Source organism: Hyalella azteca, unplaced genomic scaffold (assembly GCF_000764305.2).
Source record: "Hyalella azteca isolate HAZT.00-mixed unplaced genomic scaffold, Hazt_2.0.2 contig16646, whole genome shotgun sequence".
NCBI classification, from domain to species: domain Eukaryota; kingdom Metazoa; phylum Arthropoda; class Malacostraca; order Amphipoda; family Hyalellidae; genus Hyalella; species Hyalella azteca.
The window spans coordinates 56,165-200,343 of NW_025946460.1; the positions used below are offsets into that span (position 1 = coordinate 56,165).

The window sequence follows — 144,179 nt, forward strand, 5'->3', positions numbered from 1 at the left end:
CAAGATGAAATAAGAGAACGTCAGCTGTGTAGACAAAAAGATAAAATATCAGACATATGAATGATGAATGGGATAGAAAAACCCTTTTTTATTTCAGCTTGCACATTTTATTTATTTATTTTGGACGTAAAATAAAAATGAGAAATTAATATACTGAAATAATTAAGAAGTTTTGCTAACACTAAAATCCAGTTATGACGCTTAAGCTATAGAACTAGTAGGTTTTATTAACGTAAAGTTTAACTGTCCATAGTAGGGTAACATGGGGCAAACGGACCACTGCGGGTCACGGGCCCATAGCGGGTTTCTCGCTAAGTATGGCAGATATTGGTCCGTGTTCTCTACCGCCGGTCGACAGTTTCACTGGGATGAAGTGTACGGATTTACGTTTTGCTAAGAGTTTGCGTTATTAAGTTATTTGTGAATAACTGTTTTAGCCCAAATAAATTTTTTTTTGCTGCTAAATAAAACTATTTTCGATTACTGTAAATGAAGCTTTTGAAATTACTGTGAATTATATTTTGAAAGTAATATTTATAGGGATAATTTTGAGTTCAAGTTTAGACTATTAGCTTATACAATAAAATGTTGACACGATATAAATTGAAATGATACCTAGTGGGGCAACGGGCCCACGCGTGTCACGGGGCAAAGCGCCCATGGTGAAGTCTTGTGTTATACATCATTAGATTTGTCTCAATGACCTTTTCAAAACTATGACTAGCTTTTTGAATTACAAATTACGCTTCATATTGCATGAATTTTTGATTTGCCGCCTCAAGGCAGCAGGTTTAGTTTCTAGTTATGCGTATTTGACCCCTTATCGAGTTTTTGACTCGTGCCTTGCCAAAAGTTGATTTCAGCCAACACCAATGAGTCAAAAGTTGATGAGTTTTTATGGTGTTGGCTGAAATCACGATTAAGTACGAATTCTTTGCACATAATATCTGGATTATGGACGAAGCTGGAACGAATTTTTTTCTGATCAACTAAATATATTTTTTCTAGTCAAGGATACATTTTTTCATGTCAAGGACGAATTTTTTATCGCAAGGATATATTTTTCAAGTCGACGATATATACATTTTTATGTCAATGAAATATTTTTTTCACGTCAGTGATAGATTTTTTAAGCCAGGAGTATATTTTTTTCAAGTTGAGGATATGATTTTTTAAGTTGTTAATAAATGAAGGAATGTCATATTTTTCATTACATTTTTCTTATTTTTAACTGTTAAGTGTTATTTTATTATTTTTAAACGAAAAATATGCAATTGTGGTAAAGGGACCATGGGTGGGCGCCTTGCCCCAAGCCCATGGGCCCATTGCCCCAGAGGTGGGGCAATGGGCTCATTTTGACACTTTTTACAAAATAGTGTTTCCTTCAAAATTGAATAACTCTATGGGCGTCTAATTCACATCATACATTCCTAATTAGTTGTACCTTTAAACATAACAAAGAACCACCTCGTATCAATTAAAACTTCATAAAAAATTTAGTTTAAAAAATATAACTCAGTACTCACTGCAGTGAGTGACAGAGAGCGCATTTTCTCGTCGACGAAAACTTGAGGTCACGACAGACGGACGGACAGACGGACAGACAGACGGACATGGCGAGCACAATAGTGCATTTTCTCCTTAAATGAGAAAATGCGCTAAAAAGGGGGGGCCCGCTGCTCCATGTTACCCAACTGTGATTTTTCTATACAATATATTAAAATAGAATGATGTCACCCATCAGGAGTATCAGCATTGGCTACATGCTGCTGAACACTCCTATGTATCATATTCGCCCTTATACCATCACCATTACTGTCTTGAGGTCACTCATCGGAAGAGTTAGAATCACTGTCAAGTACTTGACTTGTGTTATACTGCACACACCATGGCCCTGACCACATGCTGGTGAACATTTCAATATCCCGTTTCCGACAGGCAGACCTCCTGGTTAAACAATCTGTTGAAACGTCCTCAAACTATGAAACTGAGCTGCTGCTGATGTAGGTGGAAGCACCTGGGGGCCTAAAAATGCTTTGCTAACAACAACTTTTCTGTGAAAGTTATTGAACCGAAGTTTGTCCAGAGACTCTCCGGTAGCACCCTTGTACAGAAAGACTAGAGCAATCTCTCCAGCTACAAACTGTACCCTGGATTTCACCTTCAGACCCCACTCATCTTCTCTCTCAGACCCCAGGATTGAGCTTTGAACACTGTATTCCCTGAACGGTGTCAGCACTAAGTCTTTCTTCTTACCACCATATCTGTCCCCTGTCCCGCAATAGATACAGTTACTTTTGAAATCAAAGCCGGTTCCAGTAGATCTCAGTTGGCGTGCTCCGTCTTCAGAAGACTCATTTGCTCTTTTTCTGTTCTGGGCTTCAATACTGAATGACCTACAATGGCCCTTGCGACATTGTGTGTGTACTTTTTGTCCAGGCATTACAGTTGTTACAACTTTTCTTCTTTCACTGGCTTTCTGGATACCTTTACAACCCTTGGGTGTTAGTGTTGCACATTCTCCACCTTCTAGGACAGGCCTGCTACAAAGGGCGCATTATAATAATAATAATAAATAATAGCGGTTTCAGCGTTTATTAGGCCGTAGGCCTGTCGCCGATTCTTAACATCGCAGGACATTCACAGCATTTTGCGGTCTCGAACTCGCAACTCACTGCTACAATTTTGCTGTGCTTAACCGCCCGGCCTCCTCGCCGATTCCGACCAGAAACTGGCGCACAGAGCTGGGATCGAACCCGCGCCTCTCTGCGCCAATCTTGGTACTCTGAACTTTACCCACTGGGCCACCCTTTCTTGCTGGTCATGTTCTAAAAACTTACACCAGAGGGTCTAGACAATGCTGCCCTCTTACTACAATTAACACACCATTTATGATATAGACACACACACTCACCGTGCATCACACACACACACTCCAGGTGCTTGCCTGTATATATCATAGGCATTATTCCACATGCCTATATAATCACAATTTTTCACATTATGGGTGACTGTTTATACAAATACTAGATTGCTACCACCTTGGTTGAATTTTAGTTATTATTAGAGAATACCCCCTACATGAAAACATACATACAGTCACAAAAATAACTGTTGGTCATATTTTAAAAATGTGTTATTGGGCTTGTATTACCATTCGGCGGCCATTTTTTTAAATTTTAAATTTGACACCCTTCCACTACTTGCATTTGAGAGGATTTTTGGTATGTTGTTTCTATTGCCCTTCTGGAGCATTGGTGAAAAAATCATTTCTTTTGCAATTTGTTCCGGGTCAAACCTTATTTTTCCTGGACTACAAGTTCTGCGCTATTCAAGCCTGCTCGCGAAGAAATCAAACAGATGCTAGCCGATGGAATTATTCGCCCTAGCCGCAGTGAATGGGGTTCTCCCCTGCATATGGTCCCCAAGAAAGATAATTCCTAGAGGCCAGTGGGTGACTATCGTGCGCTCAACAAGATAACTAAGCCTGATACCTACACCTTACCTTTCTTCACAGATTTCACAGCTGAACTTAACGGTAAGAAAGTGCGCGCGTGCATAGACATTAAATCTGCCTTCCTACAGGCACCAATTCACCCTGATGACATTCCAAACACTAGTGTAGTCACGCTGTTTGGTTCCTACGAGATTCTAAAGATGAATTTTGGCCTCTGCTCTGCTAGTCAAACATTTCAGCGTTTCCTGGATGAAGCTCTTCGCAACTTATCAGTGCCACTGAAAGGAAAAGGATCTCGTCCAGTAACCATCTTCAATTGGGGTGACAAAAGTGACAAAAAAGGTGACAAAAGCTGCCCGGGCAACTATCGCCCTGTCAGTTTGACAAGTGTCGTTTGCAAGGTATTGGAATCTGTTATGAGGGATCGATTGATAGATCATTTGACTGCTAATAATCTTCTATCAGACTATCAACATGGCTTTATTGCCGGGAGATCCTGCACCACTAACCTCTTGTCGACTCTGAACAAATGGACCCGCCTGCTGGACGAAAGGGAGCCAGTAGATGCAGTGTACCTCGATTTTGCCAAGGCATTTGACAGTGTCCCTCATGAGCGGTTGTTGCGTAAATTGAAGTCTTTGGGAATTGAGAGTAATGTACTCAAATGGATCAGAGATTTTCTAGTAGGGAGGCGACAACGTGTCAGTATTAATGGGTCCGTATCAGACTGGGCTTCAGTGCGCAGCGGCGTGCCACAAGGAAGCGTTCAATCTTCAAAAACAGACTAGACGAAGCTATGCAGCTATCTCAATCAATCGTCAGCTATAGAAAGATCGGGTTCCAAAGGCCGGATCAATTGTGAATCAAGTCACGAAAAGTTCAAGAATCGGCAACAGGCCATGGGCCTATTTCTTCAACGCCGACACTTCTATTCTATTCTATATCGACGACATCCTGGTAGCATCAGACGACGACGAACAGCATCTAGAGACATGCTTGCCTTATTCACGCGTCTCACTCACCACGGCCTGAAAATCAACCAGCTGAAATAAAGAAGGAAAATAAAAAACAAGTTTATTTGAATTACTTCTTTTACTAAAAAATTGCACATGAACATCAAGTCTATCTGTACTAAGGTTGGACTCGCTACGTATGCATCATATATAACCTATCAAAGTATCTATCTAATTCTAATATCTTCTGAATGGATTCCAAAAAAGACAAAACAAAGTATATATGAGATTTTTAAATTTAGCTTTTATTTCCCTATATAACTTTCATCAATGAGAACGGCTGTTAGTCTCTTTCTGACACTCATTTATATACACTGACTCGCAGTAAGATGAAGGGTCCAGCGTCTAGTTTGGAGACCATACGCGCGGCGCGGCACTGCGCTGCTTGAAGCGTCAGCTTGCGCCGTCCGCGTGAACAACTGAACATTTTTTAGTCTGGCCGTAGCCGTAGGTCTTCGTCACTCTTCGCCAGAACCTAAGTATGCTCGCTCAGAAGCAGGCAGTCCCGCGTCCCGCTGCACCTACTCTACCCTAACCTCTCACACAACTTCTGGCTCACAACCTTCTTGCAGCCAAGGACTGGCTCTACCTTGAACCTTCTCACATATGAACCGCACAATTATCCTCTTCACCACCAAGTCTACACAGACGGCTCTGTAAGTGACTACTAATCAGGATTTGGAATCTTTAACCCCCTCATTCAAAATCAAAGCCAGACTACCACCCGCCATTTGACCATTTCAGAGTTTTTAGCAGAGCGGTATGCAATATACTTCGCAATAAAATTTGCTGCTAAAAAAACAGGCAAATTTGCAATATATACCGAATCCCTTGCTTGCATCGCCGGCCTCCGATCAGCCCACCCTTCCAGACATCCCTTGGTGCCTTGGATACGGAATTTGCTTGTGGATACAACACCGAACAAATTACCTTGGAGTGGGTCCCTAGACACGTTGGAATAAAAAGCAATGAAGCTGCTGACAGGCTTTCCCGTGCCTCTCTGGAGCTCACCCAAATCATCCAGATGTTCAGGCTAGGCTAGGAGAGTACCTATTAACCTCATAACATAGCAATGTCGGCGCTGAATAGTAGGCCTGATGTGGCCTGCCACCACTTTTCAACATCTCCCCCACTCCAGTGCTCAATATGTCAGAGCCATCTAACCCTCGACTACCTCTTCATCAGTTTCCCGGTGCTGTCTCCTAAAAGCGACCAGCTGAAATCTGCATGCTATTGCCTCTCGGTCCCTTACTGGCACTGCCTGCCTTAGCTTACGGCTCCTGAATTCCCTGCTGGACTGCAAGTACCGCCAAGCTACCAACATGCTCAGCAACATTTAACGCATCCTGAAGATTGTGGATTGGGGGCGCCAATACCCAAGAAAGTGACGCGCCTCATCTTAACCAAGTAACCAAGAAGAAGTATATGAACAGCCTTTTTAACTTTCTGCAGTCAATAAGGTTAGGTTAGGTCCACTCAGGCTGATTACGGGTGGAACAAAGTTTTTATTTGTGTTGGTTAGGTCGGAAGAGGTTTGGACAGATGCAATATGGCCATGCTCACCTTTAGGAAGGTTAAGTTGTGGCTAATGTCGTACGGCATTATGGTTCTAAAGCCCCTCTCACACAGGGCGGGAAATCCCGTCGGCGTGAAAAAAACCGAAGTGGGATTTCCCGCCGAACATCAGCGGACTTACAAAATGTGCACTGCTATTCACACACGACGGATTTTCACGCGGCGTGAAATTTCACGCCTGACGACCGCGTGTCAAGCTAAAACTGCGGCGGGATTTCCCGCGACAGTTTAGCTTCCAATGGTATTCAGTGTAATTTTTCACACGGGGCGGTTTTTCACGCCGCTACCTAGTGTGGTACAGACAGTGGGTCGGCCAAAGTGTGTGAGCGTTAAAGTTTTTTAATAACAGGCACGGCGTCTCTCATCTGCGTGCTGTTGTGGCTTATTTGACTTGCACACAAGACAATAATTCATCAAAACTTTCGGCAGAAATTCGACAATAATTGAATAATTTTACTTAAATTTTCCGAATGGTGTGGCAAATTCACCTTCTTGTGGCCTTAATTTTACTATATTGTGAACCCAGCACCTCCTTTTCTTTCTTTGCTGTCTTTTATGCAGCAAATATATAAGGAGAGCCTTCTTTTCTTTGCTATGAGCAGCCATTTATAGATATAGTCAAAAACTGAGGACCATTTTTACGGAGAACAGCGCTGCAAGTCTGATAGATTCCAGCGTGAAAAACCGCCTCGTGTGAATGAAGGCGCGGGAAATCCCGCGGCGTTTTTTTCACGCCGGTGGGATTTCCCGCCCTGTGTGAAAGCGGCCTTAGGCCCCTTTCACACAGGGCGTGAAACACCGCAGCGGGATTTTCCGCCGAACCTCAGCGGACATACGAAATGTGCACTGTTAATTCACACACGACGGCTTTTCACGCGGCGTGAAATTTCACGCCTGACGACCGCGTGTGTCAAGCTAAAAGTGCGGCGGGATTTCCCGCGACAGTTTAGCTTGCAATGGGATTCAATGTAATCTTTCACACGGGGCGGTTTTTCACGCCGCTAACTAGTGTGGTACAGACAGTGGGTCGGCGAGGGTGTGTGTGAGAGTTAAAGCCAGTTTTCAATAGCACGGCGTCTCTCATCTGCATGCTGTTGTGGGTTAATTTGCCTTGCACACAAGACAATAATTCATCTAAACTTTCGGCAGACATTCGAAAATAATTGGAGAATTTTACTTCATCTTCTCTTAATTTTCAGAATAGAGTGGCAAATTCACCTTCTTGTGGCCTTAATTTTACTATATTGTGAACCCAGCACCTCCTTTTATTTCTTTGCTGCTTTTTATGCAGCAAATATAAAAGGATAGCTTTCTTTTCTTTGCTATTCATAGATATAGTTCACAAAAACTGAGGACCACTTTTACGGAAAACAGCGCTGCAAAGCTGATAGATTCCAGCGTGAAAAACCGCCTCGTGTGAAAGATAGCGCGAGAAATCCCGCGGCGGTTTTTTTCACGCCGGCGGGATTTCACGCCCTGTGTGAAAGAGGCTTTACGGAGAACAGCGCTGCAAGACTGACAGATTCCACCGTGAAAAACCGCCTCGTGTTAATGATAGCGCGGGGAATCCCGCGGCGGTTTTTTCACGCCGGCGGGATTGCCCGCCCTGTGTGAAAGGGGTTTAAGCGGTTGACTTCATAGGCTGCTATGCCCATTAGTGTTTTTACACGCCAAGAGGAAAATGAATTAATTGTGAAGTTTGGCAAGATTGCCTCAGGCATGAGCCCCTTTAAGCATGCTCGCTCTTAAGTAAGCAGTTCCGCATCCGGTAGCAACTATTTCAGCCTAACCTCTTCTGGCTGGCCAAAATAATCACTACCTTTTGCTCACAGCCTTCTTGCAACAAAATTAATAACTGGCTTTACCAGCTCACTTATACCGCATTTTTACCTTTCAGCAGCCAATGAGGTAAGGTTAGGTCCGCTCAGGCTTCTCTAGGGCGGAGAAATGTTGTAACGTGTGTAGGTTGGCCAGAAGAAGTAAGGCTGGAGTAGGTTTGTTCAGATGCAATATAACCATGCTTACCTTTGGCATGTTTAAGTAGTGTCTATGGACATCGGGCGCTACAGTTTTGAGCAGTTGACTTCGAAGACTGCTAATCGCTATGCCCTCTCAATGCCTTTTTACTCAAGGAACGGAATATGAACCTAGTGTGAAGTTCAGATAAGCTGGCCTTCGGCATTCGCCCTTTTTTTACTTACATCCAATATTGATTGATTACGTTTTTCAAGTCCTCGAAATGCTCACGAAATATTTCAACAAAAATTTATTAAATGTTATTGTCACATTCCATATTATTTGACCGAGCAAGCTTAATTCAACTGTTTCTATCGAAGCACTCATAGGTACAGATGAGAAAAGACAATAGAAGCCAGCTGAAAGTATTGCCACTAATACTCTGAAAAATTTCCCACGTGCTAGCACCTATTAAGCTTTCTTCGACCAGCTGGCGAGTAGAGTGGTTGATACGATACCCGTTGTCAAAGGGGCGTTTGCGGAGAAGGCACCAGCGGCCTAGCCCGAGGCATGCTTCCTAAAACGTTCGAGTGGCGATTTATTTCGAACGTTGCCTGAAGAATCGATTAAATTAAGAAAGTATTTGATCTGGGGCATAAATTTGAGTAATTGATTTGAAACACCCTGACCATGAAACCATGTAAGACAGCAACCCTGACCCGCAATTTCACGGAATCAAATTTAGGTCTGAAACTCGCGTCAAACGCCGGCACCAGAGTGTCGATGGGGTACTGGCAAGGAAAAAGCATTTGCTTTTGGGAAAAAATGTCGTTCTGGCTGTTGAAATAATTTTTACTTATAGTACCAAAATAATAATTTCAGAAGTTCAAATTCTCATTGAAAGTACTGAGTATAGAAAAATCAGTCGCTGAACAATGCATCGCATTCCGCGATTTCGGACCGAATTTCGTCGTCGTAGAAAAATGATCACTGTTCAGTCAGTTCAGACAGTTCAGTGATTTTAGTCTAATGTTTAAAATTAATTAGTCGTTTTCAGAACATATATTGGATTTGACAATGAGCCGAAGCAATGATGAAGCCAGAACTTTAGTTCTGGGAAAAATTTCATTTTGTTGACGCAAATTTTTGGTCTTTACAAATTAACAATTACGTCTGTGACTCTGTGTTTACTGTTTAAGTTGAGTTTTTAACCACTCCAATTACTTCTTTTTGTCTTTATAAGGGTAACTAGCAAAAAAAGACAGGACTTCGAAAGCTGCAAATTACTCCGCCTACAAATTGAAATTTAGATAGCTAGGTAAGTGAGTAAAGTAAACAACAGTTGATGTTTGATATACCTAATAAAAACAGTAAGCCAATTAGCAAACACTTACACTAGGTTGACTTTGATTGTCATACCGTCATGCTGGCATTTGCATTTTGCCTATGGTTGGCTCTGGGCAGCTGGGCTTCTGGCCTCGGACCTCCCACTGGGTAGGTACTACTGGGTGGGGTGACTGTGACTGTGAGGACAGAGGAGTGAGAGGACCCAGAGTCCCAGACTGGGACAGCCAGATTGTCTCAGTCTGTCTGGGTCGGAGGGTCCTGAAATGAATCTGACAACTGACGCTGACTGAATTATGAATAGTGTCAGTCACTCACTAGGTATTCAGAATTCAGTCAGCTTCAGTTGACTATTATTCACTTTTATTTAATAAGTCACTATTATAGTCACAGTGACTGTTCTGTATGATATTCACTATATTGTAGGGTAAACGCGGTATATTCCGACACTTTAAGGACGCATCGAAAAATGAAAAACTATAAAAAAAACCGTATGCGTTACGTAAGTTCTGTTGCCTTCACATGACTCTCAAAACACTTCACTACGCGTCAGCATTAATATAAAGGAAAAACTAGAGAAGTGACGGAATTACCTACGATGTCGGAATATACCGCGTTTACCCTAACTTGTCAAATGAAATGTCAGTTGTCACCATAGTGACAAACCTCAAACCAGAGATTTTTTAGAATCGGTTCATTTTCAATGTTCTCATTTACTCAAGATTTGTACCAATATCTTATGTATAATAATGCTGGTGACTGGTGAGTACTGAGTGGTAGTGGTATGAGTCATAGTGGTATCCATGAATACTTTACTGGTGACTGGTCTACTTAGAGGCTAGCCTGGAAAACAACTACCAGTAGGGTCATGAGTGCCCACTGCCCACAACTAGAGCTTTCCTGCCAGTTTTGGGACTGCAAAATTTTATTCATAAGTAAGGAAATTCCAATATTGCTGCCTATAAGACTCAAATTGAACAAGAAAGAGAATCTAAAAACATCTACTTTGATTACTTTACAACTACCGTATTCTTGTCACTAAAGTAAATAACTACTTCCAAATGTTAAATTTTGTTATAACTTGGGTCTGGGGTAAAAGTTGCTCTTTAGAATTAGATTCAATACTACTTTGGACTTGGGAGTTTTCAGAATATTTCTGAAATTTTATCTATTTGTATAAAAATGGAGTTGGATATGCAAAAATACACTTCTAGTTACGAATATTATTAATTTGTATATTTGTTTAATGATATTTCAATTTTTGTATAAAGCTTTGAACGATCTGTGTGTGTCCAATTCAAGTTGTGTCGGAATTAGTTTTCATGTGTCGAAATCCAACATCTCAACTTAATCATCTATTAATTTATTTACGACTTGAAATCAGCGAATACAAGTATACTTGAACGTAGTGTGGATAAAAAGTGTGGATATGAAGAAACATAGGATGATAGCATTAATATGGTATTAAATGCTAATTTTGTTAAAAACTTTGATATATGAATTTTTAAATTGTGAATTTTAATTTCAAATTATGTCCTTCAAAGCTATCAAGTTGCCTTTTTAATTCAAATTCTTTGTATATTTCAGAATGGATGGGAGCAGTGAAGGTGATGGAACAAGCAGCATCACTTCCAAAGCAACCTCTCATGATCCAGATGCCTTCAAGCCATGGGTCAAGGAGAAGGTACTTGGCACTGGTGGCTTTGGCACTGTCACTCTCTGGAAGAATGAAAATTCTGGTGAAACAGTTGGTAAGATACCATATTAATTATACGGTTTATACCATAACCCAAACTTTTCCAATTTTAAAATTTGAAGAAAATTTTATATTTTTTGAAAGGGTTGTAGAGTATCCATGATCCATTCACTGGATCTATGGTAGAATTGAAATCAGAATAAAATAAAATTTTTAATCTGACTCATTTATTTTGGCATGTTTTTAGTATGTATTGAAATTTTATCTTATAAACTCCTAAAAATTACTGTTATTTTAATCCAATAATGTCTGCAAAAATTGAACCCAATCTATGTTTAATCACAATATGAATGAGAAGTGAAATAACTTTATAATGTCTTGGGTTAGCTGGGCAGTGTTTTTATGTCTTATGGCATGTGCTCTCCAAAAATAATTGCCTTTCTTTTTGATGTTCTGTCATGGTTCTCAAAATATCTTCATATAAAATATCTTCTTATACCTTTATCAAAGACCTGTAATAAAACCAGTTTAATTTGATTCTGACTGTTTCATAATATTTCATTGTAATGGTAACTTTGATGCTAAATTTATTTATTTGAAATCTTGATCATATTGTCTTGTCTCTTTAAAATAATTTTTGTAGTAAATTTATCTGATACCAGCTCTGAAGAAGTGTCGCTGGGGCAACACTGGCAGTCCTGCATCCCCCGAGACACTTCTGAGCCCTGAACACAAGGAACGATGGCAGAAGGAGGTGCAGATCATGCTCAGGCTTGAGCATCCATGTGTTGTGTCCTGTTTCCCTGTAAGTTTTATGGTTAATTTAGGATTTTCTCATATTTTCAGTGATCAAATGTAGATGAAATTATATGGGCATTCATTATTAGTGTGCATGATGTTGTGGCTTATAACTGTTTTGGTTTCTAGGACCTTCAATAATACATTTGGCATTTTTTATCTAATTGTCTTCTAATATTCAAGTTGAATGAAAATGTATAAAATAATATTAAAACAGCCTTTAAAAATTCATCAATTATTTTTAATAAGCAGGATAAAACACAGAATTTGCTCAAATACGGTAATATAATTTGATTGCATATTTCTTTATTTGTTTTTCTAATGAATTTATTTATTTTTCAGGTGCCAAGTGAGCTGGAGGGTGGACCTGGTGACCTGCCCATATTGTGTATGGAGTACTGCAGTGGTGGAGACCTCAGGAAGGCAAGTTCAAAATTGTTGTTCCTGTTGTTTGTTGCGTCTTTGTCAACGTATGCCAGGATTGAGCTTGGGTGTCTCTTGGCAAATTGCAGCCAAAAAAATTTCAAGTTGTAAAAAAATAATGGAAGAAAGAGGCAACAATGGTGAACGCCCATTGAGTGTTTGGGAGAACAGAGGTATTCAGAGCAATAGAGTGAAAGCAGAGTGCAAGCTGCTGGCCGGAGTGCCCACTGCCATTTAACTCAACCTAAAACATTAGCCAGAAAGTCTTACTTTGGCTCGAGCCAGGTTACCAAATTCAACTGCTTCGTATCGCTTCTTGTGTACATTTATTTTTTAAAATGGCAGATGTAGCATAACCCACTTCAAGTCATATTGCGAATTCAAAACATGTTGGATATCAATCCTAGTGTTTTGCATGGAAAGTTACAAAGAATGTCCATTTGTTCATTAAATTCAAAAGACACACATTGACTGTAAAATATGTATAATTTTATACTATTAATAACCTAATATCTTGGATTTCAGATTGATAATTTAAATTTGTTTTGAGCAGCTGTTGAACCGACCAGAGAACTGCTGTGGTTTGCGTGAAGTCGTTGTTAGGAGTTGTCTCAAGGACCTGACTGAAGCAGTGGCATATCTGCATTCCCAGCGCATCATACACAGAGATCTTAAGCCTGAAAACATCGTTCTTCAGGAGAATGAAGGACAGGTTAGGCTTGCTTGTATATTCTTCATATTTGAAAATTAATATGAAGCTTTCGATTTGATATTTTTTCTTCAGTTTAAAGTTCTTTTTACAAAGTATTATATGCTTGTGCATATTTTTTGTTGCCTAATCTTGCCAGTTGTGCTGATTCATTCATTCATACATCCTAGGATTTTTTTTAACTGTCAACAAAGTTTGACTCAGAGATGCTTTCACCGTTGAAAATATGACAATTCTTTCTATTTTTACAACACTTCTCTTTAACTTCACTTCTTGTTTGTCTGTCTGTCTGTCTGCTACAAATCTTGTAATCAAAATTTAACACACTTCTACTTATCCTATCGATCTGAAATTTTGCACACTTGCGTAAAGTTGGAGACAATGCATGAATCAGATGTCAAAATAAATGATTTTAAAAATTAAAAAAAAAATTTCAATATTGAAAAAATTGAAAAAAAATAATTTTGTCAGTTACAAATCTTTTAACTAACTGATATTTGACACACTTTTACCTGTCTAATTGATCTGAAATTTTGCACACTTGTGTGAAGTCAGAGGCAATGCATGAATCAATTAATAGAATAAATAATTTTGAAAAAATTATATATTAAAAAAATTGAAAAATTAATTTTTTTAATATTCGAAAATTAAATGAGAAATTCATTGTACATCTGTAAGATTGGGACATTGGATTCTTTGGAAGTGTTGTCTTTAAAAAGTAATTTTTAAACGTATGTTATTTCATTTACTCTTCAAATTTTGGCTAAATATATTTGCAATTCAAACTATGAAGTTCCATGATTGTTTTGTGCTGCTTCAGTGTGCCAATCCTAGCTTATCCGTCAATGGTTGCTAATCATTCGCATAAAGATTGTGGAACAAGTTCTAGTCATTATTATTACTTGTATTCAGAGTAATATAGTCTTGTTTACTAAAGATATATATTTTTTTTACCTAAGTAAGCCAATGAAATTTATTGAAATAGATCACGTTTCTGGTCTGGCGTAAGTGTTATGGATGAGACACAGGATGAAGTATGTACGCACAGGGCTAATTTTGACCGAGGTTTGATTGCCTAGGTTGTCTGCAAATTTAAGGAATATGAAGCTCTTTCTGATATAAAAATCGACTCATTTACAGACACGCTACAAGCTTATTGATCTCGGTTACGCCAAGGAACTGGAGTACACAAGCGTGTGTACGTCCTTTGTGGGAACCCTGCAGTACCTTGCTCCTGAGCTTTTCCTCAGCAAGAGGCAAGTCTTACTAACCTAACAGATGAGAATGCCATTCTCAACACGATTATTCAACTAACTGATGAGATATATGACACTCAATTAACGCTGTTACTTACTAGTCATGCAACAGTTAGCCCTGTTACTTGCTGAACAGATGTACCGTATCACATAACACTACTTAAATTTCATAATTATTTTACTGTTTCAAATTTCCTGGAAAAAATAATTTAGTGTGAGTTTCAATTACTTTTTTATTTACGTTTCTGATATGTAAGGGGATCATGTATGTAAAAAAAAGCTTTTTTATTTACGAACGGATCATTTTGCAACTTGGTTCACCTACATTGAATAGAAATCCAAGTTTTTTTCGTTTGTGTATATAAAAAAATGTGAAATTTATAGAAAACTACAAAAAGGGGGCTACTGTGAAAATTGATCTCCTTATTCATTTAACGTGCTACAAAATCGAAAAACATATCTTTCAATTTGTAAAGACCATATCTAGCGATCACTAGATCACTTCTTCAAATTTGTTATTCTATTTTTTGGTGGTTTTCTGATTTTTTTTTCTATTTTGGCCCCTCCTTCATTTTTTCATTATATATAATCCAAAGATATGAAAAAAGTTACTGGATGATCGCTATATTAGGTCTTTACAAATTGAATGGTGTATCTGTCAATGCTGTAGCCTAAAAATCATAGAAGGCGATAGATTTTTACGATGAAAATTCCAATTTTTCAGGAGAGCCAAAAAACTGAAATTTGTGGTCATTGAAGGTACAAGTTTTATTTGCGCTTCGTCTGCTGTCGTTGTTGCGGGAGAGCTATCAACATATATAGGCTATCCGCTACCTGTGGGCGCGATAGTGTTTAAAACTAAAAAACTTGGATACTTATAGGGTGCCAAAAACCTCTGATAACTTGAATGGAATTATTGTGTTCTAAAAACCAAGTAGGCACCAAACGATTAGGACCAAACGCCCACCTGTAATACACGACTTAGTTCCACACAAGTAAACCCTATTGCCAACTCGATAATTTTTAGCGCCCTCTCAGTTGTTCCTCCTACAACGTCAAAATTGCTCTCCATGCTCGGGCCGGTGAATGTTCGACCTCCACAGCGAAGCCGGGAGAACAGACGTCCCTGGAGTCCCTTCGTCAACTCTTATCGCTTATGTTAGAGCTCCGTGTTGGCGTCCGGTTCTCTCTCGCAGTCATTGGCTACCTCTTGACAGTTCTACACGTTTTCACGACAAACTTTTCACTGTCACCAAGTCTTGTATCCAACTGTGAGCAGGAAACATTCTTTTCACAAATCCCCCGCTACAGCAGGAAGGTCGGGAAAATCTTCGACGGGAACAAGTAAAAAAAGTGAGGTAACGACGGTGCCCACTTCCACCTGGAATGATCACCATATATACAAGAAATTACAAGTTAAATTTTGACCTTCCACAGTAAGAAAACTAATGGGGGTCTTAGCCAGATATATCCAAACAATTTCAAGTTAGGAAAACGACAACTTGACCACATTCACATCTCCACTGTTTATATCGAGCAAACTATTGTTAGATATAACCAGTGTTCCGCGGCCCGATATCTCTCGGCAATCCAACAGCGTGAACTAAAAGTCAACCGTAGAAATTGCATCCTACTAGTACAAGTTAACACGCTTACCGGCCACTCTGAGTGAGGTCAACAAGAAATGAATTAAGTGCTGTGAATTAAGAGACGAAGAACGGCAATTCTTCCCGAATAAAATCACGAGACGCTTTTCAGCGAGCACCCAACCGCCATCATTATAAAGGACCCGGAGTGAATGCAACGCACTCTACTCGTTACGAGCGTGAATTTGGACAACCAAAAGACGGACGAATAGCGCAGCTACATTGTGAACAAACAAATGAGCGCACAAACACGGCTTTGGGCTCTTTAAATGCGCTGTTTTTGGACCTTTAAACCGAGCCTAAAACCTGGAAAGTCAAAATTTTTTGTTTTTAACGTACATGCTCTCCTTAATCTATCAAATATATAAATCATATATTATATCAGTTAATAAATATTATTATCTTGATTATTATACGGGGGATTACGAAATTAAAGTATTAGATGTTGAATTGAGGAGCCTGAAATGGTTCTCAGAAATGAATATCATGTGTATTAATAATATGATAGTCAATTATTGAATTTTCTCCTGTTACTACACTGAACTTGATTGAGCAGGTACTCGTGCACCGTGGACTACTGGTCGCTGGGGCTGGTGGTGCATGAGATCGTCACAGGCGTGCGGCCCTTCCTGCCCAACATGTCGCCTGTCGAGTGGTCAGTGCCAGCTTGTCGCCTGTCGAGTGGTTAGTGCCAACATGTCGCCTGTCGAGTGGTCACTGCCAACATGTCGCCTGTCGAGTGGTCAGTGCCAACATGTCGCCTGTCGAGTGGTCAGTGCCAGCATGTCGCCTGTCGAGAGGTCAGTGCCAACATGTCGCCTGTCGAGTGGTCAGTGCCAACATGTCGAGTTGTCAGTGCCAACATGTCGCCACTAGAGTGGACAGTGCCGGCATGTCGCCTGTAGAATAATTAGTTCTTAATGTCTTGCTTGCTTGAAGACGTACACGTTGACGGTATGGAAATGCTTCATGCGAGTGTGCGAGCTTTTGTACGTAGGCGATGTTAAGATCTTCTGATCACTTGCTTCTTGTTGCATGGCGGGGCAGCAAATGAAAGGTTCTCTGGCTTGCAGTTCTGTATTCATTATTCAAATAAAAATCGAGAAGATCAGAAAAAAACGGTAACATGAATAAGATAACTACTGAAGGAAGTATGTAGTTGATGCCTTTATAGGCTTATGAGGTTCACCGGCGATAAAAGGCTGCTTATAATTCTAATAAACAAGAATATTATAAATTAGCGCTAATAAAACAAGGAAGTCATTAACTAAAGACAACATATTTGACCAACTCTGCCTTGTTCTCTTTTCTTCTGTCCACTTTTTGGTCAGTTCCTAAATTATTCTTGGTTCGCTCAATGTATAACGTGATCAGTTGTACCAGACTCCACGTTGGTCTCTCAGTAGAATAATATTGTTAAGGTAGAAAACTCATGATATTAATGTAATTGTAGCCCTTTAAGGCTTGCTTCATACCATACTGCCAGGCATATGCCAGTCACGGTCCATCCACACTTCAGTTTTGACAAAAATCTGGTACACTCGACAAAAAAAAAGTTGGCAACGCCGCAGTCACGTCCCGGTCGAAATATCTTTTGCCTTGATAGTGGCTGGACCTTGCCAGGTATGGCAGGTGTGAATGCTTCTATAGAAATTCATAAAAGAACATTGGATGGGACCGTGCCAGGAAGTATGATGTGAACCAAGCCTAAAGGTTTTTAAAGAATGTAATAAAAATAATGACCTTGTTGTGCAGGATGAAGAGAGTTCGTAGCAAGAAGTCATGCCACATCTGCGTGTACGAAGGCAGGAGCGGCGACATCCACTTCTCAGAGCGCATGTTCGACGAGAACCACATCTCCAAGCCGCTCAAGTCTGGCTCGTCCCATTCAAGAATTAGTGTGAAATTTCTTGTTAATTATTTTAAAGATACTGATATTATCTTAACAATAAAATTATCTGGATGCCCAGAGTTAAGCAGCTCATAACTATGCCATGTTTGTGGTCATGAACCCGGAAAACTTTTCTCTATTTTGTATAAAAATTTTCTATCAAAGAATGACGAGATGAGTTCATGTTTTTGCACAATTCCAGATTTTAAATGCTGTGTGAACCTAACCATACTCTGAACCTTATACCCTGCCTCCCTTTAAACTCCAAAGCTTATGTTGAAGTCAAGCACCAAATCTCACATAGAATAATCCTGTAGTGCTGCTTGCTTTATAATTTATTGATAGTGAATTGCCAAACTGTGAACCAGTTGTTTGACTCCAGTTATAAGCAATGTGAGCAAGGGCTGAACTTGAGATAAATATCGTAGTTGTGTCGACATTTAATTTTGTACTGTTTTTTATGAGCAGTTCTGCAGAAGCATTGTTTATTTTCTTGTGGTTCAGTTTGCAGTTATTCATGTATTCAGGAGCGGCTTGGAGGCTTGGCTGCAGCTCATGCTGGAGTGGGAGCCGGCGAGGCGTGGTCAGGTGGAGGGCGCCAAGCCTGATGACAAGAAGCAAGTGGTTGCCTTCACTCGTATGGCAGCGCTGCTCAACAAGAAGGTGATACATGTTTCATGTAATGCGCTTAAACCTGAATGTCAAAGCAAAGATTTTCATTTTTGCTGGATAAAGTAATTGTTATTTTAACCACAACATACTGATAACTAATTGTTATTTTAAGTACAACATACTGATAACTCTGTTTGAATTACTTTTATTTCGTTTTTCAAAAGATTTCTTGTTGTTATCTAAACGGGAAATTGTAAGGCATTTAGCATTGTGCTGAGAGCCTGAATGCTAGTGGTGTGTGGCGTTACTAACGTGACGTGTTGTGCAGATCATCGGCGTGTTGGTGGTGTGTGGCGTTACTAACGTAACGTGTTGTGCAGATCATCAGCGTGTTGGTGGTGTGTGGCGTCACTAACGTAACGTGTTGTGCAGATCATCGGCGTGTTGGTGGTGTGTGGCGTTACTAACGTAACGNACTGTTGCCGGACATTCATTTCAGGTTAGGACTGTTGCCGGACATTCATTTCAGGTTAGGACTGTTGCTGGACATTCATTTCAGGTTAGGACTGTTGCTGGACATTCATTTCAGGTTAGGACTGTTGCTGGACTTTCAGTTCAGGTTAGGACTGTTGCTGGACATTAACTTCAGGTCAGGACTGTTGCTGGACTTTCAGTTCAGGTTAGGACTGTTGCCGGACTGTCATTTCATTGCATGTAAAAGCTTTCTTTTATAGTAACTTTAATCGTAGGGAGGATTTTTTCGTTAGCTGGTTAATCGTACTTGCAGCAGAACAGAATCAACAGTCACCTTGTGTTCACTAGAAGAAATTTTCATGTGTATTTGCGGCGCTGAACACTTAAAAAAAAACACAGAAACATAGGCAAATATTTCATTAGGTTTTTTCTCAGAGGGCTCAGATATGGAAATTCTTATGCATAAGGAATTTAGATTCAAGGTTCATTTATTTATATTTAAACTATTACCGGTAGTTGTTTATTCATTTCCATTAACTCTCTCGTTCCTGACCATGTTTGGTAAAATCCCCACTTATTGATCGAAAGAAACACTATTTTTGTTTTTAAATTGTTGATGAATTTTCTATTTAAGCAGATTAATGATCCAAGTACAAATTTCTCTTGACTTGTTTATGCCACAGGAGGAGGATGACTGGCTGCTGTACGTGTTCAGCACTTGTGCCCTCACCCCCCAAGTTGCTCCCCACTTCCCAACCCTCGTGGAGGAGATGCTGAGGTCTCCACGTGCTCTGGTGGAGCACGCGCTGCAGCGCCGCATGTGGTGCCACTCGCTCTACTTCCTCTACAGGGAGAACAAGCTCCTCTCCGCTCTTATATCTGCTCAAAAAATCGCAATGTTAGTTAACGTTTTGAAATTATTTATCCATATCGCTCCATATTATCCATATCGCATATCCATATTTATCCATATCGCATATCCATATCGCTCAAAGTCAAAGTTTTCTTTCAAAGTCAAAAATATTTTTAATTTTAACGATTGGTAACTTTTTCTACACTGAAAGTACGCGCCTCTCTGATCTGATTTCCGCTCGAAAAGTTGCTATGTTAGTTAAATGAAAAAAATTCAAACTTTTCCTATAAATCATTTCCGTATACTCAACAATTGAAACTTTGAACATGGAAATTTCGTCAGATATCCAGAAATGGCTTTCATTTTGTTTTTACTCTATCGATGATGAGTTTAGTAGTGATGGTGGCGATGAGTTGCTACTGACAATCACGAGCAGTTGGTAATACTTGTGAAGATCAATTTCTAACGATAGGGATGATCAGTTGGTAATGATGATCATGATAATGATGAAGTGTATTGATGTTAATGACGCAGGCTGCACCTGCTGTCCCGGCACGCGGAGGTGACGCGATGCGGGCAGCGCGTCTTGAACGACATCGCCAAGCTGCAGGCGCGCCATCATCTCTTCATGGAGGCTCTTAATACCGACCTTGATCACTACACCAGCCAGTCCCCTCAGGCCCGCGTCAGTGAGTGCACCAACCAGTTCCCCCAGGCCCGCGTCAGTGAGTACACCAGCCAGTCCCCTCAGGCCCGAGTCAGTGAGTACACCAGCCAGTCCCCCCAGGCCCGCGTCAGTGAGTGCACCAACCAGTTCCCCCAGCCCCGCGTCAGTGAGTACACCAGCCAGTCCCCTCAGGCCCGAGTCAGTGAGTACACCAGCCAGTCCCCCCAGGCCCGCGTCAGTGAGTACACCAGCCAGTCCCCCCAGGCCCGAGTCAGTGAGTACACCAGCCAGTCCCCCCAGGCCCGCGTCAGTGAGTACACCAGGCAGTTCCTCAGTAGTTTAACTCTTTCTCCCACTCTAATTTATAGTCAAACATATGCTACGGTTCAATCTTCTTAATGATGATGGAGGTTGACAGAATTTTTGTTGTGTAAATGAGCAATTCCCACAGAGGTTTTAATAAAAGTTCTAATTTAGATTTTCATCCTTCTTCGGTTTCTTCATTCAAATTATCCACTTTTTTGCTTAGTTAATTACGATTTCAATCTTATTCTTGTAAAGACGAGGAAAAATCTGTTGTTTTTAGATGATTGTGCCTCTTTGAGCTGTAAACTTTGGTCGCTGTCTGATTGTCCTGTGAGAAATCAAATGCATTTAAGACATGCATGTATCTATTTAACGCGAAATAATGCGTAACCTGAAATGAATAGCTCATATTTCATGAGATATTGCACTGGATATTTTATTCCATTTCTTGCAATTGAACTCAGCGTCGGAGAAGGCGTATGGGGCGTGGCGAGGCGGAGGCGAGGCGACGCTCTCTGCCGTACACGCGGCCGTGGACAAGACGCAGCGACTGGACGCCGCCCTCACAGCCCTCAACACCAAGGTTATGGAGCTCAATGGCTCCCCCTTCTCTTGCGCCAAGACTCCTACGGATACGCTGGATACCATGTGAGAATACTTATTACTTCATGTATCGAGGGGAAGAGAATTGATCGTTAATATTTTATTTTGCTTGTTTCATTAATATTTAGTGTTTGCTGCCACACAATCACCCTTCTCCAGCGTCGAGAATACTACCGATACGCTGGATCCTATGTGAGAACAGTTGATGCGTGGTAAATTGGCCGTTTAATAAGTAATTGTATTAAAATTCTGCTTGAATCAAAACTTAATTAAGAATTTAAAATTATTGAAAAATGCAATTAAATTCAACGTATCTTCATCAAGGAAATCTTTGTTCGAAGAAGATAAGGTGAGATTATTTGACTTTTTCTTAGTTTTTAATTCTTGATGGCCGTTTTAAGCTCTATTTTACAACACTTCTCTTTAACTTCACTTCTTGTTGTTTGTTTGTCTGCTACAAATCTTATAATCGATATTTAACACACTTCTACCTGTTCAACCGATCTGATATTTTGCACACTTGCGTGAAGTCGGAGACAATGCATGAATCAATTGAGAGAATAAATAACAAAATTTAAATATTAAAAAATTATTATATATGTTTTTTAATATTCCGAAATAAAATAAGAAATTCATTGAACATGTGTAACATCAGAGACACTGGCCTCTTTAGAAGTGTTGTCTTCAAAAAGTACTTTTTAAACGCAACAATTAACCTTTTTATTAATATTATTTTCTTCCATCCAATCTACTAGGTAAAAATGTCTTGTATTTTAATATGACTTCTCATACTTGCTCGATTCATCATCTTATCCGAAGAAAATATCTTTATCACACAATTCTCACGAACTGATCATAAATTAGCTTCATCGTTTTGTTCATATATTATCCGTATCAAGTAATTATTGCTTGATTAGGATAATAGACATAAGGAGCTTGATTCATCTTAGTTGTATAATCTTGTTAAACACGCACTTGCAAGGTCTTTAATTTCGTTTGCTGTATTATCTTTACTTGAGTACTTGATAATTATACTGCCCGAGCAGCGTAAGCAGCTTGATGCATTGTTGAATTCTGTTAAACGAGAATACGTTAGGTTATTAATTGTTACCATAATGTCATTAGTAAAGATGATGTTTTTTTACTGCCCGAGCAGCTTGATGCATTGTTGAATTCTGTTAAACAAGAATATGTTAGGTTATTAATTGTTACCGTGTTGTCATTAGTAAAGATCGTGATTTATTTACTGCCCGAGCAGCGTGAGCAGCTGTGAGGAGCTGTACGTGTCACTGAGACGTCGCTCCCGCGACGAGCGCTCCCGCCCTCACGACAGCACCGCCATGTGCAAGCTCCTCCTGCAGGCGCTCAGGAAGCGTGACAGACTTTATCAGGACCTCTACACGCACATAGAGTGAGTCATGTGACACACTACCAGGACCTCTACACGCACATAGAGTGAGTCATGTGACACACTACCAGGACCTCTACACGCACATAGAGTGAGTCATGTGACACACTACCAGGACCTGTACACGCACATAGAGTGAGTCTCATTTGGGGAGTCACTTGGACTTTTCGGAATGACCGCAACTCGCATGTCTGCGGTGATCAGGTTTTGTTTAACTATGGATCTATTATCGGCGAGCGTATATTTGATGTCGAACACATTTCCTGATATTTAGTTTTTTTGTGTTAAATGTTTGAAGAAACTTGCATCAGATTGGCAAAAAAATTTCTTTATCTTTAGTTCTCCAGCTGATCTATAGAAATTTTTTTTATTGTCAGGAACATTGAAAATTTATGCGTTGAATGCGGGTTGAACTTTAGATCAGCATTTAATTTTTTGCCAATCCGACATGTATACACCACTTTTGTGCAGTTTTATATATTATAAACAATTTTATGTACCATTACCTATATAATTGTGTGGTATCTATAATATTGTATATGCATATTTTATATATCATTTGCATGTTGGCATTCGTTGACCATGTTAAGTAAAATCGCTATGCTATTTCCTTGAGTGACGGAGATGAGTCCGAATTAATTTAATTAATTAACTGAATTTTTAGACTCGCTCGAATTAACTCAAATTCTCAACACATCAGTCTATACTCTCGAGATTATTTAGAGTCAGTTTCACTTTCAGCATTGCTCATGTGACATTTTAATTAGGTACTTATAATGGTAGTGCAAAATTATAGTTAGATGACTTCTATTGATATTTAATTAAATTTTCATTATTTAGAATTGAATGCAGTTTGGTTCAAAAGTGAACTTCCGTTCAGGAAGCAGTGGAGTTGTCTGAGCGAGGTGACCGCGCTGGCTGTGCCGCTAGAGGAGCTCTTGGCTGACATCGCTCGAGCGGCCCAAACCATCAGCAGCCTGCAGCAGCACCGACAGGACGATATCTGGAAAATCATGGCCATTGTGGTTAGCTGAGCAAAAGAGAACAATATCTGTAACATAAAGGTTACACCATCAGTAAGAGATGCGGGTTAAATGACCCGCTTTGAAACTGTAGTATTCGGTTGTGGATAGCCTTATATTTTGAACTTATTTTTAGAAAGATGTATGAACCTTATGATTATTTTGCCCGCGTTTATTGAAGGTTTTTGCTAGAAAATATTCCTGAATGTACGCCTGTTGCCCGTAAATCGATTTCAAAATGTCTGTACGGATAGTGTTGTGGTAAGCAAGACATTTCCTTTACTTGTGAATAATAATAATAGATTATTTACTGAATAGGCGTCACACAGTCGAGGAAATGTAGCTGGTGCCCCTGGTGGGGACCTGCCCAGGGCGCCAGCGCCCCCGCAGCCTCTGACTAACCTGGCTCTCCTGCTGGAGCAAAGCAGCGAGCAAACCGACAACATCATCGCCGAGAACCGCGCCCTGCGATGCCAGTCAGTGATGCTTCTTACTGTGTCTTTTGTAGAAAACGTTCCTCATTATACTAAAAAGGTGTAATCCCTCCTAATAGTGTTTTAACAATAACTAGGATCGCAATAGTTTCTGGTAATTGTTTCTAGGTTTCATTTCAATTTTACTCATCCTTGTGGATGGTCGATGACCAAAAACATTCCTTATTATATTAAGAGGATGTAATTCCTTTTATAGTGTTTCGCTAGAACTAGCATCGCCCTAGTTTCTAGACATCGTCTGAAGATTTTATTTCTGACCATCCTTTTTGCAGGATGGTCGAGTTACTGTCGAGCAATATATCGTCGACCCTGGTGGTGGTGGATCCCAAGGCAGCAGCTGAGCATCCTGCATCTGATCGGCACCTGACGACCGACGGCAACTCTGTCCTCACCAAACAACAACAACGAAGTGCTACTCAAAGTAAACAAAATCCTCCTCCGCAGCCCGCAGCAGCTGCTGCTCCTGTCACCAAAACGGCTATGCTGGAGGCTCGGCGCAGTTTTCCTGTTGAGACCGCCCTGTGACCGCAATTTGTTCATTTTAGTCATGTGAATCTCGTTGCATTAACTCAGAGTGTTATAACCTGACAATGTTTTATGTTCTGTTGAATTTGTGTGTGCTAGTAAGTTGTTTTGTTTTTATTTGCTGACTTATGAGGTGCTAGAGCGAAGTACTGCTTTTAAATACTTCAGCTGTCGGTCAATAAATTTTGTCGTAACTTGAGACTATTTTAGCTACATTGCGAATGTTAATGATCTCTTTCATCATATTACTTAATTGTTAACATTCAAACCTAAAAGAATTAACCGTTTGGTTTGCATGTTTAAACCACGCAAGTGAAAATTGTAATGGGCCATTTAATTGAAAATTTTTATATTATCAAAGAGTTTATCAAAGAAGCTCACTCACTCTGACAGACTAGAGCAGGTGCTTCCTGTTGGTATGAGTAAGGTATACGTTACTTAGCAATTAAAGACGTGGTAGAATGCGACTACTCTGATATTATTATCGTTATTAGAGCTAAAAGTTACTGTTCGATATTTGTTATTGAATCTTAAACTCGTCTATTTTTACGGGTGGAAATAGAGTATAGTTATTTGTCACGACTGTCCTGTGATGACCAAGAAATAAACATCGTGCAAATAATGAGTAAGCGCATGGTCTGATGAGACAATAAAGGTTGGCTTCTTTGATACCATTTTAGGATTAATTATTCATTTTCTTTTCTCTTGGTCGTTTGGGATACTAACCTATGCGTTCACCTTCGCTCAGAAGTGACGATCATCACCTTTTTCAATTGGCCAAACTGGTATGCAAGTGCAGCTTTAGTCATTTTATGGCGGATGAGTAGGGAGTTCAGTGCACTACCTGCAAAGAAAGAGGGCCACATATCTCTTGTTTCTTATTGACCGTTCACGGTCCGATTACTTGCTTCCAATTGTACCTGCCTGTTAATGTATTGAGCTGCGTCATTTTGGGTTGATATCAATAAAAATAATACTGATTATTAATATTTGGGGCTGTGTTGTGCTGACGCCTGATCTAGCTTTACTCTGGCACGATATCCGACTCGAAAAGCTAAGCAGTTCGTCTGAACTTGTTTTGTCTGTAGTTACCGCTGGGTGTTTCATGCTAACAAACTTACTAACAATTATGAGTAAGCTACTTAAAGATCGTGTGTTCTAACTCTTCACATAAACGCTCGCTTTTTGGTAGCAAACAGGTTGTTCCATTTGGTCTAACATTCTAACAAATTGTCAGAATATTATATCAGTGCAACTTTGTATTGTTCATTACCAACGAGATATTTATTGCATATATAATTCACTTTTTTTTTGACCAGATAGACTGACAATCATTTAGTCGGCAATATAGATAAAAAATCTTCCTGTAGCGACGTTCTTTTTGTCCGACGATCTTGGTCATTCTTTTTACGTGTTGCAAAGAAGGGATATGCCGTCGACGTCTTGTTTTCAAAACTGGTTCGTTTTAAATTAATATTCACACAGATAAAACTTCAGTAATTATTGCCAATTTTCCTACGTTAAACCACCCCAATTTGCGTATTTCATTCTTTATTACAAGCATAACTTTTTCTTTTAGCCAGGGGGGTTGAATGCTCCTTGCCGGTAACTTAATTAGTTTTCGTTATAGGAAATCCCGTTTTCATTAACTTTCGTTGTGAACTGAAAGTATGTTCGTAGTTTTAAATATAATAGCTAGCAGTCACATAAGTGCCTTGAGAATTTTTTTTATTCGGTCAACTGAGATTCGGTAACTTCCGAACTAAAACATTACCAATGCTATTTGTAGCAGGCCTGATAACGCGGGTTGACGTCAGCAGACTGTGGGAGTTTAAGGCAGTGGACAGAGTGTTAAGCGCCCAATCTCGGGAAGTAATGTGTGTTCCCAACTCGAATGCCAAAAGCATATAGATATTAGCATAAGATTTTACGTGCCAAAAACGCATTTATAAGTTCCAACTATCGTAAGCTTCAAAAGTGCAGTTTGGTAAGATAATGGAACACCTCGAAGCTTGCTTCATGTACAGCGGTGAAGATCTCTTGCACTCGCAATGAAGCGTTGTACGAAACGCCCATCTAGTCAATAAATCCATCGATTATTGAAGTGCTTATGATTTCATCCTTTGACCCGAAATAAAATTTTGGTATAATAAATTACTTTATGTAGTAATGCAATAGGTGTTTGTTTGCTAGGCGTGTTCATCCCATAGTGAATTACTCGTCACCTGGAGGGTAAACGGGAAATAAAAAACTTAATTAGGCCACAGCTTTGATAAGCTCAGCGCAGTAAAACATACAAGTGAAATAACTTACTGCTAAATTGTACTATGTTACATGTTAGTCATCAAATGGACGACTCCTATTTGCAAGCAATTTTAAGGGTGATTCAAATGCCAACTATAGTTCTACGACAAATACATCACTTATTTGATATTTACAGGCAAATAAGACAAAAGCTTCACGTCAATAATACAACATACGAGGGCACAAAGGCATGCCAACGCAGAACACAAAGCCTATTCCCAGCGTATGCATCAATTTTAGATATAACGACACTTATTACCCTCATGCCTGCGAACAGATAAAAAAACTTGATTCTTGTCTCTTCTGAAATTAAATTTGGTGGAGTGGTTGCACTTGTTTGTGATCACTAACATATCACCAGTCCTCTGCTCTAATGGTCAACACTGCGGATTTCAGGGACAGAATTGTCTCGTAAAATGAACTGAATAATTAGCAGGACTGCAGGACATATCTCTTCTAATTTTGCAGTATCAAATTCGGTTTACGAATATCGAAATAAACTGACCTTCACATCGCTACAACACATTCTGACACATAAAGTAAACCAAACAAATTGATTTTTTTATACATGGAAATAACCGAACCGAATCAAACTTTTTACTGTAATGCTTGATCTGAGGAAAATATGAAGATCGGCATTTCCTGCGGAATGGCAATTTTGCCCTGATTGCTTATTGTGTCAATATCGCACAGTCTACGAACCCGAAACTCATCAACGTTCATCAAAATTCAAATCTATTGCATCATTTTCAGTTACAGGATGAGAAGTCAGCAATGCCTGTGAGAAAAACAAATAATAACGGGCCATGATAATCCTTTAGCTTTTCACTCCAAAAACGGAACTGAAAACAAATTAGTGCAGGAATAATTTATCAATAATCTACATCAAAAGACAATAAACAGCTGTAAATTAATTAAACGCCACATTTGAAGGGGGCTGAACTATAAGGTAAAATACTTACTTCCCCGTTTGGGAGAACCGGGTCGGGGTCGGGCGACCTTAAGCGACCATTGAGGTCATTTCTGCACCCGTCCGAGCCAAACCGGGCTGATGAAAGTGGCTTCTCCATCTTACCAATTCACGGTGTACGGGTAACGCCAAGTGCAAAAAGCGGAAAGTAACGCACAATTTTTTCTCATTTAAATTAGATTAACGAGCATTTCCAGTATTATTGCCTAAGTTTTTGTCGTTTTTGTCACGGTCGTTTTTGATCATCTCTCTCTTGATTTCTACTATTTTTCCCTAATGTGTGGTTGTTTTCTCACAACAGTTGTAGAGCCCGAACATCAAGTCATCAAGCGAGGGCTCATCGTCAAGTCATTTTGCGATGGCTCGGCTGCGGTAGCAACCAAATATAGCGGTTACGTCGCAAAGCTGGTTCATGAAACCTTACAAATATTCATGGTGTTTTAATTGACCGACTTGGATTTTACTAGGTTCGTATATATATATATATATATATATATATATATATATTAATCATTTTTCGATAATACTTAAAGTTGCTCATGTTCCGCCGGGCAGCTATGAAAGCCGCGCTGAGCCGGGAGGGCGCTGACCATGAAGATGAAAAATATTCGGCGATGACTCGGCAGGCAAAAACAGGTAGTACTTGACCCCAAATCACGAAGCAGCTTCCTTTCCCTCCTCCATGTAGAAGAAATGGATTCGGAAGACTCCGAGAAGAAAACGAAAACGAGCGTCGGCGAATACTCTGTCTACGGCGCACGAGGAGGCGCCTTAAACCAAGAAGAGAGAGTCAGGAACCCAAGCTACGATCCGGTGCCATCGCCGCCATGCCGCTGCCCACGTTTTCCTTGAAGGGCAAGCCCTATAGTCAACCCGTCGGCCATGACAAACCGGCGTAAAAGGTTGGCACGAGGGGAATTAAGCCCACCCAGAACTGAGCCGCAGAAGACGAAACTGACCGAAGACCGGGTCGCTGACCCAGACCATGATGAGGACTCGATTGTTCATGGAGTGAATTTGTTCAAAAATCTTTCGGCTCGACGGCAGCTTGCTGGAGATGTAAGGGGAGCATGAAACGCCCTTCCTTGGGTACCTCGCTGAAGAAGATACGAGGACTATGCTGGGGAACACCAACAATCCTCAACAGCGTGGAAATATATGTGTTAAAAGTGCAGGCGAGGCACAACATAACGACAGCCGTCGTTGCATCTGCGAGGTGAGTGATAGAAATCTTTACACATGTCGTGTCAATATGTCATGAATATATGAAGACTTTGATGACCTATATCTGTGTTTTAGGCTGATATGGCCGACGATGATGCTACGTTTTCGTTTCATTCCTTGCAGCGGAGAGAGGAAGATTAAACCGGTAAATATAAGGACAAATGCAGACGAGTTTGGACCGGCCCCAGCCTGTCATGTGACTCGTCTCAGGGAACGGCGAGTACATCTGAAGAGTCTGAGGCATCCTCGTAGTGAGGACGACGAAGGGAGTTTTTCTGTTGCACGCAGCAATGCGGTGAAAGCTGAGCCACGCAAGCGCCCACAGAAACTTGGGGGTAAGCAATGGGAGTGTATGATTCCCTCGTGCGACGGTCTTACGCACGCCCACCACATGAGCATTCAGTATATGCAGACTCGTAGCTTCACCCTTGTTATAAATAAATGTCACCGCCAACTCGAAGATATCGGGAAAAGAGAGGCTACTTATCCGCACATGCGCCCCAATAAGCTCAGCGAGGGAGCGAATGCAATTATAATTATTACCGACTAACTGATGGAACTACCTGACACCATGCCGGCTATTAAGTCAACGAAAATACTCAAAGCCTGCCTTCCCCTCACTTTAATGGTCTTGCTGCTCGACAGCATGCGCAGGGGAAGCTGTTCGGGACCAACTTTCCTCTACCAAGGAATGCAATATCCTCGAGCAGAGCGATGACCAAGTGCAGGCGAGGGCGGCCGCTGCAAGAAGCTTGGACCTAACCATGACCCGCAAGCCATCCACGTGAACGCGGATAAAGGCGGCGAGCAGGAAGGCAACAAGGAAAAGGAATCCCCCGGATGGGAAACGCTGCAACACCTTGCGAAAAATGAAACTAGGCAGAAAAGGTACGTTAACGTTCGTCAAATCTGCTTAAAAGGATTTACAACGAGAAAATTGTCAAGAACGCACGAGAGAAAATGCACAAGGAGAGCAAAGCTGCTGCCGTCTCAGACGTTCAATCGGTACTCCCCTACAAGAGGTTTGTCAAGTTCACGGTCGTTCCGATCAGCGGTCAGCAGCTGATCAAGTTCGTCCCCGAAGTTGTATTAAAGTCCATTAGGGAGGTATACACGATGAAGATATTAGCTGCTTACAATGTGAGCTTGGTGCGGCAGGAGCTATAAATCCTCGAGCCAGGTGAGGGAGTAGAGATGTTTGAAAGACGGAAGGGCGACGCCCTGGTGACCCAAGCGGCCCTTTAGTTCAATTCTCACGACTTATCACGCACTTTCCCATTTCTGCACAAAGTCATTGCAGTTTCACAAAGATCTGATTGCCATTGACAAGTCGAATAAGGATAGGTAAACTGCCAGAGTGACCTCAAATGATTTCTTGCCAGCGATTGCGTGCTACACTGTCTACACATCATCTCGATCCTGATCAAAGAGCCGCCATGGAACAATGGAATCTGTCGCGAAAGCTCAATCTGGCAATGCGGGCGTTCCGAGCGGCTGTAGGATGATCTCTCAGACCAGAGACCATGAAGCGATATCTACTGTCAGTCACTAAGTTAACCACGTATATAAATACCCTGCAGCTCGATAAAGCAAATTTAGGTAACACTTTTAACTTTAACACTTTAGGTAATAAACTTTTAAACACCGTATCAAAGATCTTGTTTCGAGGCAATGTTTTAGTGAGCCGCGCTCAAGAAACATTCACTCACAATGAGCAAATAGATGAAAGGAACGTAAAGATTTAAATAGCGCTCGACGCCATCTGCTGCATCAGACACAATGCATTCTCGAATGATTATGTCTCGCAATTGCAGGACGTTTGTAACGTATTGGATGCAGAGCAGACCGTGCCACATGCGCGGCTACCATGGCACCGCCACGCCAAACTGCTGGCAGGGTGCGAGAATCTTGCTTACTATGTTTGGAATCTGTACAGCACGACGATCATTAGAGTCGAGGATATTTTTTGCTGCAGTCTTTCTAAAACCCTGTACTGATAGAAGATGATTACGTCGTCTATAAGGTTAGACGACACAAGACCCGCTAGTCTCTGCTCAACCATAGCAGGTGGAAGGTGCCTATAAGGCTACGTCAAGTATTACAGACCGAAGATCACGTTAGACCATCAACACAAGTCAAGTTTTTTTTACAGTATTGCTGGCATGATCTGAGAAAAACAAGCTCGTCATCAGAGAAGAACAAGATCGGCTTTTAACGGAATAACAATTTTGCCCTGTTTGCTTATTTTGTCAGTATTGGACAGCCTACGACCCCAAAACTCATCAACGTTCATCAAATCTATTGCATCATTTTCAGTCACAGGATGAAAAGTCAGTAATGCCTGTGAGAAAAACAAATGATAACGGGCCATGACGATCGTTTAGCATCTTTTCTCTACAAAAAAAATAGAATTGACAACAAATATATGCAGGAATAATTGATCAATAATGTACATAAAAAATCAATTAACAGCTGTAAATCAATTAGCAGCCACATATTCTTCGTGATGTAAAGAATAAAGAAGTGGCGAAAGTCGTGTCAATCGAGCATTACGCGTTACTCAAGGCAGAACAAACCCAGGAGTTTATGCACTTTCGAAACTTAGAATATATTTAGACAACAAAGTCTGGTATTATCTCTTGAGCATTCAACTCCAGTTTGTTTATTAGTTACTTTAAGTCTCTGATTCTATTATCAGTTCCTAGGACTATCATCAGAACCAAATCATTTCCAATTCTGCATATGACAATTTTCTGTCAGCAAGCAAAGCTTGATTAGGAAGGAGGGGGTGGTGGCGGAGCAGACAGAAGGGCACCCAGGTCAACGTTGGACCCTCGTTGCTGTTGACTGTTCATGCCTGGTGGAGGAGGCCCCATGTTCTGCGGGCCATTCCAGCCCCAGCTTGGGGGAGGTCCAACAGGCCTAGGTGGAGGCACTGGGCCAGGAGGAGGACATCCCATCCCTGGAGGCCCATGCTGCATGCCAGGGGGCGGGGGAGGAGGACCTCCTTGGAGAGATTGTTGCTGCTGCCAAGGGTTCATGTGAGAGGAACCCATGGAACCTGACATGTTGTTGCCACCTGGCGGACCAGGAGGGACTTGATTCATCCAAGATGGCGGGCCACTCTGCTGCTGATTGGACTGCGAGTTTGACGACTGCGAAGTCATCATTGAAGGAGGTCCATTAGAGTTTTGTTGTTGCCACGGAGGTGGAGCCGAGCCACTGTGACCTCCGAGCACTCCAGGAGGCGGTTGGGCAAAGTTCGGACCAGCAGAATTGTTGCCTGAGCTTAGCAAAGGACGAGGTCCCTGAGCTGATGATGAACCGCCGAAGCCTGGAGACGACAGTAGAGTTCGTGGATTGTTGACGTTGGATGCGCTCGCGTTGTTGTTATGCATACCAGACCCAGGAGGTGAGGTCCAGGGATTGATGGAGTTACCAGTAGAACGAGGCATCATGGAGAGAGGTGGCGGTCCCAAGCTGAGCAGAGGACGAGGCCCACCTTGCTGGCGGTCAAACAGGGGCCTAATATTGGGAGTTGAAGGAGTTTGCGAGTTGGAGCCGGAAGAAGGAGGTGGAGGCCCTTCACCCAGTTCCGCCATAAGGCTCATGTATTCCTGATCTATCTTTTGACGGTCAACAACAGATCCACCCATGCCTCCCATATGCATGCCCTGTCCTCCGGACATTCCAGGCTTAGGTTGCCGGCAATCTTTAGAGATATGTCCAGCACCCCCACACAGAGAGCAGATAACGCCCTGAGTCATGTTGGGTTTCTCAGGGCACTGCCAACTTTTGTGGGAGCTGGCCCCGCAGTTGCTGCATCGAGGCCCGTCCGTCTCGCGCAACGTGCCGTTGAGCAGCGCCAGCTCCCGCAGCTGCATGCGGCGTAGGTCATTCTGGCCTTCAGGAACTTCTACTCCCTGCCTGATGATCTCTTTGATCTGAAACAAGGATTTGCATATTGAGGGGTAAAATGTCAAGTAAAGGCATCCTCATATTTACCGCAATAAAATAATTATGATAAGTTCATTTTTTTATTCTTTTGCGATAGTTATTTTGACTAAAATGTAAGGATTGCTTCATCTTGATCCATTGAAGTTTTAATGTACAATATATAATATTTCTACTTAGGTAACTGTCCACCCATAGGATCTTAAAACACATTAGGGATGATGTGGTACTCTAGAGAGCAAATTATGCAGGACTAAGCATAAAATAGGGTTGTCAGAGAGCTCACCTTGTCGACCGCCTTCTTGACGCTCTCCAAGTTGGTACCAGAAACAAACGCGTGCAGCGGTTCATCCTCACCAGGCATGGGCCCATCTTTGCGCCCCACCTGCAATAATCAAATACATTTGCACCACTCAAAGATTACTACAAGCAAAATAAATAGATATGCACTAGAGCAGTCAACCCTCACGCAGAGGAGACTAGTTAGGCTTGAACCAGAAAGTAGGGCAAACTGTTTGGTAAATGAGCCTATGAATTTTATAATTTTCTTTCATTGATAACAAGGTTAATACAAGCAGCTCAAAATTGTTCCTTTTCACAATTTACAATGCAAATATTTTTTTTAGGTATACGAATGTTTAGTATAAACGTAGCAAGAGTTTAACCATAAATAGAAGAGAATTAAGCTTGCCATATTCGCTTTTGCTCTGAATTCGGCAGCAATATAAGAATGACAGCACACCAAGATATATAACTAGTACTTCCTTACAATAACTTTCACCATCCAGGATATAATAGTATGAACAATGTAGGCAAATCACAGAGACATATCACACCTTTCCCTCCTTGACACTGCCTTTGCCGCGTATGATGATCTTGGCGCCAGTTTCTTTCTCCATGGATTTGAGAGTATTTCCGCGCGGCCCGATGAGCAGACCGACGAAGTTGATGTCGGGATGTTCCTCTTGCGGGATCATCACTTTGTCTGACACCTTGATGATGGGCGGCCTGAGGGCACACAAGCATACTAGAGCAACTCCAAGGTTCATACGATTACTGCTAAACCTATCAGTTCACTTATTTAAAACAAATATTAATTTCAATTCAAATGAATATACAAAAAATGTTTCAGCATCCATGCATATCAGCATTAGCATTTAAAGAGAACAATGGGTTTTTCATAATTTATAAAGCTGAAACAACACTTCTGTGACTAGTTTTTCTTGCACTTAGAATATTAAATTTCTAAAGAATAACACTTTAAGCCCATGGATTGAAGGTTGACTAAGCAGGCAAAGCCACTTACTTGTAGTCAGTGGGAGGCTTGTAGTCCGTGTTGATCTCATTCATGCGCGTGATGGCCGCGTGTCTCTCGTCCTCAAGCCTCTTGCGCGTGCGATATTCGCGAGTGTTGAGGCGCTTGCCCTCGTTGTTGTATATGGGCTCGGGAGACGGCGACCTGACACATAAAACAACAAGCGATCAAGACACCAGCCACGAGTTTAGCTAGCATGACACTGACTTATGAAGTGGTACCGTGACTTAGGGAGTGGTACCGTGACTCACGAGGTGGCACCGTGACTCACGAGGTGGCACCGTGACCCGTGACTCACGAGGCGGCACCGTGACTCACGAGGCGGCACCGTGACTCATGAGGCGGCACCGTGACTCACTTGGTCACAATAGATTTGAATATTGTAATTCTTGTCAATTTTACCATGAATTTGACTTTGATTAGTAGGAAATAATTGAAGCTAAAGACTGGTAACAGCATTTAAGATGAATTTATGATCAAAACTTAAAGTTGAATTTAGGTTTTTAAAATTTGGCAGCATGGGTATTTAATGCAACCACGTTACAAATTAGTGTATACAGTTCACGAGAATTGTACTTTACTACCTTGAATAAAGTTTAATAACAGACAATGATATCTCAAAAACTTGCAAGCAAGTCAAAAAATGCTAATAAGATTTAAAATATATGTCACTCTGAAGCAAAAAATCTCTTAAAAGTCTCCAGCTTTTTCTAGTGTGGGGTGATTAAACTAATGTACAATGGTTATGCTATTCAAAGTTTTGGAGTCGGTACCACATCATTTAGAAGGTCCTCAAAAGAACGCACATGTGTAAACAAAATTAATGTGTACACATCATGATATAAATTTCCAATCTGATTGATGTTATTATACACTCAATGTGTAACACAGTGCAATAATGAAGAACTTTCAGTTATATTTAATTTTAACCACACTGAGCTATAGAAGACGTGATCTAAGATGATGAAATCCAAAATGTAATGCTGATAATTCTTCAATCTCTGAATGAAACAAATTAGAGTTAAGTCAGATCTTGTCGCAACAAGATCAGACTACACTCCAAAGCGCATGTTGTTGATAACAATGCTGTAGATGCGGGCATAGCTGGAGAGATTCTTAATTAAAAATGAACCTACAAGAAGAGACCAACAACACAACCAATTTGAAACATGAGCGAACAAACCTAGGTTCAAAAAAATTGATGCGAATTCACCCAGACATAATCATCCTAATTTAAATCGTTAGCAAGAAGCAGCAGTTGGAGTATTCCATCTTATCAGGTACGATCATGATAGCTTCGAACAGAACAAAATAATATGACTGTATTTTGAAAAGAGGTCATCCCTCAAGGACTCAAGTTTACTGTCATAGACTCAGAACTAAGTAACTATCATGTAAATTCACTCAATTCACTCAAACCAACAATCCTAGTAGCACCCTTCTATAGACTTGATAAAATACAACAACAACAAGACCAGCTGACAACTTCGAACAACAAAGAACCAATGCCACAGCCATTAATCGCAACTCGATGTGGAAGCTGAAGGTTGAATGATATTCTGTAAGTTCCGCGTTGTGCAGAAAAAATTGATCATTAACAGGACTGATTAGTAACACATTATGATGCTGGGCAACTCTTGTACATAGCTTGGAGAACCAGAATATCATTAGGTATTACACATAGCTATTCATTACAGCATCAATTCTACAACTTTTGATTAGTGTGGACGATAATGTTTCCTGAAAATTGTTTCAAAATTATCTGCAGTCATTACACTCCACCATGTGCTTCCAGAAAATATTTTATTGCTGAAATGTTAGAAAGATGACAGTTAGATGTTCTGCAGAGCTCTTCAGTGCAGCACAGCAACTTCAAAATCTGCCATGTCACTGCTAATGCCAACTCGAACTAGCCTAACTGCTTTTATTCTACTAAAGGCAACAAATTACAATTCAATTAAAACTGAAACAGCTGCCAACCATAAGTAATGCAGATATTTCTGTAGTACTTTCAAACAAGGGACTTGAGAAATAAGTAAAAAAAAGAGATAATAATAAACAATTCTAAAATTTCTTAGAGGTTGCTTGCACTTATTGCATAGGGATAATAATAAACAATTCTAAAATTTCTTAGAGGTTGCTTGCACTTATTGCATAGGGCAAGTTACAAAAGATTATGAAGTTTGGTAAAAATCGAGTTCATATAAATTCATTGATTTTGCTGCAAATAATTTTCCTATGAATAGCTTTTAATTTGTGTTTCAAGGGAGTGTGGCAATTAACAAAACATATTTATTGAGTAAACCTTCTACCCAATGATAAATTAAAATAAAAAGTGCAGTGAATCATGGTTTTTAAAAATGATAGATAAACATGAATAAAGTACAATGCAAACAATATCAAATCCCTGTATTCAACCAATTTTCCCACCTCACGTGTGAAGTATTTTCGTAATACACGAGCTAAAGCTTTTATTCACTCAAGTTTGAGGAAGTAGGTGCTGATTGAATAATGGAATCCTTCCTTTTCCCCTCAAAATATTTTACTACTGCCAAAATTTCTGAAATCATGGTATATGAACCCCCAACAAATTAATTTAAATAGGAGACAGATGTGAAAGAACCTCTTGAATAAATTCCCTTTGAGAAAAACAAATTGAAATAAAATATTTCTGGCGCATTTGATTGACATTTAAAGGATGGGCTAACATGACTCATGTAAAAGTAACAGAAGTCAAACAACTCACAGATGCTAAGCGCTCCTAAAATCTTGACAGAAGTCAAACAACCCACAGATGTTAAGCGCTCCTAAAATCTTGATAAGGAGACTTGGCTAGATTAGACCTGACATTGATGAAGAAGTGGCAGCATTGTGATGCCCTAGTGACATCAAGAAAGGGTTGTGGTCATTATAAACTACAAGATGAGACAAACCCGTTGAGTGTGAGCCCAAGGACCCACTGCAATACTCCAACCTTTCATCAGGGTTAGCAGGGATGCCGAGGTCATTGCTGCGCAGTCTCCTGCTTATCTCTTCAATCTGCAGTTGCACTGTAATGAACGGGGTTAAGATGGGCGCAAAAGCCCAAAAATATGTCAATAACATGCCTGAAAATGACAAATTAAACAAATACTTACATTTTACATCACCTACTAGCATGTGGGAGGAAAATCTTACAATAGTCAACATTAGAAGTAGTTAAAAATTGCCCTAGAAAAAATTATCAATGTCATGGCTTAGAAATCTGTGTAAAGGCAACAAAAAGAACAGCTCATTACGTGTTTTTAGCACTCATTATAGCTGCAAGAAAGGATATCTTTGGTATAATTACACATCTTCATGATTAAATAATGTAATTATGGGGAAATAAAATTTGTTGGTCATTAAATTAGGTGCACAGTAATTCATTGATGAAACTCATTAAGGGAAAATTTTTGTTTAAACAAAAGAATAAATTTAGGCTGATTATGTATTAAAGTAAAATAGAGATCTGTACAGGTATATATTGCTGAAAAATAATGAAGATTTTCAAGTGCATTGAAAATCCAGTTACCTCAAGAGGCCGATCACAAGAAAATATTTGTATTTTAATTTCAGTGGAAAGTTGGAGAAAATTAATTCAGCATTTTTTAAACAAACTTCCAAAGCATCATTGTCATACACAAGTACAATTAGTCTAATTGGAGATAGTTATCAACATTTTGGCTTGGTAGTATCTAGTATGAACCTCTCAGTATAATCAGAAAAATCATTGAAGGAATTTTACAAAGAATGAGACATTGTCAATGAACTGTAGAGTTGGTAATGCAAGTACACTGCCACTGATTGTGCATTAGCTTAATCTTCAGCAATAGATAAGGAAGAAGTAGGACAAATACACATTGCTGTTTTGCACAAATTAAATTAAATGTCAGCAAATAGATAAAATGAATAACACATCTCCACAATTAAAATAGATTTAAGAGGAGCATAAAAACTATAATAGACTAACAATTTACATTAATATTAAAATATTGCTGCACTTGAGAAAAAAAAACAGATCATTAGGTCTTTACTGAAGACTGCTGAGCATCCAGATGAGCAGCTCACTGAATGTTCTGAACCTAATTTTGAAGAAAAACCCATTTAAACAACAATATTAATTAATCAAATAAAACTGATAGATGAACAATATTACATTCAATCTACTACTGTGAGTAACATTCAACCCCTAAAAATACTCACAAAGGTAAGCCTCCTCCTGGTCTTTAGTTAAATTTGATGGGAGGACAGTGGGCATTCCAGGAATGAAAATCTTCTCCTTCTCATCACCTTGCCATCTTGATTTTCGTTTCCTCTTCCTCTCATTGCGCTCCCGATCTGCAAGATGGAGTCTCAGTAAGATATAAAATTATTCATTCCATTGTATTCTTTGACTTTAATAATAATTTCAGAGATAGCATAAAACATTGCAATGAATTTGATATATTCCTAAATTTAAAATACAATATCATCACCTCTATACAAAGGTTACTGTGAATGGGATTTCAACATTAAAAAACCATATCGCCACCTCCCAGCTATTTATATTTGTACTTGCAGAAATTCTCTAGAGGAGATCCCATGGAATCAATGCTCTAATAGCTCTATGTTTGCTCAAATTAAAAAGTCAGTTAATATTATTTAGCTTAGCAGGCTGGATGCTGGAAAAGCATATGCGAAACAACCAATCACAGTCTGGAGATGGACATGCATCCACACAAACAGCAAAACAGGGCTGGAAAAATCCTATTTTTTTCTGTAATATTGCAGGTCTATATCTTATAATTTCAGCAAGTATGAAATCTTGCAGCTCTAATGTCATAAATTTTTGTTTGATTGAAAAAAAAGCAGTTTGTTGCAAACATATCGATTCATAAAATTTCCAACTTCCACAATCTGCAGTATATATCCTACTTCAATCAGTTTAATGCTCCTGCCTCCCACCAAAATAACATGCAAAACATGAAACAAGTCAACTCAAAATATTTCCTAGAAGATTGCGCAGTTGCGATCATGTCAGAGCAGTCAGAATAAGACTGCATTATCACTTGTTCAGTTGCTGCTTAAGTGAAGACAAATGCTAGGCCTAGTCACTGTTTTTATGGTAAAATTAGAGATGCAGGTATTGCAGGATGTCATGTTCTTTTCGGCTTTGTAAATAACAAGTTCGTGGCCAAGATATGGAATTCATGGCTCAAAGAAATGGAATCACGGCTGGCGCCTGCGGCCTGGCAGTCTAGTCTGGAAAAGTCCTATTTTTGTCTGAAATATCGCGGCTCTAATATCATATAATTTCAGTAGGTATGAAATCTCGCGGCTCAGGCAAATCCATAAAACCACGGCTCGAAAAATTCAGTCGCGGCTCGCCAAGTAGATATATTCCATACTAGCTGGCAGTGGCAAACCCATGAAGACACGGCACTAAAAATCCAGTAGCGGCTACAGGCTAGCCAAATATATTATAGTATTTAATGCAGGAGTCCATGCCTGCACTCAAAAATGACAAGTTTTATCATTTATGCACTAGTATGCAGCAAGAATTCCAGCAAGATGAGGTGTTGCCTCCTATTCCAATTTCCAAATAGGTATTTTTATCAGTTTTGGAAAATTTTAATCAATATTCCAGAAAGAATATTCTGTCCAGTTGAGTTTCCTACCTTCCCAATTTGGCATTTAGAGAAAATAAATTAAAGCAACTAAAAGTTTCAAATTAGAGCTCTGTAATAAAAAATAGGCTAATTGAGATCCCAAACTCAAAGAGAATAAACATCTACCTTTACTGCTGGGTGATGATTCTCTTTCTCTTTTGTTGATGGCCAAGGCTGCAGCTGCCTTGGCTGCGGCAGCCGCTGCAGCTCCTATGCTGCATGCTTGCAAAGCCGGAGGGGACATCACGCCACCGCCATTACTGCTGCCACCGCCCGACATATAACTGGGTTTCAATAAAGAGCTCCCAGAGGATGAAACCGACTTCTGAGAAGATCCTGTCTTAGGATGAGCCTTCCCAAGAGGCGTGCTATTAGCACCACTCATTTTGAATTCAAATAATTACTAAATAATGCTTAAAAAGATCCTCGTCTGCCACAACGACAAATCAATTTTTAGAGCACTGTTAGTAAGGTCACGACTATACTTGTATGCCACGCGGGCATCTGCAATGAAAATACCGAATAAATTTGATCATTCTGGAATTTTATATATATATAATATATAAAGAGAGACAGACGTGATGTTAGAATATAGATGAAATTTAAATTTTTCCTAACGTGTTGAAATAATTTGATAAAATTGTTTGATTCTTTGGGAATCGATGATGACCTTTGGGACGAATTTTAATAACAACATTTTCATGCATAACTTTCTTGACTAAGTTGAAAGTGACGCCATTTATTCATACAACGCTCTTACGGGCGCTATTAGAGTTTTTTGCCCGTTTCGATTTTAAGTGCGTTTTCACACATAACTTTATCAAATCGACACTGATCTTGACCTACTTAACAACGAAGCTATTTACCGACATTACGGTCCTTGGAGCGTTGTCGTGATTTTTTTTTTTTTGCTCCGCTTCGTTTTCACATAGGGCACAAAACCCAAAGCAAGGTAACATTCAACATAATGGGAAATTCCCCGCAGTGCAATTTAAATAGCTAGTCTGAACACGCTACGCTTGTTATCAGGCTGCAGTCGTGCGGGATGGCTGTCGTGCAGTCGTTCGCACCCTCCTTGACAGAAATTGAGCTCAAGTAAAGGCTAGTCTTGCTTCCTTGCAACCTTGAATGGCTATTTCGAGGCGCGCGGAACTTTGTAGCGCTCTACTGTACATTCACACTTATTGTCACTGGAAAACTATCTCCTACAGGCTACAGTATTGAAGCTTCAGCAATGAGAGTTATACCATTCGATTTGCAAATAAAAGATCTAGAGATTGGTAATAGCTTTTTTTTAAAATTTCGTTAGTTTTGAAAATAATTTGAAAAAGGAAATCGCAAATTTTTTACGAAAAATGAACCTCCCCCCCCCACCCACATAAATTCAAATTTCGAAAAAAGCTGCGAGGAATCGATAGATATGGTTCTTACGCATCGAATGATATGCGTCTCAATATTGTAGCTTGAACATCCTAGGAGATAGATTTCTAGAGTTCTTTTTGGCCGTTTTCCTAGAATTTCACGTTTTCATTTTTTTTAATTCATACGAATAAAAAATTCTTAGATTTATGTTTTACATATGTCTACCAAGTTTCAAAGTGATCCGTCCGTAAATAATAGAATCCTGGTAAAGTCAAGTGCACTGGATTGTTCCAGTACAGGAAGTAAGAGGAGGATTAGAGAAATGATCACGAAAATCTACAAGAAGTATCAGCAGCAGCAACTTCAAGAATCAGCAGCAGCGACTTAAAGTCCATTGCATCTCTGAAGAAGCAGCGGCGGCTTCATATATCAGTAGCGGCGTCTTCATGCATCAGCAGCGCCGACTTTCTGCTTTGTATACCAAGTGATCAGAGACGACCAAAACCCCAGAATCCTGGTAAAGTCGTCGAACAACATTGAAGAGAAGCTAAAACATCACATCAATGAGCGAAGCAACATCAACAGCACGAGTAACGAACGAGGAACGACGTATATTTATACGCGCCCGTGAAGAAGTTCAAGATACATCGAGCGGTGACCTCGGTCATCGAAACTTGCGCAAATAATAAAGTGAAGAAGAGGCAAGAACAATCTCAACTGTCGCGACATCTCAAGAGTCGCTGGACTGAAGTTGGGTATTCTAATAATGAAATATTCATATTAGATTTAATTAATATTGTTTGTTAACCTACAGGTAATAATAATATCTGGTTCGCGATATCATGAGTATTTTGCGAGTCATGGGAGATCAGTAACGATTCCCGAATATTTAATTTCCAAATGACCATTTAACTGATAATTTTGCTTAAACGCTCAATAGACTTGTATCTATTTTTCTTGTGCGATGTTGTATTTATAACGCGTAGCAATGTTCATGTGTGAATACACTATACACATGACGAGCGTTAATAGTCAGAGACGGATTCTTTTTTTACTTCGAGTGGCAATATGTGTACTACGGTGCTTTGGGCGGCAACGTGTGTGCCTCGGTGAGCGTGCCCAAGCTCACCGGGATGAATGTTTCCAGTCGAAGTAATTAAATTACGGACTGATAAAAAGACAAAGTCTTTCATATGCAAAATAACGGTCATTGATTCATAGTAACATGAGTCGGAAAAATGAATCCTGTGAGGTTAGAGGCCGATGTTAAATTAATAATTTAGCACGATGAGTCCCTCAAACTAAGCCAATTCTCACTAATGAACTTCATGCTGTTACAGCCTTAATTACAGGACGAAAGAATTCTGATAGATATCCGGCATTAACGCCGTTGATACTAATGAATAATGAGCTGTGAATACCAGAGATTTAATAATCCGGTTATATAAAACGATGTTGATACCCTTTTTTTTTTTAGAGTATATGCTCGCTCTTCTCAAATTATAAATGCTAGCAGTAAAACACTGACGCCACAAAATATTTTTGCATATGTTCTAACCATACGGTAGCACGTAAGCNAAGCCAATTCTCACTAATGAACTTCATGCTGTTACAGCCTTAATTACAGAATTGACGAATTCTACTAGTAATACGGCATTAACGCCGTTGATGCTAATGAATAATGAGCTGTTCTTGCCAGAGATTATCATAATCCGGTTATATAAAATGATGTTGAAATCCTTCTTGGATTTATATATACTCGCTCTTTTCAAATTAGAAAATGCTAGCAGTCAACACTGACGTCATAAATGTTTGCATGTGTTCAAACCATATGGTAGCACGTAAGCACTGTTCATGTTTTAATACATGATAGGCGGTCAGAATTTGTTACTGAGAAAGTCATCAATTGACATTGATTGACTGATATGGTGATAACGTAATGTACGTCTACCAATTTATCTAGCTTAATTTGAATTTTTTTGATGTTGATGATGTGATAATTTTTTAGAGACAAACTGTGATGTTTATTGTGAATTCAGCATGGCTAAAAACGTTGCAAGCAACGGGCTGATTTTATTTTAATGTCTATGCAAGTCTCTGAATCGTGTGACGAGATCGTACACAGTATATGCGACTTAGATACAAGGTTATCAAGTTCGCTCCTGAACAAATCGTTCATTTAATTACGATCGTCATTTCTAATCACTGAAGCTTCTAATGAACTTTAAGAATGTTCATTTATTCTATTCAATTGTTGATATGTCAAAAGCGAATGATGATTTACGTAAATACGAAATCACATAAACGCTGTCATCATTTAAATTACATCAGTATTTAATTCACGAAACGTCAATAAAAACGTGACTATTTAAAAGCTCTTGCTGTACAACGTGTACGTCAAGCTATGTGCGTGATGGACGCACTGCAGACACAGGGTTCAGAGGTGAGAGCTTGGCGCCGGAGCTTGAGCTCCGTTGTTGCGTAAACAACAGCTAGGTCCAAGAGAGCCGCAGATCAAGGCGAACACACGAGCGACTTCTTGCATTTACTCACTTGTTACCCGTTCTGAGAGAAGGTGGTCACATTATTGTATCTAATGTATTAGAATTAATATATATTAATTCCATTAATGCCAACATATTAATGTGTCATGCTACTAATTTTCTCACAGGAGTAAAAGTACATAGAATCTCTGATCCTCAAAGCGAGACTATCACGTTGAAAGCAAATATTCCGTTAAATAATATTGCACGTATTCAAAATATTGCATTGTATGCAATAGAGTGCAAAGATGTTTTCATGATTCATACTGTTAAACGTTAGTTCTTTTACCGAATATAACGAGATGTAATAAATAATAGCTTGACTACTGCACGCTATTGCGCACGCAGGAAATAAGATGTCAGTAAGACTGTTATTGAGATGACTTATAATCGTGATAAATCTAATTTCACGTTGCTCAAATTTACAGCATGTAGAGCATAAAAAATTGTGTTGTATAAATTCAAGTAATCAAGTTAAGGATTTTCTGATCAATGCTGAGATACTAACTCAGTCCAAAGCTTGATTGAAGGAAACTTGTTTTGCGATCAATGAGATATAATAACATACAATTGTTATTGTCAACTTAACGACGATTTATACGCGAGATAGAATTATTTCTTGCTTAACGATTGGGGTAATATCTGTCTCTTATACACATCTAGATGTGTATAAGAGACAGACGTTCTCACGTCCACAACATTCTCACACTTTAAAACTCGAGGACCTTTTGACCTCAGTCTGTTCATAACTTGTTATCGACTACGGATTTCAATTTCAGTGTTGCGATCAACATCCGTGCGATGTATATCAACATCAGTGCGATGTTGTAGACTTTTTTTTATCGCTCATGGTCAACGTGCTAAGCTTGTTGATGGAAAACGCCTGAGTGGTAGCACTTCAAAATTGAATAATGTTCTGTGTGTCGGGATTTATGGGAAGAAACCGATAAATCATGCTTATCTGAGTTATGACGCAGATTAGATTGAGCGAGCAGCATTCATGCTCGACTGTGTAGGGTTGTTGTGGGAACGACTTACTCGCCTGAGCGATATAGTAAGTGCCTTTTCTATTATTCAACTTTTGCTTACAGCAAAGGTCTGTGTCGAGTATTATACCGAGTATTACACCGAGTATTATACCGAGTATTGTCGAGTATATATACCGATAAAATTGATGCACGTTAAATGCACCGAACACTGATTCCGGCAGGGAAATTTGTTTTGTATTAATGTGTTATTCTAATATCTAGGTAACGCTAAATAATTAATTTCCGCCCATTATTTTTTTTGTAACTTTAATGTTCGGTTGTGCAAGGTTGATAGACAAGTGTCTTTTAAAATTCTTGTATGCAATATAATGTTCTACTCTTAACTGTCTCTACCATGTTATCTACTATTGCATTATCTGTAAAAGTAATGAGTTGATGTTATAAGACATCCATGTGGTTTCAAACGGTAGATTTAATCAATTTGATTAAACTGTAACAATTATTGTACAGCTGTCTCTTATACACATCTAGATGTGTATAAGAGACAGATGCACGTTTCCCTCAGGTTCTAATCTTTAATTCATCAAGCCAACTGGAAAAATTTGTGGAAAAGAAGATGTGAATTTGAAGAATCGATTTGAGTTTCTTGGTTAAGCCAGGCTGTCGGCGTCGAATGGCTCACAAGTTTAACGCGTTATATGACAAGACTTCAAGGCCTCATTGCAAATATATGTATGTATTCCTCGGATTCAGTTAAATTTGTGCTGTATAATGAAGTGTCATTATAGGTTAATTACTGGAGTTGAGCATCATTGTTAATTCGTTGTCTTGAGATCACAGTTTATTGTTAATTGTAATTTTGTAACTTGTTATGATTACAATACCGTGTAATAATTGTTTATTTCTATGAATCCGTATTTATCTTTGTTATTCTGAAATTATCTGAGCTCATCTTTAATTTTCTTTATTTTTCTTAACGTATTTGTATCAATTCTTAGTNAACCGGCATTGAACTTCTATTTAATATTAAGTTACTACTATGATGTCCGTTGTCATATGTAAACTCTAGTAACTGAGCCTTTTTCTTAAAAATTAGGTTTGAAATTAATGCCAAATTAATTAATGCCTAATCTAAGCACTGATGTTTAACGACGTTCAGTCTCATTGTAATTAACAATTCCGATCATTGTTAAGAAATTTGTACACATGACACTGATGCGTTGACCCATGTATTAGCTTTGCTTTATATTAATGAAGCGAGGACGCTTCTAACCGCGATGGGGGGACGTGTCAGGTTGTGATGTCATTACTGACTATTACGTCACCTTCTGTGACGTCACTACTCGTGGGTCACCGCGTATATAAGCTGAGAAAGCGCACTGTTAGTCAGTCCCAGCAGAGTCTCAGTCTTAGGCAGACAGCCTTCAGCTGCAGTCATGCAGACTCCGGCACTCAGACCAATATGTAGTGTCGTTAACTCTATCTCCCAATCTACTGCACATACTGTGCCTGATCCTGTAACTTCTATCGAGTGTATCCCATGAACCTTTCTTCAATACTTAAGCTTAGACACACGACTTGTTATTTATCCTTCCCTGGCCGATGAGTATTTAATCTGTTATTCGGACAATTTATAAATGAACCAAAACCCCTCAGGTCTATCTACGTCTAATTAGTAGATCAGACAGATCCATTCAAGGTTTTGCCTGTCAACCTCAGAACAGTGTCCCTTATAAAGTTTGACATTACTATCACACATTACTAGCCAAAACGGTTAGTCATTAACAGAGAAAATTTGAGCATGAATTTATGATCCAAAGCAGATTACGTTAAAAATATATAAATTTAACTCTCTGGCAAGCATTTATTTCAATGTTAAAATTAACGACACAAAATTGGCAGCCAAACTAACATTCGTAATTAGAGTGCACGCGGTGACTGATAACGCTGTAAGTTGATCAAGTAGTAAGCGCGTAATGAATGTTTCGTCATGACAAATGCTGAGAGCGGGTTAACAACAACAAACTTTTCTTCCTCAGACGGTACCGTCGACATATCTTCCACGAGATTTGTCGGCTCATGGTTTACCTGATTTAAAACGCGGCGTTTAAAAATTTTAAATCAGGAATTTCATCAACAACATCGCAGTTTCATGTAAACTATTAAAATAAAGATGGTGCATTTCAGGATTTTGCAATACCTAAATAGACGAAGAAAATTGTTCAAAATTCATGGTTTTGAAGAAGCAGGTTAACAAATAAAAAAAAAAAACAAATACAAAAAAATTATGTAAATGCTTTAGCGGAATAATTGAGAAATATCTACGCCAGGGTGTCTCAAGAAATGCAGTCAACAAGATAAGAGGAGCTGAACTTGGGACTTCAAACTGACTTGAGTATGGGCCCCCTCCCCCCGCGGCCCCCCTTGCGGGGCCCTATGCTTTCTCCCGCATCCCGCCTCCCCCGGACCAAGTGACGCTCTATTCACTAAACGCTGACATCGAGGCCATGAGAGCTGAACAGGTTATCACCTTCATCCGAGGTCAGGCATGCATGCTGTACCACAGCTGGGCGGGAGGAGTGAATGCAGCTTACAAGCTGCTCGGGCTGCGTTCCGACGAGTTAACAACTTAACATTGTTTCCCGCAAGAAATTTTGTCTAATAATATGCTTAATTGAATATTGAGGAACGAGTTCGCAGGTTAGTTATTACCATTGACCAATAACGTTATAATAGGCATATAAACTCTAAGCATCAAGTAGTAGAACAATAGATAAAGCATGAATAATAAAAGATAAAAAAGTCCACTTAACCAAGCGTCTCATTTAACGGCAGCAAAACTAGGCACCAAAATATCTGCACAAATAATGTAACAGTTATCACTGAAATATTTCGGGAATTGACGTTTTAAAAGGTGCACTCTTGCTCTTACTACACTCATTACTAGAATATGGTGAAATAACGTTTAAAAAGGTGAATTATTATCCGTCACATGACGCTTCGCGCGAGTCGCATTAGAGACTAACCGATACACGACTCCAACTTATATCCACCATCCATTACGGCGCCTCAATGCACACTGCAGCTGCACAGGCTGTTAGTTGTGACTTGTGAACTGAGTCCGGGACTGGGAGGAGGTGGAAATGAGTATTTAACACACAGCGCCACATTATTGCAACCAATTGCATGTTATAATGTATAGTAAAAAACATTTTTATGCTTGATATATATGTTAGTCTCATAAGATAATATCACTGTTTCTCATGATATCACCCAAATTGAGATAATTAGTAAAATTGTACTATTAATATTCCTAATTTGACGAGTACATAACTGAGCCGCCACCCTGCGTACATCTGAAGGCCCGTTTACACTAGTGGCAACGACATGCGCTTTGAGTCGTTTGCTGCAGTGCCTCACCGCGCACAACCGTTTACACTACTTATGTACTCGGTTGTTTGAGACCGCGCGCTTTGAACACTAGTTGCCACCTAGACGTCAATGACGATGGATGTCACCGAATTTGAGCTGTGGGCCATTGTTCTCGGGTGTGTTGCGGTCCGTCATTCTGCGCACTATGCCATTTGTAAACGAGAACTCAGCATAGGCATCATAATTAGAGAAGTAGCACATTCAAAAACATACAGTTTATAAAAATATAGTCTATTCTTAAATAAAAAGCTCCAATATTCGTACCGATATTACATCATCCTTTGAAATCGCTAAACGGTAATGCATAAATTGTCAGGAGTTCTAAAATCACATAAACTAAGCACGTCATGTAAAAATAACTTACTTCATTTGTATTTCGATTTTTGGACTCCTTTGACCGAACACTCCATAGACATTCATGTTCTCTATAAAGATCAATTAGGCTCTCTACTAGAGAGTGACTCCAACGAGAGTGATGTTAGTCGACATTTGGTGTGCCGGACCAGCGTACACAATCAACCTTACTAGACTACAGACATCTATCTACTAAGAATTTAAAAAAAAGAATAGTCCACAAAAATTCATATCTTTATAGAAAACGTTTTGGAGACCAGCTCCATAGTCAGTTCGTAGAATCTAGAATCATAAATTAATACATTAAAACCATAGAACGAATTGAATTTCTTTAATTGATCAATTTAGATTTTCAATTTGATTTAAAATTTTAATTCAATTTAAATTCTTAGTTAATTTGCGATTTAAGCATACAAGTGATATCAATTCTTTAATAGCTATCTACTAAGCGCCGCGCTTGTGTTGCATGAGACATGGCCCCTGTCAATCGCTAGCTCGTCAATCGGTCAAGAAGCGCATGCAGAGGCTGCAAAGCGCCTCTGCATGCGCTTTGAGGCACTTGACTCTCGTGTGTTGCCCCTAGTGTAAACGGGCCTTGAGACTGCGTACAGTCTTGATAGACTGCGATAACAAACGAATGAGAAATTCTGAGGACGATACGTGTAAATGTAATTTATAGATTTGCAAGCATAAACCAATAAATCAATGGAAAATGCAAACACATTTTTGATGCTCTTCAAGGCCAAGTCGCTACATACTCCAAGTCTGGAATACATGATGATCAATGAATGAAATTTCTTCAACAGATAAAAGTGGCTCATTTCACATCAGAGTTATGTAAACGCTGAAGAGTAGGCCTGGTGTGGCCTGCCGCCGATTCTTGTAATTTTCGTGACTAGTTCACAGGAGATCTAAAAACAGGTCCTTTGACCGGATCATTTAAAAACTGATGATAGTTTGAAATAGCTACAAGACTTCCACCGGGTTCGATATGGTGTTAGGCATTTCAAGCAGAACATATATTTCTCCATAGCTTAATCTAGTCTCTTTTCGAACGCGTTCGTACTCAGAGTCAACGAGGTAATCAGGGAGGCTGTTCCACATGTCGGTGATTCGAAGCGAGAAGTTTGTCGCGTGGATGAGTTGTAACGCAGTTTTTTAGATTATAGTCGTGGCCCCTCGTGTTGGTACTTGTTTAAAATTCTAGTAAACCTTCTGGGACTTTGTATGAACCATGAGTATACTTGTATACTCCAATGAGGTCACTACACAGAAGCCGATAACAGAGGCTTGGAACCTTCATAATCTTTAATCTTTATTCGTAAAACTTGCCCTTCTGAAGTACTTTACACTAGTCGGCATTAAAACTTTTGTGTGCCTTAAACCTTAACTGTATTGTAAACTTTTGTGTCATCGGCATTCATAGAGCACACGCGCTTGGCATTCATGGAGCACTTCTGGCAGATCTTTTATAAAAGCAACGAACAAATCAGGCCCAATGACGCTTCCTTGTGGCACTCCACTGCGTACTGTTGCCCAGTCTGATACGGTTCCGTTAATACTGACACGTTGTCGTCAACCTACTACTACAACTACTACTAGAAGTAGATAGAAAAATAAATAGGAGGCCTTGACTGATAACGTATAAGATGGTGATAAGGCATGCACGTGTAAGTCAGTTATTTATTCCTACTGTCGGGCGGGCGACCAATGTACCCAATTCTGCATGATGCATACTGATTTGACGGACGTGAGGTTAAACTTGCACTCAGAAGGACGTGAGGCCAAACAAACGCTGTCATGTATACGCACAACAAGTAGCTCAGTCGTGTATAATCACACGGCCGTGCGTTTGAATTGTCAGAATTCAGTTCAGTAATCTTCTGTAGTTGTATAATTCAAATACGATAACTATCCATTCCGCAATTATGCACAAGTTTCAAGCTATATGCATTTATCTGTTTAGGGAATCCTAACTAACTTGACCTTTCTGAAGGTAATTTTACAGAAATTTGCGTTCCGTACTGAGGGAGCGCAGCCGTAGGCCACAAATTTTACTCTTAAATAAGTCCTGGAGCTAACACCCAGCCTCACCATGCATTAACTTTACTCTGCCTCTGAACTAGAAGCCGCAGACTACGCGTGAACTCCGTAATCCAGACAAGCGACACATTGCCGAAAGATAATAGCGCCGTAGCTCTTCAGCCAATGCTTAAGCATGCTCGCTCATAAGAAGACAGTTCCCCATCCGGCTGTACCTACCCCAGCCTAACCTATTCACGCTGTCCCGGCTCACAATCTTCTTGCAGCCAATGACTGGCGCTACCCGCACACTTGGACGGCCTTTCTACCTTCTTGCAGCCAATGAGGTTAGGTTAGGTCCGCTCAGGTTTGTTTTGGGTGGAGAAAAGTTGCAGCTTGTATAGGTTAGGCCAGAGGAGGTTTGGCCAGATGCAGTATGGCCATGTTTACCTTTGGCAAGCTTATTTAGTGGCTGTGGACATCCGGCGCCATGGCTTTGAGCACTTGACTTCATAGGACTCTACTTGACTTCATGCACTCTAGCGTTCCTACCTATAGAAAATAATATGAAATAAGTGTGAAGTTTGGCAAAGATGGCCTCCGGCATGCGCCACCCGTACTAGCATGACTGGAGTAGAAGTTAATTCTGTGGTGATCTTGAACATTTGGCGAAACGACCAATAACCTGAGTCAGAATTTTTATTCTTCGTTATTTATTTAAAGCTTATTATATTTAAGTTTTATTCTTCGTTAAAATATTTTAAACTGCTATCTGGAGATATTTTTTTATTGTGGGCACTAAAATTTGTAGGTGAACTTTACTTCACCGCGCTGTCATCACGGCATCATTATGACGTAATCGTCTTTGATCAAATGAACCACTCACATAAAGGCTCTTCTATGTCTTCGAAAAGTATTTCGTTAATCGTGTGCAGAATCATAATGAACGCTATTGGTTTCAGAATAAAAATTATCTCTAATGCTGCCCTCAAGTCATTCGTCATTTGGCATGCAACATGTGAATCCAAAAACCCTTTATATTCCTGTTCACGATGAGCTCAATTGGAAAAATGTACCTTCAAAAATCAACTGTAGATTACAAGCGGAAAATGACCACGTAAATGAAATAAACTCAAGGTTTACTGTCAATTAAAAACAAAAGTAAGAAAGGATTATCCTAAGAATAAGACTTGCGAGAATAAAAAGCTACTGGGCACATGCTACTCATATAAAATAAAATGAAGCTGCAACGTAAGGCGGTTACATGAAAAGCAGCAGTGGCTCTGTCCTTGCCTTAACTTAAAATAGAATTGCAACGAAAGACAGGTGCATGGAAAGCTGCCGAGCGCATGCATAAGCCAGTCCTCTACCTTCCTCTAGCCAGTCCTCTAATATTGCATGGAAATATTGCATCCAGTCCTCTAATATCCAGTCCTCTAAGCCAGTCATCTACCTTCAATAATATTGCATGGAAAATAAATTTCATAGAAGCTGCAGAGAGCTTTTGGCACTTTCTTACCTTAAAGAAAATTGCAGTCAAAAGTAAGTCATTCATGAAATTGTCTACGCATCAGTAGATCAGATAGTTCAAAGAAAGCCTAAACTTGGATCAAATTTTTTGACCGTATTCATTAAGTTATTGAAATGTGAAATAAAAATATGAGAGAAATAATATTAACCTTCTACCGCGAGCTTAAGCTGATGGAATTTTATAGAACTACATAAAAAAAACATCATTCATCAACAAAAAAAACTAACATCACTCCAAAATAGTCTAGCAACAAAGAGGAAGATCACTCAATTAACAGCTTTAACGCTGTAAGCGCCATTCAGTCAATACTCTATCTACCAACCAAACACAATGTAAAATGTTAAGCAATTAAGACTCAACCACAATTTAAAACCCCGATGCATGCACCCAGAACCCAACCCAAAGGCACAAAAACTACCTAAGGGAAAACACAGTCCTGAAAAACATATGAATCTACGCCCAATTTGTCAACTAAACGTTTGGTGGCGAATGGAAGCGAGTGGCGACTTTAAATGCGAATCAGCGTTACTTGAGTCTCTCTTCAAAAATTAAAAAAATACTGACCGAAATTACCAACATAAAAACAAGAACATAAAACGCAATAATAAAAACCGTCAAAAAAGCATTAATAACAACATGTCAAACACAACTACGTTAAAACGAAACGCACATAGAATATTTTCACGGCAATTTACGTGAACACAGAGGTGAGGTAACGCTTGTAGAGTTCTACGTTAACGCCGGTGAGCAGAGACGCGGGGATCGAGTACGGAATCTCCTGCCTGCGGTCCAGCACCATCATGCCACGTGTGTGGCTACCCTGTAACAGCCGATCATTATTAGCAATCTCTTGTAAATAAGCATGTTTGTAAAATTTTTATTCTTATCATAACAGCCGATCATTGTTACCAGTCTCTTATCATAACAGCCGATCATTGTTACCAATCCCTTATCATAACAGCCGATCATTGTTACCAATCTCTAGTAAACAGGCGTGTATGTTCAATTTTTATTCTTATCATTACAGCCGATCATTATTACCAATCTGTAGTAAACAGGCGTGTATGTTCAATTTTTATTCTTATCATAACAGCCATCATTATTACCATTCTCTAGTAAAAAGGCATGTATGTTCAAGTTTTGTTCTTATAATTTATACAATTTAGATCGAAAAGGCATAGACATTCAATCGAAACGGTTAGTTGGCTCAATTAACGCCACTAGCTGGTTAGATCCAAGACCATTTACTAGCTAGATGATCTGCTCTCTAGATCTACACAATTCACAAGCTCTATCAAAAACATTTCGTGGTTGAATCAACTTCAGATAATTGCAAGATCAATAAGATTTGCTAGCTAGATTCATAAAGATTTCCCATGAATATAATAAAAACAATGCCTTCCTCAGATCAAAATAAATGTAGGTAGGATAAAGACCTGCAGCTCGACAGTCACGTTGCAGTCTAGGGTGGCCGTGCTCAGAGGCTTGTACGAGTGCCGGTCTGTGCAAGCAAGAAATAAACAAGTAATATCAGTAGCCAATAACAATAAAAGTCTAAATTAAAAGCGGCGCAGCACCATTATATTCTCAGCCTAAAAAAATACACAAAAATAATCTTTCCGCTCATCCGCTCCGTAATTGGACATTCTTTTAACGTTTTATAGTGACATTTAAAATAAAAATAATGCATTTACAAGAGAAATATCAAAGATGATCTTACATGACATCTTATTGTTAGTAAAGTTTAAGTTTCTTCAATTTTTAACTGAACCTATAGTTGAAAACTCAACTCAATCATAACTTCATCACAAAGAAAGAGAGAGTCATTTCATCGCGTAGATTTTGCTTTGTTCAAAAAATATAACTCAGTACTCACTGCAGTGAGTGACAGAGAGCTAATTTTCTCAAAATCGACGAAAACGTGAAGTCACGGACAGACGGACGGACCTACGGACGGACGGATGGACATGACGAGCACAATAGCGCATTTTTTCAAAATGAGAAAATGCGCTTAAGAGAAAATAAGAAAACTAATTTATTCGTCACCCTGAAGAGGCAAGAATGCGTCGCCGACGAGGGTGTCGATGAGGCGGGCGGTGGCCAGTTCATCAAAGGTCGCCCACTGTCGGTACTCTCCCTCCGTGGGGCAGCCCTTCTGCGCCAGGTTCAGGAGCTTCGCCTGGGGCGTGTCGTGGCGCCCATATTCTTCACGAAGGCTCTGTGTAAAAGCAAGAGTGAATAAATATAAAAAAATCGATTTAAGAAAGCCGAGTTACTTGCATGGTATAATGTTAGTTTGTTTCAAACGTTCAGTCCCTAAATAGAGATTATATTTCCACAAGGAATTTATTATCGGCTGAGAATACATAAAGAATTACTGATGATATCAGGACCAGATTAACGAAATAAGTTAACGATTATATTACGACGAGAGATCACAGGACCATTCAGCTGAGGTAACCATGACACAAGTCTCACCCTAAACCGTTGTCAGGCGCTACTATATTAAGCGCCACCTGAGGACAGGGATTCATTGACTAAGTGCGTGAGGGAAAGGTCATCTGTCTAGAGAACTTGTCTTGAAACGGGGTGGTAATACATGAGTGATACGATGCAGGTATAGTATAGGGTAAGACGTCGACCGTTAGATCGGAGTAGCTTGAACGCTAGTTACATTGCGGCGTGCGTTCTCGTCAGCTACTGGGGGGCTTGTCGTAGGGTACGCACACAGTGAAAGCAGGTTTGCCCGTGCGGGCAACCTGCTCCAACCTGCCACAAGAATGAACATAGGATAATAATGTAAGTGTTCACAGTGAAAACCTGTACGAATAGGCTTCTGTATTCTATGATTTCAGGCGCCAGCATGAGCAGGTAACCAGCACGCTGGCAACCTGCTCTCACTGTGTACGTACCGGCCCTTAGGTTCCCAGCCCTTTCATAGAATCACGGCTTCCGCTCACAACTGAAGGCTTGATCGCGTGATATATCACGTGATGTTAGGTCTAGTACTTAGGTCAGGTCTACTACTTGGGTCAGGTCTAGTACTTAGGTCAGGTCTAGTACTTAGGTCAGGTCTAGTACTTAGGTCAGGTCTATTACTTAGGTCAGCTCTAGTACTTTTCCATCAATCTTTACCACGTCTAGTGAACATCACGTCTCAATTATAACGAATAGAATGAGACGCCTGATTGACACCAGACACTGTGGTAAACACTGAGACTTTCTCGCCTTTAAAATTCTCAAACGCAGCAAAAAGTAGATCGGACTGGCGACCTTCTTCTTGCTGAGAATATAGAACAAATTAGTGCTGGTTTAATATCAAAAGGGACTTACGAACGGGAAGTTGACGGCCTGGATGCAAGTCTCCAGCGGCGTTATGAAAACTGGACACAGACTCCCTTCACCGTCTGTAAACGTGGACGTGTCGGACGGCAGTCCACAGCTACTGAGGACGTTCTGCGCCGCCTCCGCATCGAATAAGAAGTTAAACTCGCCACATGTGGATTTGTTGCCACGTCCTCAGGAGAAAGAAACAATCGACTTGCCATTTGAATGTGGATGTATTAATCGTCGCCAATTTATATCCAAAGAAATTGAAACGATAATTACAAGCAGTAGACACAGGATTGATATTTTTTCGACGATTGCTAAAAGCGTCTTTAATGGCATACTGATTGGAAATAGTTGGTAACGAGACTTGCAGCAAGTATGCTAATAGTTGAAGGCGACAGATTACTAAAAAGAAGTATTGATGAAGATGAAGGCTACCGGTAATTACTTTTCCTCTTATATATAAAATAGAACATATTATTTATATGTAAAGTGAAATTACTTTTAATATCAAATTAAGTACTAAATACTTTCATGATCACTTTATTTTTATTTAACAGAAGCGTGAAATGAAATGGAACATATAGAAATCAAGTAAAATCAAAGGACCACTAAATACAATTTGTATAATAACGTCTATAACACAGTAAAATATTAAATTTGTTTAGTCTTGCGTGGTCCCACATAGCAGACCAGAGGTTTGTATTAAATAAAGTTAGCAGACCTGTGGTGTTGCCGCCCATGATGTGTAGACTGGCAAGTCTGTACAGCAGACGAGGCTCCAGCATCTTGGCTACGGCCACGTTCGTCAGAGGCCCGATAGCCAGCAAATGCACTGAACCTGCAACATGTAACGAACAAATAGGGATAATAAATGGCGAAGACTGATAAAATGAATGAAGATGAATTGAGAGGAATAATAATAACTGATTCAAGCCGCATTATTCCACGAGAAAAAAACGTCTCATAATTTTCATTGCTAAGTAAGTAATGATCCCGTAACCATTTATCTGGAAAGACTGGATACCAAGTATTGTAACTCTAAAACATTCAGAGGCGCATTCAAAAACATTTACATTTATAGAAAATTAGTTTTAGATGGCAGAATTTGTTGATTTATACGCGTGCGATTAATGACCAGAGAATTCGTTGATTTAAATTATCAAAGAGTCGGACAATTGCAATTCTTCAGATGACGTTGGTAGATCGAAAGGCATATATCAGGAAGTAGTTTTAGTAGATACCTTTCAATACCAACGTCATCTGAAGAATTGTCCGACTCTTTGATAATTTATAGAAAAGTAGCAACGTGAGCTTATCGGATGCGAGACACAGCATAGCCAATGGCGAAGTTTATCTACTTGATGCAGAAGTCCAAATTCAGCAAAATGAAAAGGCTTGCTAGCACAAAATTATCTATAAGATGTAAAATTATATAACATATAAATATTAATCACCGTTCATACGAGATGGCGGTTGCGGTGGTTCGCAACATGACCTGGGAACGTGTTTGTTTTCACATGTGCGTAAACGGTACTAAGTGGTTTGGGTTTCCACATAGAGTAAATGATCAAGTGGGTAGGGTACGTGGCGTTTACTGAGGAGGTCTGGGTTCAATTTCCAGCATTGGAGGATGACTTGAAGGCAGAGCACCAGCCTAGCCATGAAGAGTGCCATCGAGAACTCGTCACATGACCAAAACATCAGAGGGCTGATCATTTCAACGAGATCGCCGCAATGTTCTACAGAAATGCTGCTCAAAGTGCGGGGAGCGATGGTTGCGAGTGAGGTGTTGAAGTATACATAAATTTAATATAACAATTGTGTTTGGGGAGTGCCAGGGGAAAGATGGAGTTGGATAATTTTTAGCGCATTTTCTCATTTATGGAAAAAATGCGCTATTGTGCTCGCCATGTCCGTCCGTCTGTCTGTCTGTTCGTCCGTGACCACGTTTTCGTTGACGAGAAAATGCGCTCTCTGTCACACACTGCAGTGAGTACTGAGTTATATTTTTTCTCTTAGTCCCTTTTTCCTAGAGGTGGAGCTCGCACAAACTGTTTTAAAGAATAAGAAGCACTGATACATCAGGCTTCTTCCAACAGCTACATCAAGTCCAACAGCTATCTCAATCAATCGTCAGTTATGGAAAGATCGGGTTCCAAAGGCCGGATCCCTTGTGAATCAAGTCACGAGAAGTACAAGAATCTGCAACAGGCCATGGGCCTATTTCTTCAGTGCCGACACTTCTATTTCTATTCTATACACACACTCACCCGGGAACGCATTAACCTCTTCAACAATTTTGAGGGCGGCCGGCATGGGATGAAGGTGTGTGTTGAGATCGGGATGGGGAAGATTGGTGTCCCCAAAGCCGTCCTTGCCGTGGTACGGCTGAGCGGACTGTTCTCCGTACGGCTGTACTAAAGGTGTACTGCAACCGCTGTGCACAGCGACCTATGTACGAACAATGCACAATGTGATCCACACGCACAGGCAGATTGAGCAGTTGCTGCAATAGTACTTATAATATATAATATAACTGATAATAACTGATGATCAAATAAGGAAGAATTTAATTGATGATAAAATAACTATAAACTATAACCTCCAGAAAATGTCTTAATTAACTTTCAAATGATTTCAACATATGCATCAATAAATGCCTTTTTGCCTTGATAACCAAATTTTAAATAGGAATTTAATTCCAAGTCCTTTAACCTAAGCGGAGAATTTAAAACAACTGTCAATGTTCTAAAACTATAAACATGCAGTCAAAGCATGATGTTTATAGTTTGAGAGTTTCATTTGGAATGGATGATTACAGTTTCACATCTTAATTGTTTCTTTACTAATATCTCCAAAACACACTGCATCAGCCGCAAGACGTTTTTGTCGAAGTCGCCTGTTATACTGGAAAAATTTCGCGATCTTTACGTTACCCTAAAATTACACGTAAAACGTCGTAAAAGACGTTTTTCTTGACGTCGTATGTAACGCCGCGTAGATTTCATGAATTTCAGGTTGAACCAATATTCAATATATACTGTATATAAGTGGGTAAGTGGGACATTAATCCTATTTAAGCACCAGACCTGGCCGAGCATGTCAACGCAGTGCAGAAGCCGCAACACGTTCTTGTTGACGTTGTGCAGAGCTGTGTTGCCGTGCACGGTCGTTATGGCTGACATGTGCAGAAGGCTTCTTTTGTTGGCTGACAACAACATCAAGATGGCGGCCGCATCATCGATACCTGCATCGGTATCGATGATCACCCGAGCAAGTTTGCTAGAAGTCATTGCTTTTAAATAATGCAAATTATAATAACTAGAGCTACCGGCAGAATTTAAGAGATGTGCTGGACGAGGTATCCGTAAAGGAAGAAAATAAAAGTGAAAGAAATCAAAATTTGAAGGGTTAAATTTATACAGCATACAATTCACTGCACTGGCAGTTCCTTTAGTCTCTCTTAAAGATCATAAAAAAATATGGAGCTTAACTACCTCAGCATCTTTCTTTGGGACCAAGTGAAGATATAGTCAGACGTATGATTTGTATACAAGACAGAGGCACAACAGGAAGCTCTGCGTGACGTAAAAGAGATTACATAGAAAGAGGAATATCAGAAAGTTCGATATATTCCATAACCGGAACACCAAATTCGTTTTGTATTAAATACGGATTTGCATTGTATTAACTTAGTGGGACGTAGCAGGTCAAGATAAATCAAAATCTATATTAAATAGGTGCAAGCGCGGCGTGTTGAACAGGCACAGTGGATACGATGGCTGGAGCTTGCAGCGCAGAAAAAAAAATGGCCTTCGGAAGCATGATGTGTGATGCAGAGAAAATTTCGTGCAGTTCGTATAGTGCTATAACTATAGTAGATATAGTTCCAAAACTATTACAAAAGGCACTGCACCACCGACTGCACCGCGGCCCCACTGCACCACCGACTGCGTCGCGGCTCCACTGCACCACCGACTGCGTCGCGGCTCCACTGCACCACCGACTGCGTCGCGGCTCCACTGCACCACCGACTGCGTCGTGGCTCCACTGCACCACCGACTGCGTCGTGGCCCCACTGCACCACCGACTGCGTCGCGGCTCCACTGCACCGCATCGTCCAGGACCGGCGCAGTTGGTATAACGCAGTCTAGATGCCTTCTGCTTCGCCCGCTAGAGCATCAGATGACCCATTACGAGAGTGGATGGAATACGTCAAATTGAAGTATGGCTTTGGGCTGTTGTCCCTAAACGAACGCGAGTGAATATAACCTGAAAGGATCTTAACCGTCTACCGCCGTACGTCACTCTCCAAGAACACAACTTTCAACTTAAATTATACGTAAAGTTCTGAGTGGTGCAACCAGAGGACGTTTGTACGCAACAGAGAACATTTTAAAGTTGTCGAACGTGGTGGCAACCATCAGTCAAGTCATTTTGCGCTCACTAGAACGGATCCTTTTTGGGTAGTAGGCTTGTGACAAAATTGCTCCGGTTACTCATGCCAGGCGGTAGAGGGTTAAGGTGAACTCAGTGCCCCAGGGAGTGCCAGTTCCCTTCGACGCATTTAGGCGCCTCCTTGAGGGTTCATAAGGTGAAAATTACCTTTTTGTCTACGGATACATTAATATCCGTCAATGCTATTCGTACCTATAGGCCTGATAATAAGAGTTACTAGTTAAAACCATTACAATTGTACCTCAAATTAGAACAATTATGTACAGTAATATGAGAGCACGAGTTGATACTATCGATGTTTCGTTTTATTTCAAGTTTATTTCGAGTATAATTTTCCAGGTCATACGGATAAGTTGAATAGGACAATCACACACAGAGCGAAAGAAATCGGATTCCAAGGCCAAAATATTTCTCAAACAGGTAAATTTGATCAATCTTATCAGTGTTTAGCTTCAACGTCTAAAAACGGCCCGTTGGCGCAAAAAATTCAGACGCGAGAAACATTAAATAATGTGACATTGAATCATACCGGACCAAAGCGAAGTCAATACATAACAAAGCTTAGGTACACGCAGTGGCATAGGTACACGTAGCGGCTCAAATACATGTAACAGCCAAGTACACTAAGTACACGTAGCGGCCAATTTTTGGTCTGTGATTGGTAGGATTAGCTTTAAAAGCTTTCCGTAAATTAACTGACAGAATTGCGAACTCGTAATTTTTTTATATTAATGAATAAGGGTAATAATAATCACGATATAGGACGAGGTCTGTATGAATTTGAACTATGAGAGCAAAAAAATTTCAAAAGTATAGGTAGTCTTAGAAATGGAACACAATATAACTTCCTTCAATTCAAAATAAAGTCAGAACGGGCAATAGATAGAATATATTGTCATGAGAGACGCATTCTTTCTTCCACGGAATTAAAAGTATGAACGTTGAATCATATCGGTACAAGAAATTTGAGAGATGTAAACATTCTACGTTAAAAAGTTTGACAACATTAAAAATTTAGATTTGAATCGTAAAATATCGGCCTTAAACATGATTCTAACCGCTTGATGGAAAGACTAAATCTCAGGCTGAACTAAGTGCAAAAAAAATCATCATTTGCCCTCGACCAGATTAAAAAGAAACGGTTTTCTAAAAGATTTAAAATAAAGACATTTTTCCGTAGTAAACGACCAAGGAGAGCTCAGTTCCTGCCAGGTTATAGTCTTCCTTCAGAAGAGACACTAAACTAGAAAAAACAGTCAAAATGAGACTGATTCAGCCATGGTTTTTCGACGTTTGATTTAAGACTTAGAGGCAACATTAAAATAAAAACTTCATATTTGAAACTGAAAATCACGAGTAGAGAAGCACTGAAACTCGTGAAACGCTCAGCGAAAACTAATAGCAAAGCAATAAAATTGCTTCACTTATCAAGACAAGATACACGGACAAGAATAGTTGTCAATACTAAACTTGTGGCGATTATACAGTGGTCGATTTCAAAGCACCATCGCAGAACAAGCTATAGGTAACGTAGGTAAAGTTCAACTATAACTAGAACTCGGAGAAAGTTTTCAAATAGAGCTGCTGTCTTGACAGAAAATAAAGTAAAAGACAGAAATTTCTGTCTGTTCAAGTGATGTTTGTAATGTGATCAGGTACTGAGGTATCAATAAAGATCTTGAGCAATCATCGCTTCAACAAGGCAGCAGTTATTACTAAAACTCATAGCAAGGAGGCTCACAATTATTTCGGATTCAGAAAGAGTTGAGGATTGTTTTCATCTCTTAGACTCGACTTTCAATTAAGTACCCAGTAAAAATATACTCCAGCGAAGCTAGTAGTTTTCAGATATGACTCATATGAATTCCTCTAGATTTAGTCTTATTAAGAAAGCGTTTCCAGATTTTTTTGCAAAAAGTTGCTTTTTAGAAATTCAGTTTGGATAAACAAAAATGCGTTACTACTTCTTCCCTTTCTTGGGCTTTTCTTTAAGCCAAGTGTAGAGCTGCTTGGAAGTGATGGTCACTCCGTACTGCGTCTGGATAAACTTCAGGACGAAAGAAACTCTGGTTGCCTCGTTCTGAACTTCACTGAGGCTGCTGAACAACTTCAGCACCGTGCTCTTCTGTTCAGTCTCCGGCAAGTTGAAGTCAGTCACTTCACGCTGAATTGTGCGTCCTTTGCGCTCGATCCACTGGTACAGGAGTTTGGACGACAGGTCGCGGTCATACTGAAGGAGCGCGTACCTGAAATTGAGCAGGACGAGAATCAATACCAAAATATAGTGTCATTTTATTCAGCATTTAGTAGGCAAGCAATAATGACATGCAGAAAACTTGAAAAATGGTTTTAAAGTTATGAAAAGCTAAAAATAATTTTGTTCAGAAGCGAACAAAACATAAACGTTTAATTCAAAGATATTTGCAGTTATTTATCTTTAGCATATGTTACATGCGGATAGAAGTGTAAGATTGATAGACCTAACAGGAAATAAACGTGAATGCAAACAATTTGTCATTACAAACTCGTACTTGCAGTTCGAGGAGAAAAATTGATCTAGAAGATAAAAAAATACAAACGGGAATCCTGCATCACAAGCGCACGGTTTTAATCACTAGATCTTCCTCAACCTCAACTGACAACATGTCAATTCTATTGTCTATCAAAATGGAGCTAAGAATATTCAATTAAGAGCTCTGTGAGGGGTATATTTTTGTCTGACTTTTCGGTGATAACTCGCCTTCAAGTCAAGCAGAATGCTTGCGTTTAGTTTTGTATCGTTTAGTGTCTTACTTGTATCATCAGGATCAGAATGCGACCGCCTGGTAGCGTTGCTAAGTGTCTTACTTGCACGAGAGTGCCACTCTAGACGTCTCTGAGTGCTGAGGGTTGAGTCTCTTAGTCTCTAGACGTCTCTGCTTAGCGTTGCTAAGTGTCTTACTTGCAAGAGAGCGCCACTCTAGACGTCTCTGAGTGCTGAGGGTTGAGTCTCTTTGAGTCTCTAGACGTCTCTGCTTAGCGTTGCTAAGTGTCTTACTTGCAAGAGAGCGCCACTCTAGACGTCTCCGAGTGCTGAGGGTTGAGATTGTCAAAGAAGTGCAGCATGTGATCCTGGTCTGCCTGAGGCCATTCATTGGCGAGGCTCTTGCGTGCTGACGCCACCATACTCTTCCGACCACGGGGCTTCTTGGCCGCGTCGGGGGCGCTGTACAATATATAAGCAAGGTTTATTCTTTAATTGAACATTGATGAATAGAGTTATGATGCATTTATTCTATAGTTCCATGTTATAATTATCATTGTAACATGGGATTTGTAACTGTAAAGTATCTTGTCAGAACAGGTAGTAATGCCAAGAATAGACAAAAAACTTGTCTGGTAAAGATTGTTGTTTGTGCAGAGCACGAACTAATAAGTTTTATGTGAGCCACAAATATAAGTTTATGTTTCGGAAAAGGTGCTCATGCAAGATTGGATTCTTGATAAATTTCTGGAATACGGCAGAAAATTACAAATAAACTTTAATTAAAAGAGGTAATGATCTGTTCAACCTATGTAGAAACAGAAATTGAAATCAACGACAAACAGAACAGAAATAAAATTAATTGCAGAACTGAATCAGAATTGAAATTATAAGAATATTATTTACAAGATTTCCAGGATGTTTTTCAATCATGAAGCTGAAGAGATTCAGCATGTCGTAAATTCTACTTAAGCGAAGAGCCTCATTTCAACACATCAACAAATACAAGTTGGACAGGTATCATCATGAAGTCTATTTGATCACTGCCATTTTTTTATGAAAAACTATGGCAATTTTTATAATTTCCATTATTTATGTTCTGCAATTCAAACTTGAAGGAACTGAGCAGCTAATTTTAATCTTAAGATCCATCAAATAAACACTTGATCAGCTTCTCTTTAATTCTGAAAAGATTTAATTTTTCATAAATTTCTTTATTTTATTCATGTTCACATGTTCCCACTGTCTCCTACTGATAGGAGCAATGGATATGTTTATTAAGTGAATTACTTGAATAATTTAATGAATATAATTGACATAAATTTCATCAGCAAAATTACACATCACGTTAATTACTCAATACACAGGTTATAATTGACAGTCATTCTTACTCATCAAAAGCCAGAGTCATGTTGGTGGGGTCCATGATGGTTTGGTCCTGGCCCTCGTCAGTTTCCATCGCCTCCTCCTGCCAAGAAATTAAATTTAGTAGTTTGGTACTGAAGCAAATTAGTAAAGCTTAACGTGACTTGACACTGCATAAAAAGTGAAAAAAAACTAGAAGAAATACGTAGATAATATTTAGTAGTTTGACACTAAACCCAATTAGTAAAGCTTAACATGACTTAACACTGAATAAAAAGTGAAAAAAACTAGAAGAAATACGTAGATGATATTTTGTAGTTTGACACTAAACCAAATTAGTAAAGCTTAACATTACTTAACACTGAATAAAAAGTGAAAAAAACTAGAAGAAATATGTAGATAATATTTTGTAGTTTGACACTAAACCAAATTAGTAAAGCTTAGCGTGACTTGACACTGCATAAATAGTGAGAAAAACTTAAATAAATCGTTCGTGAGACTGAAAGTGTAAAAGAAGCCGTTAAAATGTGTCTCTAGGACACGCCGATATAGGAACTTTGTACTGAATACTAATTATATTTTCGAGCGTATCTTGGCGAGAGGCTAAGAAATGCTATCCGTGAAACTATGCAGTAGCCAAATCTTTCCTTTATATGTTCGCGGTTAGTATCTCGGCAATCTAAGCCAAAGAGCTGAGCTTCCTTACTTTATAATTTAAGCTTCCTTTTATTAATAATAATCTTCCTTATTTTAAAATGGAACTATTTGGTTGAAATTTTGCTGGAACTCCATACTTCGCGTCAATTCATGAGGCTGTGTCATGATCTCACAAGTATCGCGATCATGTCGCTTATGTTTCTTGCAGGTAAATACTGAGTGATGTAATCGAGTGAAGTAGAAACGTATTGTGTCATACAAGACACAGCAACAACATAAAATACATCATCAAATGCTACATTTTTGCCACCATATTACGGATAGAACCAAAGTACAATAAACTCTCACGTGACGAACTTCCGCATTATCAAACTTATTTGAAGAACAAAAGAAATTTATGAGCATTGATTTCTTTCAAATGTAAATGGACTTCAATTCCAATCAATTCCCACAAAACGCACACATGAATGTTGCTACTCAGGACCAAATTTTCTAGTAGATTAAAAACAACTTATTTGCTAATTTGAGGATAACCATTAATCAAAGTTTTCTGTTGAAGCTTTGAATATCTTCTCAACTCTAATCATTGTGGTTGAAAAACAATCATCCCATTAGTGTTAAAACAAAATTCGGAGGTTTTCAATTAACTGACTTGTAACATGCAAGAAAAACAATTTATTAGATCATTGAAAATGTGAAAGCTAAAATAATTTCAAAACTTAGGTATGCAGGAAGAATTGATTTACAAGATGAGTTAATTGGCATGAGCAGGGGAATAGACGTAGTTTTAGTGAATCATTAATTTCGCAACATAGAATGGAACTATAACACAATAAAACGAAAGTGTTTCTCCACAAGGGCATCAAAATAATACAATAAATTAAGCCGGGTAAAGTTGCGGCAATACCTGAAGTGGAGGAGGGGCAGCAACAGAAGGACGGATGGACACTTCGGTCTCCAGGCTGTCATCAGCTGAAGATTCTGGTGCCTTCTTACTACGGCGACTGCTTGGCTGCGATGCCGCGACCGCGCTGTAAATAAATATATAAATGTTGCCTTATGCAATAATCATAAAATTATTTTAATTTAGTTTATACGAAGCAATTTTCTTTTGATTTGAGTATGGAATAATTCATCATGTGCACAATAGATACATCCTGCTTTTCTCTATACAACTGTACAGTCAATATAATGCAATATTTTTGATCACAACGGATCTCCATTGTATAACAAGGGTCGGATAACTCTGTCTACTTGCCGCTTAGCTGGTGCACGCCTCGTTTTCGGCTGGAGAGGAACATCGGGAACTTCCTGCTGCTGTACTTCAACTACAGGATTTGGTGGTGGCTGTTCCATTCCAGCTTCAGGAGCAATGATTTTTTTACGATAGGTCCTCTTGCCAGCAACAGGAACTTCTGGCTGACGTACTTCCGCCACAGGAATCGGAGTTGGCTGTTCGATTTCTGCTTCAGGAGCAATAGCTTTCTTACGAGTTGTCCTCTTGCCAGCACCAGAAACTTCTGGCTGACGTACTTCCACCACAGGAATCAAGGGTGGCTGTTCGATTTCAGCTTCAAGAGCATTGGCTTTCTTACGATAAGTCCTCATGCTAGCATTAGAAACTTCTGGCTGATGTACTTCCGCCACAGGAATCGGGGGTGGCTGTTCGATTTCAGCTTCAAGAGCATTGCCTTTCTTGCGAAAAGTTCTCATGCTAGCACCAGAAACTTCAGACTGACGTACTTCCACCACAGGAATCGGGGGTGGCTGTTCGATTTCAGCTTCAGACACTATCATTTTCTTGCGAGAAGTTCTCTTGCTGGGAACAGGAATTTCTGGCTGTGATACTGAAGGCTCTGAAACATTCTTGTTTGCAGCTTCGGATTTAGCAGCAGCAGTAACAACTATGGGACTAGCAACTTTAAGTTTGGTAATTCCTTGTACAACTGGGCTGGATTCGCGGGAAGAGAAAGACTCGAATTCTTCTTCCTCTTCCTCAACTTCTACTTCCATCTCAACCACCTGCTGTGGAGGTTCAGCCACAGCCACCCCACTATTACCTCCACGTCGTCCACGTTGAACAGCTAAGAACTTCTCAGACCTTAAAGAAGAACAGTCCTGAGAATCAGGAATCTTTCTTTTGGTTATGGTGGTCGTGGTGGAGGTAGTAGTGATGTTGGTGCGTGGCAGTCGTGGTTGTGGTGAAAAAACAGATGAGCGAATGATGGGCGTAGCACGGATAGGTCCTGAAAGAAAAATGAATGCAAGTTGGAGGTAAATCTTAAATATAAGAAGTGAATACCAACACAAGTTGATGAATTATTTTATCATAAATGAATATAACAAACTTTAATTATATGTTAGTGCAACTCAGCAAAAATAACCATATAATGGCACAATCGTGACTACAAATGTGATATGGTAAAGCAAAACCAAGCATATGGTGGGCACATTCTAATGCCGCTGCAAGCAATTATAGGCTTCCCACAAGTGCGACTGTCTCATGAAATATTATCGTTACTATACTATCGATATTATCGTTACTATAAACAAAACTGGATGCAACAAGATTGATTAAATGAAATCTAAGTAATGAAGAACTAACATTAATATTTAGGTATCTTATCACTTCAGTCAAAACAATGAAATATCAGACTACCTATTTGTGCACTGACCAGTAGGACGTTCATTCTCAAACTTCCAGAGGACCGCCAAAGCAAATGTGTCAGCTGAAGGATAAGCCTGCATGAGTTGACTGAAGCTGTAGTCTGAATCATATTGGAAAGCTTTTGCTGGCTTCTGGAACATGTAGTATGCATTGATGCTCTGCAGGGTGATTGTTACAAATTGCCAAAGATTGTACAGCTCTCTGCATTCATTGTCAGGCAGCACTTGCGAGTCAATCAGAGTCAGTACTTGCATGCCATGATAGCCTTGACTTTCAATACCTTGCCAGGCTTCAGCTACTTGGTCTTCATCACTGACATTGGGCATATCAGCACTACCATTTATAAATGAAAGGCCTTTCTTGAGGCCTGAGAGCACTGCAGATGTTACTGAAGAAGCAGGCTTAGGTGACTTTAGTCCTATGACTTTGATGGCAAACTGTTTGATGGGTCCTTTGTGAGAAGATAACAACATCAAGCTTGTATCACATTTTGAGGTGATTTTGACAAGCATTTCACTAAAAGAGCCACCATCAGTGAGTTGTACCATGTTACTTTTATCATAGGCAAAGCCTGGCTCTGACCTGATGCACAGCTTTTGAAATGTAGTATGCATGTTTCTGGAAACTTGAAACTCTGGAATTAGAAATTTGCAAAACATTAAAACAAATAAACATACACATCAGACCAACTCATTAGTTGGTCAGAAACAGAAACAGATTACTATTCTTCCAAAACTGTGATCCTTAGAGTAACACCACAGCTGACTAGAAATCAAGTAGCCATGTTACATCATGTGGTGACATAAAGACTAATGCCAGAGTGTAGAAGTCATGATATTGTTGCCATTAAGTTTATGTTCTTCTGTAGCTCAACTCTCTTATTTCATAATTGTTGTCAAGCCACAACTTTTTGCATTCATTCACTTTTGCCATGATTTATATCAAGTGTAATGAAATGGAAAGTTTGGTGACCATTTTACAAGTGAATTCCATACTTGCAATAGCTGATTTACAAGTAAATTACATATTTAACTTTACAAAGAGTGTGCTGCCAGAACTGACAAAATTCCTCTGCCATTCTTAATATAATTGGACTGGTTTTACATCATGCAGTCTGGCACATACCAGTAATGATCCAGTCCAATATACTTTAATGAATTTCTATACAAGCATTCACACCAGCCAAGCAAGGCACCTGCCATGCCCATGATGTGAATGCTTCTATAGAATTGCATTCAAGAATTGTGGACTGGACTGTGACTGGCATATACCTGGTAAGTGCCCAGCAGAATAGTTTGACCCTGGCCATAAGGACTTGTGCAATATTTGTTAATGCCCATGCACTGTTTACTCCCTAAGCTTCATATCCACACGCTCCATATACTTCAAATACATTCAAAGTCTCCAACTTCCACAACTACCACACACCAAGTCAGCGGTCAGCCTTTAGAATTAAATCAAGATAGTTTTGAAGTAATATTGCCAACAAAATAAATGAATTATAATTTTTATTCCCAATATTCTTTTCATATTATCGTTATCCTATTTAGCTTATATTGTGTCTTATTTTTATGACCAACCCTTGTCAGTTGTCAGGCATTGGTCAGTGGCATGATGGCATCATTCTTCAATCCATCAATAAAAATATTGAATATTTATTTCTTTACTCTGATCTACATTATACATATTTACACAAATTAATTGGGAGAGCAACAGTCATTTGTAACTAATAAATCTAAATCTCAACCCATTTAGCCACCATCTTTCCTCATCCCTGTCATCAATATATGTACCGTAAAATGGGGTTACTTTGACCGGCGGGGTAACTTTGACCACTTTTCGTTTTTTTAACAAAAACCCCCAAAACTCAAAAACGATTTGACATAGAAAAATTTTGTCAATGGCTGTTAAAGGCCTAATACTGAGGCTATGTAACACAATAGAAAGATTTGAAAAGTTTGCATATCTAATAGGTTAAAAAATTAATAATGTGACCCACAAAAAAGAGCTATTATTCAAAGCCTGTCGGAGTACCCCCTCCAATTTTTTTATTTTTTGGTAAAATAACTCCAGGTTTTGATGCATTGTAGTAGAACTCTTCTAGTTACAGTACATATGCAAAAGACAAATTTTAGGGAAGTGTCATAGTTTGCAAATGGGGGGTGCTGCCCCCCAATGGGGGAACTTTGACCACCTAATGGCAGCCGTGATGGGGTAACATTGACCGGCTTGGAAATTAAGTTAAAATTACCATAGGTACCTATATAACATATTTTATGTTTGATACACCTATTAATGTTTTTTTCTTTATGTTTCAGACTCCACAGAGTCTTATATATGGTAATTTTAACTTAATTTCCAAACCGGTCAATGTTACCCCATCACGGCTGCCATTAGGTGGTGACATTTTGCCTATTGGGGGGCGGTGCCGCTCATTTGCAAACTATGACACTTTCCTAAAATTTGTCTTTTGCATATGTAACTAGAAGAGTTCTACTACAATGCACCACAACCTGGAGTTATTTGGAGTTTATTTTACCAAAAAATAAAATTGATTTTACCACCTGGTCAAAGAAACCCCAAGAGCTGGGGTAACAAAGACCATCACTTTTTTTTTAAATTACATCAAAACTATGAGAGGCAGGAGTCAGCAATTTATGGTGAGTGAAGCTAGAGTATAGACCTGTATTTTGCATGTTTCAATTCAAGTTTAACTTATCTAGTAAAAAAATGGCATCATTTTGAAAAAAAAGTGGTCAAGGTTACCCCCATTTTACAGTACCTACTTGACTTGGACTTTCACTCTGAGGATATTAACATTTTCCCACCAGACCTAGTGTTTTGCACTTTGCAGGAATCTGACGTGCAATAGTATGACATCACCGCTGAAGAGGGCTGCAGAACATGAGCTATATTATACAGTTGAATCATTCATTCACATTGTACCTTAATGTATGTCACGTTTTATTTCATTTTGTTTGAGTGTCATGTGCATCTTATCAATTGTGTAGCTTGTTCCCCCTGGTGTGATATTTAAGCAGAGTAAAAGATAATGAGACAAGATTCTTGCTAGTCCATATGATATGCACTTTTGATTAATCTGCACCCCTGATTGCTGGATTGGAAATTCACTGGTTGCACCTGATTCTTTTTTGACCTTCAAAAGCCTGTTTAAGACGCCTTAATGCATGATTGATCTACACCTCTGCTTGGTTAATCCCATCCTGATGCTCCATTTTGGTGAGTACAGTGCATTTCATCTCATTAAAATGTTGCCAGGCTACTATTTGTCATTACTGAGTTCTTAACAAATGTTTTCCAGTTATTCATGCCTGTTTATAAAGAATGAAGAATGGTTTTGACTGGATCTCATGTTAATCCTGTCCTTTTATTGCACAATTTTCATTTTGCTTACATGAACCATGTTGTGTCCACTCTTGAATAACTTTATTTTTCTGCAACCCAGGCATTCGCGACTTAGTGTGTTTGACAAAACAGTTTTAAACATCCTCCTGATGTCAATATTTTTAGAAAGCTAGTTCTTATGAACGCATTTATTTGTCGTTTAGGAGTGGTTGGTGTGGAGCTACAGTCTTCTTGATGAGAACCAATGATCACTTGACCAACTCCTGGCCATCAAGAAAGAAGATAAGAGATTCCACCTACGAACCAAAATTTGATTTAGATACCAACTTGAAGCTTATAAGCCTTGCGCTTTTCCTAGATACTTTGAATCCAGACATATGTGACTAGTTGTTTCCAGGAGTATATTTTCTAGTTCTAGTTTCTTTCAGGAGTAAATTTTCTAGTCGTTTCCAGGAGTATATTTACTGATTATGATGCTAGTGTGGCTAGGAGTATAGGAGTACGGTAAATTTAATGACTTGTGCGACTTAGTAGGACCAGTTGTCTTTCATAATCCACTCATGAATGCCCCATACATCAATGAGGGAATCATGTTGTGTCAAGAGTAGTTGAAACTCTAGTCTGACTAGCTAACAAACCAGAAGTGTGAAATTAGGATTTAGTCTGACTAGCTATATACCCAAAGTGCAAAATTAGGATTTGCAGATTTAATTCTTGAACTGCATAACTGTTTTTTTTCTTGCTTTACTTCCATTGATGTTCAACATTTAGGTATTGTGTGACCTAGTCTACTTATGCATTCCTGTGCTTGGCACCTATTTGTTTCTATTTGCTAGCCACATACCATTTGCTATCAAAGTGTGCTCTAGGCCCTAGACAACCATTAGCTCTCCCAACAGCCCAGGAAAAGGTAAGATGGCTACAACCCTTTGGGCATACTTCCTGCCATAAGGTAAGAGTGTTGGTGCTGAGTGCAGTGTGTAGTGAGTGTGGTGTGCCTGGGTGTGGTATGTGAGTGTGGTCCACAAGCCACTCAGCATTGATCTCCATCCCTCCACCAGTGGTCAAGTTCTGCCTTGCCAACTATCACTCCTTGGCTTGTACCTGAAGCCTGTGATGATTACTACTTGATTACTACTACTACTTGGGATGGTTACTACTTGATTTATGAATACTACTTGATTACTACTACAACTAGGAATGGTTAATACTTGATTTATGGTTGTAAAAACCATAGTTGCCCTTGGCTAATGTTTGAGTAAGACATTGTTATTATCTGGCAGCAGAAGCTGTTAATAACTATTTTCCATTTTGACTTTACTATTATTTGGTAGTTACTCAAAATTACGACGCTGAGAGGCCTCAGTGGTCCACTCATTAGAGCACTTTACCCAGACCACCAAGTGGGCTGAACTGACACCACCGCTAGTGTTCAATTAGAATAGGTACCATCCAGTTATTGTTGTATCTGCCATTTTGTATTTTGTTAATAGTAAATTGTTTAGTGTTTTCTATGTTTCATGCCTTCCTGAATGTGACTTCTTCTGACCGCATTCAGTATTTGTTTCCATGTCCACGGACTCAAGAGCTACAGTCTCGCATATTTGTGCGGGCTTACCGGGAACCGCTACACCGCCACTATTTCAACCATCTATGCATGTGTGACAAAGCTTAATATAAAGGAAAAAGTTGAGAAGTGTCAGAATTACCCACAATGTCGGAATATGGTACATTTACCCTAGGAACTGTAAGTGTAAGCACCATTTCCATTTTGGCCACCTGTCTAAAGTTCATTAGTACGTAGTAGGTAAGCCAACCTACAGTTACAGTAAACTAAAGAGTAGAGTAGATTTTTACAGTAGGTAAAAATCTCTACAGTAAGTAAAGATTTTCATTTGCATATCACTTTTATCATCAGCATTGTTGTTCCCTCCCCCAAAGAAAGTTGTACATTTATACATCTTGGATAAGTTTTCTCCTCTTGTCTCCGCTGTGCATGATGCTGGCAATGCAGCAGCTAGCAGGCAATGCTAGATGGTTTATTGGATCATCCATTCCAAAGAGTTGCAACTTCAACTTGCACATAGCACACTGATCTGAGTCATTCATGTTGAATTTATGTACAAGATGGTTTTTGACACCGGCATGCTCAACTTAAAGTCGGGCGGCAGCAGCCAGCAGTCGCAGCACACTCCTGTCTGTGGGACTTTAGGCAGAGGCAGGGTCCGCAGTATGGGTTCATTGGGTTGTTCCATGATGCTGCTCAAAAATGTTCCCTTCTGAAGTTCTTTTTTTCGTTATTCTTATTGGAGCACTGGAAGCTAGTCCATAAAGCCCCTTGCCTAAAATGGGTTTAATTGGTACCTAACAGTCTAACAGCTCTGAAAGTGAAAATCTGAAACAAAGAGAGAACACACACTAAAAATAAAAAAAATAACAATAATAATAATGAAAATAAAATAAAAATAAATAAAAAAATAAATAAATGAAAAAAATAACTTTTTGAACTAAATAACAATAAAAAATAAAATGCAATGACGTAACATAACATGGACGGCAACCCCGTTGAAGAGAACAAAACATGGCAGAGCCGCAAAGCATATCTACCTGTATACCTACAGCTGCATCTTTATCTATACAGCATATCATATCTATATACACATGGGCCTCCTCAGAGAGGCGGCCCAACAACCAATTAAACTTGTGCACAAAAAATAAATAAATAAATAAATAAAAAATTCAACTTGCGCACCAGACAAAAAGGAATCGATACAAAGAAAGAAATTGAATAAAATAAAAATTCCCAGACCAGTTAGTTGCAATATCCATGCCCTGAACTGAGCGTCACATGAGTATGCACAAGTTACTGAAGGTCCAGCCTAGGTGGGGGCAACCTGGAGCTTCTCAAGATCAAGTTGGTAAAACAAATTGTAACTATTGGATAACTGCTGTGCAGTATACTTAGAAGAAAGCATAACTCCTGTTGGCTTTTCTCTGAAGGAGCAAGTATCAAAGTCAATTTAATGGCAAGCAGTAACAGTCTTTACAAGGCAGTCTTGGTACTACATGAAATTATGAACTCATATTGATATTAAAACAATACTGGTCCTAACAATGAACATAATAATCCTAACAAGCTGCATAGATTGGTACTGCTGGTCTCAAAGTGAGCATTTATAATAATGCTGATTCAAAGGTGAATGTGCATATGCTGGTTGTGTTAGTATCTCACAGGTTTTGTGGTTTAGGAGTGGTTAGTTCTAGTGACGAGTTCCATGGATCATAAGATAATAAGATAAGGATTCATTGTTCATAAGGTATACAAAACATTTATGGCCAGCAAAAATGAACCTACAGCATCAACAATTAAATTCTGAATTGCACAGGGATAAGGGCCTCCTCCAAGCACATTTTTAAGAGTCACAGGAACATTTACCTGGGTTAGTTGGTTAGTTAGGTTCACCCGAGCATGCTGGCCCAGAGGGCAGTGTAACAGTAAGTGTTCAATTGTCTCATAGGATCTGCATGAGCACAAAGGGCTATTTACAAGATTAAAGCAAGCCAAATGGGCTCTGACTCCAGCATGCCCAGTTCGGAGTCTAGTCAAAGCTGTCTCAATGGCACAGTTACTATGAGAGGCCCAGGGCCATAATCCTACCTCATCTCTAATCAAAATGATGAAGCGGCCTCTCCCAATTACCTCATCCATCCACAGCTGATTCCAGCTGGCCTGAACCCTGTCATGCAAGTTTCTCTACTTGCTCTTTTGAGCTGAGGGTGAGGGTACGGTAACCAAGCATGTGGGCATCATTGGCTGCCTTATTGCCCTCAATACCATGGTGGCCTGGGACATACTGGATGCGCACCTCATGGGAGGACATTAGTGACATGATTTTATCTTGTATTTCAAATATTAGGCTTAGGACTGGACTGTTAGGACTTAGCTCTGTACTGGACTGTTGAGACCTCAGCTCCAAGGCAGGTAGTAACTGGGTAGTGATCACTTCCCATGTCACCCCCCCATGTGCACTGATGCTAGTGGTAAGAAGTTTGTAGAGACTATTGAGAGGTCCAAAGTTGAGAAAGAGTTGTGATATGCACTATAAAATGTTTGCAAAGATGGAGGGGTTAGCATAGAAAGCATGATATTATTGAGTAGAATATTTTCTAAGCTCTTGCCATTATGATTTGAAAATTTTCCTGCCTCCCAAATTGGGCTATGGGCATTAAAGTCTCCCACTATGAGGCACGAGGGCTCCAGTTGGGAGAAGTAGTGCGTCACTGTAGTATAGTTACTAAAGCTTGGTTCAAAATTTTGTGAGAGCCATGTTTCAGATAGACATATTACATGTTGTTTGCTTGAGTAGATGTGCAGTTTAAGGTTACTTAGTTTGTTACTTAGACTATGGCAATTCCACTGGAGTATCTTTATTTCTTGTTGGGAAGACATTTTGTATAGGTGTTAACTTTATCTTTAAACTCTGGCTGCAGAGAGGAGGCATTTCTAGGTTTGTTTTTAGCTTGACTTGCCATTTGATTCCGGCCAAGTTTTGAAGATTCCCTGGGTTGTTTTACTGAGGCTTTTTCCAATGACAGGGGATGGCTCAATGAGGCCTTCTGTCACTTCTGCATTCTGGGCTGTTGCTCTGGCATTTTTTCCAATGATAGGAGATGGCTCAATGAGGTCCTCAGTTATGTCTGCATTGGCGGTCCCAGGAGTACTGGCTGATTTAGGTTGGCTGGCAGGGATAAAGGAAGTTAGGGTGCTGGAGACCTGAACTGGAGCTGGATCTGGATGAATGGCAAACACAGTGGAGGCAGGTTAGGAGCAATCTAATTGCAGGGTTTCTCTTGTTAGTTCAGGGACAATTTTTTGTTATATTTGAGTTATCCATTTCGGTGCAGAGGGCAATAATCTTTGACATGAGTTCAATAAATTTGTTTACAGTAAGACACTGCAGAGCAGAATTTGAAGGGTCATTGGTCTGTGTCCCACAGTCCCAGTGGTCACAGTTTTGGTAGCTTGAGGATGAGTAGATTTAACTTTTTGAGCCCCAGTTCTGACTTCAGCAGTAGGAGTGGGAAATGGAGGAAACTGATAGAAATTTGTACCAGAACTTGAGGCATAATTGAATTGCTGAACATTTTTTTATGATGACTGCTGCACCATTTTCAGGGCATCTTGATAAGAGACTCTCTGCTCAACCCTGGTTCTCTCCACAGCCTGGGCCTCCTTCATGAACTGATGAACCTACATTCCCCATAGTTAGCAGTGTGCTGGCCACCACAGTTGCAACAGAGAGGGTTTCCTTGTGCCAAACAGTCTTTCACATTGCGTGCACCGCTGCATGCAACACAGCGTGGGGCATTTTTGCAACTAATGGTATTGTGGTTAAATCTCTGATATTTAAAACATTGCCAAGGCTTGGCAATGTAGGGGCTAACTTGGAAGCACTGATACCCAAGGTAAAGGAATGTTGGCAGTGTGCTTGAGTTGAATATGACTTTAAACATTGATGTATTTGATTTATCTTTCCCTTTCAGAATTCTTTCTGCCGTGGCAGTGGCACCACTGTGTCCAGCCAGAACTAGAGCCTCTGTAAGATCTTTGTTCGAAACATCTTCACCCAGCCAGCAGTCCAATGACACCAACAGATCTAACAAGATTGACAGGAAGGCGGCACTTTATGGTCCATGATGCAAGCCAATTGATATTCAACAAAGAGGACATCTCAGTTCCAAGCTCTCTCTCAAAGGTAACAACAAGAATTTTGCGGATAAGATTCTTGCTAAACCCGGCAATGCCTGCTCTACAGTCTGCCAAAAAGTGAGTCTGCTAGGATGTGTGGAATTCTGTATAGGTAATATATTCTCATGTCAATATAAGAAAACGTATCGAAATACCAACCCTACCACCACGTTACACCACCTTCCACTGCAATGAAAATTAATAAACTGAGCTCATTTGAAAATCGCGCGTGGTTTGAAATCCAATCCCGTGTTGCCAATGACTAATCAAGTTAACTAGTCGTTTATCTGTAGGCTATTGGACACAATTTTGCAATGAATACGCTCTAAAATAAAAAAAAACATCCAGCTTCGTAAAAAATTCTCACGATTGGACATCACCCACAAAGTTTTCGATTTAACACAAAATTATGAGATAAACTTCAACTCTTTCACTGCATACATTCACATGGAGTTTTCTGTTTACTTCTCACAAGACGGTGTCACACACTTATGTTTTGGTTGTGTCTAGTTTGATTTCACAATAAATAGACTTGATTCACATTCCATTCTGAGATTTAAATGATTGAAAGTTTATTTTAAATTATAAAAACCTATTTATATGTTCCAGATTTGAATTTTTTGCCCTATTATGTTGAATTTATCTTGATAAATTGACTTCAAATTCTGAATGATTTTGTCTGCCATCCCGCGTTTTCGAACGTTTTGTGCCTTTAGAAAATTTTCGTAGTTTAATATGGGAAACTATTTCATTATAGAAAACATAGAGCACGTACGGTATATAGTGCATTAATAATACAATTTAATTCAATAAAAATTAATTTTTAATTTAAAAAATATAATCAGATTTTTAATTTAACATTTTTCTAATAGAATTTAATTCTACAGCATGTACCATCTAGTGTATTAAATAATAAATTTTGATTTAGTAAAATTTAATTTTATTTAATTTTCTAATTTAATTTAATTCTACAGCTTCAACCGGTAAAAATGAGCATCATAGGAATCAAAGTAAAACTGTCGTTCATACATCACAAATTGAATGACATTGGATGGATTTGATAGGTATTTTATTAATCCTGTTTATATATAAGAACAGAAATGACGCTTCTATTTCAGAATGATAATGGAAATGTTTCTATTATTTCAGAAACTTTTCTTGGATACACTTCCAAAAACTAAAGTTCTGTATTCAATGGAGTCTTTGAAATGACAAAATCATTCAATTTAAAATTTTTAGCTATAAGAGTAAGATCGTCATTTGTCAATATGAGGAGCATTCATTCGTCATTCCTGAGGAGCTGTAAGAAAAAATTCGTGTTTTTTTATGTAAAAGGATGTTTTTCAATTAAAAGAAATGCAATAATTGATTTTTGGAAATATGATGTTAAAATTAACGATCTGTATTAGAATTCAAAGTTGTTTTCATTTTTTTGATCAGAAGTTTTCAGTCGTTTGATCAGAAATTTTTGTTCGTTTGATCAGAAGTTTTAGTTCGTTTGATCAGAAACAGAAAAAGTTTTCGTTTGTTTGATCAGAAACAACAATTATTCATTCTCTTGCATTAAGTATACAAACGATTAGTGAATTCGTATACAACCATACATAGTGGCAAAGCAGAGAGTTTTTTAGACTCTCACTCAAGTTCATTTTTGAGTCCAATTAGTAGACCAGTAAAGTATCCTGGATACCAGCACCATCATCCATAAGAAATTGGTTTAAATCTTGGGTAAATGAGGAAATTAACAATGAGCTGATTCTAAAAAATCTCTGGTTTGTCACTATGCAACCATATACGAATTAAGTAACGATTGATCATCCCGCTAGATCACCGTTAGCGGGAAAGAAGCAATTCAATTCAGTAGCACGTTAGCTCACGAGCTAGGGCCTTGCTCAGAGTCAAATCATTTGAGAAAAATTTGTCTACTAGATGGGTATCTGCAACTGGCTCAGTGATAATGACTTTTCCATATGGGTTAAGAGCAGCAGCCAGCAGGTTCTGTCTCATGGATGGGTTTGAGACAGAGTCTCTTAAGTTAGTGGTAGTTTTAGTACCAGCATTTCTTTGAGCAAATTGAGCATTGGGCAGCAGGCTCTCACCCTCAGGTACCTCAGAGTCTGAGTCAGGGTTGGTGATAGTTTTAGTGCCAGCAGTTCTTTGGGCAGGAGTCAACAGGCTCTCACCTTCAGATTCCTCTGAGTCAAGTGGGAGCAGGGAGCTGGGCTCAGCTCAGCTGGCTAGGTCCATTGAGACAGGTAAAACCTTCAAAGTTTCCAATTCCAGGATCACCAAGCCTATCACCAGAACTAGCCTCTCAGGCTCTCCTACATCTTCCACTTCAAGGTCTGGCAACGGCAGTTCACCCAGTTGGTCAGTCTGTCTTGTCACGGTGTCAGTGTCAGATAATGTTATGTTGGAGGTTTTGGAAATGTACATCGAGCTGTTTCCTGTTTGGCGCTGGCAGTGAACCATCTGATTCTTTATCAGCAATTGGCTATGTGGGTCGGCCTGTGAATGCTTTGGTTGTTTACGGGAGGTTTTCTGAAGCGTTGATGATGCAGTCGCAGAAGAGCCGGTGTCCCCGTCTGAATCAGACATAGACGAACTTTGCCCCTTACGTCGCTTCTGCCGAGTGCCGACGCACCGGTATCCTTTAGATAACTAAGGAGCTTCTAGCCTCACGCTTATGCTCCACACACCTATCTATAATTACAATATTAAACTATATTTATACGATTTTCACAGTCGGGCACAGAGCACAGTAACATACGTCCGCCTCGGGCCGAAGTTTAAACCGGAATCCCTAAGTTCTGGCCTCTGGGTTATATTGGCGGGCTGAGGCCCTTCGCCCGAAGCCCACGTTTCCGCGAAATGTTGCATCAATAAGTTACGTGACTTTTCTGATTTTGAGCCTTTAAATGATTTCAATTACAAATCATTGGCACGACTTGATTTTTTACTTCAATTCTAGTCATTTTTGATGAGTTAAGAATCAATCTGAGTTAAACTTCCGAGCTGAGTGCCAAGCAAAGACGACATAACATAAAATTTACAGGTGTTCGTCGGGAAGTTCCAGAAGCAATTATGGGATTTAAAACTTCTGTCTGGTTGACATGTCTCGGACAAATTTACGGCCGGACTCACGGCCGGTCTTACCATGGTTAAACTAGTTCAACCATGGGTCTTACGTCAAATCTCCAAATTCAGTGACCAAGAAAATATCTCTCAAACTCATAAACGCCATGGTGAACTATATAAGGTCGACCCACGAAAAGTTTTGTCTTTCAGTTCTGCTTTCTTGTTGCGTCACTGAGATCGGGAAACGTAAACAAACCCGTCATTCCCATGACGGGTTGGTTGACTGGTTTGAACGCATTTCGGTGATTGGCTGACGCCCGTGACGTCACTGAAATCAGTGACGTCACATGCGAACAAGCTCCATCCGCGAAAATGAGCTTCTCATGGGTCAACCTTATACTGGTCAACCACGCCACATGGGTCAACCACGCCACATGAGTCAACCACGTCACGCTCCTCATCAACGTCGCCTGCAACTGTCAGAAACCGAAAAAGCAAGCGCGACCAAACTTTCTCAAAGCAGACTACAGCAGGATTGGGGAGTACCTCGACCGCGTTACCTGGAATGAGGAGCTGGTAGAGAAGGATGTAAACGAGGCATGGACTGCTTTCAGGACGCACCTGGAAAACCTGATCGAGAGATTTATACCGAAAGTCCGAAACACAGGGGTACAGAAGAAGAAATGGCTTGATTGTGGAACCTTGACCTCTGTCCGCAAGAAACACAAGTTGTACCGGCGTTGGCTGCAGACACAAGCAGGCGAGGACTACAGGGCGTACGACAAAGCGAGAAACCTAGCAGCAAAAGCATGCCGTACTACCAAGCGAAAACTAGAGGTGACCATCGCAGCCCAGGCAAAAAAATCACCCCAAGTCAAAAAGACTTGGGGTGATTTTACGACCAAAAAGGTCGTACGTTTTAGCCAAAACAAAGACAAGATCAGGCGTTACAGACTTGACAGACCCAGGCCCTGATGGCATCAGCCCCCGTCTGCTTGCTGAACTTGCTGAACCTCTTGCCAAGCCCATCGCCATCATCTTTAGGGAGTCCCCGGAGTCCGGCAACATAGCCGGAGACTGGGGAACCGCCAACGTGACCCCCATCTTCAAAAAGGGCAGTCGCCTTCTAGCCAGTAACTACAAGCCCGTCAGTTTGACTTGCATTTTATGCAAGTGCATGGAGGCCCTCGTCAGGGAGTGCCCGGTGATCTTCTATCACCATCTAGGTTATCATACGTCACCATCTATATAACCTGTTCTGTACCCACATGCTAGAGTCACGCTCAGTGACGTCATCCCTGTTAAGGCCTATATATATCTCGATCTGTGCACCGCTCGTCAATCGTAGCGGAACTGCCTAGCCGTCACCTTGCTAGCCGCTCCTCCAGCACGTACTTGTGCTGTGCCTGTCAATTAATTAATCCCCTTTCTTCTGTACTCACCGAGCCACTTTATTATTATAATAGATCTAGTGTTACCGTGCGTTTCACTTGTCATGCCATAGTCATACTTGGAACAACAAAGTATCCTGACTCTCAGTTCCAAATCTATCAGGTGGTCGTAGAAACAGACTCCTGACAGGAGCAGATCATCGACCACCTGCAGCGCAACAGCAACAGAAAGCAGCATGGCTTCACCAAGGGGCGGTTTTGTGTCACCCAGCTTCTTGAGACCCTAGACATCTGGACTGAGGCCCTAGACGAAGGAGGATCCATCGACGCGGTCTACATGGACTACATGAAAGCGTTTGACAGTGTGCCGTACAGACGACTTGTAGCGAAGGTGGAGGCTCATGGTATCAAGGGGAGAGTACTGTAGTGGGTCAGAGATTTTTTTTGGCAAACCGTACCCAGCGAGTTATCGTGAACGGCGTGTCGTCAAGTCCAGTAGATGTACGGAGCGGTATTCCACAGGGAAGCTGTTTAGGGCCCATTTGCTTCGTGATGTACATCAACTGTCTACCGCGCCATGTCCAGAGCCACATCGAGCTCTTTGCAGATGATACCTAGGTCTTTGCCCGCAGTGACATCCCAGAGGCAAGAAAAACCCTGCAGGAGGACCTGGACAGACTCCACAAGTGGTCCATGGACTGGCAACTGCGCTTCCACCTCGAAAAGTGCAATCTGCTTCGCCTTGGATACGCCAGCAACACCGTCCAGTACATCATGAGAGGCGGCAATGCTCAAGGCGAAGAGTACGTGACCCCACTGAAGGAAGCGACACTGAAAAAGATCTGGGAGTAGTGATCGACAGGGACCTAAGCTTCAAAGACCAAGTAGCGCAAGCAACAGCTAAGACGAACAGAGTACTGGGTGTTATAAGGCGAACCTTCGACTTAATCACGCCTGAGATCTTCATCCAGCTCCACAAATCCCTCGTTCGACCGATGCTCGAATATGGCCTCTCAGTCTGGCAGCCAAGGCACAAGACTCTGTGCTCCGACCTGGAGGACGTTCAGAGGAGGGCAACCAAGCTTATCGCAAGCCTCAAGGACAAGCCGTGCCCAGAACGCCTCGCCTCGCTCGATCTACCCAGTTTGGAGCACAGAAGACCAAAAGGGGACATGATCGACGTTTTCAAGTACGTCCACGGCGCCTACTAAGCTGACCGCCCCCAGCTGCACGACAGAGATGCCCGCGGGAACAGCCTGAAACTCGCCAAAGGCAGCTGCAGACCGAACGTCAGAGCCGGCTACCTCTCCCACCGAGTCGTGTCAATATGGAACAGCCTGCCAGACAACGTCTTCACTATCCCCTCTATCAACGCCTTCAAGATCATGCTCGACAAGCACTGGGCGACACGCAGAGAACTGTACGACCCCGAATGCTGTCATTGGCTCCCTTTTTGGCGCTTCTAGACTAACTGCTGGCCACGCATGCGACAAATAGTCAAGAAGCAACCCAACCAGCCCAAATAGTCAAGAAGCAACCCCCCAACCAGACGTGGTGAACAGGGCGCAAGGCCTTTTACACTGAACTTATCAAGTAAGTATCAAGTATACCAGTTCAACCATGAATAAACGCAGCTCAATGAAACTTGTACATGTATTCATTAGGACCTAACGGGGATGTTTAGCTCGTGAATTTTTTTCCCATTTTACCTTCACTCGTGAGTTATACGGCAATTCGAGACGAAATTTGCAGTGACCAAGAAAATTGTTTAAACTACTGAACAGATTTGAACAAAACTTTGAATATACGTGTAAGGGTATCGATGAGGCTAAACGGCATCAATCGAATAGGCGGGTAATAATGGACGAGTTAAATAGTAATTTTTTACATTTAAACTGATAGACAAGAATGAATACTTAACTTAATACAATGATACTTAAAGCAATGTCGAAGACATTGGAGGAGTATAGATAGCCGACGGACGAGTCACAGACGACGGACTGTAGAGTCACAGACGACTAACGGTAGAGTCACAGACGACTGACGGTAGAGTCACAGACGACTGACGGTAGAATTACAGACGACTGACGGTAGAAGTACAGACGACTGACGGTAGAAGTACAGACGACTGACGGTAGAAGTACAGATGACAGACGGTAGAAATACAGACGACTGACGGTAGAAGTACAGATGACTGACGGTAGAAGTACAGATGACTGACGTCTCATAGGCCCACTGATAACACTGCAGGGGTAGTCTTGCCCTTAACTCGAGTGACCAGATAGTCACCCCAACCGGAACTGCCAGGAATAGACACAAGAGAGATCAGCATGGCTCAGCATATATTCAAAGTTTCGTTCAAATCAGTTCAGTAGCTTAGAAGAAATTTCTTGGTCACTGCGAATTTCAGCCCGTATTGCTGTAAAACTCGCGAATGTAGGTGACTTGAAAAAAACTCGACAACGCAAGTAAAATCGAAAAAATTGTCACGAGATAAATATCGCTTACACAGGACGTCGGCCGCCCGCACAAGAGAGACAGAGAAGTGAAATTTAAGGAATCCTACCTGCATAATAACTTAATGTAAGGAATCCTACCTACATAATAACTTAACCCCACAACTGAAGCCCGCAGTCAGACACCGCGAGCTCAGCGGTGTGGCGGCAGTGGCGATCGAGAACAATCCCCCTAGAAGCGCGAAATCCCATAGGACTTCTGACGAGCACAGACACGCGGATCAGAAGTCCTCCTTGAGGGATGACAAAGAACAAGACATTGGTGAGGAGAAGCACCAGCAGGTGTCTCAGGAACAGGTGTGGTTCAACAGTAGAATCACACACGTTAAATTCAATGTCTTGGAGAGTTTTACGGCAGGACTCGGTGCGGTCCCCAAATTCAATGATCAGTGAATATCTCCCAAACTAATGAACGCAGCTCGATGAAACTTGGTACACGTATTTATTAGGACCTAACGATGATGTTTAACTCGTGAACGTTTGTTAAATGTCGCCTTCATTCGTAAGTTATATGGCGATACGAGCCGAAATTTGCAGTGATCACAAAATTTCTTCCGAACTACCGAACAGAGTTGAATGAAATTTTTAATCTACATACCTAACTACCAAATGACGATTTTAGCGCGTGAAAATTGTTTCGATTTTGCTTACGTTCGCGAATTTTTTTCCATCTCATCTCCATTCGTGATTCATGTAGCAATATGGGGGCTAGCACCCACCACATTTCATTATTGTTTACCTTTGGCCAGGATAACAAGAATTATGCCAAAAGAAACTGGTTGAAATTAAATAGGGCAGCTTGATGTGAATGGTCGGTTAATGACAACAATTTAGAGATTGGCAGCATTTATTGTTAGCTCACGTGACCTGCTACATAATGGTGGTCCCGGGAGGAACTGGGAGACCAGGAGCACGTGGTGATGACGAGGTGTCAGGAGCACGTGGTGATAACGAGGTGTCAGGAGCACGTGGTGATGACGAGGTGTCAGGAGCACGTGGTGATGACGAGGTGTCAGGAGCACGTGGTGATGACGAGGTGTCAGGGGCACGTGGTGATGACGAGGTGTCAGGAGCACGTGGTGATGCGAGATGCTCGTGGCATGGTGAGATAGGGAGGCTGTTCCACATGTCGGTGATTCGAAGCGAGAAGTTTATTAGTTGTAAGATAACATAACATAGTGATGTCGACGCTAAAGAGTAGGCCTGATGTGGCCTGTCGACGGTTCTTGTACTTTTCGTGCCTTGTTCACAGAAGCTCTAAAATCGTGTCATTCGACCGGATCTTTTCAAGACTGACGATAGTTTGAAATAGCTACTCGACTTCCACCGGGTTCGATATGGACATATAGTGTTAGGCATTTCAAGTCTGAACATATATTTTTCCATAGCTTTGTCTAGTCTGTTCTTGAACGCGTTTATACTCGGAGCGTCAACGATGTCATCGGGGAGGCTGTTCCACATGTCGGTGATTCCAAGCGAGAAGAAATGTTGTCGCGTGGACAAGTTGCAGCGCAGTTTTTTTTTAGTTCATAGTCGTGGCCCCTGGTGTTGGTTCTTCTTTCAAATTCTAGTAATCCTTCTGGACCCTTGTATAAGCCATGAGTATACATGTATACTTCAATGAGGTCCCCACGCAGACGTCGTCACGACTAGGCGTGATGAGATGCACTAGGCGTAATGAGATGCACTAGGTGTGACGAGATGCACTAGGCGTGATGTGATGCACTAGGCGTGATGAGATGCAATAGGCGTGATGAGATGCACTAGGCGTGATGTGAAGCACTAGGCGTTGTTACGGGAGAGCAGGTAACTACTAATAATTACGACAGAGCTGCCTAAACGCTCAATGTCCCCGGGCAGGAGACGCTACTGGTACGAGGGAGGACGCATACACTAAAACCTACTAAGGCACAAGAATAAAATTCAACCCGAATCTTTATTCAATCTAGACAAGAAACTTAGCCACAAATACAAATACCAACTACCTACTTCATTGGCTACTTGAAGCTAAAAAACATTTATTCAAATAGTCGACCTGCGATAATTCTAAAACCTGTTGACCTTTACCCAAAACGGAACACGAGTCGCCAACTTCACGAGAGCCGCGTATATCTTTCAGGGGAAGCCCTAATACATTAACGAACAACCCCAAGCGGCACAGACACCGGGCCTGGAACACGATGGCTCGACCCAGGCAAGCCTCGGGTGATCACGTCTCCACGAGGAACTTCAAGACTCTAGTTGAACTCGTCATTAGGCGCTCCAATAGGGTACGACGGTAGACGCCGCCCAACGCGGCACGGCTATGCAGAGCGCACGGGAAACCAAGGGGGCAGACTGGTCAAGTCGGCTCCCACGTCAGGTAAATACTGGAGGCAGTCGGCTTCTTCCAACGGTGCACGTTCAGCGTGATGAGATGCATTAGGCGTGATGTGATGCACGTGGCGTGATGAGATATACGTGGCGTGATGAGATACACGTGGCGTGATGATGTTGTTACAGAGGCACGTGTAGTTGCACGTCGAGTTGCAATGAACGTTACAGGGGCAGCAATGTGGGCTTGGTAGGTGCTGACGTGATGATGCAAGATGTTACCGGAGCAGCGGCTGGTATCATGGTATGAGAGTGAGCTTTGAATGGGCAGAAGTGGGCTGTGAGAGACCTACCGGAAATGAATGCTGTCTAACGGAAGCGGGTTCTTTCTAGACTCACTCTTTTCATAAATATAAACTAGTTAAGTAGCGAGATCCGCTGCTGTATGACGTGCTCAAATTCGCAGCGATCAAGAAATTTTATCTAAACTACTGGACAGATTTGAACGAATCTATGTATATATCCAGCGGTGGACACAGTCCGCTAATCCGCTAACCGCTAATTAGCGAAGCTAACTTTTTCCTTAGCCGGTGTGCCACACTGATGGCTGGCGACTACATCAAACAATAACGAAAGACGTTGTCTTGTGTAACATTATAATTTTTGTGGGTGTGGGAGCATTTTTCGTAAAATTTTCGAAATTTTTCGATTTTACCCCCCCCCCCTTTTGCATTATGATATCCAAACTATGACGAAATTAGAAAAATGTATGCGACGTTTGGAAGATCTTTTCTTTGCGAATCGAACGGTATATCTCTCATTGGGGAGCGCAGCCGTGCACCACCAATTTTGCTCTAACGCCAAAACTGTAGGAGGAGATAGGATTGCCGTGAGAGAGGTTTTCAGCTTTGGCAACTTTTCAGTAGAGGCAAAAAACCGCCGCGTGGCACGTAAAGTAGCCTAGATACCGAAAGTAAGCGTCAGCTCACTTCAAAGTCAGTCTTAGGTGCATAGAGCCACTAAATAAACACCATCCCGCGTGCTGTCTGTGAGGTTACTGAGCTCTAGCCGAGTGGACTCAGTGGAGTCAGTGGACTCAGTGGAGAGCACATTTTATAGTTAATTTCCCCCTTTGGAATTACTGAAGGCCCCCACCCCCTTTCCCCCTTACGGAATCTGTCGTGAACGCATAAATCAACCTACAGAGATGGTTTTAGTACCGTTCGATGCGGCAGAAAATAAGCTTTAAGATGAGTATAAGAACTGGAGAATGTCATAATTAGCCGCTTTACATTAGACGATCCCCTTCATGGTGCCCGGCCGGAATTTCCACCTTAACTTTACTGAAGGGACCCGGACACCTCCCCCCTTACGGACGGTATCTGTCGCGAACGCATAAATCAACGTACAGAGAAGGTTCTAGTACCGTTCGATGCGTCAGAAAGTAAGCTTTAAGATGAGCCTAAAATCCGGAAAAGCCGAAATTTTGACCTTTGGTCCCAGACGTTCCCCTTAAACATTGTTAAAACTTAAACTATATAGGGTTGACGCACGAGGACATCCGTCTTTCAGTTTAGCTTTCTTGTTACGTCACTGAGATCGAAAAACGTAAACAATCCCGTCATTCACACGACAGATTGGTTGACTGGATTACCGAATTTCAATGATTGGTCACTGCCCGTGACGTCACTTAGATCAGTGATGTCACAGGCGAACCACAAGCTATATCTGCAATAATATACGTTTAAAATGTGCTTTTTAAAGACAACACTTCCAAAGAATCCAGTGTCTCCAATCCTACAGATGTACAATGAATTTCTCATTTAATTTTCGAATATTAAAAAAATTAATTTTTCAATTTTTTTAATATGTAAATTTTTCTTAATATATAATTTTTTTAAAATTATTTATTCTATTAATTGATTCATGCATTGCCTCTGACTTCACACAAGTGTGCAAAATTTCAGATCAATTAGACAGGTAATAGTGTGTCAAATATCAGTTATAAGATTTGTAGCTGACAAATTATTTTTTCAATTTTTTTAATATTGAAATTTTTTTTTAAATTTCTAAAATCATTTATTTTGACATTTGATTCATGCATTGTCTCCAACTTTACACAAGTGTGCAAAATTTCAGATCGATAGGATAAGTAGAAGTGTGTTAAATTTCGATTACAAGATTTGTAGCAGACAAACAAACAAACAAACAACGAGAAGTGAAGTTAAAGAGAAGTGTTGTAAAAATGAGCATCACATGGGTCATCCTTATACTAGTTCAACCATGATTTTAAATTTTCCACCAGTCCGGAATTTGTTGTTTTGTTTATGATGGTCCGGAATGTATTTGGGGATGTTGCCTGTTGCGGCTGTTGTCGTTGGGATGTTCATTTTGTTTCCAATTCAAAGTTTTTAAAATATATTTGTTTCATTGTCGATATTCATTCCCCGAAAGACTTTTCAACCTATCAATAGAAAATTTCCGTCATGGCGAGCCAAAATCATGCATCACAAATTTCTGGATCTGTACAAACACAAACCCAGCTAAGCAATGGTGGAGCATTGGCTGAGCCCATTCATCTTCAAAGCTTGTACAGAAGTCTGAAGCTTGACCCATTCCTGGACTATGTTGAAGACATTATCAGTCAGCCTATAAGGTATTTCAGTTTCATGCCACTGTAAAAATTATAATTGAATTATTTCAGTTTCATGCCACTGTAAAACATAGTGGCAAACCAGAGCTTTTTTAGAATCAGTTCATTTCTAATTTCCTCATTTACTCAAGATTTTAACCAATTTCTTATGTATGATAATGCTGGTATCCAGGATACTTTATTGGTCTACTTATAGGACTCAAAAATGAACTTGAGGGAGAATCTAAAAAACTCTCTGCTTTGCCACTATGCTGTAAAAATTATAATTAAATTATTATTTATTTAATTGAATTATTATTATTCACCCTTTGAATCAACTTCAATCAAGGGCATTCAAGGCCTCAATGAATTAAGTAGATTTTGTTAGTTCCAGTGTGGACCATACCACATACTAAGATTCTGAGCCAAAATTGAATTGTCAATGCCTTGGGTAATTGGGTTCACTTTTTATTCCCAGAAGTCCCTAATTATACCTATTTTCAAGTCATCTAATCAATTATATACTTTACTGAGGCCAGAGGCAAGAGTAGTATTTTACCGCTATCAATGTGGAATATTGGGCTAAATTTTCTTAAAATCCCAGGTAGAAATGTAAGTTTCACAGGTGATTTCCATCTTCCAAGAAGTGCAGGTAATAATAGGCCATTTTTTTCTTATTTTTTTTTACAGTAGAAATTAGGATAAAATCATTGGGCCAGATAAAATTAGCCAGATTCATAGGCATTTTTGCCAAATTTACCTGGGTTTTCTGCCCAATTTTCCAGTTTTTTATAGTTTTACCAAACCAAGCATTAAAGTATAGCACATCCATGATCCACATCTTAGGTTAGGATTGAAGTTTTTCTAATTAATACCTAGATCTTGCAACTCCAAAGTGAAAAATTTTTAGTAAATTTAAATACAATACCCAATCATGCACTTTTGTTAATAATAAGATGGGAGATGCCTATCTCATCTGGTTGGAGTCTTGTGGTTCCAAAAATAGCTAGAAACCAAGCCTGAATGCCTGATTGCAATGCAGTTCAGTTAAAGTAAACTTATCTACATATTTTTGTTGAGAATTGTTTGGTTTTGAGTAAGTTATAATAACTTGGATATGATTTTTTTATTTCCAGCGACTCCGACTCTCTGTCTGAAGACGATGATGACCCTGAAACACAGCTTCTTCGAAAAGAGCTAACATCCCTTGAGAGTGAGTTCAATATGTAATTTCTGATATTTTCACAGCTGATACTATAAGTAATTCTACTGGCTGTAAGCTATTATTTTCTGTGTGTTAATACATAATAAACTCATATCAATTGTTAATTTATTGATTCAATCCCTTAATTCATATGAATTTAATTCTTTTATCCCCCAGTATTACTTGCTTTCCCTATTCCTCTTATTGTATTACTTATTTTCTTGTAATTTTAAAAACAAGTGCAATCTCACACTACCTAAAATTGAAATTAGAAAGCAGTTCATGACTTCTAATGCATTATACAAACTTACAGAAGCTTCCTGCTTGTACAACTTCAGCAGTGTTCAGAAGAAACGTCGATGGGTGTGCGATGCATTGTGCCATTCATCGGATTCAGATTCAGATTCAAATTATTTGGAATCATCAAGTTCTCATTTGTATTCAAGTGCAAAGCGAAGAAAACAAGGTTTTGATTATAAATCTCAACTGTTCGATGACAATGTCCATGTGTTTGGTGAAGTTTCAAGTTGTGAACCTCAGGAGAGAAATATGTTTTTGCCTGGCAGTCTCAGACCTGAGGCTGGTCCACTTAACTTCAATAGCAACAACCAGAGTAATGATATACAAAATAAGGAGTCTGAAAATGATGCAAGCTCAAATGAAGATGCAGAATCATCAGAAAATTCAGATGAAAATACTGATGAGGAAGACGAGGATGATGATGATGACAATGATGACGATGATGATGCCCACAATGATGAAAACAGGAGCATTGAGAAAAATTTCTCACTACGGGATGAAGATGGAATTCCAGGGGAGGGAGGTTGCAGGCCTAAAAGACAGCATAGCTTGTCCCCAGAAGAAAGAAGAGAGATGCGAATAAATGCCATGATAAGAGAGCACCTCATCAGGAAAAGCCATGCTGCCAGTTACTTCTCACAAAAATGGGTACTTTATCTTTCTTAAATTTCACGTGGAAAATCATTTACTTCAATAATGCTTTAATATCAATTGTGATTATAATGCTATTGTTAGAGTGGAACTATTAAATGACTCTAAAATGAGATTTGCTTGTTAAATTCAAATTTAGATGACAAACCCTTAGTTTCCGAGGAATTGCTTGAAACATTAGGTTCATTCAATTTTATTTGGATCATATATATAGCTTCTTGATCTTGTGTGTTTGGCAGTGACTACCTAGTGCTGATGAAGCTTAATGGTGTAAAGTTGGCCAGACATAAAAAGAAGCCAAAATGCATGTTATCAGATGTAGTAGGTAGTATGTATTTCACACATAGCTTTATTTTGTTTGTTCTTCTCAAAATTTCTGCCGTGAAATTTGGCATTTGTGAGATAAATTAGATTAGAGATAATCCTGCAAATCAGTACATAAGATTTTGAGCTCCATGCTTCCTATTTTGGAGAATTTCTTTTTGGTTATGATCTACCAGTACATGCAAAATAATTTCCTTTCCATGTATATCTGTGATTACTAGTTCAATAGCATTATGAGCTAGATCCGTGGTATGATGTGAGAAATATACTATTAATAATGTGGTAGAAAGTATTCGTGTGAGTTATTCATATCACATTATTTTCAAGTTGGATTTTATTCATTTATTCAGAGTGTGAAGGATATGCCATCTGTAGACCCGCTGGTTGAGGACAACCCCTACAAGGGGCGGGGTTTTCTGTACTACGGAGCTGGTCTGTTGTCCAGCGTTGACAGGTCAGCATTTGAAATTCATGATTCCATTGATCTGAATATTGAAAAAAATGTGCAGGTTTGGAAAATATTATGGATTGATAAATTGTTGGGTGCTGCTGCCGGTAGAACTTGATGTTTAAATTTAACCTTATTTACCTTTGAGGTTTTGAAGTATTTTCAGAGCCTTTGAGCCTTTAATACCATGAATTGTGATGACAAGAGGATTTTTGAGCTGTTCTAGTCAAAGCAGGTTACACTTTATTCAGCTGCTGCAAAAATATTCACTTGATTTTTCAGTATTTTTCTGCCAGTCTTCTGTTTTCATTTGTTTTAAAATGAAGCTGATTATTGCAAACTCAAGAAACTCTGAAATTGCTTCAACCTTACTTCTTCAATTGCAACGGCAATTTTGGTTTGTGGGTTAGATCAGGAAGTACAGCAATCTTTTGCATTTATTTGTTTAATTTTCTTCTTCAAATGAAATATCAATAAACTTCAATCATGTGGAATTGACTTGCCAAATTTACTTCCTCAATATGAAGATTTTGATGCCCAATTATCTGATGCAAATGAAATTGACATGTCAGCAATAACTTTAGAAATATTTGCTAGATTTCTTCCTGCTACCAGTAAAATTTATATTTACTGCAATGGATGAAAAGATGTGACAGGCTCAGCCTGAGATTTGTTTGCCAGATATTATGAAACAAATAAAATTAACAGGCAGAACAATCACCTGAGATTTATTTGCTAAATTTTTTTAAGCAAATGAAATTGACAGTTATATCAACACCTGAGATTTACTTGCTAGATTTTTTTAAACAAATAAAATTGATACCGGTATGTATAACAATGATTTGAGATTTATTTGCCAGATTTTCTAAGAAATAATATTGACAGGTATAATGACAATCAGCGGTACTTGGCGTGCTCTCGGAGGGTGCGCAGTTCTGTTGGCAGCAAGGGCAGCCGTGGAGCCTCTAATGGTGCTGCGCCCGTTGGCGGCTCAAAGGTCGACCAGAGAAGACCTGCATCAGGTTCTCTTGTGATGGAGGCCGCGATCAAGGAAGAGGATGATGACACCAACTTTGATCAGGTTTCATTGTCTTATAATATATAACCTTCCCTGGGCACCAGCAGAGGTGCTATATATTGTATAGGTAACCTTCCCTGGGCACCACCAGAGGTTATATATACTTTAATTTTTGTTACCTACCTTTTGTTTCAGGTTTGTTGTTGTTTGTTACTTTTTTGTTGAGTTTTTTTTACTAAATTTTGTTTAAATTTAGTAAAAAATAATTCTATTAATGACTGCTTGTGTTCATTGATGTCCATTTTTTTCGATTTTGAACCCAATTTTTCTCCAATAATATTTTATTTATTAAGGCTTATAGATTAATTATCAGACGATTTATTTAGCTTCATGTCATCAATGCTGTACATAGCAAAGACCTGGTAACTAGAGATACTGTGAGTAGAACATGTCAATTTATAACATTGAAATGTAAGCTATGGTAAGCTTATATTTGTAGGACCTTATTTTGTGTATGAGTTCTACATTACTATTATGTTATTGTGAATCCTGGTGTAAATTATTAACATGCAAACTCGAATAATTGGTAATGAATAGACATGAAAAACTAAGTAATTATTCTATTCTGTCCTAGAAAATACGTCAATTTTTTTTAATTCACTAAAGATTTTGGCTATTCTTGTTTAACTGATCATTTGTTATTGCCAGAACTCTGAGAACTTGCTGGGAATGGACTATGATGGAGAAGAATCTCTTGCGGATGAAGACATCTCTAAGATCAGAACCCGGGCTCCTTATAAGAAAGAGAAGAAAGGAAAAAAACTTGATGCTCAGGTTAGTGATATGTATTTTAAATGGTAAGGAATAAGGATTTGCTTTGGGTTGAAAAAAATAGTCTGTTTAATGATGATACAAATATATTGTAGCAATTAACTTCTAAATTTTATTGGAGTTGGAAAAGTAATTATATATAATAGTAATGGTTAATGGCGTAATTATATTAATGGTTATATTCCTGTGCTTGCAATCATCAAATGATCAAATTTCCCCTATTTTCTAGTATTTCTAGTTTGATAATTTTGCATGGATCTCTAGCATACCTAATATAATTTTTTTAGTCAACAATAAGGTTTTGATGAAATTTCCATCTAGGTTAGGACTGCGGTTTAGGCACTGTAAGGGCACCATTTCCATGCATATCATTCTTGCCTAAAGTTCTGACTCCCACTTGCTTAAATTACGTAGATGTGTTATCAAAGGTGTTAGTAGTTTAATATCAGGATAATGGATTTCCAGTGTAAAGATTATTGTGTTTAGTTTTTGTGTCGTTAGTTATCCTTGACTTGTGTTGTGGTGGATGGTTCCTTCACTTTGAAATAATTGTGATATTTTTACGGTTTTTAATGAAATTTCGCTAATATTACACATTTTTAAATGGGACTCGCTAGAGGTTTCAAAATCATGTGAATATTAGTCACTAGTAAAAAAGTAATGTCGGCATATCTGCTAATGCTGTGCTTAAGTTTTAATACTTCATGCAAAATCACTTGCGTATAATAGTTTGTTTCCTCTGGTTTTGAAATTATTGCAATGCAATATTTGGTACGTACTTCTTGTATAGTATATTATGTACATAAAATAATAGTAATAATATAATCAATAATACATTCAAATATAATTCTAATAGCAAGAACTTTGTTTGGTTGCAGAGGATGCAAAACGCAGCCATTAAGAAGATGCTATAATAGTGTTTAACATACTAGGTACATTATAATAATATGTAAATAATAAATTAACGCACCATGTTATGTCAGGCGCTCGCAATGCGGCAGCCACAAGCTGTGGCTGCTGATGACTCGCAAGGGCCCACTAAGAAGATGCTATAATATTGTTTAACATACTAGGTACATTATAATAATATGTATATAATAAATTAACCCACCACGTTTTGTCAGGCGCTCGCAATGCGGCGTCACAAGCTGTGGCTGCTGATGACACGCAAGGAGGTGGTGCGGTCACAGCGCACGCGGGCTGCGGCTCACAAGGAGATGCTGCACAGCTGTAAGAGGATCGCTACAGCTGCTACCAAGACCTACCGACACAAGGCCTTGCAGGTAGCTTCTCTACACGTGATGCTGTTTGTTTATATACGGTATATAGAATCACGTCTTCTTTTGACACGCAATTGTTGTGCATAGATTTTATTTATAGTATAATCTTTAATCGAGTTCCAAAAATATTTTCATTGCATTTTGTATATATATCAAATTTTTTTGTTCATTTATTTATTCATGTAAAGATTAATGCATTTAAAGAGAATTATAAATTTAAATTATTCAAGCTTATGATACTGTATATGCGTGGTTAATTGCATGTATGATTCAGCTTAAATAAAAATTATTCTCGTTTTGAGACTTGATTAATTTTATCCATCTTATCACCAAGATTGCAGTTTGCATTTAAGAATGTAATAATAAATTCAAAAACAATAATTACGTATGTCAAACTTTCAGCCTTCCATTAATAACAACGTTGAAACTCAACGTGCTTAACAACAGAATTTTTATTCGGCAGCTTTGCTATATCTAACAAATAGTTTTCACTAGTGCATATTATTCATCATATTAAACCAATCACATATCAAAGAATTTTGTAGGGTATATTTAAGCTTGGCTCAGTACTACTTATTACTTGTTGCAGTCCTGCATATTTATTCCATACCTCTAAACTCCTTCAGATTTTACGTTATAAATTTGACACTAAATTGTTTTCCCGTGAATGCAGAGCCAGAAAATTGTGAAGGAGAAAGTGTGGCTACTGAAGCGCCTGAGTCGCAGCATGCAGAACGAGTGGAGAAAGTTTGACCGCATCATCAAAGAGCAAAACAAGCGGGCAGAGAAAGAAGCGGAAGAACAGCGAAAGATGGATAAAGAAATCATGGAGGTAATAGATACTTGACTTTATTTGTATATTTTAGTTAATGCAAACTTAAATTTTTATTGCCAAACTGGAATTATCGAATCTTAACAATTTTTCAAGATTTGCACAGTTACTATTGGCAAAACTCTGACGAGGGAACTTTGTCATACCGTATATGTTTAGTATCGGTGCTTGTTAAAACAGTTTCAAAATTTCAAATTAGTCATAGTATAAAATTTATCGTCAAAAATTATTCGAAATATTGGAGCTTCGCCGACAGAAGTTTCTAGGTTACCATGTACTGAGCATGGTGAGAATTGTATATGTCTCGAGTCAAAAAATAAAGCCGTTTTGCACTTAAAAAAATTGTTGATGTTAAAGGTTATTCAGTTTGAATTACTATATCCAACACCAAACAGTCAACTAATTTAAAATGACTTTTTCTTCATGCCTGCAGCGCAAAGTAAAATTTCGCAATACCTAAAATGAGTTTCGCTGTTCAGGCAAAGCGACAGCAGCGCAAGGTAAACTTCCTCATCACGCTGCCGGAGCTCTACGCGCACTTCATGCGAGACAAAATATCAGGCCGCCCCGACGACGGCACCAGCACGGAAATACTCAAGCAGCTTGAGGACGCCCCTAATGTTGGGGGCTCGACTCCTGCAGAGGGACTTACCCTCGCTGGGGGACCGACTTCGGCTGGGGACCTGACTCCTGCTGCCGCCGCCGCTGCTTCTGCAGTTTCACTGGCTGACGAAGACTACGACTGGTGCGATATCTCAGATTGTTTTTTATTATGTTGTTGGACGACTCAAATGAACTTCGTGCTTCTTCATTTCTTCAAAAAATTTTTGGCTGCTACTGCCGCTTAATTTGCTTGGAAATATCGATTACATTTATATTTTAAGCAGATTTTTTCACGGATTCCAAATAAATATACGGTTTATTGATTTTTTTTTTGCCCCAGTAAGGCTTTCATTTTTCTCTCAGAACTAACGATAATTTAAACAAATAGTATTTTAGTATATAATCTAATATTTTGTTATTATTTATATATTATTTATTATCATTTTTCATATTGTCAAACGATCATGAAATCATGAAAAAAGCAACCATAAAAGTGGTTTAAAATTTTGCACACATCGTTTTCTTGCACGTTCACAACTTTTCCGCACTATATTGTGAAAGCGAACTCCAAAATGTTGAGAAATCGTTCCACCGTAGTGTACAGTGTACAAAAATAATTGTAGCAAAACAAAAACAAAAAACTATCTGAATTTTTGTCTGAAAAAGGCCTGTCACTAATTCTGCACAAATTGTGTTACACTAATCATTCAATGATTGTGTCGACAGTGAAGCCCTGAAGCGACAAGCTCTTCACACGGCACAGGAAGCCGTCCGGTCTCAGCGCTCTCTGATGAGCAAATATGACCAAAGTCGCCAGGGGGGCGGCGGCTCCGGAGAGAAGGAGTTCATGCAGCCTGAAATTTTCATGGGGCAGCTAAAGTCATACCAACTTAAGGGCATGAACTGGATCGCTAATCTTTATTACTTCGTGAGTTTTATTTTTACAATACAGGAGTAAGCTTAATGTTGCTTGTCAACCATATTCATTGTTGGACGTAACCGATAGAGCTTTTAATAAACTTCTATGAGAGTGTCAAATTCTTGGCTTGTGCATTTTTTAGATTAGTAAGTTCTTTAAATTTTAGGAATGATGTAGGCGGACGCTAGCCCATTCTTGGTGCTATCTTCTAGTTTGAGGTCATGTAGACAAATTGACTATTTTTCACAGATTACCCGGTTTGTGGCATTGTTTTCAAATTAAATCTAAATTTGTAAAAACCGTAATGATGATTTGAATAATGAGGAATAAATTATTGCCTGATTTTAAAAATAAATTACAGAAAGTGTTGTGATAGTACTTCTATAAAAATTACAGCAAATGATGCCAGAAATTAAGAGAATTTGTTTATTTAAAATGATTGATTACTTCAGGGCATCAACGGCATCTTGGCAGACGAGATGGGCTTGGGCAAGACGGTCCAGGCGATCGCCTTCCTTGCTCATATTTGCGAGGAGTATGGTGAGCTGATGGTGACATGATGGTGACATGATGGTGACATGATGGTGACATGATGATGACATGATGGTGACATGTTGGTGACATGATGGTGACGTGAGTGTGGTGGGCTGATGGTGACATGAGGGTGGTGAGCTGATGGTGACATGATGGTGACATGATGGTGACATGTTGGCTACATGATGGTGACATGATGGTGACATGTTGGTGACATGATGGTGACATGTTGGTGACATGATGGTGACATGAGTGTGGTGGGCTGATGGTGACACGAGTGTGGTGAGCTGATGGTGACATGATGGTGAGCTGATGGTGACATGATGGTGACATGATGGTGACATGAGTGTGGTGACATGATGGTGACATGAGTGTGGTGACATGATTGTTACATGATGGAGACATGAGTGTGGTGGGATGGTGGTGACATGAGTGTGGGAGGATGGTGGTGACACGAGTGTGGTGAGCTGATGGTGACATGAGTGTGGTGGGATGGTGGTGACATGAGTGTGGGAGGATGGTGGTGACACGAGTGTGGTGACATGATGGTGACATGATGGTGACATGAGTATGGTGGGATGATGGTGACATGAGTGTGGTGGGATGGTGGTGACATGAGTGTGGTGGGATGGTGGTGACACGAGTGTGGTGACATGATGGTGACATGATGGTGACATGAGTATGGTGGGATGATGGTGACATGAGTGTGGTGACATGATGGTGACATGAGTGTGGTGACATGATGGTGACATGAGTGTGGTGACATGATGGTGACATGAGTGTGGTGGGATGGTGGTGACACGAGTGTGGTGGGATGATGGTGACACGAGTGTGGTGGGATGATGGTGACATGAGTGTGGTGGGATGATGGTGACATGATGGTGACATGAGTGTGGTGGGATGATGGTGACATGAGTGTGGTGGGATGATGGTGACATGAGTGTGGTGGGATGATGGTGACAAAAGTATGAACAAATTAAAAGGCGAAGCGAACACTGAGGAGGTACTACCGATAATAATGATGTAATTGAAAATACTACTGAGCAATGGAAATAAATGAAAATATTAATAAAAATTGTATCATATTTGTTTTTTCTTCTGTACAAGGAGTTCCTTGTGAGCGTATTGGGAACTGATGCTCCTAGATGGCGAAAATTTGGAATGAATTTATTAATAGTTTATTTTGAACTGTGAATAAGTGTGTGTATAAGTATAACAACTGTGTGAGAATTAGCATTAAATTAATATTCAAACTCACTTAAGAAGACACTTGAAATTGTAGGCAGTATTAGTTGATAAATTTTATAATAATATGAATGGGATAGGATTTTCAATAGAAATAAATCTATTTTAATTGACTTTACAGACAGCTGGGGCCCTTTTCTCATCGTGACGCCAGCCTCTACCCTACACAACTGGACCGCTGAGATCAACCGCTTCGTGCCGGAGTTCAAGGTTTGTTTTCTTGTTATTTTCTTCAGAATTGTTCTGTACGTAGTTACGTGTGTGACTGTACAACTGTCAACGGTACAACTGTACGTACACTCGAAACGTACTTTGTAAAATTTGAGTTTTTTTACTGTCCTTTTAGTTGATCCCCTGGTCAGAAATGTAAAACATTTTTATTGTCTATTTTACGGTACATTGAATCAATTCATGTTATTCACCCAACTATGTAGATAAATTTTATTAGCTTATATTACGACACATAAAATAATTATTGTTAATGAATATTGTTATTGAATATTGAGTTATTGTTAATAAATAATTATTTTTTAGTTTTAATGTGTTCCTGGTAATTACCGCAGGTGGTGCCGTACTGGGGCACGCCTGAGGAGCGCAAGAGTCTGCGTAAGTTTTTTGACTTGCGTAACTGCGGCGACCGCAAGGCCGCGAGCTTCCATGTGGTCGTCACCAGCTACCACATCGTCATCCAGGACTTCAAATTCCTCAACAGACTCAAGTGGAACTACATGGTCCTTGATGAGGCTCAGGCCATCAAGAGCATCAACAGGTACCATCATGTAAAATGTGCATGGTCCATGATGAGGCACAGGCCATCAAGAGCATCAACAGGTACCATCATGTAAAATGTGCATGGTCCAAAGAGCATCAACAGGTACCATCATGTAAAATGTGCTTGGTCCTTGATGAGGCACAGGCCATCAAGAGCATCAACAGGTACCATCATGTAAAATGTACATGGTCCTTGATGGTAACATGGTACATGGTCCTTGACGAGGCGCAGGCCATCAAGACCATCAACAAGTAACATTATATCGAATATGTTTTCAAATCAAGAGTATTAATTATACAATTAACTCAAATAACTCAAATGTCAATTCACGTGAAAAAAGTTTCGAGCGCGAGCAACATACGATTTTTGGACAAATGGTTCTGTTTTGAAATGCGGAATGAACCAAGATATTTGGCGAAAAAAATCTATAGAAAAACAAAGAGAAGAAATAAGAACGAAGGCTTGCCCTCCAGCACGAACTTCAAATAAATGCTTCGAAAATTTTCACCTATCGATTTGTACTTTTTTGTGATCTGATTTGGGATTCTTGAACTGCCTGATGCACGTAGTAGAAATCAGATGATTTGAAGGATAGCTTATTGTTCAAGATAATATGCGATATGCACTGCAGCAATATCACAAATTACAGACCAAGCGCTCGGACCAATATTGGAAAGTCATGTAATGAACTTATGAAAGTTTATGTTTGGAGGAATGTTTTTTATGTTTTTGGGAGTTTTTTATGTTTTTTAGGAATGTTTTTTATGTTTTGGGGGAAATTTATTCAAGGGGAAATTCTTCGATCAAGGGGAAATTTATTTCTTGAATGAACGAAGCAAAGAAAAATCTCTCTCAGAAAAATGAAGGAGCCAAATTGTCCAATTTGTGACGCTTTCAGCGCGTAGCACCGATACGTTCTTTTGCTAGGTCAAACTGGGTTAGTATGACCCGAAGTAGAACTAGAAGTGCATCGCTATTTTGACAAAGCCTCACTCATCCATCCGAGTGATTGATGCGATGTCTATAAGTAATTCATTCTTAAATAAATAACTAATTATAATGCAGCGTCTCTAATTTATCATTGATAAAATGATTTTTCTGCTGTCAATATTGCTTAGGTAGATTGATTATTAGCGCATTCTCTCATTTATGGAAAAAAGGCGCTATTGTGCTCGCCATGTCAGCCCGTCCGTCTGTCCGTCTGTCCGTCCGTCCGTCTGTCTGTCTGTCCGTCTGTCTGTCTGTCCGTCTGTCTGTCCGTCCGTGACCTCACGTTTTCGTCGACGATAAAATACGCTCTCTGTCACTCACTGCAGTGAGTACTGAGTTATATTATTTTTTGTGTTGTTCTCAGCCAGCGCTGGAAGTTATTACTGGGCTTCAGCTGCCGGAATCGCCTGCTGCTGTCGGGGACGCCCATCCAGAACACCATGGCCGAGCTGTGGGCGCTGCTGCACTTCATTATGCCCGCGCTGTTTGACTCGCACCAGTGGTTCAACGAGTGGTTCAGCAAGGACATCGAGGGCCACGCCGAGAACCGGACTCATGTCGATGAAAGTGCGTTTAGTCACATGCTTTCTCATTAATTATCATTAACACGGGCCGAGAACCGGACTCATGTCGATGAAAGTGCGTTTTGTCACATGCTTTCTCATTAATTTTCATTAACACGGGCCGAGAACCGGACTCATGTCGATGAAAGTGCGTTTAGTCACATGTTACTAATGAGCAAATCTGAGACGAAAGGGCGTTTTGTGACATGCTTTTTCATTAACACGGTCACCTTATATTTGCTAATTAGTGACATGTTACTAATGAAAAAATGTGAGGGGAGGGGGCTTTAACTAAAGTTATTAATGAGAATATTTGAGGTTATTAATGACAATATTTGAGGTGATTGATGAGAATATTTGAGGTGTTTAATGAAAATATTTTTGGTTATGTCAGTAATGAGAATAACGTATTTCAGGCAATGTTAGTAATGAGAAAATCAAAGATATTATTGCTTAGAAAATCTGCGGACATCCCGTTAATGAGAAAATATGAGCGAATATAGGTCATGCAGCACGGATTAAAACCATATTAATGTCAATGAAGGTCTGTTAAAAATTTTTTTTAATTACACTCACAAATTTTTATAATGTGAAATTATTACACAGAACATTTAAACCGACTGCACACCATCCTGAAACCGTTCATGCTTCGGCGCATCAAAACCGAAGTGGAAAACGAGCTTACCGACAAAATTGAGGTGAGAGATTTGCAGCGATCGCCCTTGCACCAGAGGGAAGGAGGTTTGCTCTCTTTCATTTATGTATATTTTTCTGAAATTTTACTGTCAATTCAAAATTCTTTACTATTATATTCGGGATGTTGAATTTTCTTAACTCAGTTAATGCGTCCGCCGAAATTCTGCGCTCGGCGGATGACTTCCCATTTTTTTCTTTTGTATTTTAAATTTTATAATACTAGATCAAATTCTTCAACTTAAAGAATTCATCTACTGTGTTATAAAAAATTGTTTTGCCTATTTCTACTGTGTAATAGATCATGGTTGTGCCTAAATGTGCTGTGTAACAAATCATAGTTCAACCTTATTTTACTGTGTAACAGATCAATGATTGACCTTATTTTTCTGTGTACCAGATCAACGATCAACCTTATTTTACTGTGTACCAGATCAACGATCACCCTTATTTTACTGTGTACCAGATCAACGATCACCCTTATTTTACTGTGTAACAGATCAACGATCACCCTTATTTTACTGTGTACCAGATCAACGATCACCCATATTTTACTATATAACAGATCAACGATCACCCTTATTTTACTATATAACAGATCATGGTGTACTGCCCGCTGACGCTGCGCCAGAAGTTCCTGTACTCTGGCCTTAAGAACAAAATCAGCATCGATGAACTGCTGCACTCAACCTCAGGCTCGGCCACCACCCCCGCCTCCGTCACCAACTCCCTCATGAACCTCGTCATGCAGTTCAGGAAGGTGGGCTACCACAAACGAAATAAGTCTATATTAAGTACATTAAATATTTTAAATATATTACATATTTTTATAGATTAATTTCAATGAGATTAATCTATATTAAATATATTAAATATATTACATAGTTCCTCGGCTACCGCTAATTAAATTAATCTATATTAAGTACATTAAATATTTTAAATATATTGCACATTTTCTCGGCTACCGCAAATGAAATAAGTCTATATTAAGTACAGTGAATATTTTATATATATATTTCATATTTTCAAGTTATGATTTGTTTTCGATATAGTGGAAGTATTTATGTAGTAGATATTTCCGAGTTAGTAAATTGATTGATATATTGACACTTCTTGATATATTAAATATATTTTTTTCGATGAATAGATATTATCAATATAACTTGTTCATTAGAACACGAACTTGAACAATTCCTGGTATAAACATGCTACTTCTTGAAAACTTTAGTCAAAATTTACTGCCTATTTTGAATATAGCGACACATGTTCAATTTTTCAACTGAAGATTAGTGATTGATGTATTTATTTGATGTAACGATCGATGATTTACACTAACTAGACCTATGTTTTTTATCATATGATTATTCATTACACTAACTAGACCTGTGTTTTTTACCGTATATCTATTCAATTACACTAACTAGACCTGTGTTTATACTGTACCGTATATCTATTCAATTACTCTAACTAGACCTAATGTTTTTTACCATGTGTCTATTCAATTACACTGACTATATATATATAAACCTGTCATTTTACCGTATTTCTATTCAATTACAATTACACTAACTAGACCTATGTTTTTTACCGTATGATTATTCAATACTCCAACTAGACCTGTGTTTTTTACCATATGTCTATTCAATTACACTGACTATATATATAGACCTGTGTTTTTTACCGTATTTCTATTCAATTACACCAACTAGACCTGTGTTTTTTTATCGTATTTCTATTCAATTACACCAACTAGACCTATGTTTTTTACTGTATATCTATAAAATTACTGTAAATAAACCTGTATTTTTATGTGTATTTAATATCGGGCATTTGTCTCAGGTCTGCAACCACCCTGAGCTGCTGGAGCGTCGGGAGGTGCAATCTTCCCTCTGGAGCGTCCCTCTCGCAGCCCTCGTGCCCAGGCTGCTCTACCACGTCGCCCTGGACGGGCCGCCCCTCGTGCCTGCCTTCCTATCACCCTTCTGCCCTCACCACGTCCATACGCAGCTATACTCTCGTGCGCTAGTTAATATAAAGAAAATTCATGCTTCTACCTGCTTTATATATTAACATTGACATATGGTTCATTTATACCTATCATGTAGAATCGCACTCAAGAAATTTTCCGTCATAATTAATGTCATCAAGATTACAAGATTACAGATTAATTTCTCTAGATTACAAGATAAGATTACAAGATTAATATTTTTACAAGATTAATTTCTCCATAATATTTACCCACCACAGGTGATGCGGCCAGTAACCAGGATGGTGGTGCGGTATGGTTAACTAGTTGGTGGTTCGCTGCGCTGTGTGGTGTGAGTGTTGCAGAGGCTTGTCTACTATTGGTTGGTGATGTTGTAACCACATGGCGGCTGCTGCATCACTACCATCACCACACACTCCATATCTCTCATCACATGCAACGATGGCATGCTTCATCACACCATTCGCTCTCAGATGGAAACTGTTCATATTTGTCGTCTGGAAGTTCTTCTTCTGCAAGGAAATCATTTTTAAATAACGGGTCTCTCATACTCCCCGGCCATGACATGAGTGGTGACGTGTTGCGGTCGCTCGTCTTCTGTACACACACGTCGCCCTTCTATGCCTTCGTCGACCACGTCGTCAGGAGCGTGCCTGAAACGTCCGCGCACCGACTCATGAGGTATGCTTTATGCTGCTTTTGCATTCTAATTCGTTATCTATTTCTTATCTCGGTTATAATTTTATTATTATTTATTGTATTGTAGTTATAATTGTAATAAATTATTGTTACGCATTTATTATGTGTATCTTATGAAATGGACGATCGTTCATTGATTTTTTGGTCAGAAGTTGAAAAGTCTAAGGAAAAGTTGCATTTTATTTAATAACAACATATATCTTCCAAGGAGAATTACATGAGTATTGTTAAAGAAAAAAATAGCCGTAACACTTGTTGTTGATCAGTCTTAGCTATATGAAATTAGCTGCCTCGTCACCTATAGCATTAAACGTTTTTGTTTTAATATGCATTAAATGTAATGCCATATTATAATATATAGTATGCCATAAATACTGTGAATGGTGTTATTAAGATATAGCAAATGCTAAATGTTCTCTTTGTCCACAGACTAAACAAGCGCAACAAGCCTCGAATAGAAGAAGTTAGCAGCGGCGTCGCTGGGAAATTAGAACCTGAAGACGATATCTCGTCTCGCCTTGATGCCTCAGGAAGCCTGCCTTCCCGGAGCAAAGATACGTCGTCTGTGGCCTCATCGCCTGTGGCCTCATCGTCTGTGGCCTCCCAGTCCTCGAACTCGCCCACAAAATCCGCGGTTTCTTCGCCGAAAAAATCCCCGAGGTTAAAATCGCCATCCAAGGTTAGCGAATTGCAATGTGACTTTGAAAAAATTGTACAAAATATGGTGTGTTCTTAAGTTTAATGGGATGCTTATTGTCATTTCTGTTTAAGGCAAGCATAACCTTGAACAGGCAGTTGATATTTATATAATAGAATTTATTTTCTTATAATTCATGGATAGATTTTGAAAATAACAATTTCTATGTTTAGAATATGATTACGCCTAGAGTTAGAAGAGTATTTTCTAAGCCTTAGATGGTACTGTTATTGGTAGAAAACTTAAAAAATTAGCAACGTTTTCCAGTAGAAATTGCTCTAACTCCAATGTCCAATCCAAGACATTAAAACGTCGATCTTGTTGCTCTGGCCCGTCTTATTGCTAACGTCTCGGATGTATTCTGACGTACCCAGACGTGTGGAGTTCGTACGTCCGAATGTCCCACGTCCCCTTCAGGAGAAGAGGACGTCCCAGCGCGCCCGTTCATTCCCCGTTTGCCCGTAACCCGCGCATGTGAGCCCACTTCGCTGCCCGCGTTCCTGGCACAAACTTGCCCTAAGGTACTAAGGAATTACTATTAAATATGATGTAATTAATTAATCAAGTAATAAGGAATCAATTTAGATATTCAATTAATCTTAATTAAGATGTAAATCAATTAATCACTGACTCCCCTCAGGGGGGACTTATGGCGGGTTTTGAGAAACGTTCGATATTGAGACCTTCCACCTCTATGGTGATGTTCATTCTGACTTTCGGTGCGAGATAGCTAAATAGCTGAAGCGCTGGTAAACATGTGGCTACTAAACTAACTAATTAACTAATCAGTAACTGATCTCGTGAGTGATTAATCAACTAAATCTCTTAATAATTTTAATTGACCTCCTGAAATAATGCTGGTTTCGGTTTTATTTAGTTATAGATTATTCCGATGCAATTAATATTTGCATACGTCTTTGAAGCCTGACACCGTGATAATATAGGAGCGTATACAAGATATCTCTAGTGTCGGGATAAGTACATCAAAATAAAACTTTACTTTTTATTGGTAGAATCGAGAGACATGGAAAAAATAAGGCGAGATTTATTATTTGGTAAATGCTTATTTCATTCAGAAAATGAAAATTTGAAGTTTAAATTAAATTTAAAAGCGAAATTTTAGCAGGAATTCCATACTGAATGCGAGTTCGAAAGGGTCCTTCTTCAACTAACGTAATTAGTTTCCAAACTATGTATTTGGGGTAAAGAAATTATCAAATTACAGGAATGACCTGTCCCGAGTAACGTCGAGTTAACGTGTTAGTTTTGCATAAAGTAACCCGCACTAGTTTGGCTTATACCCAGTGAAAATTTGCAGACGCCTCAGCTTTTGATTTGGATTACCAGAAGCTGGGGCGACTCTAAATTGTGTTAGGGTAGTGAGCTGCTGAAATTATAGTCATCATACTTATGTTGCAGGTGATGTGCAGTGCCAGACGCCTCAGCTTCTGATTTGGGTTACCAGAAGCTGGGGCGACTCTAAATTTTTTTAGGATAGTGAGCGTCTGAAATTATAGTTATCTCACTTCTGTTGCAGGTGATGTGCAGTGGCCGGCGCCTGTACAGCTACGACCAGCACGCATGCGTGAGCGCCGCGCCTCTCAGGCCGCCCCTGGCGCTGCAAATGCTGCAGCGCGGCGTCGCGCACGTGCAACAGGTGCTCTGTGTTATTGATCTGGTCAATTATTGAATAGAATTTCATATTTGAATTCTATTTGAACTTGATTTAATTTTTCACTAACCTCTTGGAAAATAGCACTCTAATGTTTAACGGGTGTCATGCTTCATTTCCCTTCATATCTCTCGATATAACTTCACTTTATGTAATCAATCCATTTTAGCGCATTTTCTCATTTATGAAAAAAAAATCATGTGCTCGCCATGTCCGTCTGTACGTCCGTCCGTCCGTCTGTCTGTCCGTCCGTGACTTCACGTTTTCGTCGACGAGAAAATGCGCTCTCTGTCACTCACTGAGTTATATTATATATTAGTTATATAAATGCGCTCTCTGTACTGAGTTATACTTTTTTAACTGTGAGTTTCATTTGCATACTAGATTTAATAATTTAATTCCTTCTATAAAGAATTAGCTGCAACCTTAAACCGGCCGTAGACCTCTTTTTGATTAATTTTGTATCGGTTGAAGAAGCCTATTTATTTACATAGGTATGACAATTTGGGATTGAGCCGGTGAACGAAATCCAGAAGCTTGCACCCTCACAAACACGCAGTCGATTTCATACCTTAGTTAACTGACTTGTGTGGACATTTAACTCAGTTAATATGGTAATGTGAAGTTCTATTCCGCCATCTCATGAATTAATTGGTAAAATAGATTTTTATCGAAACCTATGCTATGCCATTACCCTCTTGCTATGCACAACATATGCTATGTCAGTACCCTCTTGCTATGCTATACCATTACCCTCTTGCTATGCTATACCATTACCCTCTTGCTATGCACAACATATGCTATACCATTACCCTCTTGCTATGCTATTACCTTCTTGCTATGCTATACCATTACCCTCTTGCTATGCTATACCATTACCCTCTTGCTATGCTATACCATTATCCTCTTGCTATGCTATACCATTACCCTCTTGCTATGCACAACATATGCTATACCATTACCCTCTTGCTATGCTATTACCTTCTTGCTATGCTATACCATTACCCTCTTGCTATGCTATACCATTACCCTCTTGCTATGCTATACCATTACCCTCTTGCTATGCACAACATATGCTATACCATTACCCTTTTGCTATGCACAACATATGCTATGCCATTACCCTCTTGCTATGTTATTACCCTCTTGCTATGCACAACATATGCTATGCCATTACCCTTATTCATTTGCCAGTCGTAAAGCAACGATGCTTGAGGTCAGCGCTACGTCGTAAGAACTTTTTTGCAACGCGCACACTTCAATTCATAGATTATTCTTGTGTGACATGATCAGCTAGATTATATGCGGTGTGACCTTAATTACACCTTTAAATATCGCACTAAATGATCATTTATATAATGAATTTCCGTGACAGATGGAAAGAGCATCTATGGGAGACATCAGCCTAGAGACGCCTTGCCCGATGCAGGCGCCTGAGAGGGGCGGGCTAGACGCTCTCACATCCGAGACAGGCGCGGACTGGAACCACGTTATCATTCCTGGTCGGTTTATCTATTGCTTTATTATTAATTTGTGGAGAATTGTGTCTTGAGTAACATAGCGAGTTAGCGACGTGAATATATAACGGCTATTTGAGAGCATAACCACGATACCCACACCACATATCGGGGCATAAGTACTTGTATTATCAGTCTATTATCATTTTTTTAACTTTATCATCCTATGATCGAAATATGTAAATAATTTTTACTACTTACTGGGCACAAGCAAAAGTGAAACAAAAGTCCCGTATCTGGTGTATACGAGAGACGGAGAAGCTATTTTAAATAGAAATTTCTCTTAATCCTGAGCAACAAATTTCAAAGCTGCCTCCAGTCCGGCGAAGTGACACAAAAACTTTAATTGTTTCTAGCCTTCATCACAATTTATTATACTAAGCCTGAAAGAAGTATCATTCTGTACGAAATAATGAACTTGTATGTAAGTTTTCCAAATTTGTATCTTTAATTCGTATGCAATTATCTGTATTGTTATAAACTGGCGGTAACGTGTGTTACCAGGATTTTAAGATTGAATATCATCGACGTCTGTTAATGGACTGTAGGCAAAGCTTCTACTACTCGCATATGCAAAAACATTGTCCGTCATATTTAATTTAAATCTTGCACAAACTTAAATTTTGCAAATGTATTTAAATCTTGCAAAACCTTAAACCTTCCGAATATATTTATATCTTGCACTACCTTAAATCTTGCAAATATATTTAAAATCTTGCACAAGCTCAAGTCTTGCAAATATATTCATATCTTGCACCACCTTAAATCTTGCAAATATATTTAAATCTTGCACAAGCTTAAATCATGCAAATATATTTAAATCTTGCACAAGCTTAAATCATGCAAATATATTTAAATCTTGCCGTACCGTGAGCAGACAAGCACTCGCTCATGATGGACGCGGGCAAGTTGTTCGTGTTGGACTCGCTGCTGAGTCGCATGAAGGCAGCAGGCAACCGCGTCCTTATCTACTCTCAGATGACCAAGATGATCAACCTGCTCGAGGTGCCCCTCTTTATAACCTCTCACTGTCTATTAAAAATGTCCTAAATTTATTAGAAACATCTTGTCCAAAATCATGATTAAGCTCAATTTTTTTCATGTAACATTGAACTCAAATGTTATGCTGAAATTAAAATGTTTCTGCTTAGTTTAACTTCAGATATATTATGCTTACTTCTGATGTTCTGCTTCTCAAAATTGTGAGTGCTTAGCAGCAAAATATACTTTATCTGATGGTATTTGCAGTCGGACAGAATTGGAAGCCACTTTAATGTAGATTATTTTATCCGCGATTTAAGTTATATTAATATTACTTTTTGTTTAGGATTACATGCGGCACCGGCAGCACAAATACATGAGACTCGATGGCTCCTCCAAGATCAGCGAGCGTCGTGACATGGTCGCCGACTTCCAGTCCAAGTAAGAACCATTGCTTAGCAAGTCCGGTCTGTTTCAGCGCATTTTCTCATTTATGGAAAAAGGCGCTTTTGTGCTCGTTATGTCCGTCCGTCCGTCCGTCCGTCTGTCCGTGACTTCACGTTTTCGTTGATTTTGAGAAAATGCGCTCTCTGTCACTCACTGCAGTGAGTACTGAGTTATATTTTTTTCTCTGGGGTTTATTTTTATACGCACGCGAGGGAAGGAGGGGACTGTAGTGGTAGAAGTGCGAGGACGACCGCAAGAAAGAGGGCCGGTGATATCTGAAAATACTATTGTATAAAATGTTTGCATCAAAATTCTTTAAATTCAGAAAAAATATAACTCAGTACTCACTGCAGTGAGTGACAGAAAGGGCATTTTCTCGTCGACAAAAACTTGAGATCACGGACATTCAGACAGACAGACAGACAGACAGACGGACGGACGTGGCGAGCACAATAGTGCATTTTTTCCATAAATGAGAAAATGCGCTAAAAAGAGTACCGGTTTGAAATCTCCTTATAAAAAGCATTAAATTTTATAAAGAATTCGACCCCGTAGCTAATATCCTATGTGTCAAATCAGGAAAAATGTTTGTAGAACCTCTCTGATAATTTTCTAATAGAAACCATTTAACAAATGTTTTAAATCTATTCTAGTGTTTGCATTCCAGTAAAGTTCAATTTATTAAGCACGTGTTGTCACTGGTAATATTATGTGCTTTAAAATTTGACACAAAAACACAGTCACAATAAATTGAAAATTTCACGGCGTCCAAGAATTGAATCGATGAACTCAGCTATGAGATCAATGCTCTGTACCATATTTGTCGTAATTAAAACTGCTTGACTGTTTCCCGCAAAAGCTCCGTACCATAATTATCGTAATTAAAACTGCTCGACTGTTTCCTGCAAAAGCTCTGTACCTAATTTATCGTAATTAAAACTGCTCAACTGTTCCGTATACCGTGATTTAATTCGTTGTGTTCCCTCGCAGATCAGACATCTTCGTGTTCCTCTTGTCTACGCGAGCTGGAGGAGTCGGTATCAACCTCACGGCCGCGGACACTGTCAGTAAATAATATTTATTAACGAAACTATAAATAAAGTTTATTAAAAAAACTGTAAATAAAGTTTATTAAACACACCTGTACTTAAAGTTTATTAAAACACCTGTAAATAATATTTTTAAAATTGCCACAGATACTGATTTATATTTCGCATCTAAATTTGGGATGATATTTTTTTTATAAAAGGAGTCAAATTACCGTGAAATCATTTAGTAAAATTCTATTCTTACAAATTTATTTCATGTGAGTATCAATAGTTTTTGTAATAGTATCATTTGCAAGCTCTTAATTTGCATTTCTCTTGTATATCTAAACGCATTATTCTGGGTCCCGATGTCTCCTCCTATCAACGTGAGGTCTGGTAACACATGAGATTAGTTAATTGCATTTGTCTTACTCGTGTATTTGTTTTTTACAATTCTTACTTAAACCAGCTAACAAAATTAAATAAACTCAATTAAATAAGCTCACTAACTCAATAAATTTTCCCATGTTATATTTAAATCTTGCAAATGTCCCGTAGCAGACAAAATATCATTAACCAGCAAAAAAATATCATTAATTCAATTGTATAAGTTCGCTCAGTGTATAAATTTTCTCAGGTGATATTCTACGACTCTGACTGGAACCATCAGATAAAATATTATTAATTTAATTGTTTCTCAGGTGATATTCTACGACTCTGACTGGAACCCGACTGTGGACCAGCAGGCGATGGACCGCACGCACCGCGTGGGACAGACCAAGCAGGTCACCGTCTACAGGCTCATTTGTAAAGGCACTATTGAGGAACGCATCCTACAGCGGGCCAAGGAAAAGAGCGAGGTGCTTATGTGGGATGTTTAATTATTTCCTTATAATTAATTAAAGTTTAATTATTTCCTTACTTCGATGTTTATTTCGAAGCGCCTTGGCACTTCGTGGATTCGATAGAAGAAATTCTCTTCTGTGTACAAGCACCCCGCGAATGTAAATGTAATGTTGTTAGATAATTGCTTGAATTGGAAACGTGGATGCGCAAAATAAATGCAATGAAACGTATATTACGTCGGTGTGCTACCTAATTGTAACTAATTGCTGCCTAATTAAAAGGAATCGAGACAAAATTCTCTCCAATAGCTCAGGGTATATGCGAACTTTAAAGTTATATCTTCAAATATATTTCACTAATCTAGAATTCCTTACAAGTGATTTTTTCTGCATGCAGACCGCACATTAGCCGCCCATAACACACGTGGCAGCATATCTTGAATGAATGTTTGTAAGCTTATTGGAAATATCTTATAGATAAACTTTATATATAACTTCAGATATATTTCGGTGAACTGGAGTTCCTTACAAGTGATATTTTGCACACAGATCCAGCGCATGGTTATCAGCGGCGGGAGCTTCAAGCCTGACACGCTCAAGCCCAAGGAAGTCGTCTCACTGCTCCTTGATGACGACATCGAGCAGCAATGTGAGCATCAAATTTAATGTTATGTGTTTTTAGCGCATTTTCGTTTCTATGGAATAAATGCACTGTTGTGCTCGTCATGTCCTTCCGCCTGTCTGTCCGTCCGTGACTTCACGTTTTTGTCGACGAAAAAATGCGCTCTCTGTCACTCACTGCAGTGAGTACTGAATACCATTTTTTTTATTTTGGTCTTGATTTATTCATGTATTACTAATAAGAGCGTTGGCATCTGTATTGCGTTAGTTTCGATGAGATTCAAATGAAACTCAAGTATTTCAGCAAACTGACTAACTAGGCAAAGAAGGTCGAAAAATTGCGATCAAAGATTTTTAAAAAAGTTACTTATCTTTTTAATCTGTATTGTGAGTAAATCCACCATTTTATCATTAACATTTTCACACTTCAACACGCGGTCTATTCCCGTTAAACATGGTTTCAATAAATTAACATTTTATTAATATAGGATTGAAGTTTTCTGTTTAAATTTTCAAACCTTACTTTTCTAATCTTAGTCAACAAATTTCAATTTTCTTGCTAAAGTATTGAAAGTATATTTTCAGTTTTTCAAGCCTCACTTCCTTTTTTTAAATCTTGTCATAAATTTCAACTGTAATGATTAGTTGTCTTCATTCGTGTACCTAGTACTCGTATTATATATTCGACTTCGTAGGGCATGAAATCGCATTGAAGGTATATTTTCTTTTTCTTTCAACTGTAATTATTTTTAACTTTCAGTAATTTAATTTTACATGCTATTTAAACTACATATTTCATATATATATAGTTTAAATAGATGAAATATATAAAAACTATATATTTCAGTTTTTCTAAACGTAATCGTGTTCGTTGTTTCCCCGCAGTCCGCGCTCGTCAGGACGAGCGTCGTGCGCTAGACGAGCGCCGTGTCGAGTACAACAGAGAGAAGATGCGCAAGCGATACGCTGAGAAGGTTATTTAATTTAATTAATATTTTGTTATCACTTGAAACTCATTTGCAGTTCACAGAATGAAATATTATTCCAATTTTGATTGAAAAAAAAAAAGAATATTTTGGCTATGCTGAGAAGGTTATTTAATTTACTTAATACTTTCCTATCACTTCAAACTCAATTGCAGTTCATAGAATATACATATTATTCGATGTTTGATTGAAAAAAGAGGATATTTTGTATTAAACGAGAAATGCTTTTTTTAAATATATGAAAATGTGTGAGAATAATTTCTAAGAAATGATTACCAAGGCTAATTATCCATTAGTATTTAAATTGAACAAAATAATTAACCAGGAGTTTATTTTGCAGAAACTGGAGCGAGAGCTTCTGGAGGGCAAGAAGAGGCGCGTGGAGGAGGAGGGCGACGAGACCAAGAGCTTCTCACAGCCACCCACGCCCTCGGACGCTGACGACGGCAAACTTGCTGTGAGAACCTTTAAATATTTCTTATATATGTATATCTTATATCTGTGTATCTTCCTTAACTCTTAGATATCTTCCGCATCTCTTATAAATCTTCCGCATCTCTTATAAATCTTCCTTATCTCTTATATATCTTCCTTATCTCTTATATATCTTCGTTATCTCTTATATATCTTCCGCATCTCTTATATATCTTCCTTATCTTTTATATATCTTCCTTATCTTTTATATATCTTCCGCATCTTTTATATATCTTCCTTATCTCTTATATATCTTCCGCATCTCTTATAAAGAACAAGGATTTATTTACAAAATCTTGAACACAGCGCTGATCGTAATCCAGCTATGAAGATTGTGCTCCCAGCGATCTCGGTCTAAATCCCCACAATCTTGAAACTACCAATCGTGATTATAATTCTAGCAATCACTATTTTTATGCTTGCTAAGACAATCTTGTACCTAACATTGATCTTGATATAAAAGATCCTGGGTTCACGGTCTCGTCGATCAGTGAAGATGTTTCCCGCCGACAGGCAAATTATAATATTTATTCTTCATAGAGGTCAATTTTTTCAAACTTTAAAAAAATTCGTCGCAGGCGGAGGAGCAGGCGAGCGACCCGTCCCTGCCACCGCAGCCCGTCTGCCGGGGCGACGTTCAGAACGTCGAACCGTCGACGTCTGCTGCGTTCATCACAGACCTCCCATCTGGTACGATCAGTATTAAACAACGTTTAATTAGCGTTAGTTCATAGAAATAAACGAGTTATCAATGTCATTTTAACGTCATTTGACTGGCGAATAATTGGTTCTCGGTATTTATTATTAAATGCTCTACTCATTAGGTACATGACGTTGAAAGAACGTAGATTTAGCGAAATTAACTCATAATCAACATTATTTGCTTGGAGAGTGAAGGTAATCCTGCTGACCTGATCCCTGCTACTCCAAGTATTGCTTATTCAAAACGCCAGTTTGGTGCAGAAGGTCAAAATAATGAAATAGCTTTTTTATTATTTTGGATTCGTATTATTAGCCAAATGGATTACAAATATTCCCATTAAAAATCAACTTATTATCCCGCTTGGCTGTTGATTTGGTTAGGATTCTTGAATGTGCACTCGGAACCGATTGCCGGGGAAATCTGTGAGCATTTTAAAACTTGCATTCAAGCATGGCATGAAATCGTATCTCTCTTCTTAGCATATGATATGTTTTAAAATCTACATTCTAATAATAATGAAATTATTTTAAAAATATTATAGCCCTTTTTCATGTCTCGTTTTTCTTAAAAATTTTATTGAAATTGAACGTAAAGGCCTTTCTTTCAGAATCGACCAGATCTCGAAACATTGTAAACTTTTATTGCGATCCTAAATTTCGATGAATAATATAGGTACCTTACTTATGGCCTCTTCATTATGAGCAATTATTTTTTCAGCTTGTTGTTATATTGCATAGACATTTACCCTAGAAGAAAACTTATAAAATATTGATGATCCTGTATTCATTTTCAATAATTATATTGAAACTCAAAAATTGCATTGGAGAAATGATGGCGATATATCATGATGTAATAATGATGAAAATTATATAAAATATAAATAATGATAATATAAAATTATAATTATTCCTATAAAAATAGGAATAATGAGTTAAAAATAAGGAATAATGATTATCGCACAGGTATGACAGTAACAATTATCACACAGGTATGACAGTAACAATTATCGCACAGGTATGACAGTAATGATTACCGCACAGGTATGACAGTAATGATTACCGCACAGGTATGACAGTAATGATTACCGCACAGGTATGACAGTAATCATTATCGCACAGGTATGACAGTAATGATTACCGCACAGGTATGACAGTAATGATTATCGCACAGGTATGACAGTAACAATTATCGCACAGGTATGACAGTAACAATTATCGCACAGGTATGACAGTAACAATTATCGCACAGGTATGACAGTAACAATTATCGCACAGGTATGACAGTAACAATTATGGCCCAGGTATACAAGGCAGCGTGCTGGGCAACACGACAGTTCGTGGTCACCGCAAGCGCGGCCGCCCGCGCATGTCAGGCGTCAGGGGGCGCGCTGCTGCCATGCCTCGACCCCCGCCCCCTGCTGACTCAAGTTACTACACGCTACAATTGTTCTTTCATTCATTATTATTATGCAAATCTTGAATTCATTATAATTATTATTATGCAAAGTTATATAATGTCTCTTTCTTGAATTCATTATTATTATTATTATTATTATTATTAAGCAAAGTTATATAATGTCTATTTCTTGAATTCATTATTATTGTTATGCAATATTATATATCATCTCTTGGAATAATTCGTTACAAATAATATTTTAAAGCTGAGAGACAGATTATGCTACCAATAGGAGAGACGTTAAAATTATTCTTTAATTAAATATAATTATTATTATTATTATTATGCAATATTATATAGCGTCTCTTGCAGGTATTGGTTACAAATAATTTTTAGAGCCAGACAGAGAGATTATAATACCGATAGGATATATAATTAAAAGCGTTAATAAACTACCGGTAGTGTCTTAACAAATCGTACAGTTCTTATAAGCTCGAAATTCGAAATCGATAATTATTTATTTTCCTTCATACGTTTATACGTTATTTCGGTTTTAATCTCTTCAGTGTAAATCTGACCTTTCTCTATTGATTATATTTGTTTCCCATTGAGATATTGAGGGAGATATTTAAATGTAATATTTAGCATTGGTCCACTGTGCGGTGTAAATCATGATTATGTAAAATTGAACGCATATCTTTAAATTGCATTTGACATGATTTTTTATAAAATGATCCAAATTAATTTAGAATTAAAATATAATCCAATGAGAATGCGCAAGCTGCATGAACGATCTAACTTTTAAATCTGCCATGGGCTGTCTTCAGATCTGTTATCATTTTATTATACTTTTAATTATTTCATCTTTAGAATAAAATATCAATACGAGTAGGTTAAGAGAATAATATTGAATAATAAGAACTGAAAGCAAAATTAAGAACATTGACATAAGAAACACGCGCAAAATTTTATTATTTCCACACGCTCCGTATTAAAATTTTAAAATAAAGATACACATCCTTTTCTTCAGGCTCTTCGTCAGCGCCTGCTGCTGTGGTGGTGAAGAGGGGTCGCGGGCGCCCTCGTCTGCTGCCCTTAGGACCTGGCCACATGGGGCAGCGCCCCCTGCAGCAGCTGCCTGCTGCCCTAGGGGCGCTACAGCAACGCCCTCTTGACATGACGCAGTAGCTGCACTAGTGCAAGTGCACCTAAGGGTACCCTCACTAGTGCAAGTGCACCTAAGGATACCCACACTAGTGCAAGTGCACCTAAGGATACCCACACTAGTGCAAGTGCACCTAAGGGTACTCACACTACACTAGTGAAAGTGCACCTAAGGGTACTCACACTAGTGCAACTGCACCTATTTAGATTGCACTCACACTAGTGCTTACACTTGCACTCACACTAGTGCTTACACTTGCACTCACACTAGTGCTTACACTTGCACTCACACTAGTGCTTACACTTGCACTCACACTAGTGCAAGTGCACCTAAGGGTACCCACACTAGTGCAAGTGCACCTAAGGGTACTCACACTAGTGCAACTGCACCTAAGGATACGTACACAGGGAAAGCAAGAAAACACAGCCCGCGCGGGCAACCTACTCCAACCTGCCACAAGAATGAACATAGGATAATAATGTAAGTGTTCACAGTGAAAATCTGTACGAATAGGCCAGCGCCAGGCCTATTTATGTCAATTTCAGGCGCCAGCCTAAGCAGGTAACCAGCACGCTGGCAACCTGCTTCACTGTGTCGGTACCCTAAGGATCCTCTTTTACTGCTAAATGCCTGAAGGTCCCTTAACCTAATAGCTAATTTTGCCCCCTTAGAAATTGCGTTCAGCATCCGTGATTATTCTTCCGTTGTCCTATGATGAGGATAAGAAGTAAACAATTGATTTTTCACAATATTTATTATTAAATTACAGAGGGAAATATTTTCCGCAAGGTGTTTCACTCACGGGTTGCGGAGGAGAGAGGGGTTCTGTCGTAGTAATAATTGTGTGCATAGATATTTATATTGCGCGCCATATATTGGGTAAAGTTAGGCTATGGTTAAGCAAGTTGAAGTTGGGCTGAACGTGTTTGGTAGTCTCGTCTAGGCAAGAGACTGCCTTCGCGAGTCAAGTTGGTCGTTTTCCAAAAAAAGTTAGTGTGAAGTTTCTGTCGGTGTTCTTTTCATGTACTTACTGTAAATATTGTAAACTATTTTTTTTCATGTTTAAATTGCTGCCGTGGAGAAAACTGTGACCTTTTATGGCAGGCATTGTGAAGGAACGAGTCAAAATTTCGTCTAAATACAAAACTAAAATTCATCGTTCACATTCTACCTTCCGAAATACCACAAATTACAGCGCATTTATAAAACGATATTCATGAATTTGAAACACTGACCATACGTACACCGGGTCTGCGATCGCGGTTGTAGCAGCAGGATAATCAGTGAGGTGAAATGCCTTTACCACCAAAAAATGTAAAGAATTTAATAATGTTCTTTAGTTGTGAGGGGCGATAGATATAAATTTCGAATTGACGGAAAACGACGAGAGAAACAAGATTTGATCTCAAAGGCCGCTTTTACGAAAAGAGACACCGCGCGGTCAAAGGCGCTATGGACCAGCAAAGCCATTGCGAATTTGGAGTCCCATCAAACTTTTGACGAACGAAGACGCGCGTCTGTAGATCGAGAGATCACATGCCGTGACATGCGTAAAATCGAACCGTTTTCACCTGCGTAAAACCGAAACATTTTAACACGGCTGAAAAAAATATATTTCCCACAACCGCAAAAAATAAATAAAACCATTGCACTGAGGTTAATTCACTGTATGTTAATTCACAATGAACTACTCACACTGCGGTGGTATTGTGCCATTAAAATCAATCTAGGCCGCCGAAATCATTAAACACAGACAACACTACGCAGCGATATACTTGCATGAAATAAACGATACGCAGTATTATGTTATGAACTAGGTGCATCAATATTACGTAAACATTTAAACGATAAATTAAAAAACTTAATTAAGTTTAGAGAAGTAGACATTTGCAAAGCCATCGCCATCAATTACCAAATTTTTGGAGAGGAAATCGTTTCAACTATCGTACCAAAATATTCATAATTATTTCAAATAAGAAGAGCTAGGTACTATCTAAAACGCCCTCGATGTCATAAATTACGTAAATTCAACATTATTAAGAAATAATTTCGATTAACATAACAAAATATTCATCATTATTTCCATTTTTAAAACAATAACTTCATAACATGCGATAAAAAACTGCGTGGAGCCCGTCACCTACAACGTTCTTGATTTGAGCAATTACATAATTTTATTATTAAAAAATCGTTTCAACTTTCATATCGCAATATTCATTCTGATGTCAAATTTCAAGAGCAATAACTTGACAACCGGTAACAAAAAAAAATAACTCAGTACTCACTGAAGTGAGTGACAGAGAGCGCATTTTCTCGTCGACGAAAACGTGAAGTCACGGACGGAAAGACAGACGGACGAACGGACATAGCGAGCACAATAGCGTTTTTTATCCTCAAATGAGAAAATGTGCTAAAAACAGCGATATACGCGCTCGATACCTCAGCGTGCGTCGGGTGTGTTGCGGTCACTACGCAGGCTGTCAAGTGTCGGGGAAACTAACGTAAACCCGACCGTAACATACGGGATCGTCCCGTAACTTGTAGTTAATAAGTAACGTTAGTCCATTCTTCTCATTTATGTCAGTCATTCACCAGCAAGCGTCCATATCACATGTCAATAATTCAATCTGTGTGTAGTCATTCATATGCCTGTTACTACTTCATTGTCCGTCATGTGTAAATAAACCATTCTAAACCATGGCCGACTTATAGAACCTGGTTTTATTCCATTATATAGCAAACAAGCCCTATACCAGTGGTTCCCAAACTTTTTCAGGCTGGCGCCCCCTTTGGCCCCCTAGTGAATTTCTAGCGCCCCCCACAGACATACGCCACTCTCTTGAAATTTAGTACGCTGAAATTTTAAAAGATAAAGGTTAAACACAAATGTGTATTTCACAAATAGAACCCATTTAGTATACCAATATGTTTTCAGCTGTTTGAACTGTTTCAGCACTAGAAGCCAAGGACGTCGCGGGCGAATTTACGGCCGGACTCTTGGCCGGTCTCACGACCAATCTCCAAATTCAATTATCAAGATAATATCTCCCAAACTAATAAACGCAGCTCTATGAAACTTGGAACACGCATTCATCAGAACCTAACGGTGATGTTTAGCTAGTAATTTTTTTTTAATTTCACCTTCATTCGTGAGTTGCGCGTATCTTGCGAAACAGGCCAAAATTCGCATTGATCAGAGAATTTATTCCAAACTATTGAACAGATTTGAACGAAATTTTGAATATACATTCCTAACTACCAAGCGGTGATTTTTAGCTTATAAATTTTTTCGATTTTACCTTCGTTTGCGAGTTTTTTTCATTTCACCGTCATTCTTGATTTCACACTTCCTTATATTCGGGCCGTATCGCCGGGTAATTTGTCGCTTAAATTCGCGGCGATCAAGAAATTTCTTCTAAAATACAGAACAGATTTCAACGAAACTTTGTATAAAAATACATAACCTCTCAACAGTGATGTTTAGCTCGTAAAAATTTTTCCATTTTGCTTTCGTTTGCGAGTTATACAGATATAGTAGGAACGACCAGCTTTTCTACCTGTCGATCGATGGCTTCTATAAATCAGAATCAGTATACGTATAGCCGTATAACTCGCAAACGAAGGCAAAAAGAAAAAATGTAAACATCACCGTTGCTGAGGTTTAGGTATTTAAATACTGAGTTTCGTTCAAATCTGTTCAGTAGTTTTGGAAAAAAATCCTTGATTGCTGCGAATTTAAGCACGAATTGCTGTTTAAATCACGAATGAAGCTGAAATGAAAAAAAAAAAACTCGCGAACGAAGGCACAATCGAAAATTTTTTAGTCAGGACTGTAAATTCAAAATTTCGTTCGAATCTGTTCAGTAGTTTGGAAGAAATTACTTGATTACCGTGAATTTCGGCACGTATTGTCATATAAGTATGGAAAAAAAGAACGATGGCAAAATTCAAACAATTTTCACGAGCAAAACATTACCGTTAGGTCCTAATGAATACGTGTACCAAGTTTCATCGAGTTAAGTTCATTAGTTTGAGAAATATTCGGATTCCTTGATCATTGAATTTGAAAATTGGCCGTGAGACCGGCCTCGAGTCCGGCCGTTAATTTGTCCGAGACGCAAACCCAGGAGAGCTAGGTTAAAAAAAAAACAGAAAAAACCATCGCTGGGAGTCATGTGCTGCAAGCGTTGTGTACAAATCGTCTAACAAACGTTCGAACTTCCGTCATTGACTTCGGACAGCCGCCCCCCACATCGCCCCCCTACCGTCTTCTTCTTCCTTATCGCCCCCCAAAATCTTTCCACCGCCCCTAGGGGGGCGATATCGCCCACTTTGGGAACCACTGCCCTATACCATCCGCCACATCAAGCGCGCGTCCCAAGCATCTGCCCAGCGCGGGGTTGACAACTTGACACGCAGCACAGCGGCCCCAGCGGCGGTCATCATTAGGAACCTAGAGCGTAATTGTAGGGTAGCAATCAGTTGACAAAACTCTTGCCTGATGACCTGTCAACCGTAATCACTGTTTTGACCACTCATTGTAATCACCAACGTCAACTCAATTGTGATTCCATTAACAATATTTGCGGGATAACAGCGCGGCGATTGTGTGTGAGAAAAAAGGGAGAAATTCTGAGTATTTAAATTTGCGTCTAAGCAACCCATTGCACGTTGCATGAAAACGGATTTACGAAACCAAACAAATAATTTACTGATTGTTAACTCTGTGACCGTTGAATTTTAAACGAGAGTTGCTGTCTCCCAAAGAAGAGACTACGAAGAAGAGAAAAATACTGCGATATAAATTATTTATTTTATCACGTCCAAGTCTCCATCGACCAAACGTGCAGCGATTCTCTAAAATTGCCAGAAAAGTTTGAATTTAATTGCTTAAAAAGCGCATCGAACATCAATAGCGAGAAATCAGAAAATAAACCTCGGTACCGCATAGAAAAAAAAATTGGTTGCATTATATACGCATAATCAATCATCCATGCTCTTCAACTTGACAAAAAAAAAAATGAGAGCTAACAACTGAAAAGGTCTATTCCTTATTCCTGTCACACTCCTCATATTTAACTTGATAAACAAAACAATAAACAAGAGCACATAATAAAAGCATGATAATTAGTGAGAGGTAGCAGCAGAAGCAAAATTACTTAACAAATGGCACGGGAAATTACCGAAGTTTGTTACTGCAGGAAATGTGCAATCAGCGCCCGCGTTGCTGAGTGATGCGAGGCGCACGTGTCTGACCAATCAGGCTGTCGTTGCTCGTAAAGCTCAACTTTGTTCATTGCCCTAAAGTTCTAACGAGCTAAATCCTTACCGACTCGTCGATGGGATAATATGCACTATAGCTGAAAATCACTGAGTGTTCCTCACATAATGAATAAAGCGAAATCTTTAACATTACATCTGTGAGATAATTTAATTCAGTTAAACGTAAACACTGTGATGCAAAGAGCGGCGACTGAACTAATTAAATAATAATAATGCTGTTATATGTGTCAAATAATAACTATTTGACCAGAATATCATAAAAGAGTAACCTAGGCAGGGTCGTGTAACATTCGTGCCAAAGATGCATGCGTGTAGTACAAACAAGGAAGCTGAGCGTTAATATAATTTTCAACACAAAATTGTTCTAACAAATGTAACATCATGAACCAAACAGAAGGAACTTGGTATCATGACACGCATCTCTCGACGAGAGCCCAATTCCAGACGAGAAATATCAATTACTCGGTCATTATCTCCTGATTTACGTCCTACTCTGGGTCCTTAGCATGAAGAAGGTTACTGAAGACGTCGAGGCCAACTATCCTCCAAATGAGACGCTTCCTGTCATCCTGGGCCAACACATCAGCCTCAGATAAACACAAGCGAGTACACGTAAGCTGCGTCACTCACGCACCCAGAGAGTAGAATAGTAAATAGAATAGAAGTGTCGGCGTTGAAGAAATAGGCCCATGGCCTGTTACCGATTCTTGAACTTTTCGTGACTTGATTCACAAGGGATCCGGCCTTTGGAACCCGATCTTTCCATAGCTGACGATTGATTGAGATAGCTGCTGGACTTATTGCCTGGTCCGTAATTTGCTAGGCCTTATAAGAGGAACCTTGTTGTGGATCATTTTGTTAAAAAAAAGTAAAACGGACGTTGTTACACATCCAGATTTTGTTATAACAATGTTTAGACAGTCGTTGATGAACACCCAGATGATGTTTAAAACAATCTTGACACTAACGTTGGGTGACATCCAAATGACTGACATGTTTATATTTTACTCCTGAAATAGATCTCATCATCAGAATTTTCCGATGTAAAAAAATGTCTCAGTTATGCATCAGATCATCGCTTAATTGCCACACATATTTTTGTAAACACTAACAATCAGAGGTGGGCAGTAGCGCGCAACATGTAGCGGCCGCTAGATTTCAGAGTAGCGCTGCACAGCTCTGCTAACAATATCCTGAGAGAAACCTTATTTCCTCAACGTTCACACGCAATTTTCGTTTCTTCTCAAGGGTTAGTCGAATTACTATAACTAACATTACTTAAATGAGTAATAAATATTTTCAACTAAATAGATTACCCATCTTCATGATTAGAAACATTAAAATGAGATTGTCTGCTCCTGTTTCCGTTTCAATAACTCGGACTCTAAGGTTGAAATTTATATATTTTCACAGCCCGTCCTTGTATTACAAGCGAAAAAAAATATCCGGAAATTAGATTTAGTCAACACTGAAAAATGTGGGATTCTACGCTTAACGAGAATTACTAAGTTATGTTTACCGACCTCATTCTAACCTCTTTACTAATGTGTTTTCTCACATATTTGAGAATTTTTCACTTAGACTAGTGCACATTTGTAAACAATAAACCGAATTGTCTGGAAGTATTACAGGCGAAGAGTGTGTTGTTGTCTCGTAAAATGCGAATAGCTAGGGCCCAATACGTAGGTAAAGAATTTTAATCTAATCGTCAAAAGAAATCATTTTTAGGATTTATTTAAGATGAATCTTCCTGGTAAGAAATCCTTAGTTACATGGATTTTTAATTCAACACGGTACTCAATTGGGTTTTTATTCCGTGGTTTATTATTTTGAACTCACGAACTACATGATGTACCTCGTGCCATGACCGTTGCCGTCCCAGTTTCAGGACCTTAAATCGATCTTTGTCTCCACCGGGACTTCATAGCCATGCGGCGACGTACGTCTCGTTTATATCAAACTGAGAGAAAGGAAGTGACGCGACTTGATATGGACGACGCTACGGAAGCATTTGCACGAGCTGCACCATGGGAAAGTTTACATCACGAGGGGCATGGCGAGCGTTGGTCTTGTGGTTGTGCCATGTTCTGACGGGAGCATCCGTTGTAGCGACGTGCAGTGTAAACTTGCGTCCAAAAGAACCGCTCCTGCGCGAACCCTACGACACCGGCACTTAGCTCAGGCTTTTTAATAACTGGCTATAAACAATTTCTCGATCAAATATTTTTGTTTGAAAATTTAAATAAAATTCTCGACCAAATATCATTTTTGATTCAAAATATCGTCACGTTCAGCCCAATTTTTAACCATAGATGGTTTATATCAGATGTTTAGAATGAATCGTTTTGATGAGAGGCGCAATTTAAAACATCAGTCCAATGATTAAAGCATCGATAAAACAATATTCACTAATCAACCCTCGGATATGCAAGCAAACCCGTTATTTCTTGCCGTGTCTGCTAATGATTTATCTATTTACATGGTATCTGGTAGCCCAAGCAATTATTAGATAGAAGAAAATACTTGCACGATATGGCATTATTTACAGTATTGATGTTAAGATAGCAACAAATCTACCCGTTCTCATACATGTAAATTTAAGATTGTAATCGCCACGAGAGATCAAACGCTAATGCCTAGCATGCAAACTGCGATTTAAAACAGCGTAAAATTATGATCAAGTGGAAATGGAGGCCACAAGAAGATTAAGTGTTCAGTTAGGCCACGAGAACAACGGAGGATGAAAAATTCAGTCATCAAATACTTCTCATTGTAATTTTAATGTGCGACACGTAGCAGAACGAATGAAGTGAATTGAGTAGCTTTTCTAAGGAGCTTACTTTATAAAAATTATTTAAAGCCTTACGGAGTAAATATAAATTAAGTTGACACCGTAGAGCAACTATGCGACCATAGAGTAAATGGTCTCATGCCTATATATAAAAATCTTTCTACGCAGAATGCAAATTATTGCTAAATATTAATCGATGGAAAGAAATTCATCAATGTTCAATAGCAACAACAATATTTGTGAAATTTCTTCACTGCAAAAGCTTAAAATTTTCTATACTTAAAAATAAATCCTTTCAAGAAGTATCTTTTCATTTGCTTGATTAGTCAAGTTTCGTACAAGTGAGAAGGATTTAATCACGACAGAATTTACATGCTGCGTAGACTTGCTTGTATTTCGGTTACACAGAGCAATATTCGTATTAATTTCAATTATACACTCTTACAACATATATACGGTACCGCAAAAAATAAATATCTTTAACAAAAATGTATCGAAATAAATACCCAAAACGATACGTTCGTACCAATTTCCATAAAAATATAAATTTAAATCTAAAAAAGAGAAGAAGTAGAGAAAATTGGTAGTTAACACGTTGACTACGTATTGGTACATATGCGTACCACGAAATGTATTTCTCCAGGAGGTAGTGGTACATAATTCAGGTTGCCTAAAATCGGTCAAATCCGAGAACAAAAAGGCCAAAAACGGCCGATAATTTAATGTATACTAGTTTATTTATAGGTTCCACTATAAAAATTCCATTTATTTTCTTTTTGCAGTATTTAAAATTTAATTAGGAAGTACCCATATTATCAATTTTAGCTGGTCAACGAAATTGAGAAAAACTAAATCACCGAATTTCTCCGGAAAAAATGACCGTCATGCAACCCTGCTTAAAAAAGTACAAAAAATGAAATAATAGTACTAGATGAAGCAATCGTAGTCAACGTGTTAAAACGGTTAACCGTGGAGTAAAAATAACAGCTATCATGACCGTAAGTACAAACTAAAATTTAAACAAACGAATTCAAAGCATTAAATGGTCCAGATATTATACCAGGAGCTAATCTCCGTTACTGCATGTTCTTAAGTCTGTAACACGTACTTCTACTTAAATACAGTCATTAATTTCAAGGTGAAATTAAGAGATGCATATCAGAAGGCAAGTTACCAACAGTAAAAAAGCTTAGGCACGCACCACACATTAATGAGCATGGAACACAACACCTTAGCATATCTTTCGCAAACCCTAAATGATTAAGAGATATCATTAGATGAACTATGTTCACTTGATGCCTTGGTAATAAGATTCAATAAAGACAAGATGACAATACAATGAGCTCGTCTCTTGGCCCAGCCACCACCTAGTGTCAGAGACTCGCGTGAGCTTCATCATCTCAGTAGCCGTACGTTAAAAAGGCACAAAGTAAATCTATCAACACCGTACTTCCTAATTTCTGCTAACATATGTATAGAGTTTAATAGAGTATTTTTACAAACTAAAACGCAAACAACGAATTAAAGAACGTCCAAAGTCCAATTTTCTTTCATCGCATGATAAATTTTTAAGTAACCAAATTGGAAAATAATTTTTCTCGAGTTTTATTTTAATATTTAGGTGAAGTATTTTAGTCTCCTTGCTAAAAATTAAACGGTGACTTCGGCGATGTCAGGTCACTCCAGTTAACGACGAGCCAGTTTTTCCACAATTAACGTAGTATATAAAAGATGCTCGAAAATAAATTGTCATTCTACTCAAGTTATTGCAGTTACCGTTGAACAGCCACCCCGTAAAAAGACTGAACATTGCAGTGTAGGCAATAGCGGAACACATTAATACTGTGGATGTTCAGTGGAGAGAACGCCGGCAATATCACAGCACTGCTTTCACAAGTCATCAGTAAGGAACGAGAACCGCATCAGAAATAAAAATCTGTTAGTAGTCATACTATAAAAATAGAAAAATACTGGCTCGATATAGTGCACGCCTATAAAAATTAACGCTTGTTGAACATTTCTCGTTCATTGCCAAACGTAGGCCAGCTTATCGCACATAAGAAAAAGCTGCCAAAAAACAACATTCGCCAAGACAATAAATAAAGAGAAAACTTAGAAATTCCTTACACCTTTCCGAGTACCTACATCAGCAGCGATAAGTCAAGAATCGATCAGCGACCCAAACACAAACAAAAAATAAACGTGAATCTGCATTAATCGAGGAACCACCTTGTGCAGTCAAAATGATACGAAATTTGCATATCAGGGATAAACTAATAATAAAATATCGAACTCGAGAATATTAAGAATAAGTTATAATAAACTTTAAATCCAGGGAAGCCAGGAGAATTTCTGCAATAGCAAATGTATGAAATAAGATTAATGTACCTAGAGATGCTGTCAAACAGCTGCAGTCTTAGAAAATACCTACTGCGACACAAGACAACAATCAATCAATGCTTGAAACAGATGCTGGCATGGAAATTAACTCGTCTAGATTTGAGCAGCTGTAGATCGTAACGATCATTCGTATTGACCGGCTAAATCAGTGGTTCCGAAAGGGGGCGGTACCGCCCCCTTGGGGGCCGTTGAAAAGATCAGGGGGCGGTGAGGAAGAAGGGGCAGTAGGGGGGCGCAGTCCGAAGTCGAAGTCAGAAGTTCGAACGTTTGTTTGACGATTAGTATACAACATGTGCAGTACATGACTCCCAGCGATGGGTTTTTTCACCCAGATCTAGGTTTTTTAATTTCTCCCGGGTTTCTAGTGTAAATTTTTTAAAATATTCAAAAGCTGGGTTTTTGTGTGTCTAAGGAGGGGATTGTGTCTGTGGGGAGCGCTAGGAATTCACTGGGGAGCCAAGGGGGCGCCAGCCAGTAAAAGTTTGGGAACCACTGAGCTAAATGAAGTCGGCAACGTTGGACGGTTGACAAGCTCGTTAGTCATAACATCAAGCTAACTCCGTTCTTCTCAATATGAGAGACGCCTGCATAGTTGTCAGCACAAAATCAGTATCTTTCTACCCCACAACACATGCAAAACAACCGTTAAGGAACATGAGCATCAAAAGTCCAGAAACCTTAAGAATTCCTGAGTGAAGCAACACGAGCGAGATTCATTATCATCCAGATGTTGAACGTTAAAGGTTGAGACAACGCAGCTTCTTGGCAGGCACTTTAGCGGAGTACTGGAAAGTGTCTCTTCGTTCCTGGACGATAGCAGCAGGCATAGGCCCCACCATATCAATGTCATCGTCACTGCGGTGTTGACTTTGACCAGGAGGAGGAGGGTTGCCCATAAGCGTCTTGAGGCAGAGCTTCTTTTCCTTGATGGCCGATCTCACGAGCATCTCTAAAGTGATTAGATGATCGTCGTAACCTTCAGGGATGTAGTCGCGCATGAACTCAGCTAGTCGCAGCAGATACTCAACATTGTGACCTGCACGTATCCACAAACTTGAAATTAGTACTTTGCTGATCTACGTACGACAGAGCAACACAGATTTAATTCAGAACAAGAACCAAACTCAATTTATTGGATAATCGACTCGAATTAATACACTTCTAATAAAAACAAAGCAAAAATGGCATTATAAATATATATTTCTGCATGACTATATAAGCATACAAATCACACTAGAGAACATAACTGACCAGTAGCGCCACTGCACGACAGTATCTCGGCAGCAATGACTTGCGGGGGCGCTGGCCCCGACCAGTCTTTAGAGTCTGGCGTGGCGATGTAGAGCAGCACTGGGAAGGTGCAGCCTTCACGGGCCTGGAAGCATGTGATCTCCGTGGTGTAGCCGCCCAGTTCCACCTCCCTCGAGTTGAGGTACTGTAAGGCGGCCTCGCCTTCAATCTCGTATGCCACTCCGAACGTCCTGCCCTGCGGTCAATACAATCAGTAATGAACACATTTCTGGTGATATCGTTCGGGTGCATTTGTCAAAGTTCGGCAGCATTCGTCAAAGTTCAGTGGCATTCCTCAAGGTTCAATGGCATTCGTCAAAGTTCGGTGGCATTCGTTAAAGTTCGGAGGCATTCGTCAAAGTTCGGTAGCATTCGTCAAAGTTCAGTGGCATTCGTCAAAGTTCAGTGACAAAGTTCAATGGCATTCGTCAAAGTTCAGTGGCATTCGTCAAAGTTCAGTGGCATTCGTCAAAGTTCAGTGGCATTCTTCAAAGTTCAGTGGCATTCTTCTAAGTTCGGTGGCGTTCGTCAAAGTTCGGTGGAGTTCGTCAAAGTTCGGTGGCATTCGTCAACGTTTAGTGGCATTCGTCAAAGTTAGGTGGCATTCATGAACGTTCAAAAACATAATTAAATGTCCAGATAAAAAACGACATTAACTTAAATTTCCTTATCTGCATGGAGAATAGAACGAGCACCGTTGAATATGCTCACTATATTACTCAATTATCAAACTTTTTGCAGCAGCTCCCATCCATGCATGGATTGAGTTCAGTTTTTGAAGAAAAAAAATTATTAGCAACTTACTCATGACGAGTAGTTAACCAACCTTGGAGATATGTTTCAATGAGGAAAAGAGACTAATTCGAAATGATTTTCTAAAATTCGTAGGTCACTGTAAATACGGTTATTTTAACGCACAAGTTTCGGCAATGTGAAACAACAAAGAGTGCAGAAACATTTTCTTAATTCTCAATGCTATAAAAGTTTATAGGAGGAAATAAACGATAAAACTCGTCCGTCATCTTATTTGAGACGGACGGAAAAACAGAGGCAATTAGAGCTCATTTTAGGGACCATCAACCCTGTCATTTTTTCTCGTGCCTGCAGAGCGCGGACGAGATATTCTAAAGATTTCAGTGGCTAATAATGCATATAATTATATGTAATATTAGAACGTCACAAGACAAGATTTAAGCTCATGCAAAGGGCTGGGAATTGGCCTCAAGCAAGACACGTATTCGCAAGCTCTCATGCAGGATAAACTGAATGATCGAGAGCAGAGCCTTCCCAGCTTTATAAACTAGAAGATTGTAATAAACGTAACGTTCACTTAATTAAACGTTTCAGTTTAATTACTGAAAAAAACTTGAAGGAACTCTATGAGAAAAATGGTTGTAGGTATCATGACTACATGTAGAATTATACTTACAAATTGATCAGAAATAATAATCCCCAATTGCAATGCCTGTTCCAATCCAAATTGTAAAGCCATCATCAAAGGCGTATTCATTCTACCTATACAAAAGGCTTACGCTTCGCATTTGACTGATTGTGGGGGAAGAATCTCGTGATTCACTTATCAGCGAGCTTCTAAGTTATTGTGTTATTTATGTGTGCTATGTTAAGCACTATGTTATTTAAAAATTTCAATAATTTCTCTTGATACGGAAGGCTAATCGTTCGAATTGCATTCGATTCTTGTAACTCGGTCAAGAACGCGGCAAATGCAAAACGCCGACCGTTATCTGTGTTTTGATCTTAATCGAGAATTCAGCTGTATGTTCACGTAAATAATTGTAATTAATAAAGGAGAAATGGTTCATATATGTTGATGTTAAATAAAATATCATTACTGCATGGGGTCAAATTAGGAATTATTGAAAGCCTGAGAATTATGAAAAATTCAAGACGGCATCAGACAATATTATACGCATTTTAAAGGCAATTACGAGCCAAAATGTAAGTTAAATTTACAAATTCTGAAAAGAACTAATTAATTGTGAATTACGTTACTCACTTCAATGCTTAAGCATAGGAAACGGATAGACTAGTATTGATTCAACGTGGCTCGCACGAATACAACATTGGTAAATGAACAATATACAAGGCCCGCAGAGCTTGATGCACGCTATATATATGACATTGGTGGTTGGAGATACAAAACGTAATGGATGAAAAAGCCGCAGCTGCCTATATACCACTTCTTCAGCTTCCCACCTGTTCAGTATTCCCAAAGTCCTGAGGACAGAGCCCTAGGAACTAAACATGAGAAAACAAAAAGCGCGCGAGTCGAACCATTACGACAATCTTGCCCAGTTTGAGGTTCCAGTACTTTTACTCGACCACAAATGCATGTTATTAATGCCTATTCTCAATATACTTGTTGCTGGAAGAGAAGAAAATTGGTGTCGGCATTTTTGACAGTTATATATTAAGGTTAAAAATTGTACGAAGAAATTCACAATTACAATTAATTCAGTTTTACACAAGTACATTTAACGATTCAAAGTCACAAAAAATACGATAGGCATGCACTAACCACTGGACATATTTTTCGAAGACGATCGATTATAAAAATAGCACATAAAACTTACATTTTTTTCCGGGACTAGCGTCGCCACCCGTCCAGGCTGGAACAAGAAAAACAGATCGTGAAAAAGAGTCGAATGGCAATCGTTGAATAACAGTAAATTATTGCTAGAACAAGGTTAACATGTATGCCTGTTGATGTCGATCGTGGTGTCCAAAAGCGAGTCTTACGTGAATTTTATCTAATTAATGAATACGTGTTTGCTCTCTTCACTTCAAAGAGGGATTGGAAATATCACAAATTTATATATACATTTATCGTGGCTCTATCAAATTAATCAAGCTGATTTTTTTATGGGCAATAACAGCTAGTAATTTAAAAACAGGACTGGTAAGTATCAGCATTTTCCAGTGCACTAGAGTCAGCAGTTCAAGCATATCGAGATTAAAAATGGCAACATTCTCTTCAATACAGGCCATTCAGGCTTTACAGTGGACTTGATTCTGTGCCTATACAGTTGGCACGCACGAACACGCGGTGTTTGAGTCAGCGCATCCTCAGGTGGTTGCCTGCCGCGAGAAATGCGTACTTGGCATCCAAGGTATACGCATAGCTGGCAAAGGGATACGCATAGCTGGCACCTCACGCGAGAGGTGAATACCAATGGGAGCCGAGGCAACAACCTCGAAAAAAAAATCATAACGCCTGATACGCCATGGGCTGGTCTAGGCATCCATATAACAATTAAGGGACTCGTTTTTCGTCACGAGCCTTAAGATAAAATGTGTTCTTTGGATTGGAAACACTGTAGGTTACAAATGAATCCATAGTTCAAAAATCGATCGTACTAACGTACTGATTTCTCTGTTCATGTCAGAATAGGAACATGAATGTCGGGTACTAAAATATCGACAAATGAATTCCTAAGTCAGATTCTCAATCGCTGGTCAAGAGAAAAACTCTCATGGAGGTCTTCCAAAAAACTCCTAAAAAGCACTTACGCTTTATGCGAGACATGGTTATGACTTGCAAGCATATGAAACACGTGTCGTTGGATACGTGTAATTTCCAGTTATGCACATGATCGCTTGTACCGAAGATAGAGTTTACAAGTGAAGGTATTGATGAGGCAGCACAGCTGTATCGTACCCTAGTCCATTTGAGAGCTTCAATCGAACCTGATACCCGAGCCCCAGTCAAAACACTGATGCAGAAGATTGCAGCAGCTTGTTATCTTGAAGAAATTTTCTACATTGCTCCTGACAAATTATGCGATCGTCAACTTGATTATGCCTTATAGGTTAGATTGTGCAACTTGTCTGGGCAAAGTAGACTGATAAACTAAAATCTGTATTCTATTAGGCTCGTCACTCAATCATTGCTATATTCTATTCATGTTCAAGTTTACCAATTTAAGGTCGGAAATCAAATCAATAGTTTAAACTACTTGCACACCGAGATGACGACTGTTCGGAATGCCCTAGTTCAGTCAGTAGGTCAGCAACATAGAGCAACATCGATAACCTAACCTTGGCAACCGGCCGCTGACAATTTTATCAGTGGACTACTGGCCGCCCGAAATATCAAGGCCTGACAATGTTTATTTTTAATTGTCCTATCGAGCGATACACGATCACTAAAAATTCCTAATGTTGACACCGCTTCACCTGTGAAGGAGGTCAGCTGCTCCACTGAATGCCAACCACCAGAACGAGAGCTAATGTGGTAGTGGTGGTGGTGGTGGTGGTACATAAGTAGGAGATTAGTTCCGAACCTCGTCAAAATATCAATAGGAATGAATGGAATACAATATATCCCTGAGTTTGATTATATTTTTATGTAGCCTATTTTATTGATTGAATAAAAAGAAGGCATCATTAAAGACAGCTGGAGTTATAAACCATGATTGCAAGGACAAATCATACAAGTGGCGACAACACCATTGGCTTCACCACCCATTTATATACAGATGCAATATATGTACAAGTTTTTATGATTGAAACAGTCGAATCCCTTGTGTGTTTAGAACTTTAGCGGAATGATGGGAAAATCAACAAATCAATACAAAAAACATTTTGTACAGTCGTCGGAATAACAAGTGCCGTTCAAGCCAGTATTTGCGAATAAATTCGATAAATCTAAGCAAATGAACAGCCGAAAGACGACTCAGTGTCGGGAAAACTAGCAAAATAATCATCCATCCTACAATACTTAGTCAAGAATAATAAACATCAATTGCCAGTCTCAGAACAGGCGGTAATAAACAGTTCATCACTCAAGCTGTGAAAATCGCTCATTCTGAGGCATTTCCGGAATTCTGCGTCGCGACAGAACTGAGTGTGCAAAGCAAAGAATTGTTTGTGAGGCGCCCAACAGACCATCTATGAAAGAAATTTATTAACAGTAATCTTTAGTAACGATTCCTTTGATAATTATTAAGAAAGCTTGCGGTCCTTTGAGTATCTTAGGGAAGTTTCATAGATACCACCAATATCATTTTAAGACATTGAATATAACCTTAAAGCAGTTCAGGGTACGAAAAAAAACGGCAGCGTATAAATGGTTGGAACTAAAATCAAGAAAAAAGTTTACCAGCTCATCCGGTGCAGTTCCAGTACTGCCTGCTTCTACACTTGCAGACGTGTGATGACACAACATTTTTCTGTTGAAAAGCAATGCGGGCTGCAAGGTCGATTGCAGTTCGAACTCAACATTCAGCCACTAACACAGCAAGCTTAGGTTTATCATTGTTACTTATCGTTCGTACTAAGCTGTTCTTACTATGATAACGGACACCGTACCTGTATTCCAGTTGATGGTGAACACAACTTGACACATAAGGATATCTTGACACATCAAAGTCGTCAAGTTATACGTCAAGTGAACAGACGCAACTGTCATGACCTCGCACGTAAACACAGCCTTGTGAAAGTTGCCTTCACAACACACGCAAGCACCAATCGAAACAAAAATGAAGTAAAAAAGGTGTTATGAATGCAAGCAAGATTATTCAATACCATAAGTATTGCTTTGCGAACGAGTGATTGCACTATGGCATTTACCGTTTTAATCCCATGCAATATCTAGATAAATAAGTAAATTTATTATTGCAAGTAGAAAAAAATATAACGCAGTACTCACTGCAGTGAGTGACAGAGAGCGCATTATCTCGTCGACGAAAACTTGAGGTCACGGACAGACGGACGGACAGACGAACACAGACAGACAGACGGACGGACGGACATGGCGAGCACTATAGTGCATTTTTTTTCCATAAATGAGAAAATGCGCTAAAAAGAACGGCTGTATCATATTTCAGCTGAAAGTTGAATTCTTTGTTATATGAAGATGCAAGACACTTCAAAGTTTGATGGGTGTTAGTTCAGCAATAGATTTCTTCTATTTATGACGTCATAAGTGAGACAGTGTCATCACAACGCGACATTATTTCGCCCCAGGCACGCTTAGCTCCGTCATGCGCGCTACACGTGATCGCGCTACTCGGGAGACTAGCGACGGTGTTGACGCGGCGAGGCGACAGCAAGAAACCTCGATTTTTTCTAACGCAATTTTGTAGATATACATATAGGTAGGAATTCAACGTATGTTTATCAGAACACAATTCCGCTAATAATATCCGATAACTTCAGTGATAAAACAAAGGGTTCTTTCTTGGAATACCTATTCACTGTACAACATTTGATGAATCATAGGTAACTAGAAAGGCGTTCGGTGATAGATGAGATTTTGAATATCGTGAATTGTGCTGGGATGGAGAATTCAATTTGAACTATTTTCATATTTAACTAACGGCAGCGCATGTTCAGTTATAAAAGTTTTAAAATTGTCGTTCTAAACCCCGAATAACAAGACCTAGTAAAAAATAGCTAACTAGTAGTTCTAAACCCTGAATAACATTTTTTATATGAAACGCTATAGAGATTATGGAGCTGAACACGACCCAGGTACTAATTCAAAATAGTCGCATTTGATGCAAAATTGCAAGATGCGGACTGTTGTGAGAAATTTACTTGGTTTAACTAAGTGAAAGATAAAATACGAGCAAGTTCTCCGTCAAAAACCGAAATCAACTTTTCTGGAACCACGTGTTCTGCTCCAACAGACGTAACAAGAAATAATTAGGCGTTCTGTGAAGATAATGAGCATCCTCTGGGAAGAGATCGATTAGCACGCGTTGGGCGACGTTGCCAGATGCGCGAGCTGCTCGTCTCCGCTCGTGGCAGACTTGCTATGTGGAATCTTAACGGGTTTACAAAGCGTAGTCGTTGCTTGAAAATAGCAAGAAAATATTGAACTCGCACCTATTAAGTTATAATTGTAAACAAAAATTATTTTACCACTAATGCTTGAATCAATTTTAAGTATAAAACTCGATGAATTTCGGATTGTAACTTAAAATGTTAAGTTAGAACTTAGACTCTCTCGTTGATTCCCTTCCAAGTTTCCTACTACTTAGTTTAAAGGTCAACGCAGACAAGCGTGTTATATTTGAAATGAACTAGCTACTAGCCTACTATAGCACTTTAACTTGTAGCATCAAGGAAAGAATAAATAATGATTTAAAGCAATGATTGAATAAACAACATTCGGAAATTTATCAGGAGACAACGTTACCTTGCCAGGAACTCCTCGATGCGTGGTGTTGCCTTGCCAGAATCGTCTCACATAATGTTTGATGTGACCAACTCTTGAATTTTTATAATCAAATCCCGGATGCCAGCATAGGGATCCGTAACCGAAAACCCACAAGCTTGTGTTTTCCATGATGGGTAAATAATGCTTCCAAGCCGTGCTCAGAGAAGAACAAAATGTCAAACGGTGGGAAAGAATACGGTTTCAAAGACATCAGACACCGTAATCACAGTAAGCCAATATCACGGTAAATTATTATTATAGTGGATGAATATACATTTTTGTTTTTCGTCCGCAATATTCACGACAGTGACGACACAAATTAAAATTTAGAGAAGAGCCGATCCATCTCACGCTCACTTGAGGGCAGATCAGCTGCACCTGACTCCAACGGTGTGTTAGTCTGGGAATATCTGGCAACTTATGATGCCAGACAGAAATGCTTTTCATACTCTTTCTTAGCAGCAACTATTGTTTTTAGAGTAAGCAATTGCAAACCCGAGAATATTTGATGTGCTTAAGAACTGCTGACATGTCATTTAATAATTAATTTGAAGCGTTTCCCTGAAGTTGACTCGAAACTATTGCGAAAACATGCTTTAGTAGTGTTCATGAGCTGTGCTGCGCTGGGCCAATCACAACGCGTATTCCGTACTAGTCTCATTATTATTGGCTCTAAAAACTTTCAAGATTCTGATGCAACGAAGATATGGTATTTCAATGAATGGGTGCGAACAGCTGGGGCTAAAAACGTGCGATATTCTACTTCCGTCAGTGGCTTCAAGCATACAAATTACCGACTCGGTCAGACTTGAATAATGAAGCTGCTGACAAATTGACCTTACATGCACTTAATACTGTTATATGCCAGCGCATTTTTTTCGAAAGACGAATGCCCGAAAAACTTCTTAAATAGAATATTTAGGGCAAAAAAGTTAACCGCAGGTTCGAACATACTGGGACACGTGAATTGTTTGAGCAATAACTTCTTCTAGCTGTATAGCTGTAATACCCGGGCTACATATTTGAAAATATACATAATCTTATTTATTTCGCTTAGTTCTTAGTTCGCTTGCTCAGAAACGCATTGGTCTGTGTGGAAACAATGAACACAGAGCAGTTAATGGAATCAAAATAAGAACAATTTCAGGCTCGGAAAATGAAACGGTAATCCACGTTTCCGTCACTTCCGATTATTACAAAGAGGTCCATAATTACGAGCATTTAGAAGCATTTAATTATTTTTGTAGTATTTTTTTCGGTCTCATTTGTAAGTCCTTTCACTCGCCGGAATAATGTTTCGTCCGCCAATTAATCAAACAAATTTTGAGATTATTTATTCTCTTTAAAATCTGTTCAGTTACCCAAGAAATAAAATTAACGGGATGTGTTCAGAGCGCATAAGGCAAACGCGCAACTCTAAGCGTGTGAGCGTGTAGAAGTCTAATCAATGTAGAGGAATTTCAACAATTTTCGCTTTTCAAGATCAATAATCGTTTTAGAGCAGCCTGTGCAGCATTTCAGTTTTCAACGCAAAAGCTCACGTCTCGAGATAATTTCTCTCGTTTTTTTTTCAATCGTCTCGTATTCCACTACAGCGCTTGCAACAACGCTCTACGTTGCACGCATGTTAAAGGCCAGAAACGAACGCAGTTTCATGCCATTTTGTTCATATTAAACTAATATAAATAATTTTTCTATTCAAAAACCGTTTGTTTAGATGCTTAGTACAGAAAAATTATGTCGTAAAACTGATTTATTCTTCAATAAAAGCAGCAAACACCCAGCACGCCTGCACGGAGGAGAGCACAGCAGCAGGATTCGTACACGACGATCTCCTCGACTAGTCTGGAGCTAGCACGGTGCCTCTCACTTGTCCTAAACTAGTCTCAGGTTACCGGAAAAATCCGGCCCTGTTAGGCCTAAACTGATAGCATGGTTCGCGTTGATAGTGTTGAGTGCGCACTTACTTTATGTTGATTGTGCGGCATTCAACATGGCAACTATGTTGACATGTTGGCAACATGGAATCTATGTTGAAATGTTGAATAACGTGAACACAGTGAGTACTTCCTTTATGTTGATTGTGCGGCATTCAACATGGCAACTTTGTTGACATGTTGGTTGGCAACATGGAATCTATGTTGAAATGTTGAATAACGTGAGCACAGTGAGTACTTCCTTTATGTTGATTGTGCGGCATTCAACATGGCAACTATGTTGACATGTTGGCAACATGGAATCTATGTTGAAATGTTGAATAACGTAAACACAATGAGCACTTCCTTTATGTTGATTGTGCGGCATTTCAACATGGCAACTATGTTGACATGTTGGCAACATGGCACGACATTCTAACATGGCATGACATTTCAACATGGCAACTATGTTGACATGTTGGCAATATAGCATGACATTTCAACATGACAACTTTGTTGAAATTTTGGCAGCATAGCAACTTTACTGACATGTTGGCAACATGGTATGACATTTCAACATGGCAAGTATGTTGACATGTTGAATAACGTGTACATAGTGAGCACTTACTTTAAGTTGATTGTGCGGCTTTTCAACATAGCAACTATGTTGACATGTTGGCAACATGGCATGACATTTCAACATGGCAACTTGGCCTGACATTTCAACATGGCAACTATGTTCACATGTTGGCAACATGCCAACTATGTTGAAATATTGAATAACGTGTACATAGTGAACACTTACTTTATGTTGATTGTGTGGCATTTCAACATAGCAGCTATGCTGACAACATGGCAACATGAAAACTATGTTGACATGTTGAATAACGTATAGCCACACAGTGCACAATCTTTATATGTTGATTGTGCGGTAAATTCTTGGCATGGCAACTAAGTTGAATTGTAAATCAACACAGACACACTGATCAGTTACTACATACGATGATTGTCCAGAAATACTCTACATGAAAACGGCGTTGAATTGTTGATTAACTTGTGCAAAGTGCGTCGGAAATATATAGTTTTGTCGAATGTGCAGTAGATTTTTGTACATGATAACTGTAGCGAATTATTGCTTATATTGCGCATGCAGTTCATGAAGATTGCATGAACAGACGTCATGTTGAATGGGCTAAGTCTAAATTATATTTACTAGATTATTGCACATATTTCAAGATACTTGTAACTTCCGGTCGTGCGATAGGTTGTGTAAAGGTCAAGGTTGCCTTTATTTATTTCCTTCTCTTCGCAAAAATTATTCCGGCTTTATATATCTTTTTGTACATAGGAGGTAATCTATTGACGATATTGTTAATGGAATCAAAATAAAAACAATTTAACAAACAAAGATTAAATTCAATTTTATCTTTGACCATGTTTTTCTATAAGCCTAGGTCATGCTTATCTCTTACTAAAGAGATGACCAATTATTGCTAAAATTTCTCCTGGGGCAACCAAAGAATAATCCCAATAAAGTAACACAAAAGAATTGCTGGGCAAATTGGCGCAACTAAGCTGAGGTATGCTCGGACATGGCCATTATGACGCGTGTTGTTGCACGAGTTCTATTACTTCCCTCTCGTAAATAACCACTGATCTGGGGTAATTTACATCTGTTATAGTGCAATTTTCATCCGCAAATTTCAGTAGTTTTCTTCGCCTCAGGGTTTTTTTTTTTCAAGTCTTACGCTCAAAGAACCAGAACGAGGAAAATTATCATGCGTGTAATGTTTTCATGATCTACGAGAGATTATTTGATAAGCAGAACAACCAGCTTAAAAGTAAATAAATTGATAATATTTATATAAACGTTGTAATTGTAGCCTTCCGTTCATGATTATCCTTTCTTGCAGCGTACATCAGTTGTTCATGATACAAAATTCATCAATTTAATATGTATTAATGTTTTGACACACTACTCCATGAAATTTATATAAATTTTTTTAAACTGAGATCGAGTAAATGCATGAGCAACTAAAATTGTGAAAACGCAAATTCAACGTATCAAACGCGAGATTTTTCGCTATTCTTCAACCGAAAACTTTCATTTTTATGTTTGCACGTTCAACGTGGCCATTGTTTTGGGGGCACATATGAACCGGCATCTGTCATCACGAACTCCTATTCCTCCGTCGCGACAATGCGTTCTAGAAAATCGGAAATTGCTGGTTGGTCAGGCATGGTGCGGTCCGCAAAATGCTCGCCGAATTGAGTAAACCTTGTCCAAAAATTCCATTTCCGTGAAAACAATGCATAGCGACAGTCATTCCCTTGTCTCGTACGGAAATAATACCAAACATTTTTTGTGGCAAAACTGTTTCGTTCCCAGGTACGATGGAAAACTGCTCAAAACCTCGTTCTATTTACTGCCCTGTTGTCCGGAGCGTTTATATAGTGAAAAGTAGAGCCGAAACAGCGTCGGCCGGTCGTCGTTCTCCCAGAAGCCTTCTATAATTCATCGGTTATTTCGACCAGGGTTAAATGTTCTCATGCTGAGCTTATTCTTTGCGCTGCTTCAATAAAATGCGGAACAAGTCCAGCTTGCGGATTACGGAACTGCTTGGTACCATGAGATGACCGTAAATAAAACTGTTGAGTTTGCCCTCCATAAACACAAAAAAAACCATCGTGGGCCAGGGTTATGATTGAGCATGAAAATTGCATCTCCTGCAAAAATATAAATTGAATCTTTCCAGAAAGACATAGTCGTTGTTAAATGAAAACTCACTGGGAATCGATTCAAATAAAATTAATTTAGTAACTTGCTTACTTTGATAATCGACTGGTTCAGTTAGTGTCGATACAGTAAATTCATTATTTACTGGTTAGGTAACAAAAATTGCTGTCTGGAGACTAAACTAGACCTGCATGCAACTTGGATAATTAAATGTAGCCAAAGGAGCTTTGCTCTGAACAAGCAATTATGAAACGTACTCAAAATAAAATAAATAAAATAAAAAAGTCATGAATCAAGCCTTCAGATCTGAAAAAAACACACTATTCCTGTACTCATTAGTCAGTCTAAGCAGAATAACAGCTTACAGCTCGGGTATTAATTAGTCAGACTTAGCTGCAGACCTAAGTAACAGCATAGGGATATTCAATTCATGATTCAGTCTAAGCTGAAGTGCTGAATAATAACAAGCAGCTCTTTCACTCACAAATTCAGTCCAATCAGAAAGGCTGAATAATAACATGCAGCTCTTTCACTCACAAGTTCAGTCTAATCTGAAGAGCTTTATAACAACGCACAGCTCCTGCTCTTATAAGTCGGACCAAAATTGAGAACTGAAAAACAACGTACAGCATTTGGACCAATGAGTGAGTACTCCTCGTTCACAATTTTTAGAAGCCGTCCGTCACTGCGGCCATCATGAATATAAAAGTTATCCATACAAGTAGAATAACTAAAATTGGTTGAAATACCTTGGTTAGATTTGTAAATGTGACGAGAATTTCGTGTTAAATTGAAGGCATTTGTACGCATGCAACATGACATGTTGCCCAGTGAAAGTATTTCCGTACACTTCTGATAATTTTGAACCGACAGCATTGCCTACCAAAAAATGTTAGCACAAATGACTTGATTGCTACTTTCTAACGATAATACCAAGCATTATACATATATGTTATTGTAATTAAATAGGATATGCTTGTGTCGTATTAGAAATTGTTTACGCAAATCAATTGTCACGATACGTGTGAGATTACATATTTGAGGTCATTATGCTTTTTATTAAAAAAAGCTATAAAATTTCAATAACCAGTTTACGAATAATAAATAAGATTTAGCGATGAAAAATTGATACGATATTAAGTTAAGATTCGAAATGGTCAAAAACTTGATCATGATATCGCCGCAAAATGAACTCGTGCCTCGATCAAGTCTGGGCATCAAGATCGAAGCGTTTAGAGCGCAAAGTGAACGCCCATGGACATCAATTTGAAGGACATTGGTCGGGCAAAAGTGTTTCAGAGCACACCATGTTTTAAGTCTTGAAAGTACAAGAAGAGTGAATGCCATTATGTGGGTTCCATTAGAGACAGGCACCTCGTTCTCAGTGCCTTCACATGACCATTCTTCTTGAGCTTGAAGGTTTGTGGGCAGTAGCTAAAAGCAAAGTGTCGGCCTGGTAGAGGCCAGGGGCAGTTCTTTCAAAACTCGCTGAAGCACACGGAGCGGCCGATTTCTCGTCTGTGATTGGTGGGTTTAGCATGAAAAGCCGTCCGTGATTGGCTGTCGGAGTTACGAACTCGTAATTATTTTTGATGGTCCGACCCCTGGTGACTTGCAATAGTGTGCATAGGAAGCAGGCGTTCGACTAATAGATGCAATAATGGACTGTTTAAGGAGGTGTCTTGTGAAGACACAAGCTATGACGTGCAGGTTAAGAAGTGAAAGTCATTGTTGGGGCGATGTTATTATGGTGCTTTAATGTTGTGCTCTTCTTGCTTGACAGAAACGCCCTGACCTTATACGTCAATCGGCTATTAAAACTGCGCAATGCTCTCATTACTTTATCAACACTCGATCTTTATCTGGAACAGATGAGATGTCCGGAAGAGATGTGTTCGGCCATTGCGTTGTGTGATCGAATGTATTTTTTATTTAGATCAATAACCCCTCTCTTTATCGTTGCAATGCTTCGGGTAAATGCTTTATGCTTCGATGAGAATAGAATAACATTCGTTATAATTCCCGAAATATTGAGTGCAAATGTTGCCTTCCATTATTGACTGCAAGACACAATAGGTAAAATTACGTCGACTGTACGAACTCGAGATCAGTGAATGACTTGGCAAGAAAAATGTCTGATGGAAGCTAGGAAAGAATGATCGAATTTTTAGCGTACGATGACCTAGATATGGAAGGCCTCAATCTTTCCCTTATCTCATATCAGTGCCGATAAATTGCTCATAACGATGTCAGTGAAGAGTTATACTAGGCTGTCTAGTGACATAGTTTACTCTTGAAATCGTTGGCTTTTAATAAGCAGTGATAAATGACTGATGGTTACTCCGCTCTTGTTTATCTCAGGAGATGAGAACGGAAGCTTGCGTGGCAGTGCCGAAATTTGTGTGCTCTGAATTTCAAACCTCATGTGAAGCTCAATTCTTAATATCGATTCAAAATTCTTTCTAACTCTTCCTTCAGTTGTTTTTAAATTTGTTTAACAAAATCTTTATATTTATAAATAACTATTTTACTATTCACTTAGAAGCACGCAGAGTGCTATAATTTTTCAAGTTATTTCTTCATCCGTATACCCGAAGTGATTCGAATTGTTATATATTTCATCGACTATTATTAAATGAAAACAATAATTGTAGGATCCCCGATTCCATCTCTGGTAACGCATAAGTAATTTAAAATGCAAATAACGAGGCGAAAATGAAAATGGCAAAAATTCTTATAGTTTTCGATTTTATACTTTCGGATTTCCTCGTTTTATGAATAAGACGAAGGAAACCTGATACCTCGGCACATACGTTTGACCCCGTTGAAGCTGTCACTAATTTATGAGGACTTTCAAGTCTTATAATTTTGCTTATCATCTAATTGCATTATTCATATATTTCAGAACAATTTGCAATGAATAAAGGAAAAATTTTAACGTTAAAAAATATCCGAAAATATCCTGAAAAATTGTTCCACTTCAGTGAGAAGAATTGTAAAACTTAGCCTGGCGCTAATATGGCTTGGGGAGGTTGAGGTAGCATCTGGCATATGGAGCCGAGCATGCGAAGGAAGTTGCTAGGTTGACCCTTGACTTAAAGAGGCAAGTCCCTAGCTTTAGTGTAGAGCTCCTGCTTATAGAGATGCAGTAGCAGGGGTCAGGAGGTCGCTAAACTACTGCGTCCTCCATGCAAGAGGAGACTTCGATGCCGTGTACTCCCGCATCTTAACTCCGATGCCGTGTACTCCCGCATCTTAACTTCGATGCCGTGTACTCCCGCATCTTAACTTTGATGCCGTGTACTCCCGCATCTTAACTTATTCGATGCCGTGTACTCCCGTATCTCGAGTTAGACTCAATGCTAGATCTTTAACCTTTTGTTTACGGATGTCTTCACCGCCGTCAACGCTATTCATAGCGAGAAGACATCTTTCTGTTATAAACGAAGCCTGCACTGCATAAGGAAACTTTAAGGGCAAAAAGTT

At 39.3% G+C, this 144,179-nt stretch overlaps 7 protein-coding genes across 8 annotated transcripts in view; 2 read left to right on the forward strand and 5 right to left on the reverse strand.

Annotated features, from left to right (window-relative positions):
* Positions 1-2,966, reverse strand: part of LOC108669187 (homeodomain-interacting protein kinase 2) — a 31,746-nt gene extending 28,780 nt beyond the window's left edge. Inside the window, exons 1-2 of the mRNA XM_047884981.1 lie at positions 2,915-2,966; positions 2,162-2,271 (exon numbers count right to left, since the gene is read on the reverse strand). Of these exons, the coding sequence (XP_047740937.1) occupies positions 2,162-2,271; positions 2,915-2,966 (162 nt within the window). The remainder of the gene's footprint in view (positions 1-2,161; positions 2,272-2,914) is intronic.
* Positions 2,967-8,974: 6,008 nt separating this feature from the next.
* On the forward strand, positions 8,975-26,829 carry LOC108669188 (inhibitor of nuclear factor kappa-B kinase subunit beta). Its single transcript, XM_047884977.1, has 17 exons — positions 8,975-9,319; positions 10,933-11,096; positions 11,704-11,846; positions 12,182-12,262; positions 12,816-12,974; positions 14,112-14,227; positions 16,430-16,528; positions 17,629-17,745; positions 18,292-18,427; positions 18,705-18,740; positions 19,534-19,748; positions 20,238-20,680; positions 21,141-21,324; positions 22,538-22,690; positions 23,568-23,712; positions 24,028-24,185; positions 24,476-26,829. The coding sequence occupies exons 2-17, from the start codon at positions 10,934-10,936 to the stop codon at positions 24,726-24,728; spliced, it is 2,601 nt and encodes an 866-aa protein (XP_047740933.1). The 5' UTR covers positions 8,975-9,319; position 10,933; the 3' UTR covers positions 24,729-26,829.
* Positions 26,830-26,984: 155 nt separating this feature from the next.
* Positions 26,985-40,638, reverse strand: LOC108669191 (splicing factor 1). The gene is made up of 7 exons (XM_018156494.2): positions 40,291-40,638; positions 38,720-38,854; positions 37,470-37,545; positions 34,487-34,639; positions 34,017-34,188; positions 33,467-33,565; positions 26,985-33,170 (listed from the first exon to the last, which is right to left on the reverse strand). The coding sequence occupies exons 1-7, from the start codon at positions 40,547-40,549 to the stop codon at positions 32,001-32,003; spliced, it is 2,064 nt and encodes a 687-aa protein (XP_018011983.1). The 5' UTR covers positions 40,550-40,638; the 3' UTR covers positions 26,985-32,000.
* Positions 40,639-51,988: 11,350 nt separating this feature from the next.
* LOC108669190 (non-specific ribonucleoside hydrolase RihC) lies at positions 51,989-59,289 on the reverse strand. 2 transcript variants are annotated; one of them, XM_047884980.1, is made up of 9 exons: positions 59,228-59,289; positions 58,820-58,977; positions 58,001-58,181; positions 56,452-56,568; positions 55,731-55,915; positions 54,444-54,615; positions 53,834-53,898; positions 52,320-53,217; positions 51,989-52,236 (listed from the first exon to the last, which is right to left on the reverse strand). In XM_047884980.1, the coding sequence occupies exons 2-8, from the start codon at positions 58,949-58,951 to the stop codon at positions 53,089-53,091; spliced, it is 981 nt and encodes a 326-aa protein (XP_047740936.1). In that variant the 5' UTR covers positions 58,952-58,977; positions 59,228-59,289; the 3' UTR covers positions 51,989-52,236; positions 52,320-53,088. The 2 variants fall into 2 exon arrangements, with proteins under 2 accessions (XP_047740936.1, XP_047740935.1); XM_047884979.1 differs by lacking the exon at positions 59,228-59,289 and having other exon boundaries at positions 58,820-59,201.
* Positions 59,290-60,947: 1,658 nt separating this feature from the next.
* LOC108669194 (mediator of DNA damage checkpoint protein 1) lies at positions 60,948-68,255 on the reverse strand. The gene is made up of 6 exons (XM_018156497.2): positions 67,629-68,255; positions 66,212-67,199; positions 65,861-65,984; positions 64,323-64,399; positions 63,226-63,393; positions 60,948-62,434 (listed from the first exon to the last, which is right to left on the reverse strand). The coding sequence occupies exons 1-6, from the start codon at positions 68,233-68,235 to the stop codon at positions 62,149-62,151; spliced, it is 2,250 nt and encodes a 749-aa protein (XP_018011986.1). The 5' UTR covers positions 68,236-68,255; the 3' UTR covers positions 60,948-62,148.
* A 20,126-nt stretch (positions 68,256-88,381) lies between these two features.
* LOC108669195 (chromatin-remodeling ATPase INO80) lies at positions 88,382-117,116 on the forward strand. The gene is made up of 32 exons (XM_018156498.2): positions 88,382-88,690; positions 89,803-89,879; positions 90,184-90,818; positions 91,496-91,599; positions 92,479-92,674; positions 93,320-93,445; positions 94,567-94,725; positions 95,396-95,554; positions 96,034-96,299; positions 96,884-97,085; positions 97,529-97,616; positions 98,977-99,065; positions 99,419-99,624; positions 100,982-101,184; positions 101,787-101,878; positions 102,472-102,633; positions 103,713-103,890; positions 104,121-104,541; positions 104,989-105,238; positions 105,631-105,777; positions 106,794-106,913; positions 108,304-108,430; positions 109,323-109,450; positions 109,773-109,867; positions 110,864-110,936; positions 111,603-111,761; positions 112,296-112,395; positions 113,253-113,341; positions 113,694-113,810; positions 114,406-114,517; positions 115,831-115,956; positions 116,956-117,116. The coding sequence occupies exons 1-32, from the start codon at positions 88,521-88,523 to the stop codon at positions 117,111-117,113; spliced, it is 5,334 nt and encodes a 1,777-aa protein (XP_018011987.1). The 5' UTR covers positions 88,382-88,520; the 3' UTR covers positions 117,114-117,116.
* An 8,961-nt stretch (positions 117,117-126,077) lies between these two features.
* On the reverse strand, positions 126,078-136,869 carry LOC108669193 (glutathione-specific gamma-glutamylcyclotransferase 1). Its single transcript, XM_018156496.2, has 4 exons — positions 136,020-136,869; positions 131,449-131,484; positions 128,816-129,050; positions 126,078-128,600 (listed from the first exon to the last, which is right to left on the reverse strand). The coding sequence occupies exons 1-4, from the start codon at positions 136,167-136,169 to the stop codon at positions 128,302-128,304; spliced, it is 720 nt and encodes a 239-aa protein (XP_018011985.1). The 5' UTR covers positions 136,170-136,869; the 3' UTR covers positions 126,078-128,301.
* Positions 136,870-144,179: the final 7,310 nt, after the last annotated feature.

What these genes read in the sequence shown, in the direction of transcription:
- LOC108669193 (XM_018156496.2), bottom strand. Translation starts at nt 136,169, where the DNA reads ATGGAAAACACAAGCTTGTGGGTTTTCGGTTACGGATCCCTATGCTGG. An exon ending in CGCTAGTCCCGGAAAAAAAT is followed by an intron (nt 129,051 to 131,448) that starts GTAAGTTTTATG and finishes TATTGACCGCAG; the next exon opens with GGCAGGACGTTCGGAGTGGC. An exon ending in GTCGTGCAGTGGCGCTACTG is followed by an intron (nt 128,601 to 128,815) that starts GTCAGTTATGTT and finishes GGATACGTGCAG; the next exon opens with GTCACAATGTTGAGTATCTG.
- LOC108669188 (XM_047884977.1), top strand. Translation starts at nt 10,934, where the DNA reads ATGGATGGGAGCAGTGAAGGTGATGGAACAAGCAGCATCACTTCCAAA. An exon ending in GTGTTGTGTCCTGTTTCCCT is followed by an intron (nt 11,847 to 12,181) that starts GTAAGTTTTATG and finishes TTTATTTTTCAG; the next exon opens with GTGCCAAGTGAGCTGGAGGG. An exon ending in ACGGATACGCTGGATACCAT is followed by an intron (nt 21,325 to 22,537) that starts GTGAGAATACTT and finishes CTGCCCGAGCAG; the next exon opens with CGTGAGCAGCTGTGAGGAGC.
- LOC108669190 (XM_047884979.1), bottom strand. Translation starts at nt 59,158, where the DNA reads ATGCTGTATAAATTTAACCCTTCAAATTTTGATTTCTTTCACTTTTAT. An exon ending in CATGGGCGGCAACACCACAG is followed by an intron (nt 55,916 to 56,451) that starts GTCTGCTAACTT and finishes CTTTCTCCTGAG; the next exon opens with GACGTGGCAACAAATCCACA. An exon ending in AGGCCGTCAACTTCCCGTTC is followed by an intron (nt 54,616 to 55,730) that starts GTAAGTCCCTTT and finishes GCTTTTACACAG; the next exon opens with AGCCTTCGTGAAGAATATGG.
- LOC108669194 (XM_018156497.2), bottom strand. Translation starts at nt 68,235, where the DNA reads ATGCATACTACATTTCAAAAGCTGTGCATCAGGTCAGAGCCAGGCTTT. An exon ending in TGAGAATGAACGTCCTACTG is followed by an intron (nt 67,200 to 67,628) that starts GTCAGTGCACAA and finishes TTTTTCTTTCAG; the next exon opens with GACCTATCCGTGCTACGCCC. An exon ending in ATGACTCTGGCTTTTGATGA is followed by an intron (nt 63,394 to 64,322) that starts GTAAGAATGACT and finishes TATATTGTACAG; the next exon opens with CGCCCCCGACGCGGCCAAGA.
- LOC108669191 (XM_018156494.2), bottom strand. Translation starts at nt 40,549, where the DNA reads ATGAGTGGTGCTAATAGCACGCCTCTTGGGAAGGCTCATCCTAAGACA. An exon ending in ATCATCACCCAGCAGTAAAG is followed by an intron (nt 38,855 to 40,290) that starts GTAGATGTTTAT and finishes TCCATCTTGCAG; the next exon opens with ATCGGGAGCGCAATGAGAGG. An exon ending in AAGCCTCCCACTGACTACAA is followed by an intron (nt 34,189 to 34,486) that starts GTAAGTGGCTTT and finishes GTGTGCCCTCAG; the next exon opens with GCCGCCCATCATCAAGGTGT.
- LOC108669195 (XM_018156498.2), top strand. Translation starts at nt 88,521, where the DNA reads ATGGCGAGCCAAAATCATGCATCACAAATTTCTGGATCTGTACAAACA. An exon ending in CTGTTGTCCAGCGTTGACAG is followed by an intron (nt 91,600 to 92,478) that starts GTCAGCATTTGA and finishes TAATATTGACAG; the next exon opens with GTATAATGACAATCAGCGGT. An exon ending in CCGGACTCATGTCGATGAAA is followed by an intron (nt 101,185 to 101,786) that starts GTGCGTTTAGTC and finishes ATTATTACACAG; the next exon opens with AACATTTAAACCGACTGCAC.